General features: G+C 51.0%; 5 protein-coding genes and 1 long non-coding RNA gene across 20 annotated transcripts; 3 read left to right on the top strand and 3 right to left on the bottom strand.

Moving 5' to 3' along the window:
- Positions 1-73,775: 73,775 nt before the first annotated feature.
- On the top strand, positions 73,776-78,309 carry CIMAP1A (ciliary microtubule associated protein 1A; the record flags this gene model as incomplete). Of its 2 annotated transcripts, XM_082477185.1 has the most annotated exons (6): positions 73,776-75,680; positions 75,862-76,062; positions 76,533-76,634; positions 76,778-76,899; positions 77,716-77,856; positions 78,220-78,309. In XM_082477185.1, exons 1-6 carry the CDS (start codon positions 75,572-75,574, stop codon positions 78,307-78,309), a joined length of 765 nt encoding a protein of 254 aa, XP_082333311.1. In that variant the 5' UTR covers positions 73,776-75,571. The 2 variants fall into 2 exon arrangements, with proteins under 2 accessions (XP_082333311.1, XP_082333312.1); XM_082477186.1 differs by lacking the exon at positions 77,716-77,856.
- Positions 78,310-79,768: 1,459 nt separating this feature from the next.
- On the bottom strand, positions 79,769-85,012 carry BET1L (Bet1 golgi vesicular membrane trafficking protein like). 3 transcript variants are annotated; one of them, XM_082478396.1, is made up of 4 exons: positions 84,875-85,012; positions 82,645-82,736; positions 82,347-82,403; positions 79,769-82,218 (listed from the first exon to the last, which is right to left on the bottom strand). In XM_082478396.1, exons 1-4 carry the CDS (start codon positions 84,903-84,905, stop codon positions 82,051-82,053), a joined length of 348 nt encoding a protein of 115 aa, XP_082334522.1. In that variant the 5' UTR covers positions 84,906-85,012; the 3' UTR covers positions 79,769-82,050. The 3 variants fall into 3 exon arrangements, with proteins under 3 accessions (XP_082334522.1, XP_082334523.1, XP_082334524.1); XM_082478397.1 differs by lacking the exon at positions 84,875-85,012 and adding an exon at positions 83,906-84,075; XM_082478398.1 differs by lacking the exon at positions 84,875-85,012 and adding an exon at positions 83,438-83,887.
- A 93-nt stretch (positions 85,013-85,105) lies between these two features.
- On the top strand, positions 85,106-91,201 carry RIC8A (RIC8 guanine nucleotide exchange factor A). Of its 3 annotated transcripts, none has more exons than XM_082478385.1 (10): positions 85,106-85,244; positions 86,029-86,076; positions 86,161-86,751; positions 87,244-87,335; positions 87,812-87,962; positions 88,831-88,926; positions 89,012-89,156; positions 89,241-89,385; positions 89,803-89,922; positions 90,343-91,201. In XM_082478385.1, exons 1-10 carry the CDS (start codon positions 85,224-85,226, stop codon positions 90,461-90,463), a joined length of 1,530 nt encoding a protein of 509 aa, XP_082334511.1. In that variant the 5' UTR covers positions 85,106-85,223; the 3' UTR covers positions 90,464-91,201. The 3 variants fall into 3 exon arrangements, with proteins under 3 accessions (XP_082334511.1, XP_082334510.1, XP_082334512.1); XM_082478384.1 differs by lacking the exon at positions 85,106-85,244 and adding an exon at positions 85,251-85,737; XM_082478386.1 differs by lacking the exons at positions 85,106-85,244; positions 90,343-91,201 and adding exons at positions 85,251-85,737; positions 90,125-90,326.
- Positions 91,202-91,857: 656 nt separating this feature from the next.
- SIRT3 (sirtuin 3) lies at positions 91,858-109,394 on the bottom strand. 9 transcript variants are annotated; one of them, XM_082478387.1, is made up of 7 exons: positions 109,250-109,394; positions 104,462-104,647; positions 104,063-104,361; positions 102,321-102,421; positions 95,628-95,789; positions 93,937-94,146; positions 91,858-92,365 (listed from the first exon to the last, which is right to left on the bottom strand). In XM_082478387.1, exons 1-7 carry the CDS (start codon positions 109,330-109,332, stop codon positions 92,336-92,338), a joined length of 1,071 nt encoding a protein of 356 aa, XP_082334513.1. In that variant the 5' UTR covers positions 109,333-109,394; the 3' UTR covers positions 91,858-92,335. The 9 variants fall into 9 exon arrangements, with proteins under 9 accessions (XP_082334513.1, XP_082334515.1, XP_082334518.1 ...); XM_082478389.1 differs by having other exon boundaries at positions 104,129-104,361; XM_082478392.1 differs by having other exon boundaries at positions 104,462-104,639; positions 109,250-109,331.
- Positions 109,395-110,175: 781 nt separating this feature from the next.
- On the top strand, positions 110,176-120,670 carry PSMD13 (proteasome 26S subunit, non-ATPase 13). 2 transcript variants are annotated; one of them, XM_082478324.1, is made up of 13 exons: positions 110,177-110,369; positions 111,800-111,878; positions 113,750-113,784; positions 113,868-113,923; positions 114,155-114,198; positions 114,383-114,469; positions 115,441-115,612; positions 116,658-116,737; positions 116,818-116,943; positions 118,561-118,623; positions 119,212-119,292; positions 119,497-119,613; positions 120,184-120,670. In XM_082478324.1, exons 1-13 carry the CDS (start codon positions 110,275-110,277, stop codon positions 120,277-120,279), a joined length of 1,131 nt encoding a protein of 376 aa, XP_082334450.1. In that variant the 5' UTR covers positions 110,177-110,274; the 3' UTR covers positions 120,280-120,670. The 2 variants fall into 2 exon arrangements, with proteins under 2 accessions (XP_082334451.1, XP_082334450.1); XM_082478325.1 differs by lacking the exon at positions 118,561-118,623 and having other exon boundaries at positions 110,176-110,369.
- Positions 120,671-121,106: 436 nt separating this feature from the next.
- Positions 121,107-122,844, bottom strand: LOC309668454. Its single transcript, XR_014268244.1, has 2 exons — positions 122,706-122,844; positions 121,107-121,273 (listed from the first exon to the last, which is right to left on the bottom strand). It is a non-coding gene; the product is annotated as an uncharacterized lncRNA (long non-coding RNA).
- Positions 122,845-140,456: the final 17,612 nt, after the last annotated feature.

Genomic DNA, 140,456 nt, shown 5'->3' with positions numbered 1-140,456 from the left:
TCCTCGAAGAATTCTAAGCACAGTGTTTTCTCATGGAAGCTCAGACGGGGGCCATGACGAACACTTCCATGGCACGTCGCACTGCCTAGAAATGTGGTCCTGAGGCTGTTCCAGTGCTCTGGAAATGTAGCTCTCCTTCAGGAACGAGCAGTGTGTTGCCCATCACTCGGCATACACAGAGGGCCTCCGAGAGACCGACCTTTGGGCCTCGGTGTTGCTCAGCAGGCCCACAGGGGTCTGGAGGTACTCACTGATCTTGGAGGGAAAATGATGCACACCCGAGGGGCCCAGGAGTCCTGAAAAGGGTACTTCTTTTAAAATAAAGCAGAACAGGGGCTTCCCTGGTGGCGCAGTGGTTGAGAAGCTGCCTGCCAATGCAGGGGACACGGGTTCGAGCCCTGGTCTGGGAGGTTCCCACATGCCGCGGAGCAACTGGGCACGTGAGACACAACCACTGAGCCTGCGCCTCTGGACCCTGTGCTCCGCAACAAGAGAGGCCGCGATAGCGAGAGGCCTACGCACCGCGATGAAGAGTCGCCCCCACTTACCGCAACTGGAGAGGCCCCTAGCACAGAAACGAAGACCCAACATAGCAATCAATCAATCAATACATAAATCTTAAAAAAACAATAAAACATTAAAAAAACTAAAATACAATAAAGCAGAACAGCGACTAAGACCTCGTGGAAAGGGCTGCATGCCTCCACTTCTGCGCGGCTACTCAGGGACTTACCTCGAGGCCAGTACTCACGTTGAGTTTCCCTTTAGCTCTAGAGCGTGGCAGGATGAGCTCCACCCCGGCCATCGAAGCACCCGGCTTGGCTAGAGAAAACTCCTTTTCTTCCCAGAGCCATGCCTACGGTGGCTAGTGGCCTGTCAACAGCAGTCAATTTCAAGTAGCTTCAAGGCAGCATGAATGGAGCTTTCAAAATGGGAAAGCAAGGCTAGTTCCATCAGGCCCCCATTTCCACGGGCACACGCAGCATACATCCCTGTGCTTTCTAACAAGTCCAAACAGACACAGGTTACCCAGTGGTTCCTTCCCTGAATCAACTCCTCGAAGCAGGGTGTTCTGCAAATAGCGAACTGTCTCAACCAAGGATCGCCCCAGCTAGGCCTCCGGGCCCGTGGCTCTTCAAAAGCCTGCAGCGTTACACGAGGAACTGGGCTTTAGTTGCAGTCGGAACGCAGGCTGACATTCTCCTGGAGGCAGGGTGACTTCAGGCAGGGGGTCCCAGATGGAATGCGAAGCCGAGGGTTATTCTCAGTGCAGCTCAGACTAGGGTAATGAGGCAGACTTGCACGGAATGTTGGACCTGCTAGAAAGGTGTTCGTCGACCTGTGGGAGTGTTGAGGAAATCAAGCTGTCCCAAGAAAGAGTGCAGTCTGTTGCCCTACACTCGGCATACACAGAGTGGCTCCGAAGGGCTACGGGCCTGGATGTGGCATAGCGGGCCCATGGGGGCCTGGGGTTACTCAGTGTTCTTGCAGGGAATAGGGTGCCCACGCGAGGCTCCTAGATGTCCTGCCAAGCGGACTGACGTTAAAATAATGCAGAGCAGGGGCTTCGCTTGTGGTGCAGTGGTTGGGAATCCACCTGCCGATGCAGGGGACATGGGTTCGAGCCTTGGTCCACCAAGATCTCACATGCTGCGGAGCAACTAAGCCCGTGCTCCACAACGACTGAGCCTGCGCTCTAGAGTCCGGGAGCCACAATGACTGAGCCCGCATGCAACAACTACTGAAGTCCACGTGCCTGGAGCTTCTGCTCCACAACAAGAGGAGCCACCGCAATGAGAAGCCCGAGCACCGCAACGAAGAGTAGCCCCCGCTCGCTACAACTAGAGAAAGCTCACATGCAGCAACGAAGACCCGACACAGTAAAACAAAAATGATAAATTACATAAGAAAATAAATAAATACATAGACAGATAGATAAACAAATGAATCAATAAATAAACTAAAGCTGAGCAGGGGCTACGGCCTCCTGAAAACTGCAGCACGCCTCCGCTTCTGCACGGCAATTCAGGGCCTTACCTCGAGGCAAGTGCTCACGCTGAGCGTCCCGTTAGCGCCACAGCATGGTAGGATGCTGGCTTTCTCCTCGAGCAGAGTGACTTCAGGTAAGAGGTCCTCGAAGAATTCTAAGCACAGTGTTTTCTCATGGAAGCTCAGACGGGGGCCATGACGAACACTTCCATGGCACGTCGCACTGCCTAGAAATGTGGTCCTGAGGCTGTTCCAGTGCTCTGGAAATGTAGCTCTCCTTCAGGAACGAGCAGTGTGTTGCCCATCACTCGGCATACACAGAGGGCCTCCGAGAGACCGACCTTTGGGCCTCGGTGTTGCTCAGCAGGCCCACAGGGGTCTGGAGGTACTCACTGATCTTGGAGGGAAAATGATGCACACCCGAGGGGCCCAGGAGTCCTGAAAAGGGTACTTCTTTTAAAATAAAGCAGAACAGGGGCTTCCCTGGTGGCGCAGTGGTTGAGAAGCTGCCTGCCAATGCAGGGGACACGGGTTCGAGCCCTGGTCTGGGAGGTTCCCACATGCCGCGGAGCAACTGGGCACGTGAGACACAACCACTGAGCCTGCGCCTCTGGACCCTGTGCTCCGCAACAAGAGAGGCCGCGATAGCGAGAGGCCTACGCACCGCGATGAAGAGTCGCCCCCACTTACCGCAACTGGAGAGGCCCCTAGCACAGAAACGAAGACCCAACATAGCAATCAATCAATCAATACATAAATCTTAAAAAAACAATAAAACATTAAAAAAACTAAAATACAATAAAGCAGAACAGCGACTAAGACCTCGTGGAAAGGGCTGCATGCCTCCACTTCTGCGCGGCTACTCAGGGACTTACCTCGAGGCCAGTACTCACGTTGAGTTTCCCTTTAGCTCTAGAGCGTGGCAGGATGAGCTCCACCCCGGCCATCGAAGCACCCGGCTTAGCTAGAGAAAACTCCTTTTCTTCCCAGAGCCATGCCTACAGTGGCTAGTGGCCTGTCAACAGCAGTCAATTTCAAGTAGCTTCAAGGCAGCATGAATGGAGCTTTCAAAATGGGAAAGCAAGGCTAGTTCCATCAGGCCCCCATTTCCACGGGCACACGCAGCATACATCCCTGTGCTTTCTAACAAGTCCAAACAGACACAGGTTACCCAGTGGTTCCTTCCCTGAATCAACTCCTCGAAGCAGGGTGTTCTGCAAATAGCGAACTGTCTCAACCAAGGATCGCCCCAGCTAGGCCTCCGGGCCCGTGGCTCTTCAAAAGCCTGCAGCGTTACACGAGGAACTGGGCTTTAGTTGCAGTCGGAACGCAGGCTGACATTCTCCTGGAGGCAGGGTGACTTCAGGCAGGGGGTCCCAGATGGAATGCGAAGCCGAGGGTTATTCTCAGTGCAGCTCAGACTAGGGTAATGAGGCAGACTTGCACGGAATGTTGGACCTGCTAGAAAGGTGTTCGTCGACCTGTGGGAGTGTTGAGGAAATCAAGCTGTCCCAAGAAAGAGTGCAGTCTGTTGCCCTACACTCGGCATACACAGAGTGGCTCCGAAGGGCTACGGGCCTGGATGTGGCATAGCGGGCCCATGGGGGCCTGGGGTTACTCAGTGTTCTTGCAGGGAATAGGGTGCCCACGCGAGGCTCCTAGATGTCCTGCCAAGCGGACTGACGTTAAAATAATGCAGAGCAGGGGCTTCGCTTGTGGTGCAGTGGTTGGGAATCCACCTGCCGATGCAGGGGACATGGGTTCGAGCCTTGGTCCACCAAGATCTCACATGCTGCGGAGCAACTAAGCCCGTGCTCCACAACGACTGAGCCTGCGCTCTAGAGTCCGGGAGCCACAATGACTGAGCCCGCATGCAACAACTACTGAAGTCCACGTGCCTGGAGCTTCTGCTCCACAACAAGAGGAGCCACCGCAATGAGAAGCCCGAGCACCGCAACGAAGAGTAGCCCCCGCTCGCTACAACTAGAGAAAGCTCACATGCAGCAACGAAGACCCGACACAGTAAAACAAAAATGATAAATTACATAAGAAAATAAATAAATACATAGACAGATAGATAAACAAATGAATCAATAAATAAACTAAAGCTGAGCAGGGGCTACGGCCTCCTGAAAACTGCAGCACGCCTCCGCTTCTGCACGGCAATTCAGGGCCTTACCTCGAGGCAAGTGCTCACGCTGAGCGTCCCGTTAGCGCCACAGCATGGTAGGATGCTGGCTTTCTCCTCGAGCAGAGTGACTTCAGGTAAGAGGTCCTCGAAGAATTCTAAGCACAGTGTTTTCTCATGGAAGCTCAGACGGGGGCCATGACGAACACTTCCATGGCACGTCGCACTGCCTAGAAATGTGGTCCTGAGGCTGTTCCAGTGCTCTGGAAATGTAGCTCTCCTTCAGGAACGAGCAGTGTGTTGCCCATCACTCGGCATACACAGAGGGCCTCCGAGAGACCGACCTTTGGGCCTCGGTGTTGCTCAGCAGGCCCACAGGGGTCTGGAGGTACTCCCTGATCTTGGAGGGAAAATGATGCACACCCGAGGGGCCCAGGAGTCCTGAAAAGGGTACTTCTTTTAAAATAAAGCAGAACAGGGGCTTCCCTGGTGGCGCAGTGGTTGAGAAGCTGCCTGCCAATGCAGGGGACACGGGTTCGAGCCCTGGTCTGGGAGGTTCCCACATGCCGCGGAGCAACTGGGCACGTGAGACACAACCACTGAGCCTGCGCCTCTGGACCCTGTGCTCCGCAACAAGAGAGGCCGCGATAGCGAGAGGCCTACGCACCGCGATGAAGAGTCGCCCCCACTTACCGCAACTGGAGAGGCCCCTAGCACAGAAACGAAGACCCAACATAGCAATCAATCAATCAATACATAAATCTTAAAAAAACAATAAAACATTAAAAAAACTAAAATACAATAAAGCAGAACAGCGACTAAGACCTCGTGGAAAGGGCTGCATGCCTCCACTTCTGCGCGGCTACTCAGGGACTTACCTCGAGGCCAGTACTCACGTTGAGTTTCCCTTTAGCTCTAGAGCGTGGCAGGATGAGCTCCACCCCGGCCATCGAAGCACCCGGCTTAGCTAGAGAAAACTCCTTTTCTTCCCAGAGCCATGCCTACGGTGGCTAGTGGCCTGTCAACAGCAGTCAATTTCAAGTAGCTTCAAGGCAGCATGAATGGAGCTTTCAAAATGGGAAAGCAAGGCTAGTTCCATCAGGCCCCCATTTCCACGGGCACACGCAGCATACATCCCTGTGCTTTCTAACAAGTCCAAACAGACACAGGTTACCCAGTGGTTCCTTCCCTGAATCAACTCCTCGAAGCAGGGTGTTCTGCAAATAGCGAACTGTCTCAACCAAGGATCGCCCCAGCTAGGCCTCCGGGCCCGTGGCTCTTCAAAAGCCTGCAGCGTTACACGAGGAACTGGGCTTTAGTTGCAGTCGGAACGCAGGCTGACATTCTCCTGGAGGCAGGGTGACTTCAGGCAGGGGGTCCCAGATGGAATGCGAAGCCGAGGGTTATTCTCAGTGCAGCTCAGACTAGGGTAATGAGGCAGACTTGCACGGAATGTTGGACCTGCTAGAAAGGTGTTCGTCGACCTATGGGAGTGTTGAGGAAATCAAGCTGTCCCAAGAAAGAGTGCAGTCTGTTGCCCTACACTCGGCATACACAGAGTGGCTCCGAAGGGCTACGGGCCTGGATGTGGCATAGCGGGCCCATGGGGGCCTGGGGTTACTCAGTGTTCTTGCAGGGAATAGGGTGCCCACGCGAGGCTCCTAGATGTCCTGCCAAGCGGACTGACGTTAAAATAATGCAGAGCAGGGGCTTCGCTTGTGGTGCAGTGGTTGGGAATCCACCTGCCGATGCAGGGGACATGGGTTCGAGCCTTGGTCCACCAAGATCTCACATGCTGCGGAGCAACTAAGCCCGTGCTCCACAACGACTGAGCCTGCGCTCTAGAGTCCGGGAGCCACAATGACTGAGCCCGCATGCAACAACTACTGAAGTCCACGTGCCTGGAGCTTCTGCTCCACAACAAGAGGAGCCACCGCAATGAGAAGCCCGAGCACCGCAACGAAGAGTAGCCCCCGCTCGCTACAACTAGAGAAAGCTCACATGCAGCAACGAAGACCCGACACAGTAAAACAAAAATGATAAATTACATAAGAAAATAAATAAATACATAGACAGATAGATAAACAAATGAATCAATAAATAAACTAAAGCTGAGCAGGGGCTACGGCCTCCTGAAAACTGCAGCACGCCTCCGCTTCTGCACGGCAATTCAGGGCCTTACCTCGAGGCAAGTGCTCACGCTGAGCGTCCCGTTAGCGCCACAGCATGGTAGGATGCTGGCTTTCTCCTCGAGCAGAGTGACTTCAGGTAAGAGGTCCTCGAAGAATTCTAAGCACAGTGTTTTCTCATGGAAGCTCAGACGGGGGCCATGACGAACACTTCCATGGCACGTCGCACTGCCTAGAAATGTGGTCCTGAGGCTGTTCCAGTGCTCTGGAAATGTAGCTCTCCTTCAGGAACGAGCAGTGTGTTGCCCATCACTCGGCATACACAGAGGGCCTCCGAGAGACCGACCTTTGGGCCTCGGTGTTGCTCAGCAGGCCCACAGGGGTCTGGAGGTACTCCCTGATCTTGGAGGGAAAATGATGCACACCCGAGGGGCCCAGGAGTCCTGAAAAGGGTACTTCTTTTAAAATAAAGCAGAACAGGGGCTTCCCTGGTGGCGCAGTGGTTGAGAAGCTGCCTGCCAATGCAGGGGACACGGGTTCGAGCCCTGGTCTGGGAGGTTCCCACATGCCGCGGAGCAACTGGGCACGTGAGACACAACCACTGAGCCTGCGCCTCTGGACCCTGTGCTCCGCAACAAGAGAGGCCGCGATAGCGAGAGGCCTACGCACCGCGATGAAGAGTCGCCCCCACTTACCGCAACTGGAGAGGCCCCTAGCACAGAAACGAAGACCCAACATAGCAATCAATCAATCAATACATAAATCTTAAAAAAACAATAAAACATTAAAAAAACTAAAATACAATAAAGCAGAACAGCGACTAAGACCTCGTGGAAAGGGCTGCATGCCTCCACTTCTGCGCGGCTACTCAGGGACTTACCTCGAGGCCAGTACTCACGTTGAGTTTCCCTTTAGCTCTAGAGCGTGGCAGGATGAGCTCCACCCCGGCCATCGAAGCACCCGGCTTGGCTAGAGAAAACTCCTTTTCTTCCCAGAGCCATGCCTACGGTGGCTAGTGGCCTGTCAACAGCAGTCAATTTCAAGTAGCTTCAAGGCAGCATGAATGGAGCTTTCAAAATGGGAAAGCAAGGCTAGTTCCATCAGGCCCCCATTTCCACGGGCACACGCAGCATACATCCCTGTGCTTTCTAACAAGTCCAAACAGACACAGGTTACCCAGTGGTTCCTTCCCTGAATCAACTCCTCGAAGCAGGGTGTTCTGCAAATAGCGAACTGTCTCAACCAAGGATCGCCCCAGCTAGGCCTCCGGGCCCGTGGCTCTTCAAAAGCCTGCAGCGTTACACGAGGAACTGGGCTTTAGTTGCAGTCGGAACGCAGGCTGACATTCTCCTGGAGGCAGGGTGACTTCAGGCAGGGGGTCCCAGATGGAATGCGAAGCCGAGGGTTATTCTCAGTGCAGCTCAGACTAGGGTAATGAGGCAGACTTGCACGGAATGTTGGACCTGCTAGAAAGGTGTTCGTCGACCTGTGGGAGTGTTGAGGAAATCAAGCTGTCCCAAGAAAGAGTGCAGTCTGTTGCCCTACACTCGGCATACACAGAGTGGCTCCGAAGGGCTACGGGCCTGGATGTGGCATAGCGGGCCCATGGGGGCCTGGGGTTACTCAGTGTTCTTGCAGGGAATAGGGTGCCCACGCGAGGCTCCTAGATGTCCTGCCAAGCGGACTGACGTTAAAATAATGCAGAGCAGGGGCTTCGCTTGTGGTGCAGTGGTTGGGAATCCACCTGCCGATGCAGGGGACATGGGTTCGAGCCTTGGTCCACCAAGATCTCACATGCTGCGGAGCAACTAAGCCCGTGCTCCACAACGACTGAGCCTGCGCTCTAGAGTCCGGGAGCCACAATGACTGAGCCCGCATGCAACAACTACTGAAGTCCACGTGCCTGGAGCTTCTGCTCCACAACAAGAGGAGCCACCGCAATGAGAAGCCCGAGCACCGCAACGAAGAGTAGCCCCCGCTCGCTACAACTAGAGAAAGCTCACATGCAGCAACGAAGACCCGACACAGTAAAACAAAAATGATAAATTACATAAGAAAATAAATAAATACATAGACAGATAGATAAACAAATGAATCAATAAATAAACTAAAGCTGAGCAGGGGCTACGGCCTCCTGAAAACTGCAGCACGCCTCCGCTTCTGCACGGCAATTCAGGGCCTTACCTCGAGGCAAGTGCTCACGCTGAGCGTCCCGTTAGCGCCACAGCATGGTAGGATGCTGGCTTTCTCCTCGAGCAGAGTGACTTCAGGTAAGAGGTCCTCGAAGAATTCTAAGCACAGTGTTTTCTCATGGAAGCTCAGACGGGGGCCATGACGAACACTTCCATGGCACGTCGCACTGCCTAGAAATGTGGTCCTGAGGCTGTTCCAGTGCTCTGGAAATGTAGCTCTCCTTCAGGAACGAGCAGTGTGTTGCCCATCACTCGGCATACACAGAGGGCCTCCGAGAGACCGACCTTTGGGCCTCGGTGTTGCTCAGCAGGCCCACAGGGGTCTGGAGGTACTCACTGATCTTGGAGGGAAAATGATGCACACCCGAGGGGCCCAGGAGTCCTGAAAAGGGTACTTCTTTTAAAATAAAGCAGAACAGGGGCTTCCCTGGTGGCGCAGTGGTTGAGAAGCTGCCTGCCAATGCAGGGGACACGGGTTCGAGCCCTGGTCTGGGAGGTTCCCACATGCCGCGGAGCAACTGGGCACGTGAGACACAACCACTGAGCCTGCGCCTCTGGACCCTGTGCTCCGCAACAAGAGAGGCCGCGATAGCGAGAGGCCTACGCACCGCGATGAAGAGTCGCCCCCACTTACCGCAACTGGAGAGGCCCCTAGCACAGAAACGAAGACCCAACATAGCAATCAATCAATCAATACATAAATCTTAAAAAAACAATAAAACATTAAAAAAACTAAAATACAATAAAGCAGAACAGCGACTAAGACCTCGTGGAAAGGGCTGCATGCCTCCACTTCTGCGCGGCTACTCAGGGACTTACCTCGAGGCCAGTACTCACGTTGAGTTTCCCTTTAGCTCTAGAGCGTGGCAGGATGAGCTCCACCCCGGCCATCGAAGCACCCGGCTTGGCTAGAGAAAACTCCTTTTCTTCCCAGAGCCATGCCTACGGTGGCTAGTGGCCTGTCAACAGCAGTCAATTTCAAGTAGCTTCAAGGCAGCATGAATGGAGCTTTCAAAATGGGAAAGCAAGGCTAGTTCCATCAGGCCCCCATTTCCACGGGCACACGCAGCATACATCCCTGTGCTTTCTAACAAGTCCAAACAGACACAGGTTACCCAGTGGTTCCTTCCCTGAATCAACTCCTCGAAGCAGGGTGTTCTGCAAATAGCGAACTGTCTCAACCAAGGATCGCCCCAGCTAGGCCTCCGGGCCCGTGGCTCTTCAAAAGCCTGCAGCGTTACACGAGGAACTGGGCTTTAGTTGCAGTCGGAACGCAGGCTGACATTCTCCTGGAGGCAGGGTGACTTCAGGCAGGGGGTCCCAGATGGAATGCGAAGCCGAGGGTTATTCTCAGTGCAGCTCAGACTAGGGTAATGAGGCAGACTTGCACGGAATGTTGGACCTGCTAGAAAGGTGTTCGTCGACCTGTGGGAGTGTTGAGGAAATCAAGCTGTCCCAAGAAAGAGTGCAGTCTGTTGCCCTACACTCGGCATACACAGAGTGGCTCCGAAGGGCTACGGGCCTGGATGTGGCATAGCGGGCCCATGGGGGCCTGGGGTTACTCAGTGTTCTTGCAGGGAATAGGGTGCCCACGCGAGGCTCCTAGATGTCCTGCCAAGCGGACTGACGTTAAAATAATGCAGAGCAGGGGCTTCGCTTGTGGTGCAGTGGTTGGGAATCCACCTGCCGATGCAGGGGACATGGGTTCGAGCCTTGGTCCACCAAGATCTCACATGCTGCGGAGCAACTAAGCCCGTGCTCCACAACGACTGAGCCTGCGCTCTAGAGTCCGGGAGCCACAATGACTGAGCCCGCATGCAACAACTACTGAAGTCCACGTGCCTGGAGCTTCTGCTCCACAACAAGAGGAGCCACCGCAATGAGAAGCCCGAGCACCGCAACGAAGAGTAGCCCCCGCTCGCTACAACTAGAGAAAGCTCACATGCAGCAACGAAGACCCGACACAGTAAAACAAAAATGATAAATTACATAAGAAAATAAATAAATACATAGACAGATAGATAAACAAATGAATCAATAAATAAACTAAAGCTGAGCAGGGGCTACGGCCTCCTGAAAACTGCAGCACGCCTCCGCTTCTGCACGGCAATTCAGGGCCTTACCTCGAGGCAAGTGCTCACGCTGAGCGTCCCGTTAGCGCCACAGCATGGTAGGATGCTGGCTTTCTCCTCGAGCAGAGTGACTTCAGGTAAGAGGTCCTCGAAGAATTCTAAGCACAGTGTTTTCTCATGGAAGCTCAGACGGGGGCCATGACGAACACTTCCATGGCACGTCGCACTGCCTAGAAATGTGGTCCTGAGGCTGTTCCAGTGCTCTGGAAATGTAGCTCTCCTTCAGGAACGAGCAGTGTGTTGCCCATCACTCGGCATACACAGAGGGCCTCCGAGAGACCGACCTTTGGGCCTCGGTGTTGCTCAGCAGGCCCACAGGGGTCTGGAGGTACTCCCTGATCTTGGAGGGAAAATGATGCACACCCGAGGGGCCCAGGAGTCCTGAAAAGGGTACTTCTTTTAAAATAAAGCAGAACAGGGGCTTCCCTGGTGGCGCAGTGGTTGAGAAGCTGCCTGCCAATGCAGGGGACACGGGTTCGAGCCCTGGTCTGGGAGGTTCCCACATGCCGCGGAGCAACTGGGCACGTGAGACACAACCACTGAGCCTGCGCCTCTGGACCCTGTGCTCCGCAACAAGAGAGGCCGCGATAGCGAGAGGCCTACGCACCGCGATGAAGAGTCGCCCCCACTTACCGCAACTGGAGAGGCCCCTAGCACAGAAACGAAGACCCAACATAGCAATCAATCAATCAATACATAAATCTTAAAAAAACAATAAAACATTAAAAAAACTAAAATACAATAAAGCAGAACAGCGACTAAGACCTCGTGGAAAGGGCTGCATGCCTCCACTTCTGCGCGGCTACTCAGGGACTTACCTCGAGGCCAGTACTCACGTTGAGTTTCCCTTTAGCTCTAGAGCGTGGCAGGATGAGCTCCACCCCGGCCATCGAAGCACCCGGCTTGGCTAGAGAAAACTCCTTTTCTTCCCAGAGCCATGCCTACGGTGGCTAGTGGCCTGTCAACAGCAGTCAATTTCAAGTAGCTTCAAGGCAGCATGAATGGAGCTTTCAAAATGGGAAAGCAAGGCTAGTTCCATCAGGCCCCCATTTCCACGGGCACACGCAGCATACATCCCTGTGCTTTCTAACAAGTCCAAACAGACACAGGTTACCCAGTGGTTCCTTCCCTGAATCAACTCCTCGAAGCAGGGTGTTCTGCAAATAGCGAACTGTCTCAACCAAGGATCGCCCCAGCTAGGCCTCCGGGCCCGTGGCTCTTCAAAAGCCTGCAGCGTTACACGAGGAACTGGGCTTTAGTTGCAGTCGGAACGCAGGCTGACATTCTCCTGGAGGCAGGGTGACTTCAGGCAGGGGGTCCCAGATGGAATGCGAAGCCGAGGGTTATTCTCAGTGCAGCTCAGACTAGGGTAATGAGGCAGACTTGCACGGAATGTTGGACCTGCTAGAAAGGTGTTCGTCGACCTGTGGGAGTGTTGAGGAAATCAAGCTGTCCCAAGAAAGAGTGCAGTCTGTTGCCCTACACTCGGCATACACAGAGTGGCTCCGAAGGGCTACGGGCCTGGATGTGGCATAGCGGGCCCATGGGGGCCTGGGGTTACTCAGTGTTCTTGCAGGGAATAGGGTGCCCACGCGAGGCTCCTAGATGTCCTGCCAAGCGGACTGACGTTAAAATAATGCAGAGCAGGGGCTTCGCTTGTGGTGCAGTGGTTGGGAATCCACCTGCCGATGCAGGGGACATGGGTTCGAGCCTTGGTCCACCAAGATCTCACATGCTGCGGAGCAACTAAGCCCGTGCTCCACAACGACTGAGCCTGCGCTCTAGAGTCCGGGAGCCACAATGACTGAGCCCGCATGCAACAACTACTGAAGTCCACGTGCCTGGAGCTTCTGCTCCACAACAAGAGGAGCCACCGCAATGAGAAGCCCGAGCACCGCAACGAAGAGTAGCCCCCGCTCGCTACAACTAGAGAAAGCTCACATGCAGCAACGAAGACCCGACACAGTAAAACAAAAATGATAAATTACATAAGAAAATAAATAAATACATAGACAGATAGATAAACAAATGAATCAATAAATAAACTAAAGCTGAGCAGGGGCTACGGCCTCCTGAAAACTGCAGCACGCCTCCGCTTCTGCACGGCAATTCAGGGCCTTACCTCGAGGCAAGTGCTCACGCTGAGCGTCCCGTTAGCGCCACAGCATGGTAGGATGCTGGCTTTCTCCTCGAGCAGAGTGACTTCAGGTAAGAGGTCCTCGAAGAATTCTAAGCACAGTGTTTTCTCATGGAAGCTCAGACGGGGGCCATGACGAACACTTCCATGGCACGTCGCACTGCCTAGAAATGTGGTCCTGAGGCTGTTCCAGTGCTCTGGAAATGTAGCTCTCCTTCAGGAACGAGCAGTGTGTTGCCCATCACTCGGCATACACAGAGGGCCTCCGAGAGACCGACCTTTGGGCCTCGGTGTTGCTCAGCAGGCCCACAGGGGTCTGGAGGTACTCACTGATCTTGGAGGGAAAATGATGCACACCCGAGGGGCCCAGGAGTCCTGAAAAGGGTACTTCTTTTAAAATAAAGCAGAACAGGGGCTTCCCTGGTGGCGCAGTGGTTGAGAAGCTGCCTGCCAATGCAGGGGACACGGGTTCGAGCCCTGGTCTGGGAGGTTCCCACATGCCGCGGAGCAACTGGGCACGTGAGACACAACCACTGAGCCTGCGCCTCTGGACCCTGTGCTCCGCAACAAGAGAGGCCGCGATAGCGAGAGGCCTACGCACCGCGATGAAGAGTCGCCCCCACTTACCGCAACTGGAGAGGCCCCTAGCACAGAAACGAAGACCCAACATAGCAATCAATCAATCAATACATAAATCTTAAAAAAACAATAAAACATTAAAAAAACTAAAATACAATAAAGCAGAACAGCGACTAAGACCTCGTGGAAAGGGCTGCATGCCTCCACTTCTGCGCGGCTACTCAGGGACTTACCTCGAGGCCAGTACTCACGTTGAGTTTCCCTTTAGCTCTAGAGCGTGGCAGGATGAGCTCCACCCCGGCCATCGAAGCACCCGGCTTGGCTAGAGAAAACTCCTTTTCTTCCCAGAGCCATGCCTACGGTGGCTAGTGGCCTGTCAACAGCAGTCAATTTCAAGTAGCTTCAAGGCAGCATGAATGGAGCTTTCAAAATGGGAAAGCAAGGCTAGTTCCATCAGGCCCCCATTTCCACGGGCACACGCAGCATACATCCCTGTGCTTTCTAACAAGTCCAAACAGACACAGGTTACCCAGTGGTTCCTTCCCTGAATCAACTCCTCGAAGCAGGGTGTTCTGCAAATAGCGAACTGTCTCAACCAAGGATCGCCCCAGCTAGGCCTCCGGGCCCGTGGCTCTTCAAAAGCCTGCAGCGTTACACGAGGAACTGGGCTTTAGTTGCAGTCGGAACGCAGGCTGACATTCTCCTGGAGGCAGGGTGACTTCAGGCAGGGGGTCCCAGATGGAATGCGAAGCCGAGGGTTATTCTCAGTGCAGCTCAGACTAGGGTAATGAGGCAGACTTGCACGGAATGTTGGACCTGCTAGAAAGGTGTTCGTCGACCTGTGGGAGTGTTGAGGAAATCAAGCTGTCCCAAGAAAGAGTGCAGTCTGTTGCCCTACACTCGGCATACACAGAGTGGCTCCGAAGGGCTACGGGCCTGGATGTGGCATAGCGGGCCCATGGGGGCCTGGGGTTACTCAGTGTTCTTGCAGGGAATAGGGTGCCCACGCGAGGCTCCTAGATGTCCTGCCAAGCGGACTGACGTTAAAATAATGCAGAGCAGGGGCTTCGCTTGTGGTGCAGTGGTTGGGAATCCACCTGCCGATGCAGGGGACATGGGTTCGAGCCTTGGTCCACCAAGATCTCACATGCTGCGGAGCAACTAAGCCCGTGCTCCACAACGACTGAGCCTGCGCTCTAGAGTCCGGGAGCCACAATGACTGAGCCCGCATGCAACAACTACTGAAGTCCACGTGCCTGGAGCTTCTGCTCCACAACAAGAGGAGCCACCGCAATGAGAAGCCCGAGCACCGCAACGAAGAGTAGCCCCCGCTCGCTACAACTAGAGAAAGCTCACATGCAGCAACGAAGACCCGACACAGTAAAACAAAAATGATAAATTACATAAGAAAATAAATAAATACATAGACAGATAGATAAACAAATGAATCAATAAATAAACTAAAGCTGAGCAGGGGCTACGGCCTCCTGAAAACTGCAGCACGCCTCCGCTTCTGCACGGCAATTCAGGGCCTTACCTCGAGGCAAGTGCTCACGCTGAGCGTCCCGTTAGCGCCACAGCATGGTAGGATGCTGGCTTTCTCCTCGAGCAGAGTGACTTCAGGTAAGAGGTCCTCGAAGAATTCTAAGCACAGTGTTTTCTCATGGAAGCTCAGACGGGGGCCATGACGAACACTTCCATGGCACGTCGCACTGCCTAGAAATGTGGTCCTGAGGCTGTTCCAGTGCTCTGGAAATGTAGCTCTCCTTCAGGAACGAGCAGTGTGTTGCCCATCACTCGGCATACACAGAGGGCCTCCGAGAGACCGACCTTTGGGCCTCGGTGTTGCTCAGCAGGCCCACAGGGGTCTGGAGGTACTCACTGATCTTGGAGGGAAAATGATGCACACCCGAGGGGCCCAGGAGTCCTGAAAAGGGTACTTCTTTTAAAATAAAGCAGAACAGGGGCTTCCCTGGTGGCGCAGTGGTTGAGAAGCTGCCTGCCAATGCAGGGGACACGGGTTCGAGCCCTGGTCTGGGAGGTTCCCACATGCCGCGGAGCAACTGGGCACGTGAGACACAACCACTGAGCCTGCGCCTCTGGACCCTGTGCTCCGCAACAAGAGAGGCCGCGATAGCGAGAGGCCTACGCACCGCGATGAAGAGTCGCCCCCACTTACCGCAACTGGAGAGGCCCCTAGCACAGAAACGAAGACCCAACATAGCAATCAATCAATCAATACATAAATCTTAAAAAAACAATAAAACATTAAAAAAACTAAAATACAATAAAGCAGAACAGCGACTAAGACCTCGTGGAAAGGGCTGCATGCCTCCACTTCTGCGCGGCTACTCAGGGACTTACCTCGAGGCCAGTACTCACGTTGAGTTTCCCTTTAGCTCTAGAGCGTGGCAGGATGAGCTCCACCCCGGCCATCGAAGCACCCGGCTTGGCTAGAGAAAACTCCTTTTCTTCCCAGAGCCATGCCTACGGTGGCTAGTGGCCTGTCAACAGCAGTCAATTTCAAGTAGCTTCAAGGCAGCATGAATGGAGCTTTCAAAATGGGAAAGCAAGGCTAGTTCCATCAGGCCCCCATTTCCACGGGCACACGCAGCATACATCCCTGTGCTTTCTAACAAGTCCAAACAGACACAGGTTACCCAGTGGTTCCTTCCCTGAATCAACTCCTCGAAGCAGGGTGTTCTGCAAATAGCGAACTGTCTCAACCAAGGATCGCCCCAGCTAGGCCTCCGGGCCCGTGGCTCTTCAAAAGCCTGCAGCGTTACACGAGGAACTGGGCTTTAGTTGCAGTCGGAACGCAGGCTGACATTCTCCTGGAGGCAGGGTGACTTCAGGCAGGGGGTCCCAGATGGAATGCGAAGCCGAGGGTTATTCTCAGTGCAGCTCAGACTAGGGTAATGAGGCAGACTTGCACGGAATGTTGGACCTGCTAGAAAGGTGTTCGTCGACCTGTGGGAGTGTTGAGGAAATCAAGCTGTCCCAAGAAAGAGTGCAGTCTGTTGCCCTACACTCGGCATACACAGAGTGGCTCCGAAGGGCTACGGGCCTGGATGTGGCATAGCGGGCCCATGGGGGCCTGGGGTTACTCAGTGTTCTTGCAGGGAATAGGGTGCCCACGCGAGGCTCCTAGATGTCCTGCCAAGCGGACTGACGTTAAAATAATGCAGAGCAGGGGCTTCGCTTGTGGTGCAGTGGTTGGGAATCCACCTGCCGATGCAGGGGACATGGGTTCGAGCCTTGGTCCACCAAGATCTCACATGCTGCGGAGCAACTAAGCCCGTGCTCCACAACGACTGAGCCTGCGCTCTAGAGTCCGGGAGCCACAATGACTGAGCCCGCATGCAACAACTACTGAAGTCCACGTGCCTGGAGCTTCTGCTCCACAACAAGAGGAGCCACCGCAATGAGAAGCCCGAGCACCGCAACGAAGAGTAGCCCCCGCTCGCTACAACTAGAGAAAGCTCACATGCAGCAACGAAGACCCGACACAGTAAAACAAAAATGATAAATTACATAAGAAAATAAATAAATACATAGACAGATAGATAAACAAATGAATCAATAAATAAACTAAAGCTGAGCAGGGGCTACGGCCTCCTGAAAACTGCAGCACGCCTCCGCTTCTGCACGGCAATTCAGGGCCTTACCTCGAGGCAAGTGCTCACGCTGAGCGTCCCGTTAGCGCCACAGCATGGTAGGATGCTGGCTTTCTCCTCGAGCAGAGTGACTTCAGGTAAGAGGTCCTCGAAGAATTCTAAGCACAGTGTTTTCTCATGGAAGCTCAGACGGGGGCCATGACGAACACTTCCATGGCACGTCGCACTGCCTAGAAATGTGGTCCTGAGGCTGTTCCAGTGCTCTGGAAATGTAGCTCTCCTTCAGGAACGAGCAGTGTGTTGCCCATCACTCGGCATACACAGAGGGCCTCCGAGAGACCGACCTTTGGGCCTCGGTGTTGCTCAGCAGGCCCACAGGGGTCTGGAGGTACTCCCTGATCTTGGAGGGAAAATGATGCACACCCGAGGGGCCCAGGAGTCCTGAAAAGGGTACTTCTTTTAAAATAAAGCAGAACAGGGGCTTCCCTGGTGGCGCAGTGGTTGAGAAGCTGCCTGCCAATGCAGGGGACACGGGTTCGAGCCCTGGTCTGGGAGGTTCCCACATGCCGCGGAGCAACTGGGCACGTGAGACACAACCACTGAGCCTGCGCCTCTGGACCCTGTGCTCCGCAACAAGAGAGGCCGCGATAGCGAGAGGCCTACGCACCGCGATGAAGAGTCGCCCCCACTTACCGCAACTGGAGAGGCCCCTAGCACAGAAACGAAGACCCAACATAGCAATCAATCAATCAATACATAAATCTTAAAAAAACAATAAAACATTAAAAAAACTAAAATACAATAAAGCAGAACAGCGACTAAGACCTCGTGGAAAGGGCTGCATGCCTCCACTTCTGCGCGGCTACTCAGGGACTTACCTCGAGGCCAGTACTCACGTTGAGTTTCCCTTTAGCTCTAGAGCGTGGCAGGATGAGCTCCACCCCGGCCATCGAAGCACCCGGCTTGGCTAGAGAAAACTCCTTTTCTTCCCAGAGCCATGCCTACGGTGGCTAGTGGCCTGTCAACAGCAGTCAATTTCAAGTAGCTTCAAGGCAGCATGAATGGAGCTTTCAAAATGGGAAAGCAAGGCTAGTTCCATCAGGCCCCCATTTCCACGGGCACACGCAGCATACATCCCTGTGCTTTCTAACAAGTCCAAACAGACACAGGTTACCCAGTGGTTCCTTCCCTGAATCAACTCCTCGAAGCAGGGTGTTCTGCAAATAGCGAACTGTCTCAACCAAGGATCGCCCCAGCTAGGCCTCCGGGCCCGTGGCTCTTCAAAAGCCTGCAGCGTTACACGAGGAACTGGGCTTTAGTTGCAGTCGGAACGCAGGCTGACATTCTCCTGGAGGCAGGGTGACTTCAGGCAGGGGGTCCCAGATGGAATGCGAAGCCGAGGGTTATTCTCAGTGCAGCTCAGACTAGGGTAATGAGGCAGACTTGCACGGAATGTTGGACCTGCTAGAAAGGTGTTCGTCGACCTGTGGGAGTGTTGAGGAAATCAAGCTGTCCCAAGAAAGAGTGCAGTCTGTTGCCCTACACTCGGCATACACAGAGTGGCTCCGAAGGGCTACGGGCCTGGATGTGGCATAGCGGGCCCATGGGGGCCTGGGGTTACTCAGTGTTCTTGCAGGGAATAGGGTGCCCACGCGAGGCTCCTAGATGTCCTGCCAAGCGGACTGACGTTAAAATAATGCAGAGCAGGGGCTTCGCTTGTGGTGCAGTGGTTGGGAATCCACCTGCCGATGCAGGGGACATGGGTTCGAGCCTTGGTCCACCAAGATCTCACATGCTGCGGAGCAACTAAGCCCGTGCTCCACAACGACTGAGCCTGCGCTCTAGAGTCCGGGAGCCACAATGACTGAGCCCGCATGCAACAACTACTGAAGTCCACGTGCCTGGAGCTTCTGCTCCACAACAAGAGGAGCCACCGCAATGAGAAGCCCGAGCACCGCAACGAAGAGTAGCCCCCGCTCGCTACAACTAGAGAAAGCTCACATGCAGCAACGAAGACCCGACACAGTAAAACAAAAATGATAAATTACATAAGAAAATAAATAAATACATAGACAGATAGATAAACAAATGAATCAATAAATAAACTAAAGCTGAGCAGGGGCTACGGCCTCCTGAAAACTGCAGCACGCCTCCGCTTCTGCACGGCAATTCAGGGCCTTACCTCGAGGCAAGTGCTCACGCTGAGCGTCCCGTTAGCGCCACAGCATGGTAGGATGCTGGCTTTCTCCTCGAGCAGAGTGACTTCAGGTAAGAGGTCCTCGAAGAATTCTAAGCACAGTGTTTTCTCATGGAAGCTCAGACGGGGGCCATGACGAACACTTCCATGGCACGTCGCACTGCCTAGAAATGTGGTCCTGAGGCTGTTCCAGTGCTCTGGAAATGTAGCTCTCCTTCAGGAACGAGCAGTGTGTTGCCCATCACTCGGCATACACAGAGGGCCTCCGAGAGACCGACCTTTGGGCCTCGGTGTTGCTCAGCAGGCCCACAGGGGTCTGGAGGTACTCACTGATCTTGGAGGGAAAATGATGCACACCCGAGGGGCCCAGGAGTCCTGAAAAGGGTACTTCTTTTAAAATAAAGCAGAACAGGGGCTTCCCTGGTGGCGCAGTGGTTGAGAAGCTGCCTGCCAATGCAGGGGACACGGGTTCGAGCCCTGGTCTGGGAGGTTCCCACATGCCGCGGAGCAACTGGGCACGTGAGACACAACCACTGAGCCTGCGCCTCTGGACCCTGTGCTCCGCAACAAGAGAGGCCGCGATAGCGAGAGGCCTACGCACCGCGATGAAGAGTCGCCCCCACTTACCGCAACTGGAGAGGCCCCTAGCACAGAAACGAAGACCCAACATAGCAATCAATCAATCAATACATAAATCGTAAAAAAACAATAAAACATTAAAAAAACTAAAATACAATAAAGCAGAACAGCGACTAAGACCTCGTGGAAAGGGCTGCATGCCTCCACTTCTGCGCGGCTACTCAGGGACTTACCTCGAGGCCAGTACTCACGTTGAGTTTCCCTTTAGCTCTAGAGCGTGGCAGGATGAGCTCCACCCCGGCCATCGAAGCACCCGGCTTGGCTAGAGAAAACTCCTTTTCTTCCCAGAGCCATGCCTACGGTGGCTAGTGGCCTGTCAACAGCAGTCAATTTCAAGTAGCTTCAAGGCAGCATGAATGGAGCTTTCAAAATGGGAAAGCAAGGCTAGTTCCATCAGGCCCCCATTTCCACGGGCACACGCAGCATACATCCCTGTGCTTTCTAACAAGTCCAAACAGACACAGGTTACCCAGTGGTTCCTTCCCTGAATCAACTCCTCGAAGCAGGGTGTTCTGCAAATAGCGAACTGTCTCAACCAAGGATCGCCCCAGCTAGGCCTCCGGGCCCGTGGCTCTTCAAAAGCCTGCAGCGTTACACGAGGAACTGGGCTTTAGTTGCAGTCGGAACGCAGGCTGACATTCTCCTGGAGGCAGGGTGACTTCAGGCAGGGGGTCCCAGATGGAATGCGAAGCCGAGGGTTATTCTCAGTGCAGCTCAGACTAGGGTAATGAGGCAGACTTGCACGGAATGTTGGACCTGCTAGAAAGGTGTTCGTCGACCTGTGGGAGTGTTGAGGAAATCAAGCTGTCCCAAGAAAGAGTGCAGTCTGTTGCCCTACACTCGGCATACACAGAGTGGCTCCGAAGGGCTACGGGCCTGGATGTGGCATAGCGGGCCCATGGGGGCCTGGGGTTACTCAGTGTTCTTGCAGGGAATAGGGTGCCCACGCGAGGCTCCTAGATGTCCTGCCAAGCGGACTGACGTTAAAATAATGCAGAGCAGGGGCTTCGCTTGTGGTGCAGTGGTTGGGAATCCACCTGCCGATGCAGGGGACATGGGTTCGAGCCTTGGTCCACCAAGATCTCACATGCTGCGGAGCAACTAAGCCCGTGCTCCACAACGACTGAGCCTGCGCTCTAGAGTCCGGGAGCCACAATGACTGAGCCCGCATGCAACAACTACTGAAGTCCACGTGCCTGGAGCTTCTGCTCCACAACAAGAGGAGCCACCGCAATGAGAAGCCCGAGCACCGCAACGAAGAGTAGCCCCCGCTCGCTACAACTAGAGAAAGCTCACATGCAGCAACGAAGACCCGACACAGTAAAACAAAAATGATAAATTACATAAGAAAATAAATAAATACATAGACAGATAGATAAACAAATGAATCAATAAATAAACTAAAGCTGAGCAGGGGCTACGGCCTCCTGAAAACTGCAGCACGCCTCCGCTTCTGCACGGCAATTCAGGGCCTTACCTCGAGGCAAGTGCTCACGCTGAGCGTCCCGTTAGCGCCACAGCATGGTAGGATGCTGGCTTTCTCCTCGAGCAGAGTGACTTCAGGTAAGAGGTCCTCGAAGAATTCTAAGCACAGTGTTTTCTCATGGAAGCTCAGACGGGGGCCATGACGAACACTTCCATGGCACGTCGCACTGCCTAGAAATGTGGTCCTGAGGCTGTTCCAGTGCTCTGGAAATGTAGCTCTCCTTCAGGAACGAGCAGTGTGTTGCCCATCACTCGGCATACACAGAGGGCCTCCGAGAGACCGACCTTTGGGCCTCGGTGTTGCTCAGCAGGCCCACAGGGGTCTGGAGGTACTCACTGATCTTGGAGGGAAAATGATGCACACCCGAGGGGCCCAGGAGTCCTGAAAAGGGTACTTCTTTTAAAATAAAGCAGAACAGGGGCTTCCCTGGTGGCGCAGTGGTTGAGAAGCTGCCTGCCAATGCAGGGGACACGGGTTCGAGCCCTGGTCTGGGAGGTTCCCACATGCCGCGGAGCAACTGGGCACGTGAGACACAACCACTGAGCCTGCGCCTCTGGACCCTGTGCTCCGCAACAAGAGAGGCCGCGATAGCGAGAGGCCTACGCACCGCGATGAAGAGTCGCCCCCACTTACCGCAACTGGAGAGGCCCCTAGCACAGAAACGAAGACCCAACATAGCAATCAATCAATCAATACATAAATCTTAAAAAAACAATAAAACATTAAAAAAACTAAAATACAATAAAGCAGAACAGCGACTAAGACCTCGTGGAAAGGGCTGCATGCCTCCACTTCTGCGCGGCTACTCAGGGACTTACCTCGAGGCCAGTACTCACGTTGAGTTTCCCTTTAGCTCTAGAGCGTGGCAGGATGAGCTCCACCCCGGCCATCGAAGCACCCGGCTTGGCTAGAGAAAACTCCTTTTCTTCCCAGAGCCATGCCTACGGTGGCTAGTGGCCTGTCAACAGCAGTCAATTTCAAGTAGCTTCAAGGCAGCATGAATGGAGCTTTCAAAATGGGAAAGCAAGGCTAGTTCCATCAGGCCCCCATTTCCACGGGCACACGCAGCATACATCCCTGTGCTTTCTAACAAGTCCAAACAGACACAGGTTACCCAGTGGTTCCTTCCCTGAATCAACTCCTCGAAGCAGGGTGTTCTGCAAATAGCGAACTGTCTCAACCAAGGATCGCCCCAGCTAGGCCTCCGGGCCCGTGGCTCTTCAAAAGCCTGCAGCGTTACACGAGGAACTGGGCTTTAGTTGCAGTCGGAACGCAGGCTGACATTCTCCTGGAGGCAGGGTGACTTCAGGCAGGGGGTCCCAGATGGAATGCGAAGCCGAGGGTTATTCTCAGTGCAGCTCAGACTAGGGTAATGAGGCAGACTTGCACGGAATGTTGGACCTGCTAGAAAGGTGTTCGTCGACCTGTGGGAGTGTTGAGGAAATCAAGCTGTCCCAAGAAAGAGTGCAGTCTGTTGCCCTACACTCGGCATACACAGAGTGGCTCCGAAGGGCTACGGGCCTGGATGTGGCATAGCGGGCCCATGGGGGCCTGGGGTTACTCAGTGTTCTTGCAGGGAATAGGGTGCCCACGCGAGGCTCCTAGATGTCCTGCCAAGCGGACTGACGTTAAAATAATGCAGAGCAGGGGCTTCGCTTGTGGTGCAGTGGTTGGGAATCCACCTGCCGATGCAGGGGACATGGGTTCGAGCCTTGGTCCACCAAGATCTCACATGCTGCGGAGCAACTAAGCCCGTGCTCCACAACGACTGAGCCTGCGCTCTAGAGTCCGGGAGCCACAATGACTGAGCCCGCATGCAACAACTACTGAAGTCCACGTGCCTGGAGCTTCTGCTCCACAACAAGAGGAGCCACCGCAATGAGAAGCCCGAGCACCGCAACGAAGAGTAGCCCCCGCTCGCTACAACTAGAGAAAGCTCACATGCAGCAACGAAGACCCGACACAGTAAAACAAAAATGATAAATTACATAAGAAAATAAATAAATACATAGACAGATAGATAAACAAATGAATCAATAAATAAACTAAAGCTGAGCAGGGGCTACGGCCTCCTGAAAACTGCAGCACGCCTCCGCTTCTGCACGGCAATTCAGGGCCTTACCTCGAGGCAAGTGCTCACGCTGAGCGTCCCGTTAGCGCCACAGCATGGTAGGATGCTGGCTTTCTCCTCGAGCAGAGTGACTTCAGGTAAGAGGTCCTCGAAGAATTCTAAGCACAGTGTTTTCTCATGGAAGCTCAGACGGGGGCCATGACGAACACTTCCATGGCACGTCGCACTGCCTAGAAATGTGGTCCTGAGGCTGTTCCAGTGCTCTGGAAATGTAGCTCTCCTTCAGGAACGAGCAGTGTGTTGCCCATCACTCGGCATACACAGAGGGCCTCCGAGAGACCGACCTTTGGGCCTCGGTGTTGCTCAGCAGGCCCACAGGGGTCTGGAGGTACTCACTGATCTTGGAGGGAAAATGATGCACACCCGAGGGGCCCAGGAGTCCTGAAAAGGGTACTTCTTTTAAAATAAAGCAGAACAGGGGCTTCCCTGGTGGCGCAGTGGTTGAGAAGCTGCCTGCCAATGCAGGGGACACGGGTTCGAGCCCTGGTCTGGGAGGTTCCCACATGCCGCGGAGCAACTGGGCACGTGAGACACAACCACTGAGCCTGCGCCTCTGGACCCTGTGCTCCGCAACAAGAGAGGCCGCGATAGCGAGAGGCCTACGCACCGCGATGAAGAGTCGCCCCCACTTACCGCAACTGGAGAGGCCCCTAGCACAGAAACGAAGACCCAACATAGCAATCAATCAATCAATACATAAATCGTAAAAAAACAATAAAACATTAAAAAAACTAAAATACAATAAAGCAGAACAGCGACTAAGACCTCGTGGAAAGGGCTGCATGCCTCCACTTCTGCGCGGCTACTCAGGGACTTACCTCGAGGCCAGTACTCACGTTGAGTTTCCCTTTAGCTCTAGAGCGTGGCAGGATGAGCTCCACCCCGGCCATCGAAGCACCCGGCTTGGCTAGAGAAAACTCCTTTTCTTCCCAGCGCCATGCCTACGGTGGCTAGTGGCCTGTCAACAGCAGTCAATTTCAAGTAGCTTCAAGGCAGCATGAATGGAGCTTTCAAAATGGGAAAGCAAGGCTAGTTCCATCAGGCCCCCATTTCCACGGGCACACGCAGCATACATCCCTGTGCTTTCTAACAAGTCCAAACAGACACAGGTTACCCAGTGGTTCCTTCCCTGAATCAACTCCTCGAAGCAGGGTGTTCTGCAAATAGCGAACTGTCTCAACCAAGGATCGCCCCAGCTAGGCCTCCGGGCCCGTGGCTCTTCAAAAGCCTGCAGCGTTACACGAGGAACTGGGCTTTAGTTGCAGTCGGAACGCAGGCTGACATTCTCCTGGAGGCAGGGTGACTTCAGGCAGGGGGTCCCAGATGGAATGCGAAGCCGAGGGTTATTCTCAGTGCAGCTCAGACTAGGGTAATGAGGCAGACTTGCACGGAATGTTGGACCTGCTAGAAAGGTGTTCGTCGACCTGTGGGAGTGTTGAGGAAATCAAGCTGTCCCAAGAAAGAGTGCAGTCTGTTGCCCTACACTCGGCATACACAGAGTGGCTCCGAAGGGCTACGGGCCTGGATGTGGCATAGCGGGCCCATGGGGGCCTGGGGTTACTCAGTGTTCTTGCAGGGAATAGGGTGCCCACGCGAGGCTCCTAGATGTCCTGCCAAGCGGACTGACGTTAAAATAATGCAGAGCAGGGGCTTCGCTTGTGGTGCAGTGGTTGGGAATCCACCTGCCGATGCAGGGGACATGGGTTCGAGCCTTGGTCCACCAAGATCTCACATGCTGCGGAGCAACTAAGCCCGTGCTCCACAACGACTGAGCCTGCGCTCTAGAGTCCGGGAGCCACAATGACTGAGCCCGCATGCAACAACTACTGAAGTCCACGTGCCTAGAGCTTCTGCTCCACAACAAGAGGAGCCACCGCAATGAGAAGCCCGAGCACCGCAACGAAGAGTAGCCCCCGCTCGCTACAACTAGAGAAAGCTCACATGCAGCAACGAAGACCCGACACAGTAAAACAAAAATGATAAATTACATAAGAAAATAAATAAATACATAGACAGATAGATAAACAAATGAATCAATAAATAAACTAAAGCTGAGCAGGGGCTACGGCCTCCTGAAAACTGCAGCACGCCTCCGCTTCTGCACGGCAATTCAGGGCCTTACCTCGAGGCAAGTGCTCACGCTGAGCGTCCCGTTAGCGCCACAGCATGGTAGGATGCTGGCTTTCTCCTCGAGCAGAGTGACTTCAGGTAAGAGGTCCTCGAAGAATTCTAAGCACAGTGTTTTCTCATGGAAGCTCAGACGGGGGCCATGACGAACACTTCCATGGCACGTCGCACTGCCTAGAAATGTGGTCCTGAGGCTGTTCCAGTGCTCTGGAAATGTAGCTCTCCTTCAGGAACGAGCAGTGTGTTGCCCATCACTCGGCATACACAGAGGGCCTCCGAGAGACCGACCTTTGGGCCTCGGTGTTGCTCAGCAGGCCCACAGGGGTCTGGAGGTACTCACTGATCTTGGAGGGAAAATGATGCACACCCGAGGGGCCCAGGAGTCCTGAAAAGGGTACTTCTTTTAAAATAAAGCAGAACAGGGGCTTCCCTGGTGGCGCAGTGGTTGAGAAGCTGCCTGCCAATGCAGGGGACACGGGTTCGAGCCCTGGTCTGGGAGGTTCCCACATGCCGCGGAGCAACTGGGCACGTGAGACACAACCACTGAGCCTGCGCCTCTGGACCCTGTGCTCCGCAACAAGAGAGGCCGCGATAGCGAGAGGCCTACGCACCGCGATGAAGAGTCGCCCCCACTTACCGCAACTGGAGAGGCCCCTAGCACAGAAACGAAGACCCAACATAGCAATCAATCAATCAATACATAAATCTTAAAAAAACAATAAAACATTAAAAAAACTAAAATACAATAAAGCAGAACAGCGACTAAGACCTCGTGGAAAGGGCTGCATGCCTCCACTTCTGCGCGGCTACTCAGGGACTTACCTCGAGGCCAGTACTCACGTTGAGTTTCCCTTTAGCTCTAGAGCGTGGCAGGATGAGCTCCACCCCGGCCATCGAAGCACCCGGCTTAGCTAGAGAAAACTCCTTTTCTTCCCAGAGCCATGCCTACAGTGGCTAGTGGCCTGTCAACAGCAGTCAATTTCAAGTAGCTTCAAGGCAGCATGAATGGAGCTTTCAAAATGGGAAAGCAAGGCTAGTTCCATCAGGCCCCCATTTCCACGGGCACACGCAGCATACATCCCTGTGCTTTCTAACAAGTCCAAACAGACACAGTTTACCCAGTGGTTCCTTCCCTGAATCAACTCCTCGAAGCAGGGTGTTCTGCAAATAGCGAACTGTCTCAACCAAGGATCGCCCCAGCTAGGCCTCCGGGCCCGTGGCTCTTCAAAAGCCTGCAGCGTTACATGAGGAACTGGGCTTTAGTTGCAGTCGGAACGCAGGCTGACATTCTCCTGGAGGCAGGGTGACTTCAGGCAGGGGGTCCCAGATGGAATGCGAAGCCGAGGGTTATTCTCAGTGCAGCTCAGACTAGGGTAATGAGGCAGACTTGCACGGAATGTTGGACCTGCTAGAAAGGTGTTCGTCGACCTGTGGGAGTGTTGAGGAAATCAAGCTGTCCCAAGAAAGAGTGCAGTCTGTTGCCCTACACTCGGCATACACAGAGTGGCTCCGAAGGGCTACGGGCCTGGATGTGGCATAGCGGGCCCATGGGGGCCTGGGGTTACTCAGTGTTCTTGCAGGGAATAGGGTGCCCACGCGAGGCTCCTAGATGTCCTGCCAAGCGGACTGACGTTAAAATAATGCAGAGCAGGGGCTTCGCTTGTGGTGCAGTGGTTGGGAATCCACCTGCCGATGCAGGGGACATGGGTTCGAGCCTTGGTCCACCAAGATCTCACATGCTGCGGAGCAACTAAGCCCGTGCTCCACAACGACTGAGCCTGCGCTCTAGAGTCCGGGAGCCACAATGACTGAGCCCGCATGCAACAACTACTGAAGTCCACGTGCCTAGAGCTTCTGCTCCACAACAAGAGGAGCCACCGCAATGAGAAGCCCGAGCACCGCAACGAAGAGTAGCCCCCGCTCGCTACAACTAGAGAAAGCTCACATGCAGCAACGAAGACCCGACACAGTAAAACAAAAATGATAAATTACATAAGAAAATAAATAAATACATAGACAGATAGATAAACAAATGAATCAATAAATAAACTAAAGCTGAGCAGGGGCTACGGCCTCCTGAAAACTGCAGCACGCCTCCGCTTCTGCACGGCAATTCAGGGCCTTACCTCGAGGCAAGTGCTCACGCTGAGCGTCCCGTTAGCGCCACAGCATGGTAGGATGCTGGCTTTCTCCTCGAGCAGAGTGACTTCAGGTAAGAGGTCCTCGAAGAATTCTAAGCACAGTGTTTTCTCATGGAAGCTCAGACGGGGGCCATGACGAACACTTCCATGGCACGTCGCACTGCCTAGAAATGTGGTCCTGAGGCTGTTCCAGTGCTCTGGAAATGTAACCCTAACCCTCTAACACTAAGCCTCACCCTCCCCTTAACCTTAAACCCTAAACCCTAAACCCTAACCCCTAACCCTTAACCCTAACCCTATCCCCAACCCTAAAACCCTAACTCTAACCCTAACCCTAAACGTCGTCCTAACAAAGGCCACGAACCTGTCCGTAACTCAGTCCCTGACACAATAGCTAACAAAGGTTCTGATGCTAGTCCTAACTAAGGCCCTGACACTGTTCTTAACTAAGGCCTTGAAACTAACTAAGACCCTAATGCTGATCGTACAAAAGCCCTGATGCTGCTCCTAAGTCATGCCCTGAAAATGTCCCTAGCTAATGCCCTGACGTTAGGCTTCACTCAGGCCCTGTCGCTCTCCCTAAGTCAGCCTCTGACGCTGTCCCTACCTGAAGCCCTGACACTGGTTCTAAAGAAGGCCCTGATCCTCTCAGTAACTGAAGTCTTGACACTATCCCTAGGTTATTCCCTGACACTATCCCTACATGTTAACCTGACCCTGTCCCTAGCTAACCTCCTGCCTCTTATGCTAACTAAAGCCTTTATGTTGTGCCTAACTCAGGCCCTGAATTTAGTCCCAAGGACGTGATACTGTCTCTAACTAAGGTCTAGATGCTCGTCCTAAGTCAGTGCCTGATACTGACCCTAACTATGGCCCTACCCCTATTCCTAACTCAGGACCTGACACTGTACCTAACAGAAGGACCTGACACTAATCCTAACTAAGACCCTAACACTGTTCCTAACAAAGGCTCTGATGCTAGTCGTACCCAAGGCCCTGACACTGTCCCTAAGTAAGGCCCTGACACTCCGCCTAGCTCAGGCACTAACACTGTCCCTAACAAAGGCCCTGACACTACACCTAACTCAGGCCCCGACACTGTCCCTAACTAAGGCCCTGACACTACTCCTAACTGAGGCTCTGACACGATTCCTGACATAGACTCTGATGCTGGTCCTAACTAAGGCCCTGACACTGTTCCTTACTAAGGCTCTGACACTACTCCTAACTCAGGCCGTGATACAATATATAACAAAGGCTATGATGCTAGTTCTAACTATGGCCCTGACACTGTCATAACTAAGGCCTTGACACTACACCTAACTCAGGCCCTGACACTGGCCCTAACTAAGGCCCTGACACTACTCCTAACTCAGGCTCTGACATGATACCCAACAAAGGCTCTGATACTAGTCCTAACTAAGGCCCTGACACTGTCCCTAACTAAGGCCCTGACACTCCACCTAGCTCAGGCACTGACACTGTCCCTAACAAAGGCCCTGCTGCCGTCAATATCTAAAGTGCTAACACTATCCTGAGCTTATATCCTGACCCATCTCTTACTAAGATCCTGAAACTGTCCCTAAGTGAGCCTTGACGCTGTCCCTAAGTGAGGCCCTGAGGCTGTCCATAACAGAGACCCTGATAATGTCTTTAACAAACACCCTGATGCTGATCCTACAGAGGCCCTTATGCTCCTCCTAAGCCTTGCCCTGACACTGTCCTTACCTAAGGCCATGACGTTGGTCCTAAATAGGCCCTGATGCACTCAATAGCTTAGGCCTTTAAACTATCCCTTGCTCCTTTCCTGACCTTATCCCTAGCCTGTAACCTGACTCGGTCCATAGTTAATGTCCTGCCTCTTATGCTACCTGAAGCAATAATGCTGTCCCTAACTAAGAACCTGACTAGTCTTAACTAAGGCCCTGACGTGGTCTATAACTAAGGCCCAGAAGCTGTCCCTAATGTAGGCCCTGCTGCCGGCAATAACTAAAGTGCTGACACTATCCTGAGCTAATATACTGACCCATCTCTAACCAAGGTTCTGACACTATCCCTAAGTCAGCCCTGATGCTGTCCCTAAATAAAGCCCTGAGGCTGTTCCTAACACAGGCCCTGAAGCTATCCCTCACTGAGGCCCTAACACTATTCCTAACTCAGGCCCTGACACTGTACCTAAGAGAAGGCACTGACACTACTCCTAACCCAGGCCCTGACAGGATACCTAACAAAGGCTCTGATGCTAGTCTTAACTAAGGCCCTGACACCGTCCCTAACTGAGGCCCTGACATTACTCCTAACTAAGGCCCTGACACTGTCCCTAACTAAGACCCTGACACTACACCTAATTCAGGTCCTGACACTGTTACAAACAGAGGCACTGATGCTACTCCTAACTCAGTCCCTGACACTGGCCCTAACTCAGGCCCTGGCACTGGCCCTAACTAAGGCCCTGACACTACATCTAACTCAGTCCCTGACACTATACCTAACAATGGCTCTGATGCTAGTCCTAACTCAGGCCCTGACACTGTCTCTAACTAAGGCCCTGCTGCCGTCAATATCTGAACACCTGACATTATCCTGAGCTAATATCCTGACCCATGTCTTACCAAGGTCCTGAAACTGTCCCAAAGTAAGCCCTGACGCTGTCCCTAAATGAAGCCCTGAGGCTGTCCCTAACAAAGGCCCTGAGAATGTCTTTAACGAAGACCCAAATGCTGATCCTACAGAGGCCTTTATGCTGCTCCTAAGTCATGCCCTGACACTGTCCCTAACTCAGGCCCTATAGATAGGCCTCACTTAGGCCCTGTTGCTGTACCTTAGTTAGGCTCTGATGCTATCCCTACATCTAGCCTTGACACTGGTCCTGATTAAGGCCCTGACGCTGGTTCTAACTATGTCCCTGATGCTCTCAATAACTAAGGTATTCACGCTATCCCTAACTCATTTCCTGACACTGTCCCTGGCCTGGAAGCTGACTCTGTCCCGAGCAAATGTCCTGCCCCTTATTCTCCCTGAATCCCTAATGCTCTCCCTAACTAAGGCCCTGACTAGTCCTAACTAAGGCCCTGACCCTATCCCTAACTAAGGCCCTGACACTACACCTAACTCAGACCATGACACTGTCCCTAACTAAGGCCCTGACACTACTCCTAACTCAGTCCCTCACACTGTACCTAGCAAAGGCTCTGATGCTAGTCCTAACTAAGCTCCTGACACTGTCCCTAACTAAGGCCATGCTGCTGTCAATATCTAAAGTCCTGACACTATCCTGAGCTAATTTCTGGACCCATCTCTTACCAAGTTCCTGAAATTGTCCCTAAATAAGCCCGGACGCTCTCCCTAAGTAAAGCCCTGAGGTTGTCTCTAACAGAAGCCCTAATAATATCTTTAACAAAGACCCTGATGCTGATCCTAACGAGGCCGTTATGCTCCTCCTAAGTCCTGCCCTGACACAGTCCCTAACTCAGGTGCTAACTGAGAGAGTCCTCAGGTATTCCCTGTCGCTGTACCTTAGTCAGTCTCTGAAGCTGTCCCTACATCAAGCCCTGACACTGGTCCTGAATAAGGCCATGACGCTGTTCCTATATAAGGCCCTGATGCTCTCAATAACTAAGGTCTTCACACTATCCCTAGCCCGTAACTTGGCTCTGTCCCTAGCTAGTGTCCTGCCTCTTATCCTAACTAAGAACCTAATGCTGATCCTACGAAGGCCCTGATGCTACTCGTAAGTCATGCCGATACTGTCCCTAGCTAAGTCCCTGATGCTCGGCCTCACTCAGGCCCTGTCGCTCTCCCTAAGTCAGGCTCTGACATTGTCCCTACCCGAAGCCCTGACGTTGGTCCTAAATAAGGCCCTGATACTGTCAGTAAGGTCTTGACACTATCCCTAGGTCATTTCCTGACACTATCCCTAGACCTTAACCTCATCCTGTCCCTAGCTAATGTCCTGCCTCCCATCCTAACTGAAGCCCTATTGTTATGCCTAACTAAGGCCCTGACTAGTCCTAACTAAGGCCGTGACACTGTCTCTAACTAAGGCCCGGAAGCTGTCCCTAATATAGACCCTGCGGCCAGCAATAACTAAAGACCTGACACTATCCTGAGCTAACATCCTGACCCATCTCTAACCAAGGTCCTGACACTGTCCCTATGTAAGCCCTGATTCTGTCCCTAAGTGAAGCCCTGAGTCTGTCCCTAACTCAGGCCCAGACGCTGTACCTAACTCAGACCCTCAAAATGTCTTTGAGACCCTGATGCTCTTCCTAAGTCATGCCCTGACACTGTCCCTAGCTAAGGCCCTGACGCTAGGTCTTACTCAGGCTCCGTCGCTCTCCCTAGGTCAGGCTCTGACGCTGTCCCTACCTGAAGCCCTGACACTAGCCCTAAGTAAGGCCCTGATACTCTCTGTAAGTAAGGTCTTGACACTATCCCTAGCTCATTTCCTGACACTATTCCTAGACCTTAACCTAACCCTGTCCCTAGCTAATGTCTTGCCTCTTATGCTAGCTAAAGCCCTGATGCTCTCCCTAACTAAGGCCCTGAAATTAGTCCCAAGGCCCTGACACTGTCCCTAACTACGGCCTGGATGCTTGTCCTAACTCAGGCCCTCACACTGTCCCTAACTAAGGCCCTGACACTACTCCTAACTCAGGCCCTGACATTATACCTAACAAAGGCTCGACGTTAGTCGAAACTAACGCCCTGACACTGTCCCTAACTAAGGCCCTGCTGCTGTCGATAACTAAAGTCCTGACTCTATCGTGAGCTAACATCTTGACCTATCTCCTACCAATGTACTGACACTGTCCCTAAGTAAGCCCTGACACTGTCCCTAAGTGAGGCCCTGAGGCTGTCCCTAACTAAGGCCCTGATGCCCAGCCTAACTCAGGCCCTCATGCTAGACCTAACTCTGGCCCTGACATTGTCCCTAACAAAGGCCCTGACCCTAGTCTTACCTTAGGCCCTGATGTTTGGTCTAACTCAGGTTCTGACGCTGTCCCTAACTAAGGCCCTGAAGCTGTCCCTAACGTCAGCCTTGCTGCCGTCAATAACTAATGTGCTGACACTATCCTGAGCTAGTATCTTGATCCATCTCTTACCATGGTCCTGACACTGTCCCTACTAAAGTCCTGATGCCGTCCCAAAGTGTGGCCCTGAGGCTGTCCCCTTGAAGCCCTGTTGCTGTACCTAACTCAGGCCCTGATAATGTCTTTAACTAAGGCCCTGAAGCTGATCCTAGCTAAGACCCTGACGCTAGGCCTCACTCAGTCCCTGACATTGTCCCTAACTCAGGTCCTGACTCTGTCCCTAACTCAGGCCCTGAAGCTGTCCCTAACTCAGGCCCTGACACTTTGCCTAACTCAGGTCCTGGCAATAACTTTAACTAAGACCGTGATGCTGATCCTAACTACAGTCCTGATGCTGGTCCTACGTCATGCCCTGACACTCTCCCCAGCTCAGGATCTGATGCTGTCTGTTATATCTTGGTCTCTCCCTCCCTAAGTCCCTGAGGCTTTCCATAACTAAAGACCTGACACTGTTTCTAACTAACTGCCTGACTCTGTACCTAACTGATACTGAATAATCAGCCTCTCTGCACCGGTTCTGAATCAAATCTTGAGAACAGTGTTTTGGAAAAATAGAAAAGATTATTTTTATCACTCTGCCAGCTAACGGAGGACACAGCAGGCTCGTGCCCTCAACAGCTGTGTGTCCCAATGCGGGAGGATTTGGTGTTTTAGAGCGATGGTTCAAGGGTGTGGTTGCTCATAAGGATCAGTGTGTATGCAGGGCCTGCACTCCTTTAATCTGGTCTCAGATAAGTTTCTTGATGAGCTCCTCTGGAATGAAGAATGCTAACATCTTCCACTTGTTGGGGGTTTTAGTTCTTTAAGGAGCTCAAAGATATTGTTATGTGTATCCCTTGAGGCAGAACCAGGACCCTGCCACAAGGCTGCACTATTGTTTCTTGACTCTTCTTCCCTGTCTCTGCATCCCCTCACTTCCCTGATTAGCAACTGTTCGAATTTGCCCTTTGGAACTCAGGGAAGGTCCTGGAGTCTCTAGTCTATTCCCTACAAACAAGTTAGGAGGCACACAGAAAGGCTTCTATGCCTAGGAGACCACAGAGTCCCTCTCAGTTTCACTCCTCCTCTTCTGGATACTCCTCAATCTTGAGGAGAACAGATTTTTGACAAGAAAAGGAATAATCATTTCAGACTGAGACATTAATCATAAACTTGGCACAGGAACTCGGTTTTCAGGGGACTCGGTTTTAATCGCCACTTCACTTTTATCTTTCCCCACATCCTTCAAGGAACAGGGTGATGACTGCTCTGGCTACTTCTTGCTGAAATGGGGCACAGTCCTGACTAAACCTAGGGGAATGGATACCAAGTTAGAAGTATTTGAGTTCCAAGTCCTGTACCTGAGACTCGTATGATTAAGATCTCAGTCCCTTGGTCCCCCATTTTGGTGTAACCAATCCATTTAAAATAGGAGGGGTAACAACTGAAATTTTAATAGTAAAAATAGATCTCATTCCCTTAGGAATTCAGGAGAATAAGTCTGAAACCTGGTCTGGAACTGGCACTTCAGAGAGACTTTGCAGCCAGTTGTCTAATTCTACCTAAGTAGGTTTTAACTTCTGATGTAGTATTCATGTATCCATAACAGGAGCTATTGACCACTACATATATGTCTCATCTTTCTATTAGTATCTGATCTAACGTCATTGTTTGAAATTTAATCGTTAAGACAGGAGTCCTTGAAAACGTACGGTTGCAGCTACCAGCAGACATTGTTTTGAGAATGGCTAGTGGCATCCTGAGTCTGATATAGCTCAGAAATTCAATTTCAACAATACAGGAACGCGGGGACTTACCTGGTGGTTCAGTGGTTAAGACTTTGCCTTCCAACGCAGGGGGTGCCGGTTTGATCCCTGGGCAGGAAGCTAAGATCCCACATGCCTCGTGGCCTAAAAACCAAGACATGAAACAGAAACAATATTGTAACAAATTCAATAGACTTAAAAAATGGTCCACATCCAAAAAAAACTTAAAAACAAAAAAAAAACCACAGGAATGCATCTAAATCACATCTACAATGGTTACTTAGGTTTATCTTGGATGTCTGAACCATAGTTACTTTTTGACTGTCAAATGCATTCCCCTCCTCAATGCCAAAGCAGATGTACAATTCATATCCAAAAGGCCAAAAAACAGGCCACTTTGGTCAGTAAAATTTAAGTTAAACCATGTAGAAGCCGGAGTGACTTGCTCACACCTCAATACGTGAAGAGTTTTTTTCCCTTTTGATTACAAGTCTTTCAATAGAAAGCACTGATGATCAAAATGTCAATCCATCAGTGCCAGAATGATTCAGCTGTTTGGCCCAGGTGTAGATCATGGCCCTCAGCACTAGGCCACCTTTATATTTGCCTAGTTAATCCACATTGGGGGAATACTGATCAGGTATCGTGAACATGCTCAGAGGTATGTTAATGAGAAAACGCTTTATATAGGCCATACATTTTATTATTCATACCCAATTGTCACACAAGCATTGTACATGTGCTTTTAGCAGTAGACCTAAAGCAAACAGCGATACATCATGAGTAATTACATTCTGATAACTTCACTAGGTAATTTTCCTTTCCTCTTAAACATCAGGGCAAAATGAAGCCAACACAGTAACTTTCATAAATACACACTTCAGTACAGAGGTGTCATTTACCCAATTGCTCCAAGTCCTAAGTAGCTTCAGGTGAAGGACTTCCCTGTGTCTGGGAAACACAGATCAAAGCCAGTAACAAAAAAACAAAAACATTATAACCATATTCACCAGTTCACTCAGTAACCAATCCTTTTGTTAACTTTTTATGAAGCCATCCGATTCTCCATTAAGATTTTTCATTTCTTACCCAGTTTGGCATTATGATATGAAATTTATCAGAGACCTGTGCTTGCCAAAAGGTCCTTCACATAGATCTTCTTGAAGATGGAGCAGTTTTGCAAAGTGTTAGAGCACAACAGTAACTATCTATAAATCACATAAAGACTTAAAACGTCACGGTTAAACATTTGATCACAATGTAAATGACAAAAGAAACCATTATTGCTGTGACATACAACATTTAAAAATAACTAGAATTATGATTGATCAAATTTTACCAGGACATACTAGATTTTTAGGAATTCCATGTAATTTAACATACTAATCAAACATTTCTCTCTGAGATGGCTCAAGGGCCCTCTAAAGCATCTCAAAGTTAGCTGGAGATCAAAAGAACTGTTAGAATTGGCCAAACAACACTTATTCACTGAACCAAAGTAAAGAGATTTCAAACAAAAATACAGATCACAGACACAGGCAAAGAAACTCACAAGCTGTCCACAATCAAAAGCAGCATTCCAAGAAAACTTTGGAGGGAGAAACCAAATCCAGGCTTGCCCTAACCCACTTCCAACAAAATCCATCTTAGAAAATCCCGGTCATGCACAACTCTTTCCTCAGTGTTCCCTTTTCACAAATGTTCATCACTTCTGTATCCATCTTATGTTGCCCCTTATTTTTTTCCGCATTCAGACACAACCAGCTCTAGTACAAAGTGACTTTCTTTTCTCTTTGTACCATCAGCCTGTTACCTAGCTGCTCACTTTCTTTATTACATAGCTTCATAAATGCTTGAACATATAGAACTTCTTCTGTCTTTCTCTTCCTGTGACAAAATAACTAGCTGAAGGATAGTATAGTCATTTAGGCTACCATTCAAAGACCACCTTTCTGCATTTTTCAAGAACGTATCCATACACTGGCCAGACAAAATTACAATAGAATTTCATTCTTTTCTTAGTCTTAGGTTTACAACTATAGGTTGATCAGTCTGCCAGGATTTTGCCCATTGGCTATCAGATGGAACTGAAGAAGAAGCACTTCTTATGTTTGAACCATAGAACACTCAAATGCAGACTAAGAACAAAACAAAATCCTAACCACCAACGGAAGCCTCAAACCAAAGGAACCAGAAACCAAACAGCACAAGACTCAAATCAGCTTCCAAGTCTCAACTTAGCCTGTGACCTCTGTCCAAGTGGTGCACCTTCCAAATGAGATTTCCTGGAATGAAAAGTCACCCAAATGGGAACCAAGGTTCCCCCAAATGTACAGGGCTAAAAGGACCTCAGACTGCATGCCAGGGGAGTTACCACATGCTGGCTGAGGTGCTGCAACATCCCAAATGCTATTTTTCTGGTTCCCCAAAATAATCCCTTGGAGTAGGACATTCAGGGCAGTCCAGGCAGGAGGAAGAGAGGAATGTCCTCAAGGCAAAGATGGCCTCGGCAGCTGCTAGGGTGGTCCCTCTTCCACCATCTACTCCTGCCCCACAGTTCTAACTGCTGGGATGACTGGGGCTCGGCCTTTCCAGGCAAGGGTCCCACGTGGTCTGGCCTCTAAAGGAATTCTCCAACCCTACACTCTCTCAACAGAGTCTGGCGTGGAGAAAATCTCAGTGTCCAATCAAGTCAGGGGACCCACAGGGGCCATCCCCAAGTCAGCCCCACACTGGGTACTAAATTTGATGTCGAACACTCGGCCTCTGTGCACCAGTGCCAAATCGAATCTCAGAGAGGTTAGGAGGAAGTAGAAATGAATAGCTTTACTGCTTTGACAGCCAAAGGGGGACACAGAAAACTCGTGCCCTCAAAAACCGTGCGTCCCAATGCAGGAGAATCTGGTGAGGAGTTTTACAGAAATGGTTTAAGGACACAGTTGATCCTAAGGATTAGTGTGTGCACAGGGCCTTAACTCACTTTAATCTGGCCTCAGATGGTCTCTTGATGAGCTTCTCTGGAATGAAGAACACGAAAATCTTCTATTTTGTGGCGGTTTTAGATTGGTAAAGAGCCCAAAGATACTCTTAAGTGTATCCCTTGAGGCAAAACCAGGATCCTGCCCCAAGGCTGCACTACTGTTCCTTGACTCTTCCTCCCTTGTCTCTGCATCCCCTCCCTTCCCTGATTAGCAACTATTCGAATCTGCCCTTTGGAACTCAGGGAAGGTCCTGGAGTCTCAAGCCTAACTAAGGCCCTTACACTACTCCTAACTCAGTCCCTGACACTGTACCTAACAAAGGCTCTGATGCAAATCCTAACTCAGACCCTGACACTGTCTCTAACTAAGGCCCTGCTGCCATCAATATTTAAGTCCTGACATTATCCTGAGCTAATACCCTGACCCTGATCTTACCAAGGTCCTGAAACTGTCCCAAACTAAGCCCCTGACACTGTCCCTGAGTGAGACCCTGAGGCTGTCCCTAACAGAGGCCTTGATAATGTCTTTAACGAAGACCCTAAGGCTGATCCTACAGAGGCCCTTATGCTGCTCCTAGGTCATGCCCTGACACTGTCCCTAACTCAGGCCCTAAAGATAGGCCTCACTTAGGCCCTGTTGCCGTACCTTAGTTAGGCTCTGACGCTGTCCGTACATGAAGCCCTGACACTGGTCCTGATTAAGGCCCTGACGCTGGTCCTAACTAAGGCCCTCATGCTCTCAATAACTAAGGCTTTCACGCTATCCCTCGCTCATTTCCTGACACTTTCCCTGGCCTTGAACCTGACTGTGTCTGGAGCTAATGTCCTGCTTCTTATCCCAACTGAAGCCGTAATGCTCTCCCTAACTAAGGCCCAGACTAGTCCTAACTAAGGCCCTGACACTATCTCTAACTAAGGCCCGGAATCTATCTCTAATATAAGCCCTGCTGCCGGCAATAACTAAAATCCGGACACTATCCTGAGCTAATATCCTGACCCATCTCTAACCAAGGTCCTGACACCGTCCCTAAGAAAGCCCTGTCGCTGTCCTAAGTGAAGACCTGAGGCTGTGCCTAACTCAGGCCCTGAAGCTATGCCTAACTGAGGCCTTGACGCTGTGACTAACTCAGGCCCTGATCATGTCTGTAACTAAGACCCTAATGCTGATGCAACAAAGGCCTTGATGCTGGTCCTACATCATGCCCTGACAGTGTCCCCAGCTAAGGGCCTGACGCTAGGCCTCACTCAGGCCCTGTCGCTCTCCAGAGTCAGGCACTGACGCTGTCCCTACCTGAAGCCCTGACACTGGTCCTAAATAAGGCCCTGATACTGTAACTAAGCTCTTGACACTATCCCTAGGTAATTTCCTGACACGATCCCTAAACTTTACCCTAACCCTGTCCCTAGCAAATGTCCTGCCTCTTATGCTAACTAAAGCCCTTATGCTGTGACTACCTCAGGCCCTGAATTTAGTCCCAAGGCCGTGACACTGTCCCTAACTAAGGCCCTAACACTATTCCTAACTCAGGCCCTGACACTGTACCTAACAGAGGCCCAGATGCTAGTACTAACTAAGGCCTTGACACTGTCCCTAACTAAGGCCCTGCTGCCGTCAATATCCAATGTCCTGACACTATCCTGAGTTAATTTCCGGACCCATCTCTTACCAAGGTCCTGAAACTGTCCCTAAGTAAGCCCTGACGCTGTCCCTAAGTGAGGCCCTGAGACTGTCCCTAACAGAGGCCCTGATAATGTCTTTAACAAAGCCCCTGAGGCTGATCCTACCAAGGCCCTTATGCTGCTCCTAAGTCATGCCCTGATACTATCCCTAGCTAAGGCTCTGACACTAGGCCTCACTCAAGCCCTGTCGCTCTCCCTATGTCAGGCTCTGACGCTATCCCTACCTGAAGCCCTGACACTGGTCCTAAATTAGGCCCTGATGCCCTAAGTAACTAAGGTCTTGACACTATCCCTAGGTCATGTCCTGACACGATCCCTAGACCTTAACCTAACCTTGTCTTTAACTAATGTCGAGCTTCTTATGCTAACTAAATCCCTGATGCTGTTCCTAACTAAGGGCCTGAAATTAGTCCCGAGGCCATGACCCTGGCCCTAACTGAGGACTGGAGGCTCTTCCTAACTCAGGCCCTGACACTGTCCCTAACTAAGGCCCTGACACTACACTTAACTCAGTCCCTGACACTGTACCTTACAAAGGCTCTGATGCTACTCCTAAGTCAGGCTGAGACAGTCTCTAAGGCCCTGCTGCCGTCAATATCTAAAGTTCTGACATTATCCTGAGCTAATATCCTGACCCATGTCTTACCAAGGTCCTGAAACTGTCCCAAAGTAAGCCCTGACGCTGTCCCTAAGTGAGGCCCTGAGGCGGTCCCTAACAGAGGACCTGAGAATGTCTTTAACGAAGACCCTAAGGCTGATCCTACAGAGGCCCTTATGCTGCTCCTAAGTCATGCCCTGACACTGTCCCTAACTCAGGCCCTAAAGATAGGCCTCACTTAGGCCCTGTTGCCGTACCTTAGTTAGGCTCTGACGCTGTCCGTACATGAAGCCCTGACACTGGTCCTGATTAAGGCCCTGACGCTGGTCCTAACTAAGGCCCTCATGCTCTCAATAACTAAGGCTTTCACGCTATCCCTCGCTCATTTCCTGACACTTTCCCTGGCCTTGAACCTGACTGTGTCTGGAGCTAATGTCCTGCTTCTTATCCTAACTGAAACCCTAATGCTCTTGATAACTAAAGCTCTGACTAGTCCTAACTAAGGCCCTGACACTGTCTCTAACTAAGGCCCGGAATCTATCTCTAATATAGGCCCTGCTGCCGGCAATAACTAAAATCCGGACACTATCCTGAGCTAATATCCTGACCCATCTCTAACCAAGGTCCTGACATCGTCCCTAAGAAAGCCCTGTCGCTGTCCTAAGTGAAGACCTGAGGCTGTCCGTAACTCAGTCCCTGAAGCTATGCCTAACTGAGGCCTTGACACTGTGACTAACTCAGGCCCTGATCATGTCTTTAACTAAGACCCTAATGCTGATGCAACAAAGGCCGTGATGCTGCCCCTACATCATGCCCTGACAGTGTCCCCAGCTAAGGGCCTGACGCTAGGCCTCACTCAGGCCCTGTCGCTCTCCCAGAGTCAGGCACTGACGCTGTCCCTACCTGAAGCCCTGACACTGGTCCTAAATAAGGCCCTGATACTCTCAGGGACTAAGCTCTTGACACTATCCCTAGGTCATTTCCTGACACGATCCCTAAACTTTACCCTAACCCTGTCCCTAGCAAATGTCCTGCCTCTTATGCTAACTAAAGCCCTTATGCTGTGCCTAACTCAGGCCCTGATTTTAGTCCCAAGGCCGTGACACTGTCCCTAACTAAGGCCTAGATGCTTGTCCTAAATCCGGCCCAAAACTGTCCCTAACTAATGCCCTAACACTATTCCTAACTCAGGCCCTGACACGGTACCTAACAGAGGCTCTGATGCTAGTCCTAAGGCAGGTCCTGACACTGTGTCTAACTAAGGCCCTGCTGCCGTCAATATCTAAAGTCCTGACATTATCCTGAGCTAATATCCTCACCCATGTCTTACTAAGGTCCTGAAACTGTCCCAAAGTAAGCCCTGACGCTGTCCCTAAGTGAGGCCCTGATGCTGTCTCTACCTCGGAATCTGACATTCTAGTGTCCTGACTCTCCCTAACTGACATCCTGACGTCAGGATAAGTGAGGCTCCGACACTCCTCTTAACTCAGGACTTGCCGCTGTCCCTACCCAAAACCGTGACACTGTCTGTAACTAATGACCTGACTTTTTCCCTAACTAACACCCTAGTTTTGGCCCTGACTAACACCCTGACACTGGTTCTAATTATGGCCATGATGCTGGCTCGAAGGCCCTGAAGATATCCCTAAGTAACAGCCTGAACTGTGTCTAACTAAGGCTCTCACGTTATCTCTAACTGAAGCACTGACACTGTCCCTAACTTAGGCCCTGACACTGTCCCTTATAGTCTAAGCTGTCACTAAATAATGCCCTGATCCTGTCCATAACTAAGGCCCTGAATATGTCCCTAAGTACATCTCTAATGATGTCCCTAACAGCCTGAACTCTCTTCAAGTTATCTCTGAGGCTCTGACACTGGCCCTTCCTAAGGCCTCACCCCGGGGTTGTCCCAGGCTGCTGGGCAGTTTTCTCTTGTCCGCATCTCTAGCCAGCTGCCTGCCATTGGCCACTCTAAGATTCTGTGATGCAGTGGTCCCACGTGGGATGTGCCTGTGTAGGCTCACCTGCGGGAGGAGAGTCATGGCCACTCCGCCCTCCAGGGGACTGCGGCTCAGGGTAGGAATCTCTCAGCCAGTGTCTGGACACAGGGTTCTGTGTCCTTGTTTGTTGTAAATCCCTTGGAGTTACCTCTAACATTTTTTAAATGGATCTCCCCCTCAGCATATTTATGGTTTAAATTATTTACCCCATTAAAATTCAGGAATGACATTATTAGAATGAGCAGGAAGATATCGGATGCCCCCCCCCAAATGATCTATTACTTGGAGGATTTAAAATTCTAATGAGAAAACACTCACTCTCCTCACCCTCTTGGGCGTCAGCACAAGGCGGGAATCAGCTGCATTCTTTATTTATCCCTCTGATTTTCCAGAACCTTTCCATCAAGGAGAAATCTCTGGGCTCTGCGGGAACTGAGTGGTGACCAACAGGTAAATCTGAGACTGAAAAGCAACAGGAAAAGAGAGAGAGGAGGAGATGAGAATCGGTGATGGGGAGAAGCAGGGACATCCACGTTCAATCTCAGGCTGAGAGTCTGGGTTAGTCTCCAATGAAGCTAAGGACCACCAGGATCTGGCCCCACCGGCCTGTCACCTGGTGTGGCGATTGGGGACAGCCAAACCACCATGGCCACTCTCAGAGAAATAAAGAAGGTGGGAGGGCACCCCTGAGAGCCAGGTTGAAAATGGTCATGCTGTGAAATAATAAGATGCCCTTTTCAGAAAAGTGAAGACGGTTCTCTTGGTTCTCAAAGACTTGAAAATACTCTGTGTCCTTCTGGAGGCATGCTGAAGCTGTCAGCCTTTGAGGGCAGTAATGGGAGTGCATCTGGGCTCAAGACCATCCAGCGCTCACTCCTTGAGGGTGCAGAAGATGACCAGTGTCCACCCCTCGGGTGCTGTGGGGCCTGAGAGCCCCTGATCACCGAGGACGGGAGGGGCCACACAGACACTCCACTGGACCACCGGGGGCTTGGCTGGTGGGCTACAGTCCTTTATCAGATACATGGTTTGCAAACATCTTGTGCCATTTTGGATGGTGGATTATCTTATTCCTTGCTCCTTTTATACACAACTGTTTTTCATTTTGAGGAAGTCCAATTCATCTATTTTGTCTTTTGTTGCTTGTGCTTTTGGTAGCAGATCTAAGAAATCATGACTAAATCCAAGGTCATGAAGATTTACTCTCATGTTTTCTTCTACGAGTTTTATAATTTTGGTTCTTGCATCTAGGCCTTTGGTCCATTTTGCATTGATTTTTGTATACGGGGTGAGGGGAGGTAAGGGTCCAAGTTTATTCTTCTGCATGTGGGTATCCAGTCGTTCCAGAACCTGTGCTAACTGTTTGGGAGAAAATACGCGCAAATGATGCAACCAACAAGGGCCTCATTCTAAAATATACAAACAGCTCATACAACTCAAAAAAGAAAAAAAATTAAAAAATAGGCAGAAGGTCTAAATAGACATTTCTGCAAAGACATACAGATGGCCAATAGGCACATGAAAAGATGCTCCACGTCGCTAATTATTAGAGAATGCAAATCAAAACTACAGTGAGTTATCACCTCATAGTGGTCAGAATGGCCATCATTCAAGTGTCTAGAAATAAATGCTCGAGGGGGTGTGGAGAAAAGGGAACCCTCCTACACTACTGGTGGGAATGTAAATTGATGCAGCCACTATGGAGAACAGTATGGAGGTTCCTCAAAAACTAAAACTAGAATTACCGTATGAACCAGCAATCCCACTCCTGGGCACATATCCAGACAAAACTATAATTTGAAAAGATACATGCACCCCAGCATTCACAGCAGCACTATTCACAATAGCCAAGACATGGAAGCAACCTGAATGTCCCTCAACAGATGAATGGATATAGAAGATGTGATACATATATACAATGGAATATTACTCAGCCATAAAACAGAATGAAATAATGCCATCTGCAGCTACATGGATGGACCTAGAGATTATCATACAAAGTGAAGTAAGTCAGACAGAGAACGACAAATACCATATGATATCACTTATATGTGGATTATAAAATGAGACCCAAATGAACCTATCTACAGAACAAAAACAGACTCTCAAATATAGAAAACAGACTTGTGGTTGTCAAGGGGAAGACAGAGGAGAGGGATGGATTGGGAGTTTGGGATTAGTAGATGCAAATTATTATATATAGGATGGATAAACAAGGTCTTACTGTACAGCACAGGGAACTGTATTCAATACCCTGTAATAAACCATAATGGAAAAGAATATGAAAAATATGTATATATGTATGTATGTATATATGAATCACTTTGCTGTACAGTAGAAATTAACACCACATTGTAGGTCAACTATACTTCAGTATCAATTAGTTTGAAGGCACTTTTATAAATCAGGCCTTATTTCTCTTGTCCTTTCATCCTGGGACAAATGTATAACAGAAGCTAACCTGGATTACTCCGGGATGAACTCATATCACACAGAACTTTAACTGTTTAACAAATCATGAATATCAGTTACACCATGGGATGCCCTGATCCAATATGAAGTTTGTATACCTTGTATCAAGCCTGCAGAATCCACAAAATTTGGAAATTCAAACTGAAATGAAGCCACCTATCCCATGACTTCTCCACAACTAGTTATACAACATCAGTTGGAAACCATATACAATCAAATGAATGCAGACAGAAACAACTATAGCCTTCCTTTTTTTTCCTTTTAGATAAAGACGGTGTTTAAGGTGATGTCTTGGGCCGTTTCAGGGTGTTACTCAATTTCCTGGGTATCTGCCATGCACACAGGAGGTACACATGTTAGTTAACTTGTTTGTGCAACTATATGAAAGTAGTTAATACCACAAACCTGTATACGTAAAGTGAATTAAATGCTAAAGTCATGTTTTGCATTTTTAATAGCAAAGAAAAAAAAAGTGTAGCGCTGATATTTGTTACAAAAATGAACATTAAAAACATTCTTAGTGAAAAAAGCCATACAGAAAAGGCCACCTAGATCCCATACTCATCTTGTCTGCTTCAAATCCATCAAGGTTGTCCAAATGAGGGGGAAACTCAGTAATGGTTCCAGAAAAAGAAAACTGGATCAGGATGGAAAAAGACATTTTCATACAGTTGGGACAGCAGGTGAAAGTTGAAGTGGGGCTGAGTATTAAATTATAATGTGGACATCAGGATTTCCTCATTTAGGGGTTATGTGCTGGTTCCTTGGGCAAAACACACAGAGCATTTTGTGTGACGTGGTAAATGTGAGTACTTTTTGCCATTATTGCAACTTTTCTGTACATTTTAAATTACTGGAAAGTAAATTACTTTTCTAGACAACCATGTCAGTATCATGCCAGAAAATCAGATAAGACAGACATCAAATTTTGTTATAGAGACCAAGACTTACCCAGACCAAGTTCAACCAAAGGTGTGATACTTATTTCCCTTGTAGGAGTCCGCATGGTATTAAGAGGCACCGTGGGAAGAGTATATTAGTAGCTACCATGTCTTGGGTCCTGTGGATTACCTGGGGTGCAGTAGACACTGAGATTTTAGTATTGCAATTTTTCACATTACTTCAAAAAATATGTTAAAAAATAAATTCAGTAAAGTTGCAAAATATGGACTCAATATACACAAATCAGTTTTGTTTCTATACACTAATAATGAACCACCAGCAAGAAAAATTAAGAAAACAATCCCATTTACAATTCCATCAAAAAGAACAAACTATTTAGCAATAAATTTAACCAAGGACATGAAAGACCTATACTCAGAAAAACTGTAAAGCATTGATAAAGAAACTGAACACACAATAGAAAACAATATTCCATGCTCATGCATCAGAAAAATTACTACTATTAAAATGTTTATTCTACCCAAAGCCATCAACAAACAGTGCCAGGAAAACTAGACACCAGACTCCAAAGAACGACACTGGTCACCATCTACACGGCACATAAAACTAACTAAAAGCGCACAGTATTCCACATTAAACCCTTTCTCTCCTGAGGCCCCTGAAGATGCGCCCCACCCACCCAGCAGTCAGCTGCACAGGAAGATTCTCCACACTTGCTCATTTTTTCCTCTTGTGGAGTCTCCTCACCAGTGGCTCCTGAGAAAACCCAGCTGCTGTCAGTGTGGACAATGCCTCATGGTCCAGAAGCCTCAGCCCTGACAGGAGACAAAGCTCCTGTCTGCTTGTCACAGAGCAAAGTCTGTGGGCAGGGTGCACCTGTGCCCCCAGGGTCAGACAGGTGGGTTCGGCGCCCCCTGTGGGACGTCAGAGAAGTGCCGGGAGCGCCGCCCTCACAAACCCAGAGGCCTCATCCGGAAGGCAGTTCTGCTGTATACACTAAGCTTGGAAATCCAAACTGAAATGGAGCCAAGTATCTCACTGTATCTTCTCAAAAGATGCTTAAGGAGCAATTAATTACAAACCATATATAATGAAATGAATGTAGACACAAACTTTACAACTTAAACCAAAATTCACTCAAAATTGCCCATAGACAAATTTAAATTACCAAACTATAAAAGTCCTAGAAAAAAAAAAGAAAATCTGCATGACTTTGTGTCTGGTGACCTTATTCAGAAAACCGGAAGACAAACCACAAACTGCAAGAAACTATTTCCAAAACACATATCTGATAAAGGATTTGTACTCAAATTATGCCAACAACGCCATTAAAATTTGGTAAAGATTGAAACACACACCTGGCCCAAGAAGATAAACAGGCAGTAAATAAGCATACAAGAATATACTCAAGATGCTGGTGGAATGCACGTACAACCAACTTTGGAAGACAGTTTGGCAGTTTTTTCCAAATCTAAAAAGTCTCACCTTAGGATCCAAGAAGTGTACCTCTTGTATTTAGACAACTGCTTTGAAAAACTGTGTTCAAACCAAAACTAGCATCAAGTAATGCACAGCAGCTCTATTCATAATGGCTAAAAACTTAAAGATATCAGGATGTCCTTCTGTAGATGAATTCATAAGCAAATTAGGGCACATACATGTCAAGGGGAGAAGAATACACCACCCCAAAATATGCCCATTTGACAAAAGGATTATTTTGGACTGATTAATTTAAGAAACAGCAGACCCAGGAGAATCTTTCAAAACCAAGTAGAAAATGCCCTTTTAGGAGGTAAATTTACATTTATTAAGGATATCTCCATTTGTAAGGGTATGTCCCTCTCTGGACCAGGAATTGAATGATGACTAAATATCAAGAAAAGCTTGTTGGGACTTCCCTGCTGGTCCAGTGGTTAAGACTCCATGCTCCCAATGCAGGGGACCAGGGTTCAATCCCTGGTCAGGGAACTAGATCCCGCATGCTGCAATTAAGAGCCCGCATGCCGCAACTAAAGATTCCACAGGCCGCAACTGAGACCCGGCACAGCCAAATAAATAAATGTTTAAAAAAAAAAAGCTTGTCAATGAAACAGGCCTGGATGTAAATCTGTGTAACAACCATACCCTTGTTTACTGGGCTTTGACTAATATCATCCCTTAAATGGCTTCCTCCATTCCCTAACATCTTTCTTTTGTTCTCAGCAGAAGATAGCATTTAAGGTAATGGCTTGGGCCATTTCAGGGAGTGACTCAGTTTTCCTGGGTATCTTTCAAGTATACAGGAGGTACACATGGTATATATTAAACTTCTGATCGTTTTCTCCAGTTCGTCTCTTTTTCATTACAAGGGAGATCTCAATAAAGAACATAGAAGTGTAGAGGGAAAACTATTTTTCCTCTCATATACATGCAATGCAATAGTATTCAGAGATATAAAGGAATGGACCATCAACCCGTGCAAAAAAAAAAAAAATAGATGCATCTAACACTTGCATTGCTAAGTGAAAGAATCCAGTCTGAAGTGCTACACGCTGTATGACCTCATTTATATGACATTCTAGAAAAGGCAAAACTGACAATGGTAAACAGTTTACGGAATATGTGGTTGAAATAGTCCATATGATACTTTAGTGGTGAATACCTGTCACTATGCATTTGTCTACACCCACAGATTTTTACAACCCAACAAGTAATTTACAATCTATTCAAACTTAGCTACTTAGGATATGGGAGTGTCAAAGACTGGAATACAGAATGTAACAAAGAATCTAACTGATTCAGAAATGTATGAAAAAACTCACTGTTGGTAGTGGGACAAATGGCTTGACCTAAGTTAACTTTGGAAATGTACAGAATCTGTAGGCCAAAGACAAAATGTGCCATACATACACAGTGGACTCTGTGTTCTTTCCATGAGGGGTAGTAGCTAACAGTACCGAAACTACTATATCAGTAATCGAATGGAACAAGCACTGAATTTAATAAATGACAAATGGTGGAAGCCAGGTTTCTTACCACTGGAGTGGGATGTTACAGTCAAACAAAGGGAGAAGGTTACAATATCCATGTCATAACAGATCCGCTTGGAGATATCAGTATAAACTCTCTTTAGCCTACACATAGTTCCACATGGAAACCTTTATAATTATGTGTATATGCATAGGCTGGGATACATGCACATATTTCCATGCACTGTCAGCTGAGCATATTTAGCTCCCACGTGTAAGTTTTTAATACCATTCTCTAATAAAAGGAACAAGGGCTCTTTGAAGAAAGGGCTGATGCTAGGACTGAGACAGTAAATCTATGAAGCAGGATAATCTTAAAATATCAGAAAGTAAAGAAGTACCAAAAATTTTAAAAACCCACAAAAGAAAAATTATGTAAAATGAAAACAGGAGCAAATGGAAAAAGCTCTCACCAGCCAAAGTAAGAATTAAGTAAGCAGTCTAATAATGTAGTGCTGGATTATAACCAAAAGTTTACAGTAATTATTCACGTGTCCAAACTGGTAAAAATAAATTACATAGTTTTTGATGAATGGCGTTAAATAGAAATCTCCTATGCAGAAAGCTTCTAAGCAATGTATATAGCCACTCAGCTGTCCATCAAGGATGTGAAGCTAACCCCTCTCTCCTCAAGTGTGGGTTCCGCATTATGACTTCCTCCTAAATAAAACGCACAGGATGGACATGGGAAAAAAATTAACCTCACTGTGGGAAAACTTGACACACACTACTTCAGCTAGGTGACCAAAGTTAAGAATATAAGTGAGGAGTTTCCTTAAGAGCCTGTCCTCTTGATATATAGTGAAGAGGAAGCACTTCACCTCTGTGGTCTGCTTTTTCAAAGCCAAGTCTAACCATGACAAAACCACCAAGCAAATCCCAGTGCCCGGCAATCTATAAAATACCTGACCAGTCCTCCTCCACACTGGCAAGGTCATGGAAACAAGGAGAGTCTGAGCAACTGTCAAAGCCCAGAAGAGACTAAACAGACATGATGGCCCCATGTCCTTTGAGATCCTGGAACAAGGAAAGGTATAACAAAGGGAACATGAATAGGGACTTCACTTAATAATAAAGTATCAATATTTGTTCATTATTTGTCATGATTCTGTAGAAAATTAGACAGGAAAGATTAAAAGTCAAATAAGAGAAACCTACTGTAACAAACTGGAAATCTAGAGGAAAAGGGGGATTTCTTTGTAAAAACACATTACCAAAATGCACCCTAAATTAAGGAAAATACAAAAAGACCAATTAATCACCGAGGAACCTCTTCCCCATACTGGTTATCCTATCACTGTTCCAGGGTTTCCCTCTCCCGGGACAGGGAAGGAACAGGGGCAGAGCTGTTTGGCAGCTCCCCTAGTATCTGACCCCACCCAGTGTCTTCATCTCCCCCAGCCACGCCTACCCAGTGAGGACACCTGAGGAAGGATCAGGGATTATTGATTCAGATGTGTCAACTAGGACTTTTTCTTTTCCCAGCGACTGGACACACTTGCTGAAGTAAAATAAATTAGTATTTATTGTAAGGGTAGAAATAAATTAATACTTGCAAGTGGCAAGTTGAAGAATGGGTTTGGACCTGGCAGGTCCAGTGGCTCACACTATCTCAGTGTGACCTTGCTTCTCTCCAAAACTTTGTCCTGCTCAGTGCCTTTGGGGGACCCCATTCACAGGCACAGGCTCTCTCACTGCCCTTGGGCCAACAGCAATTCTAGGCTGACAACCACTCACCATCCATTCTCCGAGAAAGAGTTTCTCCTTTTCATGGATTCCAAGAAAGTCATGGTTTTAAATGCCTTTGATCTGGCTTGGGTTGCATTCTCATCCTTGGCCCATCACCAGAAGATGGAAAGTGGGACTGGCTAGATGTGGGCTGTAAACCCATCTTCGAGCTGGGTGCAACATGGGCTCATCCTTCTGCAACTGTTTGGACTGGAAGCAGGTGAGATGTAATTCCCAAAGGAAAACTGAGGCACTTGGGCCTGAGAACAGATGCTGGCTGGCAGAAAGCAACAGATTCTAAGTCAACGACCGCTCACTGAACAGCACAGAATCTGACACAAAAGGAAGAAAGGGGTTCACTCAGGTTCAGGGGCTGCAGCTACTCATCCAGTGCTCTTACTGTCCTCCCAAGACTGCAAGAAGTTCTTTCACTTGCTGAAAAGTCAGGATCGTTGGTGGTGGTAAACTCAAGTCTCTTTCCTTGGGCATCAGGTCCTCACATCTCAGAGGCAGGCCCAGAACAGCCCATGTGCCCTCAGAAGACACACAGACCTCATTCCTGCCCCTGAGAAGTGGGAGCCCTTGAGTTATGCCATCTCCCTGGCCATATTAATTGCCCATCCCTAAAAAACAATACTGCTCCTTTTCCAGTTTCTTCTCTCTCCTTTACTAAGAGGAAGAAACCAAATGCTAGGGTGGTAAGGAAACTCTTGTGCAATGAAGTAGTGGGAGGCTCAAGAATTATTCCAAGCCATGGAACCCATAATTGGCAGGCTTTCCAGAGGCCACGTGGATGCATATGGCTCTCCAAGACAATGCAGTGTCACTGTGAACCTTCCACTGGGAGGTCCAGTTGCCCCCATATCTTTGATTCTTAATGACTATGAATGTCAAAAGTTTCTAACAACTGAAAGGACAAAGGATTGCAGGGCCACGGTCTGCTGTATGGTTGTTGTGTCAGGGACACACTCCAATGTTTAGAGGATTATTACTTCTCTTGGCAAGCTACAAGGCTGTGAAGGGGAGGGAGGCCTTTTTCTCAACCACATGCATGTTGGTAGTTGAAACTTCTCAAAGGAATGTCTACACTGACCAGGTAGCTGTTCAATTGCCCGGAAGCATGGTCAGCTCAGTACCTATACATGAGGGCCTGACAATACCCAGGCTGGACTGAACTAGAGGACCACAGATGCCTGCCTGGCTAGTCAGAGGTCAAGGGCTGTCCTGCCTGAGACTTGATCGTCTATTCATGCCCACTCAGATGGGACAAAGGATGCCTCCAGTGCCAGGAGGGCCCCACCAGCCCTTAAGAAGGCAGCATGTGGGGGCTGGCAGGTCACTGCACCCAGTCCTGTATAAACCCACACATGTCCACTGAGTGCCCTGCTGTCTGGGCTGTGCTGGAACCTGGGGCTGCCCAGGCAGAGTAGGGCCGGCATCACCCTTCCCAGGTGGGAGGGCAGAAGGAAACCATGCATGACTTCTGACACCCTCCCTAATCCTTGACAGAGGCTGAGTTGGATAAGAAACAGTCCGAGACAAGAACAGACATTTCATTCTTCTCTCAGAGCCCAGGACTGGGGGAAGGGAGGCCAGAAAAACAGCTACTGACCTCAGCTCCCTGACTCCTGTTTGACCCTGGGCAAGTCCTATCCATTCTGGAGGCTTCAGAGAGAAGGAGAGGGGAAGGCAATGAGGGTCAACTGTGCTTAAACCTAACTCTAACCTTTACCCTAAGAACCCTAACCTCTAACCTTAACCCCCTAACAACCCTAGCCCCAGACCCTCGCCCCTGACCCTTTAACCACAACCCTCTACCATAACTCTCCAACCATGACTCTCCAACAATGACCCGTAACCCTAAACTGTGACCCCTGAACCCTCACACTGACTCAACCCCAGGCCTAAAGCCTGGCCTAGTGGGTACCGAGGGATGACTGTATGAACTCTCAAATAAACCAAGGAATTAAATCTTCCTGACGATGAATTTAGCAATGGTTTCTTAGAGTTGACAGTAAAGCATAAGAAATGAAAGAAAAAAATAGATAAATTGGATTTCCTCAAAATTACAAACCTTTGTGCATCAAAAGAGGTTATCCAGAAAGTAAAAAGACAGCCCACAGAATGGAAGACAATACTGGCACATTCTATATCTGATAAGACTCTTTACCTAGGATATACCCAGGGCTTTTACAATTCATCAACAAAAAGACCAACAATAAAATTTTTGAAACAGACAAATGGCTTGCATGGACTGCTCTCCAGGCAAGACATACAAATGGTCAATAAGGACATGAAAAGATGTCAAACATCAGTAGTCATGATGGAAATGCAAATTAAAGCCACAGTGTGATGCCCCTTCACACACACTAGAATAAAAATAAATTTTAAAATATATAAATAAAAATAACAAATGTTGGCAGCAATGTAGAGAAACTGAAACCCTTAAAAGTTACTTGTGGAGATGTACAATGGTGCAGTCTATGTGTACAAAACTTTAGCATTTACTCAAAAATATAAAATATAATTACCATGTGGTTCAACAACTCCACTCCTAGATATATACCCAAAAAATGGAAAACAGGTGTTCAAACAAAAACTTGTACACCAATTATTCATAGCAGCACTGTTCACAATAGCTCAAGGTAGAAAAGATTTAAATGTCCATCAGCAGGTAAATGGATAAGCAAAATAAGGTAGACCCATAAGCTGCATTATTCTGTCATATAAAGGAATAAAGTAAAATTATACAGTCGCTATGGAAAACTGTATGGTGGCTCCTCAAAAACATGGAAAATGTATGATCCCTTGATTCCACTCCAGGGTGTACACCCAAAATATTAGAAAGCAAGGACTGGAACAGATATCTGTACCCCATATTCATAGCAACATTATTCACAATAGCCAAAAGGTGGAAGCAACACAACACATCCTTCAACAGATGAATGGATAAGTACAGTGTAGTATATACACAATGGGATATGATTCAACCTTTAAAACTAAGGTAATTCTCACACATGCTACAATGTGGATGAACCTTGACGTCATTATGCTAAGTGAAACAAGCCAGACACAAAAAGGACAAACGTTCTATGATTCCACTAGTATGAGGTATCCAGATAAGTCAAATTCAAAGACAAAGTAGAATAAGGTTGCCAGGGGTTGAGGTGAGTTAGTGTTTAATGGTTACGGTTTCACATGGGGAAAATAAAGTTCTGGAGATGGATGGTGAGGATATTTTTACAACAATGTGAATGTAGTTAATGCCACAGAACTGTATACTTAAAAATGGTTTAAATGGGGCTTCCCTCATGGCACAGTGGTTAAGAATCCGCCTGCCAATGCAGGGGACATGGGTTCAAGCGCTGGTCCTGGAAGATCCCGCATGCTGCAGAGCAACTAAGCCCACGAGCCACAGCTACTGAGCCCTCGTGCCACAACTACTGAAGACCATGTGCCTACAGCCCGTGCTCCACAACAAGAGAAGCCACTGCAATGAGAAGCCTGCACACGGCAACGAAGAGTAGCCCCCTCTCGCCGCAACTAGAGAAAGCCTGCACACAGCAACAAAGACTCGACACAGCCAAAAAATAAAAAATAAAATAAATTTTTTAAAAAAGCTTTAAAAAAATGGTTTAAATGGTAAATGTTATGTGTTTTTAATCACGATGGAAAAAATGAATGAAATAATGATCAATGTTACAATGTGGATAAACACTGAAAACATCCTAAGTGAAAGAAGCCACACAGAAAAACCACCCAGATCATGCTCATCTTGTACACTTTAAATCCAGCAAAGTTTTTAAAGTGAGGAAAAGCCCCAGTGATGGTTCCAGGAAAAGAAAACTGTATTCGAATGGGAAAATACATTTCCACAAAGCTGGGGCAGCTGGTGAAAGTTGAAGCAGGTCTGTGGATAGGATTATAATGTGGAAACCATAATTACTCCTCATTTTGGGGTTATGTGCTGGTTCCCTGGGAGAGCGGCCCTCCCACTCTCACAGGGTAAAACAAACTGGAGTATTTTGTGAATGTGGAAAACTTGATACTGCTATTTAAAGTTTTTTATACACTGGAAATTTACTAGAAAATAAAGTACTTATCAAACAACCATGTCGTACCACGCCAGAAATGCAGACATCAAACTCTGTTATAGAGGCCAAGCCCTACCCAGATCCAGCTCACCCACACTGGGGACGCCAATCACCCTCGTAGGAGTCCACATACTATGAGAGGCACCGTGGGAAGATTACATTGGGAGCCACTATGTCTTGGGTGCTGTGGATGATGTGGATGTAGCTGAAACAGTGGGATTTCTGAATTCTAGTTTTCCACATTCAACCACCAAAAAACTGTTACAACTAAAAAATGAATTCAGTAAAGCTGCAGGATACAAAAAAAGAAAAATCAATGCACAAAAATCATTTGTGATTCTATACACTGATAATGAACCATCAGAAAAAGAATTAAAAAAAAAAAAATCCCACTTACAATTGCATCCAAAAAGATAACCAGGAGTAAATTTAACCAAGGACGTGAAGGACCTGCACACTGAAAACTGGAAGACACTGATAAAGGAAACTGAACAGACAAAAATAAATGGAAAGATGCCCCGTGATCCTGGGTAAAAAGAATAGTGTGAAAATATGCATTCTAAGTTGGGACTTCCCTGGCCGTCCAGGGGTTGGGACTCTGTGCTCCCACTGCAGGGGGCGCGGGTTCGATCCCTGGCTGGGGAACTAAGATCCCGCATCCTGCATGCCACATGGTGTGGCCCGAAATTTTTTTTTAATTTAAAAAAAATATGCATCCTAGCCAAATTAATGTACACATTCAATGCAATCCCTACCAAAAGTGCAATGATATTTTCCATAGAAACAGAACAAACAATCTTAAGATGTGTGTGGAACCACAAAGGACCCAGAAGAGCTAAAGCGACCCTGAGGAAGGAGAACGGGCTGGAGGCATCTCGCTCCCTGACTTCACACTTCATTACGAAGCTACAGTCCCAAAAAAGTGTGGAATTGGCACAAAAACAGGCACACAGACCAGAGGAACAGAGCAGAGAGCCCAGGAATCAACCTACAGGTATGTGATCAGTTAATTCACAAGAAAGGAGCCAAGAACATACACCAGGGAAAGGACAGTCCCCTCAATAAACGGTGCTGGGGAAACCTGATGCCACACGCCAAAGAACAACACTGCACTCTGTCTACACTACACACAAAAGGGGCCAAAAACCCAGTTTTCCACATCAAGCCCCTCCTCTCCTGGCTCCTCTGAAGACAGACACCCGCAGCGGTCAGCCACACACAGGAAGCTTCTGCCCACTTTTCCTCACCTTTTCCCTCAGCGGCGTCACTTCCCGGCAGGTCCTGAGGAGACCAGGCTCCTGTCAGCATGAACTGGACCCCACAGTGTCCCAAAGCTGAAGCCCCAGGGAGTCCTGAGGAGACCCGGCTTCCGTTAGTGTGGACTCGACCCCGGGTTGTCCTGAAGCCCGGCCGTCAGCGTGGACGCAACCCGCGTGTCCCAGAAGCCAAAGCCCCAGCGGGTCCTGAGGAGACAGGGCTCCTCTCAGCGTGAACGTGAACAGCATGATCTGAACAGACATCCCGCCAAAAAAGATATACAGATAGTAAAAGTCATACAGAAACAAACTCAACATCATATACCATTAGGGAATTACAAATTAAAATCGTGAGATATCACAGCACACCTATTAGCACTGCTAAGCTCCAAAATTATGACAATACCAATGGCTAGAGGGTGAGGAACAAAAGGAGCTCTCCCTCATAGCTGGGGGGATGCATGTGCAGCCACTTTGTAAGACAATTTGGCAGTTTTTTCCAGAGCTAAACAAGTCGCACGTTGGGATCCAACAATCATGCTTCCAGCATTTAGGCAACTGCTTTGAAAATCTATGTCCAAATGCAAACGAGGATGCAATTATGCACAACAGCACCTTCATAATGGCTAAAAACTTGAAGAAATCAGGATATCCTTCAAAAGATGAATGCATAAGCAAATTGGGGTACATCCATGTCAAGGCGAGTAGAATATGCCACCCCAAAATATGTCTCTCTGGCATAAGGATTATTGGTCTGCTTTAAAAAAAAAAAAAAAAAAAAAAAAAAGGCCTCCCTGGCGGCTCAGTGGTTAAGAGTCCGCCTGCCAATGCAGGGAACACGGGCTCGAGCCCTGGTCCGGGAAGATCCCACATGCCGTGGAGCAACTAAGCCCGTGCGCCACAACTACTGAGCCTGCGCTCTACAGCCCGCGAGCCACAACTACTGAGCCTGTGTGCCACAACTACTGAAGCCTGCACACCTAGAGCCTGTGCTCCATGACAAGAAAGGCCACCACAATGAGAAACCTGCGCACCGCAATGAAGAGTAGCCCCTGCTCGCCACAACCAGAGAAAAGCCTGCATGCAGCAACGAAGACCCAATGCAGCCAAAAATAAAATAATAAATTTATTCAGAAAACTGAGATTGCCGTTTTATGAAGGACATTTACAATAGAGAAGTCTCCATTTATAAGGGCATGTCCCTCTTTGCACCAAAAATAGAAGGATACTTAAATCTTAAGTAACTCTTTTCACTGGAGAAGTCCTGACTTAAATGTGCAAACACTCATACCCTTGTTTACTGTGCTTTGCAGGATAACCTGCCAAAACTGGCCTTCCCCCCTTCCCCAGCATCTTTCTTCTGTTTTTAGCGGAAGACGGTATTTAAGGGGATGGTTTTGGTCATTTCAGGGAGCGACTCAGTTTTCCTTGCTATCCCCCCTGTATTCAGAAGGTATACATGTAATTAAACTTCTGCTTTTCTCCTGGTAATCTGTCTTTTATTTCAGGGGCAGGGGGGCCTCAGCCAAGAAACTAGAAAAGTAGAGGGGAAATTGTCTTTCCGCCCATACACGTGCAGTGGAATACTACTCCGCAGAAAGGAATGCACCATCAGCCTATGGAAAGACATGGATAAATCCTCAGTATATACTGCTACGTGAAAGCATCCAGGCTGAGGAGGCTGCACGCAGTATGACCCCATTGGTGACACTCTGGGAAAGGCAAAGCTACACAGATGATAAGCAGATCATGCGGTGGGGGGTTTGAAGTGTTCCATGTGACACTCTAGGATGGATACCTGTCACTATGCATTTGTCTAAACCCACAGATGTGTATAGCCCAAGGGGTCAATCATAATCTATTCAAATTTAGTTATTTAGGATGTAGGAGTGTGGCAGGATGGAATACATAATGTGACAGTCTAACTGTATTAGAAATATATGGAAACAACTCACCGTAGGGGATGGGATAAAAGGTGCTGACCTAAGTTACCTATGGAAATGAATGGAATCTGTAGACTAAAGGCAAACTGGACCGTACATATACAGTGGGCTTCATTTTACGAAGTTCTTTCCAGGGTGTAGTAGCTAACAATTCTGAAACCTCTGCACGTGTAACCTGGAAAGGAGCAATGCATACATAACTGGCAGATGGTGGGAGCCAGGCTCCTTGCTGTGGGAGTGGGAAGTTACAGATAAGCAAGGGGAGAGCCTCTGCCCTCGTAATCCTGGATCTGGGCTTCCTGGGAGGATGTTGACTGGCCGGGGGAAACACACAGATCTTCATGCTGGGAAGACCCTGCAGACATAGGAACTCCACGCACCATCTTTCCACCCATAACTGCTGGAAACACTCAGCCCTCCATCATCAGTCAACTGCAGCGTTTAAGACATTCTCGCCCCCAGGCAGATAAAGGAACATGAGGGTCTTGCTTACCCCTAAGCTGTCCCAGAATCCAGGCCCTGGGGGTGGAGCCAGGATGGGGGTTCCTGGGCCTCAGACCAGCAGGTGAGAGGAAGGAGGAGGACCAGTCCTGAGGACAGAGGTTCCCTCAAGTCTGTGAGCCCAGGAGCCCCGATGGGATTCATTCCCAGTGAGGACATGGGCGGGGCCTGCAGTGGTTCTGTGCTCCCCCTGGACCCCTTTGATGAAGCCATGGCAGCACTGGCCCCAGACGTCTCCTGGCAGTGTCTCAAACTCTGACACAGCGGTTTTACAAAGGAACAAGAGAATGAAGCTGAGCCCCTGACGGCCACTCCTTTCTGGCTCTGAGTTGCTTCCAACAGGACCGCAGTCACCTGCACGTAGTCTGCTGTGACCTACCTGCCCCCATTGGCCTTTCCTCTCCCTCCCTGCGATGAGTCCCGTGACATTTCCAGCCTGGAACCCTCTCGCAGGCCAGACGCCTCTGTCCAGTCACTGCTCCCCCATCTCACCTTGGGGGCTAACAGGGCCCTCAGGGGACCGGGATCCTGCAGCTCCCCACACCCAGGAGCAGCCCCACCTTCCCAGGTTGCTGAGCCCAGGCACGGGGTGTAACCGAGCAGGACCCTACGGGGCCTTCCCAGGACAGACCCCTCCCCCACATCCTCTGCTGTAGCTCCTCTCTGAAGTACCTGGATAACAGCATCTGATGCACGCTTCCTGAGTTGTTTTACAGATGCTAAAACCACCACCAAACGGAAGAAATTAACTACCTGATGATCTTGAACATGTAGCCCCGGAACTTATGCCTAAGAATTTAGAATGTTAACTGCCTGTTACCTCATCATCAACCAGAGAATTGTGCACCAGCTGATCTCATACCCTGCGACCCCCCTCCTTCAACTGGCCTTTAACATTGCTGTGCTGAAATCCTTCAGGGGGTTTGGGGTTTTAGAGCACAGGCCACCTGGCCTCCTTGTATTGGCACTCTTACAATTAAAGCTGCACTTCCCTTCACCACACCCGGTGTCAGTAGACTGGCTTTACTGCACTCGGGCAAGCGGACCCAAGTTTTGTTCGGTAACACTGGGGTCTCCCAGGCTCCCACTCTCCTTGTGCCCCACTGACTGTCATCTGCTCCTCCAGAGTCTTGTTGCAGCAAAAATAGAAATGAAGTTTTCCCTCCCCTGAGAACAAGGAAAACAAAGGGAACAGCGAACAGGCTAGAGAAGAAACATAACCTGGCCTGAAAGAGTTCATCACTCCTCGTTTTACTTTGTCACTAATTTGTAGTAACTAGATGTGTACTTCACAAAGCGAACCTCACTCCCTGACACTACGTAATTGACCTCTGGCACCCATCACCCCGAACTCTGTGTGAGTTACATCCCCTGCCTCTCACTCCCTAACCTTATTATGTCCAGCACTTACGTTCTATATGCCCCTCATAACAAATCACCCCCTATAGTCTTTGCATTTCAGAAACAAGGTCACCGGCCGATAAACCAGAGGCAAACGGACGCAATTACCAGACTGCTGGACCCCAATTACCACGCGGCCTGATGCCAACTATGACTGTTTTGAAATAATGCAAAGAAAAGGAGGAATGCAAGACCTTCACTACTTTGATCCTCATCCTATACCCCGGACTGCGAGAGCCCCACGTATAAAACCTTCCCTGATTCTCAAGGAGGGCGGGCCCAGTTCTTGAGGCGTTAGCCGGCTGTGTCTTCCCTTCTGCCTGGCAGAAGAATAAAACCATCTCTCTCTTCCTCCAAAATCCCTGGCTCCGTATTTCTGTTCAGCCTCGGTGCACGGGGAAGCCAAGATTTCGACAACAGTCTGTGGCCAGTTCCCACATTAATTCACCGCTACACCCACAGCCCTGGCCCAAGCCCGATCCTGTGCCTGGTTCCTCCATCAGGCCCTGACAAAACTCCCTGCCCGCACGGTGCACCTCACATCCCACCCCAACGTGGTCTTTCTGAAGCATAAACGAGACTGTGACTCTCCCCCACCTGTAATCCCCCAAATGTTTCCCCACTTTCGCTAGGGTATCTGCTGGGAGAGACATCTGCCGAGGCCCTGAGAGTCCCCGGCATCCCCACGAGGCTGCTGGCTCCTGGGTTCCCTGACAATGAGCACCTCAGCAGGCCAGGCGACACGGCAGGAAACCCCAGAACCGCTCACCTCAGGAGGGGACTGGCACAGCCACGGCCTGATCAGAGAGAGCAGAGAAGGGCTCCCCAGCTGGGACACAGACTCTGCACGAGTGGCCTCTCCCTGAGCCACTACATCACCTCGTGTGACTTGAGGGAAGGAAGGACCGAGGCACACTTGGCTCCTAAGGAGGATGGGATAGGCTCAGTCACGTCCCCCCAAATTCACATTCTGAATCCCTAACCCCCAGGACCCCAGGATGTGGCTGTATTTGGAGATGGGATTTTTAAAGAGGCGATCAAGGTAAAAATGAGGTCACTAGGGTGGATCCTAATCCAATAGGATTGATGTCCTACAAGAAGAGATTAGGACACAGATAGGCACAGGGGGAGACCACGTGAGGACCTGGGGAGGAGACGGCTGTCTAAGCACCAAGGAGAGAGGCCTCAGGAGAAGCCAGCCTGCACACACCTTGATCTCAGACAGCATCCAGGACTGGGAGATCGGTCTGTTATTCAAGCGGCCCAGTCTGTGGTATTTGTTACGGCGGTCCTGAGCAGACTCACACGCAGGGTAACTCAGGGCTCAGACTGGACAGAGCCCACTCTCCATCCCCCTGTACGGGAGTTACAGGATCCTCAGGAACTGAGGAGGGGGTCCCTGAGGAGAGGCACAAGATAGAAGATGCTAGGCATTAACACGACTGCATTCACGTTAAACGTGCCTAAAGTCCATTCACACGAGATGGTCTTGTCCTGTATGTACATCGGCACCTTTAGTCTGAACTGAGATCTTTGGCTTCACCACCTCCACTGAGAGCATTAGCTTCACCTGCTGTGGACCGTCTCCTATAGGATTTCCAGAACCACAAAGCATCGAAGCTTCACAGGACCCAGTCTGTGCGCTACCGTCCAGGTGACCCTCACAGCAGAGCCGCACAGCTGCCCACCAGATCCCATTTCCCTTTTTCCTGTTCACAGCTACCCTGCCCCTCCCAGCCTTCCCACCCCTTACAGCTGGGGCACAGTGTCTCGTTTTACCAAGGGGGAGAGGTGGAGGTGGTGAGGGCCTTGCCCAGCCTGCATCCTAGGACGGAGGGCATGATGCCCACCTGGTCACCCCACCCTGCTGGTTGGAGCCCTCACCTGGAAGCAGGGAGGAGAAACAAGGTGGACAGAGCCTGGGCCCTGCCACCCACCTGCCCTGGACTCTCACATGAAAGGGACAGAGACATCTTGAGCTTCAGCCCATTTTGGAGGGGACACTTTGTTCCAGTAACAAACCTTTGCCCTAAAAGCCAAGGTGCTTTACAAACCCCTCCCCAGCTGTCACAGAAAGTCAGACTTAACTCCATCACACTTTTCTCAAACCCCAGCTCATGCTGAGACCACCACTCAGCCTTAGAGTCAGCATTGGGCCCCCAGAAACCCTAAATCAGTGGCTGGACACCACAGTGTTGAGGGGTCAAGTAGGAAGCCCATCCCTAAAGGTGCGGGTTGCACACGGCCTCCCGAGCTTCTTACACCTGTACGTGTTGGGGGTATTTCAATCCTGACTGAGGACATTTAATGTCACCATTCATGTTGCTAATTAAGAACCCACTAGTCAGAGGAAAACCCTATCAAGATACTTGCTACACTGATGAAAAATTCTGAAGTTGGTCAGAGGCGGGGCGTTTTCTCACATGCTGCCAGCAGCCCCCCACAAGGACCATCCTCATTGGAAAGCTGCTTGGGCCGTGCGGAGGCGTCTCTTTGTGAACGTTAGCTGACCTCCAAGCCAGCTGCTCCTGAACTTTACCCACCCTTCCCAGGAAAGCCGCCTGAATATGTGCAAGGACCTCACAGGCTGGAGGAAAGGCCTTGCAGCCACCCCAGCGACAGCACACGTGCTACGTGGGCTCCAGCACGTCACACAGGACGGTCCTGGCCCCGGCTGCTCTTCTGGAAGCGTTCCATTCCCCTACCCGAGTTACCCCTCCTGTCCTGGCCCCCACTGCCCTTTTCTCGCTTCCTCACCTCTGCCCGGGGAGAACTTCCAGCAGCGGCCTGCTCAGACCGGGCCACCCTCACGGCCGTGGCCCCTCCCTCCCTCCCACCAGCCCGGCCCCGAGACTGCTGACGGCGCAGAGAATACGGCGTCAGGCACAGCTGCAGGGGCTCTTGCTGCCGGGAGGGGTGTTTACATTGACCTCAGCCCAGGCACACCTGGGGAGGGCCGGCCGGCCGGGTCAGGCTGCCCAGGTCAGCCAACCCTCGCCCCTCAGGGGCTCATAACTGCAGAAAACGGGCCTTGTTGTGCCGGCCAGGCCCAAGGAACAGGTGTGGGGTCCTGAGGGTCAGGATTGACATGGGGCTACAACTCTGGCTGATTTTCTAATCATTTTAACTGGCTCATGAGTAGGAAACAACTTCAAGAAGACCCTCTCCACACGAGAGGAACCCAGGAGTCAGGGAGAGGAGGGGTGGTGAGTGGAGACAGAGGCCTGGTGCCCCGGCTGCAGTGGAAGCCCCCGGAAGACCAGGCGGAGGGAGGCCGCACAGAGTGAAGCCCAGGGTCACAGACCTGTCGGAGCTGCTGTTCGTTAGTTCAGGTCCTGCTCTGAGGTGCTCAGGGTCAGCTCTGACCAACAGGTGGGCTGCGGTGCTCTGCAACGAGGGCCACGTGCACGGTTCCTGTGTGCCCAGCCCTGCCGGGTGCCTGCCCAGGGGAACTCCGTATCCAGTGAGGGGCCTGACCACGAGAGCCCCGGGGCTGCTGGGTGCCTGCCCAGGTGAGCTCCATACCCTGGGAGGGGCCTGCCCACGAGAGCCCCGGGGGCTGCTGGGTGCCTGCCCAGGTGAGCTCCATATCCTGGGAGGGTCCTGACCACGAGAGCCCCGGGGGCTGCTGGGTGCCTGCCCAGGTGAGCTCCATATCCTGGGAGGGGCCTGACCACGAGAGCCCCGTGGGCTGCTGGGTGCCTGCCCAGGTGAGCTCCATATCCTGGGAGGGACCTGCCCACGAGAGCCCCGGGGGCTGCTGGGTGCCTGCCCAGGTGAGCTCCATATCCTGGGAGGGGCCTGACCACGAGAGCCCCGGGGGCTGCTGGGTGCCTGCCCAGGTGAGCTCCGTATCCTGGGAGGGGCCTGACCACGAGAGCCCCGGGGGCTGCTGGGTGCCTGCCCAGGTGAGCTCCGTATCCTGGGAGGGGCCTGACCACGAGAGCCCCGGGGGCTGCTGGGTGCCTGCCCAGGTGAGCTCCATATCCTGGGAGGGGCCTGACCACGAGAGCCCCGGGGGCTGCTGGGTGCCTGCCCAGGTGAGCTCCATATCCTGGGAGGGGCCTGACCACGAGAGCCCCGTGGGCTGCTGGGTGCCTGCCCAGGTGAGCTCCATATCCTGGGAGGGACCTGCCCACGAGAGCCCCGGGGGCTGCTGGGTGCCTGCCCAGGTGAGCTCCGTATCCTGGGAGGGGCCTGACCACGAGAGCCCCGGGGGCTGCTGGGTGCCTGCCCAGGTGAGCTCCGTATCCTGGGAGGGGCCTGACCACGAGAGCCCCGGGGGCTGCTGGGTGCCTGCCCAGGTGAGCTCCGTATCCTGGGAGGGGCCTGACCACGAGAGCCCCGGGGGCTGCTGGGTGCCTGCCCAGGTGAGCTCCATATCCTGGGAGGGGCCTGACCACGAGAGCCCCGGGGGCTGCTGGGTGCCTGCCCAGGTGAGCGCCGTATCCTGGGAGGGGTCTGCCCACGAGAGCCCCGGGGGCTGGGAGGAGCATGTGAATGAGCGTCCTCTCTATGCAGCCAGCACAGAGTTGCTTAGCCACTTCCCTGTGGGCGGTGCTGGGGTGAGATGAGAACCAGGAGCTACTGCGGGCCCCCTGAACCCCCATCTAGGTCCAGCCACAGTGACGAGGTCAGTAGGCGGTTGCTGGCTGCTGTGCTACGTGAGGGAGGCCCCACCAGTACCTCTTGTTTCTTCTACCTGACACCACGGAGGCCTCCCCAGGACAGAGCGGACAGCCTGCACAGGATGAGTGGGAGCTCCTGGTGACCCTGCAGGGGACATGAGAGGGACGGACCAGGCAGGAGGGGAGTGGGCACCCAGGCAGAGCCGTGGGGCTTGGGGCCCAAGGGGGCATTTCTGGGTCTCAGCTGGGAGTGGACGGGCAGGTGGTGAGTGTCACCCAGGAAAGCTGCTCTGGTGACGTGAGGCTGAACACGCTTCAGGGTGATATAAACTTCCCGGGTGACCCCAAAAACAGGATTGTGAGATGAATCCCATGAAAGGAAGGTTTTGTAACAGGAATCTTGCTGAAGGGAAGGCTTGCAAAGTGAATCCGCCTAAGAGGAGGCCCTGTGAGCCAGTCCCCGCAGAGGGGGGACATGGAACCTGCTGGGAGCAATCGTTCACCCTGGGCGGGCGATGGGCACAGACCCCACTTCCTGCTCCCACATCTGTGCTTCTGCGTAGGTTACTTGGCTTCTTGGAGTCTCAACTTCCCAGTCTGTTTATCGGGTGACAGTAGCATGGATTGACTAGTAATTTGCTCAGAACAGGGTAGAAAGGGGTCCCATGGAAATTCCACAGAACACCATCAGAATGGGAATCGCAGGCCCTGTTTCCCGCAGGTCTGTCTTCAGGATCAGGAGAGCAAATCTGAGCAGACTTGCAGCAGAGCCCAGGGATGGGCTCAGTTTGGTGGGTCCTCCTGTTTCCTGAACCTCGGAGAAGGGGGATTCCAGTGGGTAGTGGCATGTTTACCCCACACCTGGGAGCATCTGGACCTCAAGTCCCAGCAGCCCCTGAGCCCTATCAGCCCAGTATCTGGGGCCCCAGGAGGCAGGCGGTAAGCCTGGAGGGCTCAGGCAGGAGGCACTGGTGTGGTCATCACCCGTGCGGAAGCTTCCGAGCCAGTGTCCAGTGGGAGCTCTTGCCCTGCCCGTGAGTTTCAAATCCACAGCACAGATCAGCTTCTAGCGGCTCAGTTTGTTCTCTAGACACAAAGCAAAGTCCTCAGACCCAGTATGTCCATGGCCCGTGAAAAAACACTTCTGGTCTGGCACCAGGAGCTGCCTCTGGGTCCCTCCTGATTGGACGCCCAGCAGCCAGTGTCACCACGTCATGACCGTCAGGTGGTGTCGGGCGTGGGGGGACGAGAGCACACGGTCCAGGCCCACAAGGGACCATGCTGTCCACGGAACCAGTGTTGTGGCTATAGGTGTGCCCTCCACCACCCCACGGGCAGAGACCACCGTCCCCTTACACATTGTTACCAAATCAAGTCATATGAACCCTACTCGGGCCCTAGGCTGGCTGAGGATCACTGATTCGACAGGGAACGTTTCCTTTTTCCATTCTGGTTCAAATAGGCGAATAACGAACCCAAAGCTGACACCGACAGAGCACAGGCTTTATTCAGTGGCCAAAGAATGGAGAAGTGGGAACTAGGTTCACAAGTAAACTTCTCGCCCACCTGGAGAGAGTGATTTAATTTTAAAGAGTAAAGACACAATCAGCTCAGTAATTGGCCACGGGGGCTTGAGGGGCCAAGGGTGACGTGAGCTGGAGGAACGTGGATGCCTGCCTGGACGCTCAGAGGCCAAGGGCTGTTCTGAGACCTGCTTGGACACCCGTGCAGATGGAACAAAGGATCCGTCCAGTCCCAAGAGGGCCCCACCAGCCCTCACGAACGCAACACCAGACTTCCCTGGTGGCGCAGTGGTTAAGAATCCACCTGCCAATGCAGGGGACACGGGTGTGAGCCCTGGTCCGGGAAGATCCCACATGCTGTGGAGCAACTAAGCCCGTGCACCACAACTACTGAGCCTGCGCTCTACAACCCGCGAGCCACAACTGCTGAAGCCCACGCGCTTAGAGCCTGTGCTCTGCAACAAGAGAAGCCACCGCAATGAGAAGCCCCCACTCGCCGCAACTAGAGAAAGCCTCCGTGCAGCAATGCAGACCCAACACAGCCCCAAATTAATTAATTAATTAATTAAGAAAAAAAAAAAAGGCAGCACCTGGGGGCTGGCAGACTGATGCACCAAGTCTTACATCACGTCTACTTAGTATCCTGCATGTCAGGGCCATGCTGGACCTGGGGCTGCCCACACAGAGTGGGGCCTGCATCACCCTTCCCAGGAGGAAGGGTGGAGGGAAACCCTGCATGACCTCTGACGCCCTAAGAACCCTTGACTAAGGCTGAGCTCAATTTGAAACAGTGGGTGACCAGAGCAGACATTTCATTCGTCTATCAATGAGAATCCAGCACTGGAGGAGCAGAAAACAATGGCCTCGCTCAACCTTGACGCTAATCCTGACATGGACCCTAACCCTAAACTCTGATCCTGACCCTAAGCCCTGACCTAACCTTAGCCTAACCCGTACCCTAAACCTGTACCTTACCCTAACCCATGCTCTACCCACATCCTACCTGTACCCCAATTCTCACCCATACCCTAACACCCACTCTAACACAGAACCCTAACACCCTGAGACCAAAACCATAAACCTTAACCAATAAGCCAAACCATAACCATAAGCAAACCATAAAATATATTCATTAACCATACCCATAAATAACTCATTAACCATAAAACTTAAACCATCACAGCAACCATAAACCATACACAGCCCCAACCCTCACACCAGCCCCAGCCCTAATGCTAACCCTCCAAACCACTTACACCAAGCCAAGTCTAATCAGATTATACAAATACATCTTGACAAAGAAAACTGGGGGATTCTCTGGTGGCCCAGTGGTTAGGACTCTGTGCTTTCACTGCCAAGGGCTCAGGTTCGATCCCTGACTGGGGAACTAAGATCCCACAAGCCATGGGACGTGGCCAAAATAAATAAATAATTAAAATGAAATAAAACCACTATTTTAAAAAAGATTTTACAAATAAAGGAAAAAAACAAGAAAACTACCCCAGTACAACTTACAAATATGAATGTAAAAATCTATCACACAATAATAGCAACATGAAACCAACAGAACTTTAAATGGATAATGCCATAAGCAAGTATCTCTACACCAGGAGCTTCAGGTTGCTCAGCATATTAAAAGTAAGCGATGTATTAAACCACAAAAATGGTGTGAAGTAAAAACACATAATCGTATCAATTAATGCAAAAAATCTACAATGAAAATCCAGTGTTATTTCATGATAAACACTCAAGAAAGCAGGAATAAACGGAAATTTGTTCAATATGGAAAAGAGTAGTACAAAAAGCCACAGCAAACATCATGCTCAATGTTAAAGACCGAAAGATTTACTCCCGAAATCAGGAAAAAGGCCAGGAAGCTGGCCTTCATCACCGTTACTCAATAGTGTACTGGAAGTTCTACCCAGAATCTTCAGGAAAGAAATAAAAGGCATCCGTGGGTGAATGGAAAAATTAAAACTGTGTCTCTTCACAGAACATAGGTCACATCATCTTATATATAAAACTACCTATAATCAGCAAAGAAATTATTTGAGCTAATCAACTAATTAAGCAAAGTTATAGAACAAAATATCAATTCATGAAAATCTATCTTATATGCATACGCTGGTAAAAAATAATCTGAAAAAGAATTTATGAAAACAATTCCATTTTTAATAATGTCAACATCAATATTTAGGAGTATATTTAATCAAGGTACAAGACTTGTTTTTATGTATGTAAAGTTGTATGTTTGAAATTACTGGAAAGTAAATTGCTTTTCAAAACATCATGTATGTCAATAGCATGCCAGAAAAGCAGAGAAAACATCAAACTTCCATATAGAAGCGAAGCCTTACCCAGATCCAGTTCACCCAAAGTCCACATGTCATTTAGAGGCACTGTGGGAAGGTTATATTAGGAGCCGCTGTCCTCCGTGTTGTGGACGACCTGGATATGGTAGAAACAGTGGGATTTTTGAATTCCAATTTTCCACTTCATTCCACCAAAAAACTATTAGAACTAATAAATAAATTCAGTAAAGTTGCAAAATCAATACACAGAAATCAGTTGCATTTCTAAACACTAATAATGAACCATCAGAAAGAGAAAGAAAGCAACCCTATTTACAATTGCATCAAAAAGAACAAAATACCTGGGAATAAAGTCAACCAAGGAGGTGAAAGACCTGCACACTGAAAACTTTAAGACATTGAAAAACACACCAGTAAATGGAAAGATATCCTGTTCTCATGGAATGGAAAAATTAATATTGTTAAAATATCCATTCTACCCAAAGCAATGTACACAGTGAATGTAATCCCTCCCAAAATTCCATGGTATTTTCCCCCAAAATAGAGCAAATCCTCCTAATATCTGTGTGGAACCACAAAGGACCCCAAATAGCCAAAGAAACCCTGAGAAAAGAGAACAAGCTGGAGGCATCTCCCTCCCTGACTTCACGCTACATTACGAAGCTACAGTCACCAAAACAGCGTGGAATTGGCACAAAAACAGGCACACGGACCAGAGCAACAGAATAGAGAGCCCAGAAATAAACCCACAGGTGTGTGGTCAGTTAACTCACAAGAAAGGAGCCAAGAACATACGCCAGGGAAAGGACAGTCCCCTCAATAAACGGTGCTGGGAAAACTGGACGCCACACACCAAAGAACAACACTGCACTCTGTCTACACCACATACACAAACTGGCTAAAACCCACAATTTTCCATTTTCTGATATGATAGTTACCCAGGGGAGGAGTCCTGCTGAGAGAATTTGACTACCGAATGAACTCTCAGTGTTTCTGCAAGAAAAGCAGCCATTTTCAGTCCTGGCTCATTAACAAGGTGAATCAGACAGTCTGACATACTGATTTGTCTGAAATCTTCAGTATTTAATAACCTTAGTATTTCTGTCCCAGAACGGAATGTCACATATTTTCATGAGGGCACCTATGGTCATAGGGCACAAATAAATGTTCAAAAACTAGAAGAACAGAGCCTTTGCAGATTGCGGGGATGAGTTCCATAATTTAACAAATGTGATCTTGGTATTTGCACGTCTCTGAAAATTAGAACCAAACAAACACGTTATGAATTGATAGAACATGGTGGGGGGGTTTTTTAAGAACATTTTGACTGTAATTTTCCATCAAAACAAGATCCATGCCTAGAACGTTAATGAATGCAGAATCTATTTGTCCCTCCCCGTTAGCCAAATGCAACCTGAACACAGAAGGCTGGGAGCCCCCTGGGGCTCAGGGTGAGATAAAGCCGAGGGCAGAGTGGTCTGAGGAGCCGAGGGGCAGCCTGCAGCGCTAGTGCTAAGGGAGCGGCTTTGGCTGTGCTGTGCTCTGCTTACAGACGGGTGGCGTTATAGCGTGAGTAAATGCTGATGAAGTTGCCGAGTCCAGGCTCGCTCTGCTCGCCGCACGACAGGCCAGTAAATCGGAGACGAGGCGTTGAGGCAAGGAGTATGACATTCGGAAAGCCTGCAGACGGAGAAGATGGCAGACTGGGGAGCCCCAAAACCGGCTTATTAGGGAGCTGGGTGCCACTTTCTTTTATAGAATCAGAGAGGGAGAGGCGGTCAGGAAGTAAAGTGAAAAGGGCTACCAGTCTTGCAAAACGTCTCCTGGAATGGCCAGCCTCGGTGAGGGGATGTGTTACTTTCTTCTTTCTTGCAGCCATTCACAGGTTGGCGGGGTCAGATTGTCTCCCTGTGAGCTGAACAGAGGCACTTTAACATTCAGGCAGAGGGTTCCCTGAGGCAGGCCATTATGTATGATTATAATAACAAAAGCAACGAAAAGCAAAGGTTAACGTCAAAGAAACAGATCCAACATGGAGTCAAAATTGGCTCTTCCCTGTTACACTGAGAATGATGCAGTAGAGATAAAAACATGATACTGCAGAAAGAGATGACAAAGCCTTCATGTGGGGAGAAGTAATAGAGGAGGGTTGCCATTGGTATGCGTGAAGACAGGTCCTCTCTGGCAACAGGAAGAAACACAAACCTGGAAATGAAGGCAGGTTGATAGATTTGGTGATAAGACTATGTGTAGTTTTTTTCTGACCTATTCAGTTTCTCAGTGAAATTAAGAGCTGAGGCCCAGAGGGTAAGACAGGAGGGGCAGTGTGACAATAGCCATCTCAAAGTATGGGAGGACACCCATCCTGGGAATCTAGAAGTCATGGGCAGCACTAAGGCCCCACCCAAGGCGAGGTCTTGACATGAGGTCAGCACACCCTGCTGAGTGGGCAAGTGGAGAGGGAGAGGGTGGGACGGGAAGGGGGTTTGACTGTGAGCGAGGGAATGTTCATAACAGTGGTGCAGTAGATCCAGGCCAGCTAGACTGGATGTGTGCAGGACTGTGACGGTTGGCCAGAGCAGTTCCTGAGTAACTGCTGGGCACCAGAGGCAGCGAGCTGAGGGACAGGACATGGCCAGAGGCAGGGGCACCTGAAATAGAAATTGAGCAGGGAGTGCAGTTATTGGTATTGCAAAGACCAGGGGATAACCTTGACAGTGACTGACTGAAGCAGGTGGAGGGCAACACCACAGGAGGGGAGGAGGCCAGGGGAACGAAGGTCAAGGTGTGGGATGGGTTAGGCATGTGCATAGCAAAGTCACCAAGAATGGTACCCGGAGGAGTGAGCAGAGCAAGCAAGACAGGATTGAGAGGCTCAAATCCTCAGCAACTGCGAGAGATTGTTGGGGATTCCGTGACTGACAATGCCTGCGAAGGGCTGCAGGAGCGACGTTCACCAGCATGTGATTCCAGGGGGCTGGTGTTTGGGGAAAAAGAAAAACCGCAATCCAAATGTAGTAAAGGAGGGCACCTAGCCCACCTCCAGTCGGGGCAGCTGTTTTGTTGCGGGAGGGGGCGGCAGATCACGCTCAGAGACTGAGACTGTCTTTGCCAAAAGTTTGTTCAACACAGGTTCACGGCGGGAGTTACAATAATTGCTCAAGCCAATAGCATACAGGATAATGTCTCTTTATAATAAGCCAATAAGGAAATAACATAATCCAAACAAACGACAGATTAATTACACTGTTGTCCCACACAAGGGGAGATAACAGGAATAAAGTCCACATTTAGTCGAGGTGAGATTCTCGAGAGATTCGGCTTAACCAACCAGGAGCCGGCATCCAGTGTCCTGTTGCTAGGGAGTGACCCTGACACAGCTCACTTCATTCTTAAATCAAAACAACTTTTCTTCCCAAAAAAACTGTTTTTGGTCTTTGTCATAAGCAGGTGGATTAAAACAACTTCACTCAAGTCATAAAAAAGTGCATTTGAAATCATATCAAACCAATACACAGCACTCTGCAGACTGGGAGAAAAATGCAGAGGAAGGGGAATAAATGCTGGGCAGACGGTCTCCACTGGGGCCGGAGGGATTCAGAAGGGCAGATATCCAGGCCCTGCCCCCGGGACCCTGCTTCCATGGGTCTGGACTATGTCACAGCCCAGGGACAGCACCTTTAAACAACTCTCCAGGTGACCCAGCAAGCAGCCAGAGGACCACTAAGTTAAAGAAGATGGTGGGTCCATCAAAGCACAATCAGAGCAAGGCCTGTCCCACTGACCAGAACCCCTTGGGCCTTTGGGGACAGGGAGGGGCTCAAATTTGCCGGAAGCAGTCTCACCCATGAAGCCACATTGTTTTGTTACAGATGACCTCATTACAAGTTATTTCTCCTATGTTCTTGGAATTATGAGTATAAGTAGGTTGTATCATCCATGGATTTCATTTCATGCTAGCAAACGGGACTACAGACTATTTGTTATAAACAGACACCCAAGTGGATGAGAAGCTCCGAGTGCCCAGAGGACACAGGACAAGGGTCTGGGGTCTGTGACGGACCCGGGGACAGCTGGGGGCAAGTGAGGGGCAGGGTGACAAGCAGAGGCCGCGTAACCAATCCGGACAAGGTTGATCTGGAGATGTCAGTACTGAGTGAGGAGCCCCCGGGGGCCAGGCAGGGCCTGAAACCCTGGATCCTCACAGGGACCCTGTGGCGAGTGGGCCTGTCCTGCAGGATGCCATTGGCCACCAGGTGGCAGCATGGGACAGGAGAAGAGGGCCCATGGCGCAAGGGCCCGGACTGCAGCACTGCTCTGGGGGCGGTCTGGTTATGGGCCCAGGTGCTGCAGCCCCCTTCCTCCATCATAGCACTGGTCTGCCTCCCCCAGATCCTAGACTTCCCCAGGCTGGATGACCACAGAAGGAAGCTGAGTCAGACCGCAGCCCCTCCTCACTTCCTGCAAGTGACCGGGTAATCCCACCAGGTCCCAGAGACGGCCCAGCTCCTCGCCCCTCAGTCACTCTCGGGCCCACCCTCCATCCCCTGGAGGCTGCTGCCCACTTCGGGCCTCCTGTGGCCCTGGGCCCACCTCCTACCACCCAGATTTGCAGACGCCAGGAAGTCCCCCACCCCTGCGCCAGTGGAGACCTCCAGACTGTCTCGGGGATCAGAGCCCAGCGCTGGCCCACAAAGCACGCTGAGTGGAGGGGGGATTCCTACCCCAAAAGAAAGGCCTGGGCCTTGCCCAAGAGCCGGGCCCTCTCAGCCACAGCCAAGCGAGGCCAGAGGCCCTCAGCATCCCCAGGCACACCACCCTTCCTTGCTGACCAGGCTCACGTCGCCCCCTCGCCTCTGTCCACTCGCCCCAAACGTCTGCCAAGCACCCCTCGCACAGCACCCCAGGCCCCTTGCTGCTTGGCACCCACTGCAGGGCAGGGGGAGAGGACACACCCTCGGCTGCCCCACCGGCGCTCTCACTGGCCGGGTCCTGATGCGCAGGTCGGACCCGCCCCCAGGACAGGTGCCTGGGAGGCATAAAGCAGGCCACGGCAGCTCCTGGGGAACCTCCGCTTCCGCCGCGAAGGGCAGCAGCGCCCTCGTGCTACTGGCACTCACCCTGCTCTGCACCTGTGCTGAGTCTGCGCACTGACAGGTGCTCCCAGCACATTCAGGGGGCTGGTGTCGGGGGGAAACGGGCGGGAACATGGGAAGCTAGAAATCCAGGCACTGGGCCCAGCAGTGATTGGTGCCCACCTTCCCGGGCACCCCAACCCACCTCCATCACAGAACACAGACGTGGGCAATGACCCTGGTGCCCTCGGCGACCCCAGTCCCCGGGAATCCCTACCCCAACCCCAGCCCAGCTCAACCTCTCTCCGAGCCCCTGTGTCACCACCAAGCGCAATGTCACCAACCCAGCCCAGCCCAGGCTGACCCTGACCCCGATCCAAGCTCCAGGTCAGCCAACCTCACACGGAGGGGAAATTCCCACTGAGTCAGAGGCTTGGCTTTCCTTCCTCAGTGACGCTAGGGAACCCAGGGCGGAAAGAGGCAGCTGACGCTAGGGTGACGGGAGGGCTCTGCGGGCAGGTGGAGCTGGGGGGGTGCTTTGGAGGAAGATCTGGGGCAGGTGAGGTGGACGTTGATGGGGAAAGTCTGGAGGTGGCTGCGGTTAGAGGTGGGAGGTCTGCGGGTGGAGCCCTGGCCTAGCCTCATCTCACCCCAACGCAGGGCTGGCCACGGGGGAGGACCACAACGAGTCCTTCATCGACTTCCTGCAAACGCTGCTGGTGGGGTCCGCAGAGGAGCGCTGTGAGGGGCCCCTGGGCAAGCACGACGTCAGGGCAGATGCCAAGGCAGCGGTGACCGAGCTCAAGTCCTGCATAGATGGCCTGCAGCCCATGCACAAGGCGGAGCTGGTCAAGCTGCTGGTACCGTGGCCAGGGGGGCACCCCATTCCCTAAAGGCCTGCAGCCCTAGCAGCACCCACAGTCCTACCCCTCAGGCCCTCCACCAAATGCCATAGCCCCTCATCACCCACCCAGTGCAGCAACCCCGTACCCCAGCACCCCACAGACACCCTGACCTGCCTCAGCCAGCAGGCGTGGGCATCCCAGACCTCACTGCCTGCAGAGCAGCCCTCAGCCGCCCCCTACATGCACATACATGCATCCGCACACGCTCACACCTGACACACACACACATGCAAACACACACGCGCACACCCCGCTTCCCCAGCTGCTGGGAGGGGCCTGGCGGCAATGTGCCAGAGCCCACCATCCCCCCAGAGGCTGGCCTGGGCCTGCTTGCCTGATGGAGCTGTGGCTCTCTAGTTACTGATCACCGGGCACGGGAACCCCAGGCCTCTTGGCCCACACGTGTCTGCCTTCCAGGGGCAAGCGCTGGGCAGTCAGGACGATGCCTAGTGGACCCCAGATGTGGCTCCAAGCAGCCGTAGGACCAGCCGCACAAGCAACCATGACGACGACACCCCTACCACTTCCCTATGCATGAATTTATCCTCAAGCCATCCAGTCGATAAAGCCCCCTGCAGCTCAGGCTCTGGCTCCTGTCTCTCCCCACCCTCAGGCACACAACTACAGGCGCACACATAGGGTCATGTGAGCGGAGCACACACGTATAAGTCACCCCACATAGAGGGCAGACTCACCAACGGAAATCCAGGCAGACGCCCTTGTAGGCAGGTGGACAAAGCAAGACAGACAGGTAGGCAAGACATGTGGATGCAGGGAGGCATCAGGACACAAGAAGGCCTGCGGAGGCAGAGGTTGGGGGCAGGGGCTCAGAGCGGGGAGGGGCAAAGAGCCCCCAGAGAGAGGAAGTGGCCAGGGCTGGGGGAAGGGGCTGGGTGCGGGCGCTCTGCATCTGAAGGTCATCATTTTGAGACAATAAATGTGCACAATATACACATGACACGGGTCCAGGGGATTGAGAAGTCACCCAAGGAAAGAGACGGAGCCCCAGCCGGAGCCCCAAGAAGAACATGCTAATGAGGACACTCAGGGTCCGACGGGTGGGCACAGCCAGCATGGCGCAGGAGGGAGAGCAGAGTCGGGGAAAGGTCCCTCAGGAGAGCAGCAGCTTCCGATGCCAACTGCTGCCCCCACCCCAAACCAGGGCAGACCCTACTGCTCCCTGGATCCCAGGATCCCCGACAGCCAGAACCTTCTTGGGCCTCAGTTTCGCCAGCTCAGTCCTTCCCCCGGGGGCAGGACTGAGGAGGTTCAGCCCTGCCCCTAAGGACCTTACTCCTTGGCCACTCTGGCTCTGGGCCCCATGGCCTCACTGTCCTAGCCCAGGACCTGGCTGTCCCCTTCCTGCCCTCTGCACCTCTGGCCTGCACCCTGCAACGAGGAGCAAAGTCCCGGGTCCCGAGCCAGGCACGGTGGGGAGGGTGGGTCCCACGGGCTGAGGCCATTGTCTCCATCACACAGACAGTGATCTAGAACCCACCACCCCACAGAGCCACATTCTAGAGCTCAGGGGCCCGGACCCTTCCCCAATTCTCGAAGCCCCCAGGGGGAGAGGAGAGAGAGGGAGAGGCCTTCCTCTCCATGCTCCTTTGCTGGAACTCCCTGGCACCGAGGCCGGGGCGCCGGGATCGCCTCTGAGAAGGCTCGGTCCGTAGGTTGCTCTGAGCAGCGCTCCTGGACTAAGGAGGTGAGGGCCCCTCCAGAGCGGACCCCTCCCCACCCCGCGGCACAGTCTCATCCAAGAAGCTGCCCACCTTTGCCCGCTGCTCCTTGCCCAGTCATGCCCAGGGTCCTCTGAGCAGGAAGAACCTGCGCAGACCCCCTTAGAGCCGTTGCGGGTGGTCCATGAGCGCTGAAGGAGACGCTCTCACGGGCTTGCCCACAGGCTCTGATGCTCCTCCGCTCGGCGGGTTGGTGCGGCAGGATCTCCCGCTGCTCTTAAGTCTGGGCCTCAGCTCGAGACCCCACTGAGGAGGCTGCGGCCTGCAGTTCTGCCCCTCAGTGGGGGCAAAGGCAGTGCTGGGGGTGGAGGGCCCAGGCCTCCTGGCACCTGGTCACCCTCCCATCCATGGACAGAGCCAGTCATGGCGCAGGAGGTATGGGTGGGCACCTGGAGGCCCCATCGCCCCCGGGGACCCATCATGGCCCTCTACAGCAGCCCTGGACCCAAGTACCTGATTCCACCCACCACAGGTAAGCGCTTGGGAGCCTGGGAGGGGGCAGTGCGGGGGCAGGAGCCAGGTCTGGGGTGGGCCCGGGGATGGCCAGGGCTCATCCCTGACTCCCAGCCCATCAACCCCTCTGGGGTCAATGGGGGGTCGGGGGGAGAAGGGCAGGGTCTGGCTCCAAGCTGCTCAGAGCCCCTGCCCCACAGGCTTTGTGAAGCACACGCCCAACAAGCTGCGTGCACCGGCCTACAGCTTCCATGGGGCCCCCATGCTCCTGGCAGAGAACTGCTCCCCGGGGCCCCGCTACAGCGTGAACCCCAAGATACTGAGGACTGGCAAGGACTTCGGCCCCGCCTACTCCATCCTGGGGCGCTACTGCACTAAGACCACGCTGACCCCCGGCCCTGGTGAGGGACTCTGGCCCTGCCGCAGCCCCGCCCAACCCTCCTGGTGGCCACTGCAGGCCTGGCGGGGCCAGGGTGTGAGGGGTGCAGCCGTCCTCACCCTCCTGACCCACCTTTCTCCTCATGAAGGGGTACCATCAGGCCTGGAGGTGGAGCTGTGACCCCAGTGCAGCCTCTGAGACCCTAGTGCCCTACTCTGACCTGGGCCTTCCTTGGCCGAAGTCACCGCACCAGGCCCAAGTCAGACTTGCCCTCCTTCTCAAAGCAGCCCCTGCCTCCCCCAACCCCTGCAGCCAGCGTTTCCATCGTGGACACCCCTGCGCAATCCCGGTCGCCACTCACTGGGGCCCAGAGGCCCCACGCCTGCAACGTCGGGGGTCTTCCTAGAACTGCCTGAGCAGGGCCGGGCATCTGTTTGGACCTGTTGGATGGTCTGCTCCCAGCACCCACACCATTCCTCCCCCCACCCCCAGGCGACTACTTTCCAGAGAAATCTACCAAGCATGTGTTCGACTTGGCGCCCAGCCACTCCATTTCTGCCCGAACCAAGACCTTCCGAGTGGACAGCACCCCAGGTCCGCCGCAGCCCCAATGGCCCGTGGCCGACCGGGTCGAGGATCCCGGGCAGGGCGGGTGAGGGGGGCTGGCCTGATGGGGGTGGAGACTCTGGGCACAGGATTCCGTCCAGCCTGAGACTCGGTGCGTGTGCCCCCCACAGGCCCCGCTGCCTACATGCTGCCCGTGGTGATGGGGCCTCACACTGTCGGCAAGGCCTCCCAGCCCGCCTTCTCCATCAAGGGCCGCAGCAAGCTGGGCAGCTTCAGCGACGACCTGTACAAGGCAAGGGTCGCCCGGCTGGGGCAGAGCACTGCTTAGCCCCTAGAGAGATGGCCCATCGGGCCCCTTCCCCCAGAACCTAGGACCCACCAGCCTGACCCCCATCCTCCCGAAGCCCCTCAGCTCCTCCATCCTCTCGGAGCCTGCCACACGTCTGTCCCCCCCGCCACTGGCCTACATCCCAGAGGTGAGGAGGGGCAGACAGTGGACGAGGACGCAGAGGCCGAGCCTCAGCATGGAGACTGATGGTGCTGAGGAGAGGCGGACAGGGACGGCTGTGTGGGGTGCTGCTTGAAGCGCGAGGGGCAGTCTGAGATGGGGTGGCATGGCATGCAGGAGGAAGCTGAGGCGAGGAGAAAAATAAGCTGTGACGTATTTTGGGGAGGCGGGTTCTGGCTGCAGAAACAGCCAGTGCAAAGGCCCTGAGGTGCTTGTGTACCCGGGGGCTTGGGGAGCCTGGGGAGACTGGCAAGGCGGCATCACAGCGCCGCTGACCTCACCAGCCCAAGGTCCTTGAGTCCCCAGCTGGGAAGAGTCCTCTCTCACACTCATGGAAGGGACAAGTCTGGGGCTGGCACAGACTGGGGTGTCATTGCCACGGCGAGGCTGAAGGGAAGGTGACATCCCACATAGAGAAGGGCCCCACAGCACTGGGGTACTGTCACATGGTGTGGCCATCGTTTGGAGACAGAAGAGTCCCCTGACACACAGACACACAGTGACTTGGGGCCTGAAACCCACTGTCTGATGCCGGCCCCTGCCCTCTGGGGTCGCACGCCCTGGCAGGCCGAGCCTGTCTGAGCCTCTTTCACCTCCCAGACCCCAGGTCCCGCAGCCTACCGCCAGACCAATGTCCAGGTGACTAAGTTCAAGGCTCCACAGTACACCATGGCTGCCCGAGTGGAGCCCCCGGGGGACAAGACCCTCAAGCCAGGACCAGGAGCCCACAGCCCTGAGAAGGTCTGGCAAGAGCACGGCCCGGAGGGGTGGGGTGGGGACGGGCGGGGTGACACGACACGGCTGCAGGGGTCAGGCGGGGGCGGGCCTGTAAGCCTGCAAGGGTCGCGGGGGCCAGGCAGCACCAGAACACTGCGCATTCCGCACCGGCCTTGCCCAGTCGGCGGGCTCCCCAGACACTGGTGACGGCGAGTGCTGCTGAGTGCCACCACATGCCAGGCTCTGTGGCCAAGCCTGGCAGTGTGGACCTCCTGCTGGTCACCGTGACCCGGGGCTTAGTGGGTACAGCAGCCCCGGCCCCAGTGAGGGCAGAGCCTGCGGGGTGGGGGCAGGGGTGCCGACTCCTCACAGCCTCTCCTCTCCCAGGTGACAGTGACCAAGCCCTGCGCCCCCATCGTCACCTTTGGCATCAAACATTCTGACTACATGACACCCCTGGTGGTGGACGTGGAATAGCCCTGGCTCCGCCCCACCCGTCACGCCAAGCCTCTGCACATCACGTGCCCCCAACAACAGATTCCCTGAGCTGAGGGCTTTGGGCGGCTCCTCTACCAGCTGGGCTGCAGCCGGCCTGGCCCTGCAGGGCAGAGCATGCTTGCTTGGACAATTGTGACCAGCTATTTTTTTCTATGCTTTCCCATTTGCTAAACGTGTTTCCTGCTGTGCCCAGATATACAATAAATCACGGATTCCGTTAGCAATGGTTTGCCTTGAGGGAGGATTAATATTTTCCAGAAAGGGGCCCCCATAGGCGATCATGCCAGCCCATGTCGGGTCCCACCTTAGCTTCCAGGGCCTGGGGTCTGAGCAGAGAGGAGGGCTCAGGAGCACCAGACGCTGCTATGCCTGCCCTTCTGGTTCTGCCTTGAGCGCTGCCCTCCGCGTTTTGTTGCAGCCTCCAAAGACGGTCACCCCTGCATTCGTCCCCTCCCATGTGGTCCTCTCCTTGTGTGACTGACTCTCCCCTGCTGAGATGGGGTCTGTGTCCCTGCCCTGGAATCTAGAGTAGAGCCTGTGGCCGTCCTGAATAAAGTGATGCTACGTGACTTCTGAAGCCAGGCCGTGCAACATACAAAGAAAACAGCTTCTTCCTGGATGTCCCTCCTCTCTTTGCTCGCCTTCACACGAGCCACCACGTTGTAAGGAAGCTCAGCACACGGCGACACAGTAAAGCCCGCTGGGCCCTCAGCTAACACCAGCGACGACCTACAGACGCGTGTGAGCCTTCTGCAGGTGGCAGCGCCAGCCTCTCGTCTCCGAAAGGAGGCCTTAACATCCTAGAGCAGAGACAACTGTCTCCGCTGTGCCTGTCTCAAGTTCCAGCAGTAACCATGAGACGTAAACTATTACTGCAACTTTAAGTGACTACATTTGAAGGTGATCTGTTAAACATCAAAGGTAATACGGGAAGCATAAGATCTGGGCAGGGAAGGGGGTGTCTGAGCTGGGATGAAGAGGCGCATTTCCAGAGGGTGCCCTGGAGTCCAAGGCCAGCCTTGAGGAATGAGGTCTAACCTTCACCCTAGCCCTGGGCAGGCAGCCCTGTCACCCCGTGGGACTGCGGGCTGCAGCTGTACAAAGCACAGTACAGCTGCTGACCCTCACTCAGCTGTGACCGTGTCAGGCTACTTATTCTAAATACCTCACGTTTATTCCTTTAATCCTGATGAGGTAATGCTATCATCTTCCCCATCTGAGTCACAGAAACTTGCACAAAGGAAGGTCCAGCGGCAGGAAGTGGCAAGCTCATGTCTGCCCGCCTGAGGGGATGAGTGAGGAGGGGAGAAGGGACCCAGGAGAAGGAAAGAAGCAGAGTCGAGACCATTGGTGCCCACGGCCAGTTTATGAACCAGAGTCAGTTCCAGACAAAACTATCTGAAGCCCCCAAGGAAATGAAAACACCAAAGGCTATGTGTTTACTTCATCACGAAGCTGTTTATTCCAAATTTTTATTGCTAAATGTCTTGTCCTTGAATTATGGGATAGAGCCTGGCAGTTCATCCTCACCTGGCACAGAGGGAGGCTCCAAGTCCTTCTGTTTTATGGTCTCCGGGATCAACATCGGCAAACCCCACTTACCCACAGGATTAGGTGCTCAGTGTACAGGGCTGAGCAGGAGCGTGAAGGCCCCACAGGAAACCCTGCTGACACGGCGGCAGCAGGGCTGCCATGCTCCCTTCAGGAATTCATCTAACACGATGAGAGTAAGAAGCAAGAAGGCAAACCAGAAAGAAACTAAAACCCAGACCCCCACATAGCTGGAAGGGCTGCAAAGAGCCGTGGAGGTTGAGAAGCGGGGAGGCACAGACAGAGACCTGAGGAGAGAACACAGCAAGCGGTGTGCCACCCTGAATGCAAACTCTGAATTCCTGGTCTGCCTTGGCAAGACGAGGGGGCACGCCACATAAAAGCACCTGGGGGGGGATGGTTGCCATGGCCGAGCCACGTTCTCAGGAAGCAAGGTTAGCAGGCCCAGAAAAGGTGGGGGCCACGGAGCTCAGGCCTGGGTGTATCTGCAGGGCCTGCGGCGACCAGATGGAGACGCTGCACAGGCAGCAGCTATTGAGCTCGGTGACCAGAGGACAAGTCCCCGTGACAAGGTTCCATGTGAGATGAGCAGGCGAAGCCAAAGCCGCAGTACACAGGACGGGGGGCGTCAAGGCAAGACCACAGAGGCCCGTGAAGGAACGTCCAGGAGAAGAGGGAAACAGCCAAGCCCCAGAGACTCGGAGACAAGTAAGGCAGTCTCACCGGGGGAGACACGAGCACACACGGGGGGGGAGACAGCGCGCTCAGGTCACAGGCACAGCGGCAGGGAGAGGGCACCCGGGCAAGCGTGCGAGGAGCAGCCGGGCCTGCTGGGTGGAGAGCAAGGGGACGAGGAGCCGGAGCCACAGTACCAGAGGCGAGGCGCCCAGGGCCCGCGACCAGCGACGTGGGGCGGCAGGAGCCGATCGGCCCCGGGCTGTGGCTGCCGTGCGTGACCACACGTGGCAGGAGCGTGCGGGGAGGGGGGACAGGGGGCCAACGGTCCTCAGGGAGTGAGCGGGGCCGACCAGGAAACCAGAAGGTCGGAACAAGGGCAGGGAAGGACACACGGCCGATGATTCGTTTCTTACAAGTGTTTTTTGTGATGACAAGGATACTGGGGTCTCAGTGGGGTAAAAAGCCACTGGTCTGGCTGGGCCTGTGGTTCAGTTCGAGGTTCGAGTGAGCAGGGGACTGACCAAGTGGGCGCTGAGGGCCCAGGGAGAGGTGGGCAGACACCGCAGTGGAAGGGCCGGGCTTGGTGGAAACTGCCCGCTGACCCTCAGAAACTGACCTACAGATCCTATGAAGAGTCCTTACTTGGAAGCCTCCTGTCTATACCCACAAAAGTCCCTCCTCACACCCTGCCTGACTCTGAAATGCCAGATGGACTTGTTTCTAGAGATCTGGTCTCCTGCAAATAGATCTCTGGTGCTGGATAGATCTTGAATCGTGAGAAAATATCACTTTCTGCACCTGGATACATGGCTGGGAGATCACCAGAATGCGAGCCCCATGCTTTCAGCGAAGGCTGCAGTTCCCTCCTCCATCCACAACCCCTGCCCTTCCCTGAGGGTCGGGCTTCAGCTGTGGGACTGGAAGGCAGGAAGAGGCCTCTCGGCAGGACCCTTGACTCTCACTGGTCCGCGGATGCCCAGCAGCTCTGGGCAGGAGCAACTGCCATCTCTGGGTTGAGAACACTCGGTTGAAGGTGACAGCGATGATCTGAGGTTCACCGCCACACCCCCTTCCTGTGTCAGCTCCAGGCAGCTCAAATACCAGACGTGGCCTTATCCAGACAAGAACAGCGTAGGAGAGCCTTGACATGTTCAGAAACTCGAGGGCCGGGTAAGAGCTGCTGCTCACAGGTGGCCGTGTCCAGGATTCCCAGCTGCTCTGCTTGGACCTGACTCTGCTGGGGCTTCTAGCACCCAAGGTGGCAGAAGAAGTGGGCCTTGGCTACCCCATGAAGATGGGCCCCTTGCACACACGGGACCAGCTAACACAAGCTCACTGGGTCAGAGGCTCCCAGCCACACAGGAACAAGATTCCTAAGCCACAATCATCGTTTCAAAGGAGTATTCTGTCGTTAAGTCCTCTGGCCCAGGACGCCAGGCAGAGGCGGACCGTGCTTGCCCGAGGCACCGGCAGAAGCCAGCTCCCACTGGCTCACGTCCTTGCCCTCGACAGCAGGTAGGAGAGGATGAAGAAGACCACAATCAGGCCCACGGCCATACCACACAGAAGCTTCCGGTTGTCTCGCCCAGACCGCGCCATTGTGGAAAAGCGCTTCACGCTCCCCGTGAGGAGGCCCGTCACACTCGTGAAGTCCGTGTCCTGAGGAAGGAATCCCATCATCATCTCACAGGGGCGGCGACTGCACAACACACACACAGGTGGGGGCCCGCACCGCAGGTGGTGGGAAGCAGAGGCGACCGTGACACTCGCAAACCACAGACCCTTACCATGCCGTCCAGGTACTGGTTCTGGTCTTCCACGTCCCTATCAATGTCCAGAGCCAGCTGGTCAGAACACAGAAGAGGCAGGGTCAGGCCAGGGCAAACACAGTGTACAGCATCTGACCCCCAGCAAGACCAGCAGAGATCAGGAGATCCAAATGCCACCTGGGCCTCACACAGGTGAGTGTGCCACAGACGGGACAAGGACGACGGAACTACCTGAAACCCTTCCAGGTCTTCACCCTCCCTCTGACACCCCCTCCAGGACGCTAGGTGCAGGCAAAAGGAGAGGACCACCACTGACCGATTTGAGCCTGGTGACCTTGGAGGCCAAGCTGTCAGCCATCCGCTTGTTATCCCGGTCTAGAACCTCCTCCACAGCGCCGGGGCTCTGAGCTGCAAGAAAAGACAGAGGTGAGCATCCCCTGGACGCCTGCACCTCAGCCCTTTGTGGCCTCAGGGCTCGCGCTCCAATCCCATCTGGCCCAGTCGGGTGTCCGGAGGTACTGGGCCCTCCTGAGTCTGTTGAGCAGGTCCCACCCTAACCCAATATCCAGCACGTGGACTCCGCACACAAGACAGGCTGTAGAAACAAGTGTGCGTGAGCACAAGTCCTGCGTGCGCATCCGGGCTGGGACGCGTGGGCACCTCCAAAGGGCTCAGTCCAACCAGCACTTTCTGACATTCCGTGACAGAACCCGCACCATCCCTCCATGGATGCCACCAGCAACATACACAGAACCTGTTCTCAGAGAAAACCAGTGAACTCTGGTAAAGCCTTAGGAAAGCCTTAGTAACAAAGCTTGAGACTGATCCCAAGAGCAGGGCCTAGGTCTGCTCACTTCTGCACCCCACACAGGGCCTTGTATGACACCCAGAGCATGGTGTTTGCTGAGACCTGGCCCACGACAGGGGCTGGGCCTGGTGATCTAAAATTACCATCCTATCAGGTGGGTGACAACTGCCTCCCCCGAAGTTCAGAGTGCACGTTTGCCTTGGCCCAGATGCCTCAATGAGACTTATCTGATACGCGCACAGCCCTAAGAACCACGAATGTGTACAGACCCCAAAATTAGAGGCGTTGGTGTCCTACCAACCCCTTGTATCCATTCATTCCTTAAAGGTCACAACAGCCCAGCGAAACAAGCATCAGCATTCCACTTGGCAGATGAGAAGAGGGGCTCCCAGGGGGCAAGTAGGGCACCCCGAGCCCGAGTCCCTACGCGGCCTGCTCGGGCCCTCTCATCACGCGCAGCCCCCACTCCGAGGGGGCTAGCCTCCGGGACCCGTCGACCAGGCGGCCCGGCCGAGGTCCCGGACAGAACCATCTCGCAGGGGTGGGGACTGCGGGCCTCCGGACCCCGCAGCTTCACGGAGCAGCTGGGCAGCAGCGCCCACAGGGCCCCAGGGACTCCTCCGCCGCCCCGCCCTGTCTCCGCCCGCCCGCAGGGTCTCCCCGACGAGGCCACCCAGCGGGGCGGGGGCAGGCAAAGGCGGCTCCTGCGGGCAGCGGCGTCGGTTCCGGCGGGCCCCGCCGCCATCCGCCTCGGCTCTCCCGCGCTCACCCCGAGCCCAGTCCGCCATCCCGTCCAGCTCCGAACCGGCGGTCCGTTGCCGGCTCGGCCACAACCTCCTCTGACGTGGCACACTCGCCGGAAGTGGCTTCCGGTCCCGCCCCTTCCGCCTCAGGCCCTCCGACTTCCGGCCGACGTCCAGGCCGCGGGCGTGCGGCAGTGGGAAGGAAAGGGCGTGACGTTTCTTTCACAGCTTGGCTTGGGGGTGGGGCGAGCCCTTTGCTCTTGAGACCCCTGGGCGGTTAGTGTCTTTAGTGGCAATTAGGGTGCCGACAAACACTCCCGCAGCCACTCCCGCATAAGGCGATTTCAGGTCCTAACTGTGAAGAGCTCACGGGCCCTTTCCCAGGCGAGAGAAGCTCCTCGCCGCGACCCTGCCCGGGTCCTGAGGCCCGACCCGGCCCGCCCCGGCTGCGGTGCAGCTAAGAAGCAGACTCGGTGCGAAGGCCGGCTCCAGTTACTGCCGGCGGGACAAAGTGGCGATCAGTGCCTAGAAAGTGCCTGGAACGAGCGAGCAGTGCAGAAGTCGCAGGGGTGAAGCACTCCGAAGAGAACAAGAAACCAGGAAGAGGAGTGGGAGCGTAAGGGGAGTGGGGACGGTAGGAGCCAGTGCTTCTTGACTTTGCACCCGGGCACTGACGAGGGGCCTGACACAAAGTAGATGCTCAACAAAGCCTTCTTGCCCAGTGGATGGACTGTAAGTTAGCACCCAACGTAATGGAGCATTTGCTGTGTGTCATTTAGTTCTCCTGACGATCCACTGAAATGGAAACTTTTATCATCTCTGCTTTTCAAGTAGTAAACTGAGTCCAGGCCAGACCAGCAGGTGTGCCTGCTTAAACAGCAAGGAAGTCACCGCACATGACCAGGCTTTGCCTTCATCCTGACCTCCCCTCCCCACTCTCCCCTTCTCTCAGCCACAACAATGACGTTTCTATCTCCCACCACGGCCATTCCCACCTTTGCACTGGCCACTCCTTCTGCCTTCCATGACCTTCTTTCAGATCCTTTCCTGGTTCACTTCTTACCAACCGGTCTCAGCAAAAATGGCACTTCTTCAGGTCTCCCTGCAGTCCATCAAGCCCCTTTTCTTATTCGATCACAGCACTATGCCTAAAGTCGTCTCGTTTGCCCGTTTTTCTTGGTCTTCACCTCTGGCACATAAGCTGCACGAAGGCAGGGACCTTTGGGTCCTGTTCACCCGCATCCCGGCTCCTCGCATGCAGTAGGCACTCAAACGCCTGTTTAGAAACCAAGTGGTCCCGGGGTTGCAAAATCCTTTCCACCTCGTCTTTCTCCTGGACATCTCATGCGTTCTGTGCATCAAGAGGTGTGCTGGTGTTCGTGTGATGGAGTGGTGGGGGGCTGAGGTTCTCTCCTACAGGGAATTCCGGCCCAAGAAGCGAAGCTCACCGCTCGGTTCAGGGGCGATTCGGGCCCAGAGGTCGGACGATCACCGAGTCGGATCTTGAAACCCAAGCTCACTTGGCGGCAAAGCCTTCGAGTCCTAGGGGGCTGTTCCAGGGCTCGCCACTTTAAGGCGCGCGCAGCCCAGACTACGGCGCTCACAGCCGGTCCCGGCCTCCCCCGCGCGCCTCCCAGGCCCCGCCCCGCGGTGCCGCGCAAGCGCGGTCGCGGCCACCCCCGTGCGCCGAGCCTGGGCGGGGCGGGCAGACGCGGGCCCGGAACCGAGAAGCGAGGTGCCTCCCGCTTTCCCGGCGCCGGGTCCCGGGGCCGCCATGGAGCCCCGGGCGGTTGCGGATGCCGTGGAGACGGGGGAGGAGGACGTAGTTATGGAGGCTCTGCGCGCATACAACCAGGAGGTGAGCGGGAGTTGTGGACGCGGGACGTGCAGGGAGGAGGTGGGGCCGGGTGGGGTCCGCACGCGTGGCCGGCGGCGGGGGCGTGAGTGGCGAGCGTGGCGAGGGGCTGAGGGTGGAAGGGAGCGCGGCGGGGAGGAGCGCCGAGTCTCTGAGGAGCTGCTGGGGGGCTGGGGTGTGGGGCTGGGGCGCCATCTGTTCCGAGCGGTGCCTGCGGCCTCAGGTCCCTATCCACGGAGCCCGGGTTCTGCCGCGGTGGGCCTGCGCCTTCCGAGCCTCTGGGTCTCTTTGCAGAACTGCCAGAGCTTCACGTTTGATGATGCCCAACAGGAGGACAGGAAGGTGGGTGCTCACCGCAGGGTAGAGGCGCAGGGACGGGCGGCCCAGGTAGGAGCCTGGTGGAACCGCTCTTCTCCCTGCCCGCAGAGACTGGCGGAGCTGCTGGTTTCGGCCCTGGAGCCGGGCCTGCCACCTTCCCGCCGCACCATCTGGCTGCAGAGCGTCCGCATCCTGTCTAGGGACCGCAGCTGCCTGGACTCGTTCACCAGCCGCCGGAGCCTGCAGGCACTGGCCTGCTACGCTGGCATCTCCGCCTCCCCGGGCTCGGTCCCCGAACCCCTGGACATGGATGTTGTGCTTGAGTCCCTTAAATGCCTGTGCAACCTCGTGTTAAGCAGCCCCGTGGCACAGGTGCTGGCGGCAGAGGCGGGGCTCGTGGTGAGGCTCGCAGAGCGAGTGCGACTGTACCGCCAGCGCAGCTTCCCGCACGACGTGCAGTTCTTCGACTTGCGCCTCCTCTTCTTGCTAACGGCACTTCGCGCCGACGTGCGCCAGCAGCTGTTTCAGGAGCTGCAGGGAGTGCACCTGCTGACCGAAGCGCTGGAGCTGACGCTGGGAATGACCCCTGGAGAGAGGCCCCCTGAGCTCCTGCCTCCCCAGGAGACTGAGCGCGCCATGGAGATCCTCAAAGTGCTCTTCAACATCACCTTCGACTCCATCAAGAAGGAAGTGGATGAGGTGAGGACTGATGCAGCCTGTGGGCGGGGTACAATAGCTTGGAGGTTTCTTGGACGTGCTGCTTTGCCAGGTCCCTTCAAATTTCTCCACGTCAGACCAGGAGGATCTCTTAGCCTGTCAAGAGAAGGCAGGGAGATGCCCATCCGGGACAGGGCAGTCAAGGAAGTTTCCTCAGGGAGTTGGAGAGAATAACTGGCTCTTGCAGCTTGGCAGGAGGGCTGTTTGGTGCGGGGAGGCTGTGAGAGATTCATCACCATGCGTCTGAGAGCATCGGCCTAAAGCGCAGAGCAGCTCCAGGGGATCCGTCAACGTTCTTAGTCAGGGGAGTGCTCGTAAGGGCGCGTGGGAGAGGACAGGCACCCAGGGGTGCAGTAGAGGAGGCGTGTAGTTAGTGCACGTGGTCTTGCAGTGGGCCAGACGGGAGAATCTCAGCTGGCAGCGGTGGGGGCGAGTGGGGCTCGCTCTCACAGGAATCCCTTTCTCTTTGGTCAGGAAGACACTGCCCTTTACCGGCACCTGGGGACCCTTCTGCGGCACTGCGTGATGGTTGCTGCTGCTGGAGACCGCACAGAGGAGTTCCACGGGTGAGGGTGGTGCCTGTGGTGTGGGGGGCGTTCTGCTCGCAGGTCTACCTGGTGGTTCCTAGCTCTAGAGAGTCTTCTTTCATCTGGGTGAGACGGACGTCAGCGTGTTTCCGGGGAGCTCCAGCACTTACGGTACACGGCTAGGAGAAGAGCTGTGAGTCCGGGGACAGGAACGTGCCAGTGGGCTTTGGGTAGCGTCACGGACGGCATGGCATCTGTAAGGCAGCGTGCTTATTCGCTTCCATTCTTGCTGACCTGTGCGTAGGCAGGTTCTGATTCTTGACTACGTTGCTTCGACCCAGATGTGTGGTAGGTTGGGCGTTTGCAGGGAGTGCCCCCCTCAGCTCTGGTACCTGGTGCTGTTGCTGAGGCCCCTGACGCTGGTTCGTATCATCCTGGCGCCAGCAGGCGGTGGCAAGGGTTGTACCTGTGCTAGGGGATTGGATTTACCAAGTGCCCCTTTCATCTGTCTCCAGGCACACAGTGAACCTCCTGGGGAACTTGCCCCTCAAATGTCTGGACGTTCTTCTCACCCTGGAACCCCACGAAGGCTCTTTGGAGTTCCTGGGAGTGAACATGGATGTGATTGGCGTTCTGCTGAGCTTCCTGGAGAAGCGTCTGCACCAGGTGGGCAGGGGGACCTGCGGTGGCTGTGGTCCAGGCCTTCCCGAGCAGCTGGGGTCGCTGGTTTTCGTAGTCCACGCGGGAAGTGGAGAGCAGCTCCCCAGTGTGAGGCGGGGGACGCTACAGCTCCTCCGTGGTGCGGCCGCACAGGAGGCCTGAGCCTCCTCCCTGAGAAGTACCTGGAAACGAGTTTCCAGAGTCTAGCCAAGTACTCATTTTTCAGATCTCTTTGTGGGTCTTCGAGTGGTCCTGAGAAGCCCGCCCACCCGTAGTCCCTGCTTGTGACCCTAGACTCGAAGTGCCCCTGAGCGCGAGCAGCCCTTGGTCACGCACATCCGCTGTGCCTTGGCGTCCCTAAGGGGACCCGCGGGACCTTCCAGCCAGAGGCTGCCTGACTCCTGCGGCTGCACCACAGGGCACTGAGCAGCCAGCGCTCTAACCCGCCCCTCTGGAGTTTGCAGACGTACCATGTGGGCTAAAGAGTGTGGCAGACTAGGATTCAGTAGAGCCCCGGGGAATCCACGCTGCCTGCGTGCGCTGGGAGCTGGCTTGTGTGCTGCTGGTCTGCTAACAGCTTGAAACACTCTGTTTTCCCCACCATTCTGGTGTAAAGGGAGGGAAGTTAGGCTCAAAGCAGTTGAGTGATTGGCCTCAAGTTGCAGGGCATGCGAATGGCCCCGAGTTGGGGTCCACGCCTGTGCTTTTCGAAGCTCACACAGACACCCACTGCCCTCCCTTAGCCCCTCAGCTGGGGCCCCTGTGGCCGGGCCTCGCCCCGAATGCCTCCTGCCAGGACCGTGTGGCGCACGTGCCCAGCTCCCCTGGCCTCGAGTCAGATGGGCACAGCCCAGTGACGGAGGCTCCTCTGCAGACGCACAGGCTGAAGGAGAGCGTGGCCCCCGCGCTGAGCGTGCTGACGGAGTGTGCCCGCGTGCACCGCCCCGCCAGGAAGTTCCTGAAGGCCCAGGTACGGGGCGGAGGGGCCGCAGCCAGGCCCTGGTCAGAGACCCTGGTGGTTCCAGGCCCGGGCTCAGGGACGACTACCTCCCCAGGTGCTGCCCCCGCTGCGGGACGTGAGGACCCGGCCCGAGGTGGGGGAGCTGTTGCGGAACAAGCTGGTTCGCCTCATGACGCACCTGGACACCGACGTGAAGAGGGTGGCCGCCGAGTTCCTGTTTGTCTTGTGCTCTGAGAGCGGTGAGTCGGGGGGCGGCCCCTCGCCCGCCCCTCCCCAGCCCCCCCCAGCCACGTTTGCACGCTGACCTCTGCCCTGCCCTTCAGTGCCCCGATTCATCAAGTACACAGGCTACGGGAATGCTGCCGGCCTCCTGGCGGCTAGGGGCCTCATGGCAGGGGGCCGGCCTGAGGGCCAGTACTCGGAGGACGAGGACACGGACACAGACGAGTACAAGGAAGCCAAGGCCAGGTGTGTGCCCCCCGCATCCTCGGGCTGCCCTCGCTCGGCCGCCATTCCTATTCCCACAGCCATCGGGGCCCGTAGGGTGGGCAGGACAGGTGACCAGCAGGTGAGACCTTACAGAATCAGGCTGCTGTTCCCAAGTGACACGTATTCTGACATCAGGGTGTTTTGTTGCGAACACGGGCTGAAGGGGGCCGAGCGGCGCGGGGGACCAGGTGGTCCAGCTGGCAGGAGCTGGTTACCTGCTGCTCCAGGAGGGAGGGCTCTTCTGCAGGCGCCTCGCCTTCCCCGCACCCAGGAAAATGGGTTTCCTGCCATTACAAGCCCAAGCAGGAAGATAAGGAACTTCTCCCACCCCACACAGCGCTCTGTTGTCCTGGAAAATCTCTAATGCGTTCCCTTGCGGCCTCTCTTGTGAAACAGCATAAACCCCGTGACGGGGAGGGTAGAGGAGAAGCCACCCGACCCCACAGAGGGCATGACGGAGGAACAGAAGGAACACGAGGCCATGAAGCTGGTGACCATGTTTGACAGGCTCTCCAGGTACGTGGCCTGGCAGCGGGGGCCCAGCGCTGGGACGAAGGAGGAAGGCCCACGTCCTGTCTTGCGAGCCGCAGGAAGTGGGACCAGAGTGGGGTTTAGGTTCTGGCAGGGCTGCGTTACTCATGTTTGAAATCACCTGTTTTGGAGGAAATTCTCTAGCCAGGGGTTAGGACTGAGATCAGTATTATGTCTATTTTTACAGTTGATGAAAACTGAGGTCCAGAGAAATTAAGACACTGCCTAAGGTCTCAGAGCTTCAGTAGCGGTTAGGATTTAGGCCTGACTGAAACAGTTCCCACCCAGGCTTCCCCAGTAAACAGGAGCAGCTTGGTGGAACAGAAGGTCGCAGCCAGGGGTGAGCAGGACCCCTGCCCCACCCGCCAGGCCCCTCCCCGTCCCTAGCACGCCTTTTCCCCGCAGGCACAGAGTCATCCAGCCCATGGGGATGAGTCCCCGGGGTCAGCTCACATCCCTGCAGGACGCCATGTGCGAGACCATGGAGGCACAGCTCTCCTCGGACCCTGACTCAGACCCTGACTGAGAACGGCTGCTCTTCTGCTGCCCTTCAGAACTGGTGCTGCTTCCAGAGAAGTCCTTGGGGCCAGGACCTGGAGAAGCCACATCCCTCCCTCCAACTTGGAGACCCTTTTCTCTTTACTCCCAGAGTTCTATTCGTGATTTGCCTTTGGTCCATTTTCTTCTCTTTAGGGCTGCGAGGGTCTTGTCCTACAAACTCTGGGAACTCAGCCTTGGTTTCCGCAAATGAAGTGGTTTCTTTTATGTGTGCCTGAGGGCAGGGCTTAACTGAAGGCAAAATGTACATGGGTTTGGGAGGGCGGGGGCTGAGTGTGGGCGCAGGCAGACACAGCACATCCACAGCTGGCGTGCAGGCCCAGAGCTGGTGCTGGGCAAGCACCACATTTCACAGGGGAAAGAACCTGCTGGAACTTTATATGCTAATGCCAGAAACACACTTCCAAGGTATGATCTGCTCTTTTTGTCCCCACTGAGTGCGGGGCTGGTAGCCTCTTGCATTCTCGGTCCTGGCTCAGTGCCCAAGTTCTCTGGTTGTGACAGTTGAGTCTCGATCCTTCCCACTGGTTTCAACCATAAATACATGAAGGAAAATGTCTTTCCTGAACCGTAAGTCTAGATTTCTATCATGCACCACAGAGCTTCACGGAAACATTATTCTGGAATAAAGAGTTCCAGGCAAGAACGTTTGTGTGTGAATATATGTGCAAGACACCAAGTAAAGGCACGTTAAGTAGAAATAGAATTGTGTTTTTCTTACAATCCAGCACTTTTCCGAGATGACCACGCGTGTCTTGTTCTTGAAGAGTGAGGCCACCAGGTCTCCTGAGGGGTCTGTCAGTGAAATCTGCTCCAGCCCAGGGGCCCAGTGGGGAAGACAAGACGCCAGGAAGGAGGGGGCACTGGGGGCAGGGGCCGGGCCTTGGGGCAACCCCAGAAGAGGCCTGTACAAAAGCAGGAAGATCACATTGTGCTCTGCCCAAACAGCAGTGTGGCCTGAGCACAGGTCAGGGAGCCAGGCAAGGTTTCCAAATGAGTAATGCCTTCTGTCTTAGAGGTTAATTCTAGCAGCATTGCTGGAAGAAGGCCTGGTGGGGGAGAGTAGAGACAGGAAGCTGCTGGAATGGTCTGGAACAGATGAGGAGTTTCTAGGTGTTGATGTGAAAAGCATCAGGGTTGAGTGAACAGGATGGGATGACCTTCATGAGGGGTGCTGGGTGCTTTGAAGGTCCCGTGGACCTGAGCTGGAAGAGGGCACTATGCCCATCTCCGAGATGAATCAGGGACAAATGTTCTCAGTCCTTGGGTTGTTTCAGTAGAGGAAAGACACCCACAGACTCCCAAGCTCCCCTTTCCACGTTCATCTTCCCTTTTAGGAGACAAAAATGAAGGGATGCCCAGTTTCTCTATTACAGTTTACTTCATGCCAGAAATGAAGGACAATCTCTCAAAATAAACCTACTAAAGAGGCCAACATGCTAGAAAACCCTAGTGCATTACCTGGGACCCAGGCCCACATTTGGGGTGTGACTGGGGCTGCTTGACCCAAGTGGACAGATGCTGAACCTGGCCTTCAGATGGAGTCCAGTCTGGGGTTCCAGGTTGTCTGAGTTCAAGAGGTTCACCATCAGAAGAACGCTTGTGGCATTAAGAGCTTCAGCAAAAAGTCAGGCCAGGCAGCTCCTGCACATCTGTGGCTGGGGTGGCCCTGAGTGCACAGACTCTCATGACCTGGGAAAACACTCCAGGGGCAGCCTCAGGTCGCATGTCCTGGTTCAGCCAAAATTTGTAAACGTGCCCGAGCTGTTCTTCAGGCAGAGGGCTCATCAGAAATGGGCAGTGACTCCCGTATAGCCATTTCTGGTGTGAGGAGCAGCCCTCACTCTCCTAATTTGTCCCAACCATCAGTCTGGAACACAAAGGAGAGAGGAAACTGGTTATCTGAAAACATACCTGGGCACATCTCAGGGCCTGGAATTGAATTATTTCCTAAAACGGAAGCTTTTCTGTCTGCAAATGCTGCTGTTCAGCCAAGTTAAGACGACACCAGCAGGGCTGGGCAAAACTGGGTGGCTAAATGGAGGGCCTCGCTCAAGTGACCAGTCCAGATGTACTCAAGTACACTCACTGCTTGGGAGAGTAATCCAACCCAGACTTCAGCTCATCCCTTAGTGTTTATTCTTGGACAGCAACTCTTTTAAAATAAGTAAACCCGTAAAATCATAACTTCACACAAATTTCTGTGGAACTAGAAAATAGCACAGGTCAAATCCTATAGGACTATAATTCCAAAAGTCCACAGAGGCTACTTGACTTTGTCTTGCTGTTATATGGAAGCAGGAAGTCAGCCACAGAAAGGCTCCTGTGTAAGCTGCCAGGCAGATCTGACCAAGATCTCTACTCCCCTGTGAGCAAGGCATGGGCTACGGTTCCTCTCGAGGTGTAAAGTGTAAGCATCCGTGTTAGCCGGACTCTGCTTCCACTAAGTGACCCAGCAACGTGACTTTAACATTTGATGGTCTTTATTTCCTCCATATAATGAGATGAGAAACAGCACCATCCTACATCTTATCCCTAAGAGCCAAACTCTGGATTCAAAGGCAATGATGTCTAATATCATGAAAACAATATAACTGCAAAGTCTTATATCTTTAAAAAGCCTCATATTCTTCTTGCTTTGGTTCAGATTGGTAAGAAATCAGGCTGTAGCCAGAGGCTGGGGGCTTTTGCCAGTGGAGGTGAGAGGAAAGGGCTGACTCACGGCCCTGAGTCCTGAAGCAGTCACGGCCAAAGGGTGGAGAGGTTTCCCAAGACAGCAAGAACATAAATTACAGCATTCTGGTGAAGTCCACTTTCAGCAGTGTTATACCTGGCTGTAATCATAAATAATCCTCTGAGACAGCTGGACTTCAAATGCTTAATGCTGCCCCCTGTAGAAAATAACCCCTCACATCAAGGCTACACATGCTAACTGATTCTCATGGGAAACTGTATTTTCTGTAACTTCACTTGTTTATAGGAGGCTTGACATCTAGAGAGAGCAAGGCTCTCTGACTTTCTACACTCAGCAGATGATACGTCAACTCCTCTCACGCCAATTATCTCCTAAAAGCATCATCCCACACAGGTTCAGAGAACTTCAGAATCACATCTTATCCTGGAGTCTCCTTTAGTTTAGGGTACGAAGACAGCTGAAGTGTGACGACTGCAGAACGACAGCCCTGTCTGCCTGGACCCTCATCTCCACTCTGCCCCTCAGCAGGCACGAAGCATCAGTTTCTTCATCTCTAAACAGAGGTATTAAGAATCACAGCACCCGATTCATAAGCACACAGGTGGCGCCAAACAGTGCCTGGTACAGGGTTAACAGCAATATTACCTATTACTGTTACTGTTTTAGCCAAAGAGGGTGCCACTCCAGGTTGACCAGACCCCAGAGCAGAAGAGACGGCCCCTCCCGTGACTCTCAGCGGCCCCTACCTTTCCAGTTTCCCGCTGGATGAGGTCCCGCATCTCCTCCGTCCAGCCCAGAAGCTCCACCAGCCTCTTCACACCGTGAACCACGTCCCCCAGCTGGACCACATCCCTGCCCCGAGGATGCCTAGCCAAGGACCCCACCAAGTCCCGGTTGATGAGCAATCGGGGCACCGAGCTCCGCACGGCCTCAGACAAGCTGGCGAAAGGTTCCACCTGAAAAATTGCCCAAACGTGAGGAGTGCAGCGCCCGCCCTCCCCAGCCCTCAGGACCGCTATGCCACAGCCCCTGCAGCCCTGGAGGGACAGCACAGACTGACAGTGAGACCTCGGATACAGAGAAAACCCAGCATCCGTGTTATTTCTTCAGTACCGCTCCCACCGCTGGGTCTCGATGCCCTTGTTCCCCCCCAACCCCAGCCTCCCTCTCATCCACGCCCCCTTTCTCATCCGACATCTCCTGGATCCTGTGGGCCTCCCTGCTAAAGTTCACGCACACCATCTTCCCTGCGCTCCTCATCCACACTCACCAGTGACATGACAGCTCGTCTATCTGGTCTCGCTCCCTGAGAGCAAGGGCCCGGCGCCTCACAGAGGGACCACCACTGAGGGGTTCCTCACACACACACTGCAGCAGGGCCTGCTACACAGCAGGCAGGTTCACTGAAAAAACACACAGCTCTGGGCCCCTGACTGGCTGGGGCCCCAGGCACAGGTCTTTCTGGCCCCGCTGCCCCTTGGTGCCTGCATCCAATCAGGCACAGCCCATTTCAGGGTCTCATCACATCCTTTAGAAGTCTCCTGAGCTGCAAATCCAGACACATCTCCCAGGCACCTCAACCACACGTGTGCAGGACTGAACTCCGCATCCCTGATCCAGATTCCTCCTCCCCAGCAAAGGCCCTGACCCCACGAAGAGGCAGACGCCTCTCTCTTCGGTCCGCAAAGTGACGCCAGCCCCCGAGTCCAGCCGTTCCCTCCCTGCCGCCTCTCGCGGCCCCACAGTCTGACTGCTCAGCCTCCTGGACATCTGCTCACTTCAGCCCGTCCCCAGGTCTCTCTGACCCCGAGGACGACCAGCTACATTCCTGGTTTCACTGCTTCTACACAAGGTCGGTCTCGGTGATACGACCTGGGAGACCTGCTCCCACCTCACGTCTCCCACACGCCTTCCCCTTGCTCATCATGCCCGCCTGCCCTCTGGACACCTCCCCTTGCGCACCGTGCCCGCCTGCCCTCTGGACACCTCCCCTTGCGCATCGTGCCCGCCTGCACTCTGGACACCTCCCCTTGCGCACCGTGCCCGCCTGCCCTCTGCACACCTCCCCTTGCGCACCGTGCCCGCCTGCCCTCTGGACACCTCCCCTTGCGCACCGTGCCCGCCTGCCCTCTGGACACCTCCCCTTGCGCACCGTGCCCGCCTGCACTCTGGACACCTCCCCTTGCGCACCGTGCCCGCCTGCACTCTGGACACCTCCCCTTGCGCACCGTGCCCGCCTGCACTCTGGACACCCCAACGTTGAGCGTTTCCCTGCTCCCCACGCTAGGCCTGGAACACCTCTGCCTCCTCGCATGCTGAATCCACCCATCTTCCAAAGGTGTGGCCCCAGAGTGTCTGTCCCACCAGCCCCACCTCCTCTGCCTCGTCCCGCCAGCCTCCTCCGCACGTCTGTGCACCACAAGGCCTGCTGACAAACCTCCAGAGAGGTCCCAAGGATGAGCAGCAGGTCTGCCGTGGGGAAGTCAGCCAGATGCAGCAGGAACCTGTGGGGCAGCATCTCCCCAAAGAACACGATGTCGGGCTTCACGACGCCAGTGCAGACCGGGCAGAGTGGGACCCTGTCCACCATCACGTCGGCCTGGGGTGACACAGAGAGAAAGTGGGCCCAAGGAAGCTGTCACAACACACTTCCAAAGGAAAAGGCAAAAACAACTTCTCATTGAGAAACTGTCAAACATTCCACAGCTGAGACAGTAGTGCAGTGAAGCCCCCTGTATATAATGAACCCAGCTTCAGCAATTATTGACACTCCGCCAGTTTCATATAGCACCCCAGAATTTGGGGAGGTTGCAGTATTTGAAAGCAGATCCTGGACACGATACGATATCCAACACATTGAACACTACGCTCTGCACCTGGGGTGCTTATCAGAGATATGCAGGTGCTGAGGAAACACAGCTGACCTTGGAACACAGGGGTCAGGGGCACCAACCCTCCGCACAACTGAAAATCTATACAGAACTTAGAGTCAGCCCTGTGTACAGATGGTTCCTCGGTATCTGTGGTTCCGCATCTGTGATTCAACCAACCACGGATCAAGTAGTCCTGGAGTACACATTTACTGAAAAAAAATCCACATATGAGTGGACCCACACAGTTCAAACCCGTGTTCAAAGGTCAACTGCACTGATTATATAGTCCTCAGAAGCACTCTGTACGCATTTGGCCTACAACAGGCATTATTCAATGAAAATGACGGTATAAATTTGTCCCTGATTTTAGCTGAAGTGATCCTGACATCATCACCTTAGCCCTGAAGACATTCAGGTCGGCTTCAACTCACTGGCTGGAGTTATTTTCCACAGACCTCCTCCTTGCAGGCCAAGGTGAAGCAGATGTAAGCTATTATTATATCCTGCTACACTTGGATTCATGCTTGGGCTAGACATTAGAGGAGGAAACTAAGGAAAAAGACACCTGGCTTCTAAGATAAACCTTTACAGCTACTGGGATTTGTTTTTGCAGGCTGAACCCAGTAAGGACCAGCAGAAACAACAGACAAAAGAAATGGACTAGTCAAATAGTTATATATTAGCAGATACAGATTAAAAACTCTAGTATGTGTAAATTTTTAAAAAGACAGGCTTGAAATATCTATTGGAGATAGAAAGCTATACAAAATAATGTCGTGGATTTGAAAAAGAACCAGAGAGAACTTCCAGTAATAAAAAGTAGAGTATCGAAAATTAAAGCTCAGTGGAAGGGCTTTATCCTCTATGACAGAATAGAATATCAATAAACTGGAAAGTAGATCAGGAGAAAAACTCAGAATGCAGCACAAAGAGGAGCAAGATGGGATGCAGAGAAGAGCCGCCAAGGGCTGCGGACAGTGTGAACCAGTCTCAGAGATGCTTAACCCAAGGTCCACAGAGAGAGGACAGGACACGGTGGGGCAGTCACTGTCTGAAGGGATCATGACTGAGGATTTTTCAGCAAAAATGAAAGATATCAAACCTCAGATTCAGAAAGCTCTACAATTTTTAAGCAGAATAAATAAAAGGAAATCCATATGGAGACATACCATAGTAAAGTGCAAAACTCCAAAGAGAAAAGTTTTTTTAAATATGCAGAGAATAGATAGCAACAGACTGATTCTAAAGTTGATACGGAAAGCAAAAGACTCAGAATAGCCAACACAATCTGGAAAAAGATGATCGATGAAAGAAAAATATGGTAAGCCAGGCTTCATTAAAATTAAAAACTTCTCCTCTGTGAAAGACAATGTCAAGAGGATGAGATGACAAGTCACAGACTGGGAGAAAATATGCAAAAGACACATCTCATAAAGAACGGTTATCCAAAATGCACAAAGAATTCTTAAAATTCAACAATAAGAAAATGGGCAACCCAGTTAAAAAATGAGCCCAAGACCTCACCAAAGAAGATATACAGATGGTAAATGAGCATATGAGACAAGTTCAACATCATATGTCACTAGGAAATTGCAAATTAAACAATGATATTCCACTCCACACCTATTAAGAACGGCCAAAATCAGAACACTGACAACACCAAGTGCTTATGAGGATGTGGAGCAACAGGAACTCACATTCACTGCTGCTGGGAATGCAAAATGGGGCAGCCACTCTGGAAGAACAAACTAAACATAGTCTTACCATAGGATTCAGCAATCACGCTCCTTGGTATTTACCCAAAGGAACTGAGAACTTATGTCCACATAAAAACCTGCACATGGATGTTTATAGCAACTTTATTCATAATTGCCAAAACTTGGAAGCAATCAAGATGTCCTTTAGTAGGTGAATGGATAAACAAACTGTGTTACATCCAGCAAATGGAATATTAGCCTAAAAAAAAAAAAAAAAAAAAAGTGCTCATCAGGCCATGAAAAGACATGGAGGAACCTTAAATACATAATGTTAAGTGAAAGAAGCCAGTGAAAAAAGGCTGCATATTGTATGATTCCAGCTCTGTGACATTCTGGAAAGGGCAAAACTATGGAGACAACAAAAAGATCCGTGATTGCCAACCTAAATGTCCATCAGCAGGGGAATGGATAAAGAAGATGTGGTACATATACACAATGGAATATTACTCAGCCATAAAAAATAACAAAATAATGCCATTTGCAGCAACATGGATGGACCTAGAGATTACCATACTAAGTGAAGGAAGTCAGACAGAGAAAGACATATATATGATATCACTCATATGTGGAATCTAATTTTTTTTTAATGATACAAACGAACTTATTTACAAAACAGAAACAGACTCACAGATTTCAAAAACAAACTTATGGTTACCAAAGGGGAAACATGGTAGGGAGGGATAAATTAGGAGCCTGGGATTAACATATACACACTACTATATACCAACAAGGACCTACTGTATAGCACAGGGAACTCTACTCAATATTCTGTAATAACCTATATGGGAAAAGAATCTGAAAAAGAATGAATATATGTATATGTATAACTGAATCACTTTGCTGTACACCTGAAACTAACACAACACTGTAAATCAACTACACTCCAATAGAATTTTTTTTAAAATCAGTGGTTGCTAAGGGTTGGGGGCAGGAAGGGAATAGGGTTGACTGATTAGTGGATACAGGGTTTTCCTTTGGGGTGACGAAAATATTTTGGAATTAGATAGAGGTGGCAGTTGCACAACACAGTGAATGTACTAAATACCAATAAACTGTACACTTTAAAATGGTTAATTTTATGTTATGTGAATTTCACCTCAATAAAAAATAAAAGACAGGATCCTCTGCCACGTCGATATTTCCGAATTTCATCTTTATTTAAGATTTTCCACTCTATCTTACTCTACTTTAAAAAACCCATTCTAGGGCTTCCCTGGTGGCGCAGTGGTTGAGAGTCTGCCTGCCAATGCAGGGGACACGGGTTCGAGCCCTGGTCTGGGAAGATCCCACATGCCGCGGAGCAACTAGGCCCGTGAGCCACAACTACTGAGCCTGCACGTCTGGAGCCTGTGCTCCGCAACAAGAGAGGCCGCGATAGTGAGAGGCCCGCGCACCGCGATGAAGAGTGGCCCCCGCCCGCCGCAACTGGAGAAAGCCCTCGCACAGAGGCGAAGACCCAACACAGCCATAAATAAATTAAAAAAAAAAAAAAAAAAACCCATTCTAGGGACTTCCCCAGTGGTCCAGTGGTTAAGAATCCACCTTCCACAAGAATATACAACGGAGAAAAGACAGTCTCTTCAATAAGTAGTGCTGGGAAAACTGGACAGCTACATGTAAAAGAATGAAATTAGAACACTCCCTAACACCATACACAAAAATAAACTCAAAATGGATTAAAGACCTAAATGTAAGACTGGACACTATAAAACTCTTAGCGGAAAACATAGGCAGAACACTCTTTGACATAAATCACAGCAAGATCTTTTTTGACCCACCTCCTAGAATAATGGAAACAAAAACAAAAATAAACAAATGGGACCTAATGAAACTTAAAAGCTTTTGCACAGCAAAGGAAACCATAAACAAGACGAAAAGACAAGCCTCAGAATGGGAGAGAATATTTGCAAACAAATCAACAGACAAAGGATTAATCTCCAAAATATACAAAGAGCTCATGCAACTCAATATCAAAAAAACAAACAACCCAATCCAAAAATGGGCGGAAGACCTGACCTAAATATATATTTCTCCAAAGAAGACATACAGATGGCCAAGAGGCACATGAAAAGATGCCCAACATCACGAATTATGAGAGAAATGCAAATCAAAACTACAAGGAGGTATCACCTCACACCAGTCAGAATAGCCATCATCAAAAAATCTACAAACAATAAATGATGGAGAAGGTGTGGAGAAAAGGGAACCCTCTTGCACTGTTGGTGGGAATGTAAATTGATACAGCCACTATGGAGAACAGTATGGAGGTTCCTTAAAAAACTAAAAATAGAACTACCATATGACCCAGCAATCCCACTACTGGGCATATACCCAGAGAAAACCATAATTCAAAAAAATATGTGTACCCCAATGTTCACTGCAGCACTATTTACAATAGCCAGGACATGGAAGCAACCTAAATGTCCATCAACAGACAAATGGATAAAGAAGATGTGGTACATATATACAATGCAATATTACTCAGCTGTAAAAAGGAACGAAATTGGGTCATTTGTAGAGATGTGGATGGACTTAGAGACTGTCATACAGAGTGAAGTAAGTCAGAAAAAGAAAAACAAATATCGTATGTTAACGCATATATGTGGAACCTAGAAAAATGGTACAGATGAACCAGTTTGCAAGGCAGAAATAGAGACACAGACGTAGAGAACAAACGTATGGACACCAAGGCAGAGGTGGTGGTGGTGGTGGGATGAATTGGGAGACCGGGATTGACATGTATACACTGATGTGGATAAAATAGAAAACTAACGAGAACCTGCTGTATAGCACAGGGAACTCCACTTTGCTGTACAGTAGAAACTAACACAACATTGTAAAACAACTATAAGCCCCCACCAAAAACAATCCACCTTCCAATGCAGGGGATGTGGGTTTGATCCCTGTTTGGGGAACTAAGATCCCACATACCTGCGTGCCACAACTACTGAGCCCGCGCACTCTAGAGCCCACACACCACAACTAGAGAGACGCTCCCATGCCACAATAAAGAGCCCGCGTGCCACAGCTAAGACCCGACGCAGCCAAATAAATAAATAAATAAATAATTTTTAAAAATAAATAAATAAAATAAAATAAAAATGTTTAAAAAAAAACCCATTCTAGGATAAAGACGATGTGGTGTATATAGATATATACAATGGAATGTTACTCAGCCATTTAAAAGACTGAAATAATGCCATTTGCAGCCACATGGATAGACCTAGAGACGATCATACTAAGCAAAGTAAGTCAGAAAGAGAAAGACAAATATCATAGGATATCACTTATACGTGGAATCTAAAATACCACACAAATGAACATATCTACGAAACAGAAACAGACTCACAGACATAGAGAACAGACTTGTGGTTGCCAAGGGGTAGGGAGGTGTGGGAGGGATGGACTGGGAGTGTGGGATTAGCAAATGCAAACTATTATATATAGGATGGATAAACTACAAGGGCCTACAGTATAGCACAGGGAACTATATTCAATATCCTGTGATAAACCATAATGGAAAAGAATACGAAAAAGAATATATATATGTATAACTGGTCACTCTGCTGTACAGCAGAAATTAAACACAACATTGTAAAGCAACTATACTTCAATAAAATTTAAAAAAAAAAAAACCATTCTATTCCCAAATATTCCCAGAAGTACACAGAGGTGTAAACATGGGTATCGTTACTGTATTATTTTTAATAGTAAAAAATCACAAACATCATAAAATATCCCACAACAGGTGAATTGCTAAATGGAATGCTCTATAGTTACTAAAAACAGTAAGTAGAGCTGTAGTTATTGACACAAAATATCCATGAAATTTTGCTCAGTGACAAAGCATGTTGCACAACATTAATCTTAATGATCCCATTAATGAAAAAACATTGTAACTGTGTGTGGGTGTAAGTACCCAGAAATGTGCATGTATGTTTGTATATACACATCTTTCTTTTTTTAAGGCCTGGAACATTATACAACAAACTGTTAAAAGCGGGCTACAGGAACTGGATGAAGGCAGATTCATTTTTCCCTACATATTTCTCTATTGCCTTATTTTTTTTTTAAATCTGCAAAGATCCTATGGCCCAATAAGTTTATATTTACAGGTACTGGGAGTTAGGACTTGCACATTTTTAAAAAATTGAAGTACAGTTGGTTTACAATATTGTGTTAGTTTCAGGTGTACAGCAAAGTGATTCGGTTATACATGTATATATATATGTATGTATACATATTCTTTTTTTATTCTTTTCCCTTATAGGTTATTAAAGCTATTGAATGTACGTTCCCTATGCTACAGTAAATCCTTGTTGTTCGTATTGCCTTAATTTTTTACAAGTACATATTACTTTTCTAATTTAAAAATGAAAACATTTTCATAGTGTTACTGTTCTGTTGTCCTACCGACATGATGCTTACGAAACACCACTTCTCCAGCTTACTCCCAGTGAGAAAGGCAGAAGGGACAGAACTGTCAGTGTGACAACTCACCCAAAAGTCCTCCCCTGGGAAGGGTCTTCGGCAGACGGTGCAGGTGGCAGAGGCAAAGGATCCGTGAGCTTCAACGAGCTTTGAGGCAGGGATGCCAGACGCTGAAATTCAAACCAAAGCTAAGTGCTGCTGCCCCCAGCTTGGGCGCAAGCCCCTTAGTGTAACCTCTGGGCTCAGCAGGCCCTCCAGGAGTCACAGCCCTTGGTGTGACTTGAAAGCCCGATGTCCCCGCCTCTGTCACCTACAAACGACACCCCACTGATCAGAATAAGCTCAGGGGTGAGGCTCCAACATGGAGCCGAATCACAGGTAAAACAAAGCCTGTGAAAACACAGTGGAAAAAACATTTGATTAAGTCCAGATAAAATTACACCCAATACTAAGAAAGACATTTTCTATGCTACACACACCGAGTAAAAGTGAGAAAATACTATAAATACATGTCCAAAAACCTGTAGAAAAACAGACAAAAGGTAACTTATCATGAAGTTTTTGTTATCACCACCAGCTTTGGAAGGCTGTGGGTACACAGACCTGGTCCTAGCTGCAGTGGTTTCCCACTGTCCTCACTGTACACACGCCGAGGCTCACAGCCACACACTCCCGCCTTCCCACAAGGCCCGCCCTGCTGCAACTCCAGGAGAGAGATTGTCCCCACGGGGTATTCGCTGCTGCCTATGTGGTTCCAAGCCGTAGAGTCCTTCTAGCAAAGAAACATTTTCCTGGAGTCGAGAGAACTCCATTTTTCAAATCACAACACATCCACAGCCTGGCTGAGCTGCTGCTGGCTTGCTGAGAGCTGCCTGGCAGCGTCACTGCACGTAAGAAGAGGCCCCAGCAACTGCTTCTCTAGGGTGCACGGCCAGAGGTCAGTATGACAGTATGACCCATGAATCACTGGTTGTGGCCACCACCGAGACAGTCAAGAAATCACCACACACTGAGTTTGATGATCTTAAGGAATTATTAGTGATTTCTTTGTGTGATAATGATATCATGGCTGTGTTTTAAAAGTCTTTCTCTTCTAAAGGTATCCATTGCTGGATTTATGTATTAAATTTATGATGAGAGGGATCTGCTTCATAATAGCTGGGGGTGAGAGAGAAGGTGGGGGTAGGACACAGATTAAACAGGACCAGCCAGGACGAGGTGACGAGAACATGAGGATTCATTACATTCTTCTCTTCACTTTTTTGTGTGCTCAGAAAATCCCGTAATGAAAACTTTAAAAAAGAAATCATCAGGGGACTTCACTTGTGGGCCAGTGGTTAAGAATCCGCCTTCCAATGCAGAGGACGTGGGTTGTTTGATCCCTGGTCGGGGACCGAATATCCCACATGCCGCGGGGCAACTAAGCCCACGTGCCACGACTAGAGAGCCTGTGTAGCGCAACTACTGAGCCCACGTGCTCTGGAGCCCGTGCGCCACAACGAGAGAGAAGCCCACGCACCGCAACAAAGATCCTGCGTGCCGCAACTAAGACCTGACGCAGCCAAGTAAATAAACAAATAAATATTTGAAAATATATACATATAAAGAGAAAAGAAATCATCGGATCAGAAGCTCCCAATGTCAACTTTAGTTCTATCCCAAACTCACAGCCCGGAAAATGGGTCCACAATGAGGTCCCAACAGTGATACTTAAACACACAGAGGACAGTTTTTTGGGGGGACAACGGCAAAACTCTTTGGCTCAAAATCAGTCACAGGGATGGGGAATAAGCACTAGGCCTCAGCCCTACCTAGAAACAGGCACGTGAGCCTTCCCTGCAAGAGCAAGAAGATGTGAGACGGGACGGAGGTCTCACCTCTCTCAAGCCCGTCGATGTTCTGTGTGTACAGCCGCAGAAGCAGCCCCTTGTCATGGAGCAGTCGCAGGAAGTAGTGAGTGGCATTAGGCCTATAGTTCCCAGGGTACAGCTCCTTGGCAAAAGTGAAAAACGGCTTGGGATCGCGAAAGAAAAATGAGAGCTCAAAAATGGCCTCGGGGTAGGGGATCTTGTACTGCTGGAGGTTGCTGTAGTAGCCGGTCCCCGGAGATCTGCAGAGAGAAGCAAGAGGCTCTGAGCCCTTCAGGAGAGAGCCGGGAAGTGGAGTGAGCCCCAGGCAGCCAGGGAGGGGCACGGGGACTGCACGGGCACCTGAAGTCCGGGACGCCGCTGGGTGTGCTGATGCCGGCCCCCACCATGACCACCACCCTCTGGCAGCCTCCGGTTTTAATCAGCTCGGCAACGTCCTGCAGGAGAAACTTCGGACTGTGGCCTCCACTTCCAGAGACACTTGAGGCACCGGCAGAAAAAGATATGGGCCTTCCTGCACCTGCAATACTGACAGGAAAAGGAGAGCAGCCAGGTAACCGATGAGAACCCAGTCCATGCTAGCAAGCAGTGTCTCCCCTCCCGCAGCCCCGCCACTGAGAATGACCACACACCTCCCTGCTGCCCCCGAATGACCACCTTTCTTATCATGGATAAAATACAAACTCAGAAATCAAGACGTATTTCAGGTTAGCGGGAACTGTGCAAATAAGGAAAGTATCATTTCACAGTTCCTGTTATCGAAGGCTAGTGCTGAAGGCTCAAGCTGGAGCCGGGGTCTCGGGGGACACTCTCTGCAGAGCCATACGCCCTAACATACCTGGGATGTGACAAATACTCAGTGACATTTAAAGAAAGTTAAACGTCTCCGACTTTACACCAAATATTACCAGGATGATAAGTGGGTTCAAGAGACCATTCCAAAAACGAACATTCATATCCTAACAGTGAGGGATTCAAACTGCTGCAGAGACTTCAACGTTCGCAGCTATTCAGGAGGCTGTTCATATTACATGGCAGCCAGACAAATCACATAACCCAGGCAAGGCAGTGGGCATACTGGACCTCGGGGGTCTCCCTGCAAAACTCTAGAAGGCTTCTCAGGTCATCTCCAGAAACCAGGAGCTGAGACACTCACAACAAGTTTAACTGTTAGGAGTATGAGATGGTCTTCCACAAGAAAAGAGAGCAAGACACACAATAAACAAATCACAGGCTTCGGAGAGGCATCAGGACTCGGTAAGTGACTCCAAACGCAGGAAAGCACCAGGAAGAAGACAAGGGCAACACAGCCAGCATAGAGCCTGGAGCGGCACCTGAAAAACGTCCCACTGAAGCAAGTGTGCAGCCACTGTGGGCGCGCAGGCTAGAGCCCAGCGTGGGCCTGAAGGCCTTCTGGGTTTACTGATCTGCTCTCGGGGCCCTCATCTGGCAGCTGCCTGAGCTGTACAACTTCATCACCTCCTGGTATCATTCTGGCAGCTCGCCCAGAGTTCAAGACGGCCAGCCCCACCACACAGGGCACCTTCCTCACACCCCAAGGGCTGGCAGCTACCACACCCGTCCTCCAGGAGAAGGGCCTGATGACCCGCCTCCAGGACATCGCCCTCGGTGTAGACGCCTCCACCCTGACAGGAAAAGAGATTAAACAAACTGAAATGACAACCCTCCCCAAATGATTGATAAATCTAAAGTGAATACAGACATAAAAACAGGAAACAGAGTATTTCTTTTACTCATTTGTGATACAAGCAAGAAATATGCACCCTAAAAGCACATCTTTAGATACAGGTCAGGACAATCCAGAGCTTATCTTCCAGGAGTGTGACGCCAACTCACTCCCTTGTTTGCTCTGTCTTTGGTTTTTCTCTTGTTCCTGCAAAATCTGCACAGACCCACCTGCTTACACACTGCTGGTGAGGCTTTCCCGGACACCCTCTGCCCCCGAGAGCGCCCTAACATCTTAGCACAACACACCCCGCCCCAGTGATGGCCTCAACCCCGCTACCCCCTCTTACAGACCCCTCCTTTCCTGGTTCTTGTGTACACCCTAAACCCAGCTCCTTTGCCTGAAAAGACCTTTTTCCACCTCAGCATGTCCACAGTCTCCCAGAGTCAAGGCCACCTCCTTCACGAAGCCACTGCTGAACCCAGTGAGAAGTCACTTCGCCCGCCCCTGAAAGGTGACAGTACTGGCTCCCCCTCCTCCCTTTCGGGTGCCTGTCACCCCTTCCCTTCCTGCACTCCCACACTCCACTCTGGGGTAAACGACAGCGCCACTCAGGGGCTTGCTGGTCACTCAGTCCATTTGTGGTGCCTCTCCGGACACACAAAGCATCATCTTGCTTTTCCAAAGAACAGACCTCAGAAAGGTGTGTAATGAGAAAGACGAACGTGGCGAGGGAAGGCAGGGCCGAGGGCACCAAAAGGAGCGTCAGAGCCCTAGCTCACCGCCTGTCTCATCAAGTCACTCAAGCACCCTGAGCCTCAGCTGCTGAAGCTAAAAGCAAGGGAGCCAGAGACGATTCCTACAGTCTTCTGAAAAACATCCATAGCTGTAAACCTCCCAGCAGCAAGTACAGGAAATACATGCAGCAGGGAAAACAATGCTTCCCCACTCCTCCCCAGGCTCTTGCAGAGATGCCCCTAGATTCTGAAGAAAGTTCTGCTGCATCAAAGACTTGCATAAAAGCACCTGTCAAGGCAGCTCTTCTGAGTGCAAGTCAATGAAATCTCCAAAGGGGGTTTTCCAATGAAAACCAGTCAGATGGTTAGGAAGGAAAGAGAAGGTTCTGGTTCCAACTACAGCTATTAAATGCCCCCCTGCACACAGCATCAACAACATCTATTCGCCTAAGGTCCTCACCCAAACATTTACTGAGCTCCTCCTAAATGCAAATTATTATGAGAAATACAAAAGGAATGAGAGGGAAGTTGCGATACTGTGAGTTATAATAAATATATATTTTGGTCTCTGTCCCAGAACCCTCTGAATTTCCTAAGAGCAATGGGAGCATCTTTTGTTACAATATTTGGTCTTTTGGCCTCAGTTCCTAAAATCACTTCAGAGCCGTGAAGGTGAAATGGGTGTCTTGTTATTCATAACAAGCCTCTTACACCTACACTGAGTTTATGTTAATGAGGTGACTATTGGAAATCCCCTAAGGATGGGGATATTGTTGCCAGGGGAACCGACCACAATTAGAGGGTTGGAGCCTCCATGGAAACCCAAAAGGAGGGGGTTCAGAGAGCTGCCAGGTCGGTGAACCAGAAAACTTCCAGGTGCCAGGCCCTGAACTCCACAGGGACAGAAGCTCCTGTATTGAGAATCCTTCCAAACCTCGCCCTATATACATGTCTCTTCATCTGGCTGTTCATTCATATCCTTTAATATCCCTTATAATAAACCCGCGATCTAGTAAGTAAACTGGTTTCCTGAATTCTGTGAGCCACTCTAGCAAGTGAATCCAGCCAGAGGAGGGGGTCGTGGGAACCTCCGATTTGTAGTCAGTTCGTCAGAAGGACAGGTGAACCTGCATTGGCAGCTGAAGTGGTGTCAGTCTTGTGGGACTGAGCCCTTAACCTGTGGAAGCTGGTGCTATCTCCAGGCTGACAGAGCCAGAATTCAGTTAAATTTGACACCCGGTCGGTGTCTGTGGAAAAGTGGAGAGCTGCTTGCTGGTGTTGAAAAAATACCCATGTTGTAGAAGTCATTACCATTGTTGAGTGCCTACTTGGGTGCAAGGTATTACTCAGGGTACTTGATGGGTATTTCTCATCTACATAAGTAAAACGTCTATCACTGAAAAACACATGGCAGAATTTTACCTAATGTCTAGAATATACTGAATGACTTAAAGTATATGCTACATGGAATGAGATCTACTGGGAGTAGGGGTACTCTGAGGGGCAAGCATGGATGCTAACTAGGAAAGGGAAACAAAGGACAATTTCTTATAAGAGTCCTAAAATACAAACTGGAAAGGCACAAATTCCAACGTGTAGACAGCCTATGCAGACGGACTGCTCCGCACAGGCACCCTCAAGCCCTCTGCTTGATGGCGGGGGCAGCGGGGTGGGGGGAGTGGGAGCCGGATTTACTGAATGATGGCGGTGTCCTGATCAGCACCTGGTAGACCAGGTCACTATTTAGCCATGCCCCACCCACACAACTGCCTGCAGATTCTGAAACTGGAATAAGCTCCACGGAGGCAACAGTTTGTCTGACCCCTGCTCCATCCTCGCATCTAGAACAGTCTGGTAGATAATGAGTCCAATTAAAAGTTTCTTGGATGAAAGAAAGACTCCTCCTTGGTATTTCTTTATTAAACTCTTCGGTATTTTTGGTAGTTGTGTAAGAAGGCATTAAATGAACGTACCGTTATTCACGTATACACTTGACCATTAGTGGGCATTTAAGTTAGTTTCCTAACTACTCTGATTAGCAACTATGGGCCTTAAGATTTTTCCACTTGTAGGTTCAGTTCCTAGACAAGGACTCAAAATGTGCAATTATTGTGTATGAACCTGTGTAGGGGTATGAACATACGCTGGTGGGAGTATTAACTGCACGACCTTTATGTGGAGCAATAAAAAGTAGACGCAGGAGTTCCACTACTAGAAATTTATCCAAAAAGTGAGGTACAAACAAGGTTATTCAACACAGCATTATCTGTAATAACTAAAGATTAGAACCTATTTCAACAAGAGACTGGTTAAAGTATGAAACATCCATATAATGGAATTCTACAGATTAGTATAAAAGACTCAGAAAACATTTATGTTTAGAATGGAAGTAACTCCAAGACATGTTAAGTAAAAAAGGACAGGTACAGAATAGAATCTAACTAAAAAGGGGGCGGGATGTCAAGAATGAACAAGTAATGTTGCTTATACACGCCCAAAATACCCCCGGAAGAAACGAGAAACCAATGCCATGGGTGTCTCCGGAACACCCTTCAGAGCCGCGTAAGCAGGGACTTGCCATTTTCAGGTCCTCCAATCGTCCCGCCGACCACGCAGGGGGAAGCCTGACTCCCCCGCTCGCCTGAGGGCGTCAGTCTCCGCCCTGGGCCCCGCCCGCCACCCCCGCCGCCGCCACCCGGAACAAACCGAGGCCGGCGGGTCCAGGGCCGCGCACCGCCCAGGCCCCAAAGCCTGAGGGCGGGAACAACTGAACAAGCCCACAACGCCATGTTCCTCCGCAGCCCGCAGCGTCAGGTGCCCAGGGGTCACGTGCGCGCTCCGCCCCCGAGCGCGCCCCGCACCCGAAAGTCCCTCCCCTGCAAGCCCTTATCACACCCTCGCGCTCTCTTTCCCCGCCTCCAGCGCGCCCCGCCCCTCTCCGTGCACCCTCGCCCCGCCCCCGCAGCCCTTACCACACCCTTGCGCTCTCTTTCCCCGCCCCCCAGCGCGCCCCGCCCCTCTCGGTGCACCCTTGCCCCGCCCCAGCGCGGCCTTACCACACCCTTGCGCTCTCTTTCCCTGCCTCCAGCGCGCCCCGCCCCTCTCGGTGCACCCTCGCCCCGCCCCCGCAAGCCCTTACCACAGCCTCGCGCTCTCTTTCCCGGCCCCGGCAGCCCAGGTGGAGGTGGACGTGGACGCAAGGTGGGGCCGCTTTCCTAGTCTGATGATCTCCCTCCTCTGGTACCCAAGACCAAACCAGGAACCTGCATTTCTCTACCCTCGCTCCCGCCTTTTTTCAGTTGAGATGGCGATGGTAACTAACACTTCGGGAGTGCTTTCTATGGACAGGCATCATATTTACACTTAGTCCTCGCAAGCCACTACTAGGAAGGTAGTATCGTTATCATCCCACTTGAATCGGGAACGTTGGGTCACAAAGGCCGAGGCCACACAGCCAGTCGATGGCTGGTTCGACCCAGGCGCCCGTACTCTTCAACGCCACAGTAGCACGGCCAGCTGCCAGGGGATTCCGGTACAAACCCTGAGGAGAACTCTGCCCGAAGGAAATAGGCGCGGTTACCATGACAACCAGCGGGCGCCCCACGTCGCGTATGGCGTTCCCGGCCTGCCCCGCGCGACGCGGCGCCGGAAGTGAGTGAGCACTTCTGGCAGCCCTACTCCGCGGCCCGGCCGTCTCCGCAGTACCGCTGTCCCGGGGTCTTCCTCCCGTCATGAAGGACGTACCCGGCTTCTTACAGCAGAGCCAGAGCTCCGGGCCCGGCCAGGCCGCCGTGTGGCACCGTCTGGAGGAGCTCTACACGAAGAAGTGAGCGCCGAGCCAAGGGGACCCGGGCGTCCTGGGATAGGAGAGCGACACGGAGTGGGGACGCGGGGGGGCCCGGGACCTTGATGGACTGAGGGCGCTCAGACCCGTGTGGAGAGAGTGGGGACAGGCTAGACGGAGGAGGTGCGCTGAGGAACCCGGAAGGCAGGGCCGACGAGGGAGAGGGGTGACATCCCGCAAGGACCGAGGAGGAGAGCCGTAGGCTGGGTTTTGGGATCTAGGGTTCACTGCCTTCCAGACCGAGGGGCTGTGACTGAGGCTTCGAAACTCCCCTTCCTTCTGGTCTTACGAAAACGGTTCAGGGCTGTGATTTTAGCTCTTGATTCCAGTCAAACAAGCAAAACACCCTTTCGGGGTCAGGCTGCCATACATTTTGTATAACAGATACCAGTGTCTTGTACTTAGCTTTGTCATAGTGGCACTGTACCTACAGTTATCTTTCTCGGCAGTCTGGAACAGATAAACCAGAGGCCAGTGCAGTTTTGTGGGTTTTTTCCCCTGTTGATTCTGCCTCTGGTTACACGGTGGGGTGCAACCACTTCTCCCCTCTCCCATGGCTCATACTTTTTATTGCATTTCATGTTGGGCTTTGTGCCCTTAGAGAGATCTCAGAGTTTGGTTTTGCTTAGAAACAGGGTGAATTTCAGAACAATTAAATTCTCAGTTGCTAAGCAATAACCTCTTTTTAAATGAATAGAATGAGTTGCTGGCATTGGTTTAGTGATGTTCCATGGAAAAATACACCTCTTGTAATACCTCCCTGTTAACAGCCCTAGCCTTTAGCATAGTGCCTCTCACATGGATATTCAGTATGTGTTTTCATGATGGTCAGCAGCCTTCTGCTATTAGCAGTTTTTGATTGAAAATTCTTAGTTTTTGGCAAATAATTGCATGTGTAGTACTTTGTATTTTTCAGAGCATTTTATTTGCACTCTTAGAAATTAGCCTTTGGTTTCAAATGTGCTATGTCATTGTTCTAGAGGCTTTCTGTATTAGCTCATTCAGTCCTTCATCCTGTTTAAAGATGAGGAAGCTGAAGCTCAGTTTAAGCTCCTTCCCTGAGATACTCAACTAATAGGTAGAAGAGCCAGGATTTCAAATTAGGTATGTATGATCCCAGAGTTCTTGTTTCCAGTCAAGCCTCTCAGTAACCCTTTGAGGTAGTCTGGAAAGGTGTTCTCCATTTATAGCTGAGGAAACTGAGTCTTAGAGAGGTTAAGTGATCTCAAGGTGACATAACCACTGAGTAGCAGAGCCAGGGAAAGAACTCAGCTTTAAAAAGCATCTGCTTTAGCATTCTTGTATTACACAGTAGAGACTGGTTAGTATTTGTTATTTGATAGGACCATCAAGGGTGAAGATGTCTGTGACTGATGCTAGGTTATAGGTCTTAAGAGCATTGTGTTTTTCAGGTTGTGGCATCAGCTGACACTTCAGGTGCTTGATTTTGTGCAGGACCCATGCTTTGCCCAAGGAGATGGTCTCATTAAGGTAAATGATTTGCCATGCTAGGTCAGAGTATATAAATGTGTTCAAGTACTTTTTAATAGGTGGGCTTTACAATAATAATGTATATAACAATAAGCTTATTCAGCCACCTCTTTTTGTCAGGTGCCGTTTGTTCTGAGTGCTTTACACATTTACTCATTCACTCCTTGTAACAACGTTGGGAGATAAGTACTACTGCTGTCCTATTTCTGTCCTATTTCTGTCCTATTTTTTTTTTTTTTGATGTAGAGGCAGACACCAAGAGATTAAGTGACTTGCCATAGATCACAGCTAATAAGTGACAGAAGAGGATTCAAACACAGACATTCTGGCTTCTTCTGAAATCCCAACCTGAAATGCTCTCTCTTACCATGCCCCTGTATCTTATTGTTTATAGATTTTTTTTTTTTAATTTATTTGCTACGCTGGGTTTTAGTTGGGGCACGAGGGATCTTCGTTGCCACGTGCGAGATCTAGTTGCAGCATGCGGGCTCTTAGCTGCGGCATTCGGGATCTAGTTCCCTGACCAGGGTTCAAACCCGGGCCCCCTGCATTGGGAACGCGGAGTCTCAACCACTGGACCACAGGGAAGGTGGACAACTGTTACAACTGCCATCACTCCTCTTCCCTCTCCCCCACTGACTCTGCTTGTTTGCCCGAACACTTCGTCCTGGGCAGTGTGGAAGATGTGCTTCCCTGGGGGACAGGAGGCCTGGAGGGGAAATGCTGCTTAGTATCATGCTGCCTCTGTAATAGAGCACTTCTAGAATTTTGTCAACAGAAAAATACACTCTCTGCCCCAGCCTTTCCCAGATCTCCTGACAAACCCACCCCCACCCCAGATTTGTTCACTGGTAGCCTACTCTTCGAAGTCTTTCCTGACATCTCTCCTTGTTGTCTTTCTCTCGGAATCTGGATGAATCAGAGGAACTGATTCATGCATTGGAACTGCAAGCTAGTTCATAATGATAGTTTGAATTATTTGCCCTGAATACATTACTTTATATGTGCTCACAGTGAAGCTTACCACTTTGTTATTCCACCATCTGGGCTTCTAAGATTTTCTTGTGGTTTGTATCTACCAGTTTGACATTGTACTGCTCAAAGCAACTTGTAATCATCTGTAAGCCTGGAGATTTTGCTGGGCATGCTGTCTTTTGGAATATGTGGGAAAATGATAAATTAGAGCTGTCTTAATATTTGTTCCCTAAGGTTCTGTATCATAGTTATGGATAATTCATAATTGTTCTTCTCTCTTCTTTGGCTTCTTGTCTTTAAGTCACTTTCTACTCATAGCAGAATATTTGCAACCTCTCTCATTGGCTGATCCAGCTATGTGCTTTTTTCCTTGCCTTTTAACTCACAATGTTGTCACTTATTTGTTTGCAAGTCTCTCTTTACTAGGCCAGAAGCTCCTTAAAAGCTCAGCTTTTGTCTTATACATTCTGTGTCTGTAGTGCCTAGCAAAGGGTCTGAGTAAGTGCTCAAATGTTTGCTGCATGGCTAAGATATTTGATAATGGGATGTAATTAGCCTGCAGCCTTCTAACCTCTGTCAGGTTAGTGAACCTTTCAAACTGATAGTCTGTTTTACTCAGCATACTTTGGAGGACGAATAGAGAAGTTGGTCTTCAGGAGATTCTCACAGGGCAGGGTTCTAATTCCCAAAGCCAAAAAAAAAAACCCGTAGCTTTCTTCAGTAATTTATTGGTGATCGTTTATGTGAACTTAATAAGCCCCAATATGGGTCTTCTGTCATTCAGCAAACATTTATGCATTGCCTATTGCGCGATGGGCATCATGGTAGTGTCTGAAGTTCTGCTTTTGCCGAGTGAAAGACGTCCTGTAACTACTCTCCATGTTTTGGTTCCACAGCTTTATGAAAACTTCATCAGTGAATTTGAACACAGGTAAAACTCTTTTGTCAGTTTTTGTTTTTGAAAATGGATACATTGATATTTGTTGACACTCAAAGATGCGGTTTTTATTTCAGGGTGAATCCTTTGTCCCTGGTAGAAATCATTCTTCATGTAGTTAGACAGATGACTGGTGAGTCTTACTTTGTTTCATAAAGGAACAGATCCTAACGGTAATTTAAATGATCTTGAAGTATAAGTTATTTGAACTTTTGCATTTCAGTAGAAAATGTAAAATTCTAAGTTTTGTATTTTATGGTCTAAACCTAAAGATTATCCCACCTAAAAATGTCCTGGTTGGTAGAAACTAATCTGTAAAGATACTCTGTTGGTGGTTCTTCTGACTTTGTTCTCTCTTTTCTAGATCCTAATGTGGCTCTTACTTTTCTGGAAAAGACTCGTGAGAAGGTAAATGTGAAGTTTGAGCCAGATCTTTTAAAATATGTTTGACTTATAGTTTGTGTCTGTGCTCACTGTCACAACTCTAGAGACCAGTGTGTCTGTAGTCCTGCAGGTTAAATCAGTGTTCAGATACCTTCCTTGTTAGTCTACTGCCCACAGTTCTGAGGCTCCCTTGTTTCTGATTCTTTAGGTGAAAAGCAGCGATGAGGCAGTGATCCTGTGTAAAACCGCGATTGGAGCTCTAAAATTAAATATCGGGGACCTACAAGTTACAAAGGTGAGATTGCCGCAGTACAGGTTTATCGTTGTGTAAAGTTGTAGGGGGCAAAAATCCTATTTTTCTTGTTTAACTGTTTATTTTTAAATAATTTTAGATTACAAGAAAGTTGCAAAAATAGCAAAAGAACTCTCCTCTACCCTTACCTCAGACTCCCGTTGTTGACATTTCACCACTTGGCCTTGTCGTTCTGTGTGTGTGTGGTTTTTTTTTTTCTTTTCAAAACCACTTAAGAGTAAGTTGCTGACACGACGCCTGTCGCCCTTAAACAGAGTTCTCCCCTGTGTGGCCACAGCACGCCCATCCAGCGCGAGCCCACACGGCCTCCAGCGGTCCACAGCACGTGGGTGCTTGCCGTTCACCGCTGACCCAGCCCTCTCTGCTTCCTGATTATCATTGCTGAAGAGTCCTGTCTGTGTTTATGCCCTTCTTACTTTCCTTTTAGTGTGGTTTTGGGGATAGGTGTGAATACGGATAGCAGACCAGCTTATGTGGTCAGTGCGTCATACGGGCACTCCCGAAGCTCCACACCGTCAACGCTTGGTGTTTTCAGGCTGCTCAGTTCGTACTGATGTGTTGAGAGGAGATGGTATCTCACTGAAAGTGTACTCTACATTTCTTGATTACTGGTGGTCTATTGACCGCTCTGCTCATGTCTCCACTTCTGTAAATTGCCCGTTTTATCTTTTCTTCTGCCCATTTTTCTGTGTTGCTTATCTTCTCTTGATTTTTAAGAGTTTTTTACTTAGCCTTGGTCATATTCCCCTATGGGTTGCATGTGCTTTAAATATCTTTTCATAGTCTATAGCTTGTCTTTGTTCTTTTATCTGTGTTTTGGATGAACTGAAGTTTTCCATTTTAACGTGGTCAAATTTATCAGTCATTTGTGGCTTTTGCTTTTCATCTTGTCATATGTTACTTGAAAAATGTTTCAAGTTACAAAGAAAGGCAATCTCACTTCCTGTGTGTAGGAAACAATTGAAGATGTTGAAGAAATGCTCAATAACCTCCCTGGGGTGACATCTGTTCACAGTCGTTTCTACGACCTCTCCAGTAAATACTATCAAACAATCGGAAACCACGCATCCTACTACAAAGATGCGCTGCGGTTTCTGGGCTGTGTTGACATCAAGGATCTGCCAGGTAACGTGGCCAAAAAGTCCGTGTCACACGAGGAGCTCACTCACACGACATAGCAGCTGTGACATGCCTGAGGCAGCCGATCTCAGGAATTATTCAGACGTGTTCATTCCTTTTAGAAGAAAGTCCATGTGGTGGGAAGAGTTGTTTAAGCTTCGTTTCTGCATTGTATTTGTCTTCAGCGTTTAATTCAGGTGAAAATGAGGCTCGCGCCTCGTAGCCCCTTTACTGCCCCTTCTCCAGGTCCCTCTGTTCTCTGAGTCAGAGGCCTCTGTGAGCAGGACAGTGATGTGGGTGCCTTAAGCCCTCGCAGGACGGAGGGCACGGTGAGATCCCTGAACCTGGGACTCTTGTCGTAAAAACTGAAATGCTGGACCCAGGGGAATAAATTATGGAATTTTCAAGGGTTTGAGGGTGGAAAGAAAAGTGAGCAGTGACTTTTGGGAAAAGTGCAAGGAATATGTGTTTAGAAAAGAAATTTAGCCAATTTCAGCATATTTTAGATGTTTTTCACAGTATACTGTTGAAGCTAAGGGGACCAGCAACTCCTAAGATTGTTAGTACAGTTTTAATTGCTGCATCTCAAGGAAAATATATTAGAAAAAGCAACAAATGTGGTCAAGAGTATAAGGGAACAAAATATATTGGAAAAAGCAACTAGTGTGTCAAGAGAATAAGGGAACAGAGTTCTAGTCAAAAGAGGCTAACTGTGGTGGCTCGGAGATAAATAAGAAGTGGTGCTGCTTCCCGCGGCAGGCCAGGGAGATGAGGAGCCCCTCTGCCAGGCAGGAGACAGGCTGAAAATGTCAGCAGACTCACGTATAGTGCGGTGAAAACAAGCAATGAATGCCTTTCCCACAAAAGCCATTTGTATGGTTCCAGGTGTAACTAAGTCAATCCAGTACTTTAAAAGAGACACCTAATCTTAGGGCTTTGTCATACAACCATCACACAGAACAGTTTCTTTACATTTTCTGTGAGATTTCTAAAGCCAGACAGGACTGAGTCTCGTGGCTGGAGTGTAACTGGAGCCGTGTTGTCGCCGCAGTGTCTGAGCAGCAGGAGAGAGCTTTCACGCTGGGCCTGGCGGGACTCCTTGGCGAGGGGGTCTTCAACTTCGGAGAGCTGGTACGTGGACCTGGGGTACAGATTCCTTAACACGGGGGAGACCGTGACTTTCTGTCAGCTGACCGTCTCCGTCCTCACAGCTCATGCACCCCGTGCTGGAGTCGCTGAGGAACACTGACCGGCAGTGGCTGATTGACACCCTCTATGCCTTTAACAGCGGCAACGTAGAGCGATTCCAGACTCTGAAGACCGCCTGGGGCCAGCAGGTCAGCCACCGGCGGGGCTGGCGGAGCCCCCGCTTGGAGCTCGTGTGTCTGCCGTCTGTTGAGCGCCTTCCCTCTACCCGCCACTTTGCTCTCATCGAGCAGGTGGCTCGGTCACTGATGCGCTGCTGTGGTAGCTCGGTTACTGTGGCCTCGGTTACTGTGGCCTCGGTTACTGTGGTAGCTCGGTTACTGTGGTAGCTCGGTTACTGTGGTAGCTCGGTTGCTGTGGCCTCGGTTGCTGCGGCCGTGCTCAGGGCCACAAGCAGAGAGAGCTTCGCCTGTGTTGGGTGGAGGGGGTGTCACCGGAAGCTTCCCCAGAGCAGGACTGCTCTGTGTGTGACCTTAGGAATGAGTGGGAAGTAGCTAGTGACGAGTATGGAAGGGCGTGTTTAGCAGAGGGAGAGGAAGCTTTCAGCGTGTCGGCAAAGTGAGATAGGGCACGTGGGGCTAGAGCGAGTGAGTGACGGGAACGGGGAGATCGTGGGGCGGGGAGCGGGGGGAGAGGGGTCTGCATGGGGGAAGGAGCCTGCGTTGAGTGGGACTCAGTGAGGAGAGCACTTGACAAGGATTTGAAGTTTAACAGGAAGGTTACTCTTTTTAAATGAAATTATTAGAAGCAAATAATTACTAAAATGTTAGTGGTGATAGGAATTGTGGTTGTGTTATAGTCTTTGTACTTTTCTGGAACTTTCCATCTTCTCAAAGTTCAAGATGAACTTGTAGGACTGACACATAAGGGCACAGAGTAGATAACAGTGGGCTGTGAAGAGGCAGAAAGCAGATGCAGCCAGCCTAACGAGGCCTGTGTGTCGGCGTCTCGGGAAGGTGTGCCACTCAGAAAGAAAGACGGCTGGCACGGAGATGTCAGGAGGAGTGGGAACTTGGGAGGTGCTTGCCAGCGGTGTCTGGCCAGGCAGCAAGAGCTCGTGCCGGGGGAGGGGCCCTTTCTGAAGCGCTTGACTCGTCCACGGCCGTAGCAGAGGTGCCGCTGTCAGGGCTGCCCGTGTCGGGGTCTGAGCTACTAAACATTGAATCAGGGAAGCCGCTCTCCACGGTTTGGCTCTGTGCTCAGCAAGTAACCTTTAGACCCAGCTGCAAGGAGGTTGTACAGGTTGTGCAGAGGTGCATTGTGGTTCTCATGACAATGCTGCTTTTCGTGACGGATTACTAACTTGCGCTTTCAGTTCAGAACGAGTGTCCGGAACTTCAGCAGTGTGTTCCTCGGCGGCCCCATTGACCCCAAGCTGGCTGAGCAGGCACTGCACCCAGACCCCCTCGGGCATCGGCTGTGCCCTCCCTGCCTTTCCTCGCGCGAGAGTCCTCTTGCAACGCCCACATACACCCCGTGGGCCCGCTCCCTGGTGTTTGTGACAGCAGCACAAGTCTTACCCTGTAAACTCCTTGTCTTGGAAAATCCTTAGGCCTTCAACTAAGCATTAGAAGAAGGCCTTCTTCTAATGATTTCCTGAGAAAAGTGAAGTTCACATCACTTGAAGCGAATAATGAGCCTCAGTGAGCTAAAGTGTTTGGACCTGCCCAGTTTCTTTTTGTTCAGTTGACGGCTGTAGAAAGAATTTCAAAGCCAGGTCAGGTAACTGGTACCGTTTCGCTTTGCAGCCTGATTTAGCAGCCAGCGAGGCCCAGCTTCTGAGGAAAATCCAGTTGCTGTGTCTCATGGAGGTAAGCGAGGCCCCGCCCACTTCCAGGCCCTCGGGCGCAGTCCGAGCTGGGCCGCTAGCTCTCCTGGCCCGCACCCTCTCCAGCACCTTTCCTCTTCCTCTGCCCCAACTTGCTTTTTCAGTTTGTGTTTGGCTCTCAGCTTAGATGACGCCGCCTCAGAGGTATCCCCCGACCACCTGCGCTGCGGGAGCTGCCCCCTCATTGCACTTGCCGTTCTTTGTCTGCGTGCTCATCCGGTTTCCCACACTAGAATTTAAGCTTCTTGAGAAAAGGGACCTTGTGTTTCTAGTTCCCCACGGAATCCCCAGCTCCAGGTACAGCCCTGGCACATGGCAGCCTCAAGTACTTGTTCGGGAAACGAACAGTGACTATTGTAGCAAACTACCATAAAGCGTATTTCACCTTCTTATCTAGGAATTGAAAGCTTAGTGAGATAAGATATATGACTAATATTAAGAAAATTTTAGTATGTGTGGTACTGATAAGATCTGTATTTTCAGAGCAAGTATTGACAGACATATCCTTATCAATCAGTTCTCTGACAATCTTTTTATGGAAAAATAGTTAATAAACAAAACTTTTTTTCAGATGACTTTCACACGACCTGCCAATCATAGACAACTCACTTTTGAAGAAATTGCCAAGAGTGCGAAAATCACCGTGAATGAGGTATAAAGTTCTTAGACTCGGGATGTCGCAGCAGCAAAGCTGCTCCTCGGGGGCAGTCAGGACTCCCGTGTGAGCCTGCTGCCCCCAGACTCAGACCGCAGACAGAAACTGCCCCTTGTTCCCCTTGCGTTTCATGGCTGGCGGGGTCCACAGGCGCACGCGTGCTGGCACCAGGGTGTCTTACACAATCCCCCCTCTGCACAGGTGGAGCTGCTGGTGATGAAGGCCCTCTCGGTGGGGCTGGTGAGAGGCAGTATTGACGAGGTGGATAAGCGCGTTCACATGACCTGGGTGCAGCCCCGCGTGCTGGATTTGCAGCAGGTGATGTGCTTGAAATACATGGTTCAACTTCGTGGGTGTTTTTGGGTTGTATCTGTGCTGCCTTAGTTTCATCTGGATGGAAGCCATTTAGGAAGAAAGCATCATTAGACAAGAGATTTCAGAGAATGAATTACTGCTCTAAGGACTATAAGGGCTTTTCAAAGAACCTAATTTAGTGCAAGCTTGAGATTTGAACCCTGCGTTTAAAGCGTATTGTGACAGCAGTGCTGGTGGTGCTGGTGATGCCTTTTAATCTTTAAATTGGTGCTCCGATCAAGTACTTTCCTGGTTCTGTGATCTGAGCTCATATCCATCTTATTTGTATTTGCTGGAAATTTAATCCTCTGGATTTCCTCTATTCTTGCCTGTTTTCTTTCATGCAAGTTTTTCCTCATGTCCTTCTGATAAGAATTGGCTGGGATAATCCCATCTCACACACCCCGCTTTCCCAGCTCTGATGTCCTTTTTATTAATGCTGCCCTAAAGGATTAGCTGGAAATTTAGGACTGCCCTGTCAGGTGCTGTGATTCCCAAGGGCCTTAAGACACGTGTGTCCTGGTTTGCCCTCAGATCAAGGGGATGAAGGACCGCCTGGAGTTCTGGTGCACCGACGTGAAGAGCATGGAGATGCTGGTGGAGCATCAGGCCCACGACATCCTCACCTAGTCTCCCCTGCCCTGCGCTGCCCTGTCTGTGGGGAGGTGTGTCACGGCTGGTAAAACTGGCAGCTGAGAAGACTTGCGTTTAATTGTGGGGGGTGGGGGGTGGGATTCAGTTTGGAGTAGGGACTGTTGTTCGTGCTGTGAAGACTGTCACAGAGGACTGTCATCGATGGGGGCGCCCAGCCACAGGCAGACGCCTCCTTTGTGGGTGTCTCCGTAGCCTGCAGTGGGGAGGAGCCGCCGGGCTCAGTGACGAGGTAGCAGGAGTGTGGGCCCCCCGCCCCCGGAGTCAGAAGGGGCAGCCCTAGTGTGCAGGGGGCCCACTCCAGGGTTGGCCTCCATTACATCACCTGTGTGAACATGTTTTCCAACGTGGTTTGAGAATGTTTCTATAACTAATGCCTTGCTCTGTCCTTTTCGTGGTTCTGTCTCCTTAGGCTTAGCGCCCAGGTCAAGCCTATGCCTAAAGTGATGAAAAAGCAGGAGGTGGAACCTAGGGAGGGCTTGGTGGGGATTTGGCCTTGGTTTTCCTCACCCTCTATTCTGAGGAAGGGGCATGCCTGCCCGCACAGGGCACAGGGCAGAGCCAGAGCGGAGGGCGGTGAGCACGGCGGCCGAGGAAGCGAGTCCTGCCTTTCTTGTCGCTCAGAGAGACGTGGTGTCTATTCCTTCTGACAGGTGTCTACCCCGTTGCCACCTAGCTGGCAGCTTCTGTGGCCTGAGTGCCCGGGCGCTGACAGGAACCAGCCCTCAGACAGCCAGGTGCCGGGCATCGGGGCGGGCGCGGTGCGGGGTGGAGATGCACATACACAAAGAATCACCAAGGAAACGTTAGGAGGAAGGATGGGTTTAATCCGATCTTCCAGTCTGTGCCTGGAGCCGTGACTGTGGAGCCTTCATGCTATGGAGCTCTTCTTGTAGCTCTCCAGGTGGTACAGGACCCAGCCTGCAGGAATCAGGAAGCCGAGGAACAGCACAGAGAGCCCGATGGCCTGCTCCTGGGTTGAGAAAACGCACATGAGTCCACTAGGCCCAGGCCGCCTGCCTCTGAACCTGGGGCCGAACCAGAGCAGCGTGGAGAGCTAGACAGGCTGCCCTGCCCCCTTGGCACCCGTTGGACCCTCGGCCCAGCCGTGTTCACGCCGTCTGCCCCAGACAGACTTACCGGGTGTCAGGTGGAGAGGCCTGCGAGGTGTGAGCAGTGACCCCTGCGGTCATGAGGGAGGACAGCCTGCTGGGCTCCAGTCTGTAGGTGGGGGCTCTCATCACAGCCCCACCCCCTGCCCAAGAGCCTGGCCCGTGCCTGGACCTTGAACTCCTTCCCACCAGGCATTACGTGCACCCTCCCTTCTGGTCACCTGCGGACTGCGTGCCAGGCGTGTGTTAAGTTGCTTGGAACAAGTCCAGGGCCCTTTCTCTGAGTGGCGGTCCTGTTTGAAAGCCTGGGTGGGATTCCGTGTGTGTGTGTGCATGTGTGCGTGTGTGCGCGCGCGTGCATGCATGCGTGCGTGCGTGTGCATGTGTGCGTGCGCGTGTGTGCGCGCACGTGTGTGTGCGTGTGTGCGCGCGTGTGTGCGTGTGTGTGCGTGTGTGTGTGTGTGTGTGTGCGCGCTCACTCACGCGCATACGAGCACACATGCATGCATGTATTCAGAGGCCATCCCACCTGGCACCCTGCGTTCTTTCTCAGTGGCTGCACCCTCAGAGCCAGGCTCTGAAGCGCCAGCTATATTTCACCTGCATTGTTTCTTCCTGAAACAGCCTGGACCAGTCGCCCCACCCCTCCCCCAAGTGAATCAGACGCCAGGTTGGAGCCCAATCCTTCCCTTTGACTTTCACTCCCAGAGGTTTCAGAGCGACGTTGCCAGAACAGGGACAGTAGGCTGTGTTCAGTCCTAGTCTTATGACCTTGGGAGATGACCTTCTAGACCTTGGTTTGTTTATGCTTAAAATAGAGTTGTTGACTCTCCTGGAGCTCCAGGGTCACAGGTTTGCACTTTCACCTGTACTCTCACGGACCCTCAAAGCAGCCCACTCTTCCCCTTTAACGGGTGGTAAACGAGCTGCACTGAGCGCCCTCCAAGCCCAGTCGTCAGCACCACTGTTTGCCAGACGGCAAGTAGGGGCCTGAGAACAGAGAGCCTCCCACCCCGCAGCTGACTCTGCAGGCTGCCTTGGGAGTCTGGCCTGCCGGCGATGGCTGGAGGGACCCCTTTATTGGACTTGGGACACTGTTCCAGCCAAGGGACTGAGACCCAGCACCAGGATCCCCTCTACAAGCAGGCCTGAGAGGACACCCCTCTCCCCTCTGTGTCCTGCCCCAAACCCACCTCATCCTGAGAACATCTCAGGACTGCCCACTACCCCTGCCCGGGTCAGGCCACCCCCCACCCCCGCACCCCCATGCCCCACTGCCTTGGTGGGACCTACCATTGGAGAAGTGGGTGTTCTGGCCGGCTTGGCAGAGATGCGTGCCTTGGGGGCCACCCAGCCCCCCAGGGGTGCTTTCAGCAGCCTGACGGCAGGGGCCAACCTCAGCATGCTTGCGGGGCCGAGCTCCTCCCTAGCCCAGTGAAGTTCCAGTGTGCGCTTGGCGTGGCCTCTGCTCGCTTGCTTGTTGGGGCTTTTTATAGCTCAAGGAGGCAGCCGCAGCTGTCCCCTCCTGTCACAGGGCTTGGCAGAAGGAGACCTGCTTGGAACTGGGAGAGAAGGGGCCTCAGACCAGCAGCCTCCAGGCCCAATCCCTGCTGTGGCCCCTCTCCACCCGATGCTGGTGCCTTAGCCTGGGAGCCCTTCCCTCATGTTTTCATGTGATTTCAGGTCATGCAGGCCCTGATCAAATGACATCTCAGACGTGTCTTGTTTTAGCTGGTGTGTCAGCCCCACAGGGTCAGGGACTGGTGTGTTCACCACGGAGTCTTTGGGGCCTAGGGCAGGTTTTCAGTCAGTGTTGGATGGATGGATGGGCAGGTGGGCAGCTAGGGGGCTGGGTGGAGCCTTGGCTCTATGCCAGGCATGGGGTTACGTTGGAGGAGTGCAGGGTTGAATCAGACACGACAGGAAACTGGGATCACACTCCGCCATCAGAATGACTAAGGTTACCGGTGAGAGTGATGAAGGCCACTTCCCGGGGCGTGCTCCTCAGCTGTCTCCAGACCACATCAGCGTCAGGCCGAGCCCAGGAGCCAGGCGGCAGCAGGACACGACGACCACATCAGTCCGAAGCCCCCAGACTCGGCCACAGTCTCCATCCTCACGAAGGATGATCACACCCCAGTCGGTCTGCCGGCGAATCGGCGATGTGACTACATTCTGCAAGGGACATCGTCTTACCTTGCTCTTCCCCAGAAGCCACACTCGTTCTAAACGCGGGACTCGCTTCTGGGCTCCCAGCCCCGCTTCCAGGGCCCCAGCCTGACTGTCGTCCTGTGACTTGATTTCCCAGGAAGGAGCCAAGTCCTGGGAGGCCGGAGGTGGGAGTGTGTCCTGAATGTTAGTTCCAGCCACGCTGGGCCTCGTTGCCAGCCCCAGGCTGTGGGGGGCTCTCCCCCTCCTCTCGAATAATCCCTTCCGCCTGAACCTTTGATTAGAGCTTTGGGGTCCAGTTGGGGATAAGGCTGTGGATGAGAGGGTCAGTCACCCGGCCTGCGGAGTTTCTTCTTTCACAGATAAGCCCTCCCGCCCCCTCGCGCAGGCCTGGCTCTGAGGGAGGCCTCCTCCACCCATCCCGGCTTGAGTGGGGTGGGCGTGTAGGCGGGGGGCGGGGGGCGGGGGGCAGAGTGCCCGCTGTGCTCCGGGACGTCAGCCCCAGTCTAGCAAGCAAGTCCCTGGCCAGCGCAGGGCTGATGGGTGAGGCCCGAGTGAGGACCAGGACCGGGAGCTAGGGGCCGCCCTCCAGGGGAGAGAGACTTCGCAGGCCTGTGCTCAGCCTAGCCACGCCAGCTCCAGCCCCTTCACGTCCACCTCCCACCAACCTTTCCAAGCACAAACCTGCCCCGCTCGCCTCCCATCCACGCAGCGTCTGGGGCGCCTACCACCCATGGCGGTCAGCTTCAGGCCACACCCCAGCCGGGTTTTTAGTCCCCAGAACCAAACTCTGCAGATCCCTGCTCCCTGTACCCACACCCAGGCTGCCAGGGGCGGGAAGCCTGGCCCGGCCTCTCCCTCATGCCCACGGCCGTGCTGACCCCCCCCAGAGTGCCGCCCTGTGTACTGGACCAGCCTTCTCCGCTGGGGTCTGCCTTTCCCTGGAAAGAAAACCATGTGCCCCACGGAGAAAGCGGTGGTGGCCAAGTGGCGGTCACATTGAACAAGGTAGTGAAAGGCCCTGGGGGTGCAGGGTGGGGACGAGGGCCCCTGTAACAGCTGGACAAACTGAGCCATGGAGAGGGAACAGGGCTTGGGGCCAGCCAGGCCTATTCTGGCCTGTCCTGGACAGGTTAGGGTTCGCAAGAGCTCCCCAGGGCTCTGGTGGACAGAAGTGTCCCCCGTTCATCCTCAGCACATATCCATGGACCCAGCTGTGATCTAGATCTAGACCCTAGACCTGTCCCTGCTGCCCATGGGTGGGGCGAGGCGGGGATGGGGGTGTAGACCAGCCACCGTGCACACCGTCCCCTGCAAAGCTGCGAAGCCACCTGGAAGGTCTGGGGTGGACACTGTGGGCACGTGGCACCACCCTGTGTCCACACTCGGAACCACAGAAGCTCTTGAAGAAAGGCACTGACCGTGTGGCACAGCCCTCTGCAGCAGGCATTTTTAGCATCAAGGACCCAGAAAAAATGCACACAAATGCAAACATTCGCATCTTATTTTTATCGCATTAGAAATCTATTTTCACCACATAAAACGCAGGTTCTCAAAGTGTGGTCTCTAGACCAGCAGCAGCAGCCTCACCTGGGAACTTGTTAGAAATCAGAAACTCCAGGGTGGTCCCAGTCATCTGTTATAAGAAGTTCCCCCACCCAGGGAATTCTGATGCACAATCAAGTTTGAGAACCATTTTCATGTCATATAAAAACTTTATGCTTCATAACTTCATTCAAAACTAAATGAGCACTTTCCAAAAAATTAAAATCTCATCCAGGTTGCAAAACTCAGCCCCCTCCTTTAATCTACAAAAACACACGTCCACTAAGTACTTCTTAGGTTTTGCAGAAACTGAAGCTCATGGGTAGAGATTCTGTGAGAGGCGGGCTGCCCCCTTCCTCCCCCCTCCCTGCTTTGCATGCCCCTCCTCTGAAACTCAGCTTCTACCCTCTTCATACGGGACGTGCTCACAGAGAAACACTGGTGCCAGTCGATAGGGCATTTTCACAGTTCTCTTGGTGTGATGGTTAATTTTATGTGTCAGCTTGGCTAGGCCATGACGCCCAATATTTGATCAAACATTGTTCTGGGTGTACCTGTGACGGTGTTTCTGGGGGAGATGAACATTTGGCGGACTGGGTAAAGCAGGTTGCCCTCCAAACTGAGGGTGAGCCTCGCCCAATCGGAGGACTGAAGAGAACAGAGTTGCCCCTCCCATGAGTGAGAGGGACGACTCCTGCCCAACTGCTTCGTCTGGGACATCAGTCTTTTCTTACCTTCGGACTCAACGGAAACATCAGCTCTTGTAGGGTTTCAAGCCTGCCGGCTCTCAGGACGGAGCTAACAGTCAGGTGTCCTGAGTCCAGCTCTCCAGCTGCAGCTCTCAGGACTTCTCAGCCTCCATAATCATGTGAGCCAATTCCTTATAATCAATCTCTATCCATATCTATATCCTGTTAGTTCTGTTTCTCTGGAGAACGCTGACTAATACAACTGTATGCTACGCTTGTCACAATCAATGAACCAATATTGATACATCATTATTAAGTAAATAAAGTCCATACTTTATTCATATTTCCTCAGTTTCCCTCTGATGTCCTTTTCCTATTCCAGGACCCTATCCAGGGCCCCACGTGACAGTCACTCATCACATCTGCTTAGGCTCCTCTGGGCTATGACAGTTTCGCAGGCTTTCCTTGTCTTTGATGACCTGGACAGTTTTGAAGAGAACTGTTCAGGTATGTCATAGGGTACCCCTCTATTGGAACTTGTCTCCTGTTTTTCTCAGGATTCTCTGGGGTTATGGGGTTTGGGAGGACGACCACAGAGGTAAAGCACCCTTCTCGTCACATCATGTCAAGGGCACAGACTATCAAGGGCACAGACATATCAGTATGGAATCATGGGTATCTGTCTTATGCCTTGGATTATAATCAATACTACTTCATTTTGTTGCTCAAATGTTTCCAGATTTGGTGTTGGGAGTTCTTTCTTTTGGCTTCTGTGTCCCTTTGGCATACCCTTTTCATTGTGGAGTTTTGGGGTTTTTTTTTTAAATTTGTTTTGAACACTTTCTTACTTACTGGCACTGTAAAATGCTCCAGACTCACCTTGTATATTTTCTGCCCCAGTGCTAGAATAAGCCAAGGAACCCTGGTACCTTTTATTGGTGAATGGCACTAGAAACCAGGATCTGGGCACCAGGTAGATATACAACATTATGCACCTGTCAAAATTCATAGAACTTTACAGCACAAAGAGTGAACATTAATGTCTGCAAACTAAAAATACCACTTGGGATGTCAGGGGATCCAAGGACTAATGCAGTATATGTCATGAAAGAATCTAACCATATTACATACGTATGAAAGAATCTCAGGAAAAGGAGTGGGGAAAAGATGGTGACTTAAGTAACTTCAGAAATGAGTGGAGTCTGGGACTTCCCTGGTGGTCCAGTGGTTACGAATCCACCTTCCAATGCAGGTGATGCGGATTCAATCCCTGGTTGGGGAACAAAGATCCCACATGGCGCTTGGCAACTAAGCCCACGTGCCGCAACTGCTGAGCCTGGGCGCCACAACTAGAGAGAAGCCGGTGCGCCGCAATGAGGAGCCCTCACGCCGCAACCAAGACCAGACACAGCAAACAATAAATAAATACATAAATAAATATTAAAAAAAAAATGAGTGGAGTCTGTAAGAATAAAGGCAAAAGAAACTGCAAATAAGCACTGTATTCTAGGTTATAAAGTAGTTTCCCATGGGGGAGTGTGTGTGTATGTTTATATATGTTTATATACATATGTTTATATATAATTTTATATAAAATAAATATATAATTTATATATAACATATATATGAGGGTGTATGTATATTTATGTATAATTATATATAAGCCATGCACGTGACAATAGAAAGCTCAGCAGGACACACGGACGAGTAGCGCAGCCAAGACTGCTGGTCGTGCTCCAGATTCCTCGTTCCTGTCTTCCCAGCACCCGGCTAGACTACATTTCCCACTCCTTCCTGCTGTTAGGATTGGCTACGTGATTCTGAGTAGAAGTGAGGTGCATAACTTCCTGATCTGCACGTAACAATTTTCATGCATCAGGTTGTTTCCTACAGCACTCTTTATAGTAGGGGAAATGGGACTAATCCAATGTTTATTCATGGGGCCCTGGTTAAAGCACTTGTACATCTGTACCACGGGCAACTATGATGAAGGTAAAAAGAATGAGACATATTTATACACACTAGCACGAAAAGAGATCCAAAACATAATGGTTATTAAATGAACAAACCAAGTTAAAAAGCATCATATAAAATCCACACAATGAGATACTACTCAACAATGAAAAGGAACAAACTACCAAGACACAACCACATGGTTGCATCTCACATGCATTGTGCTGAGTGAAAGAACCCAGGCTCAAAAAACTACATACTGTCTCAGGGGCTGGCAAACTGTGGCCTGTGAGTCAAATCCAGCCCATGTCTTGTTTTTGCATGGCAGTGAGTAAAGAATGGTTTTTCTACATGTTAAAGGGTTGTGTAAGAAAAAAAAAAAAAAAAAGACTATGTGAAATAACACATTTTAAGATGAAAAATAACAATAATACAGCATATAAAAACTTGTAGTATACAGTTAAATTCATGCCTTGAGCGAAATTTATGGTTTTAAATATACACATTACAAAAGAAGAAAAACTGAAAACAAACGATCCAGGCATTCTCAAGAATTTAGGTGAAAAAGCAGCAAATTAAATTCCAGGAAAGTAGGAGTAATAAAATAATAAATATGAGAGCAAAAATTAATAAAAATAGAAAATACATATACAATGGAAAGGATTAACAAAGCCAAAGATTGAAAAAAAAAAGTTCTTTTCTTTAAAATAATTAATTGACACACTCCAGGTATAACTGTTCAAAAAAAAAAGAAAGGATACAAATAACCAATTTCGAGAATGAAAAAGGATGAACATAGATATAAAAATCCTCAAAAATATTAGCAAACTAATTTTTAAAAGAATAAAATACCTAGGAATACATTTAACCAAGGACGTGAAATATCTTTACACTGAAAGACAGTGATGAAAGAAATTGAAGAGGACACAAGTTAATGGAAAGATATTCCGTGCTCATGGATGAGAAGGGTTAATTTTGTTAAAATATATTACCCAAAGCAATCTACAGAGTCAATGCAATCCCTATCAAATTTCCAATGACATTTTTCACAGAAATAGGACAAACAATCCTAAAATTAGTATGGAACCACCAAAGACCTTGAAGAGCCAAAGCCATCTTGAAAAAGAAGAACAAAGCTGGAGACATCACTTCTTTCAGATTTTAAACTCTATTACAAAGCTATAGTAATCAAAACTTTTGATTACCCTATTTTCAATGAGACAGAATAGAAAGCCCAGAAACAAACCCACACATAAATGGTCAATTAATTTGTGATAAAAGAGCCAAGAATACACAATGGAGACACTCTCTTCAATGAAAGGTGTTGGGAAAACTGGACAGATACATGCAAAAGAATGAAACTGGACCACTGTCTTACAGCATTCACAAAAAGTAACTCAGAATGAATTGAAGACATGAACCTAAGACCTGAAGCCATAAAACTCCTAGAAGAAAACAGAGGCTACAGTAAGTTCCTTGACATCAGTCTGGTAATGATTTTTTGGGGTTGACACCAAAAGCAAAGGCAACAAAAGCAAAAATAAACAAGTGGGACCACGTCAAACTAAAAAGCTTTCGCCCAGCAGAGGGAACTATCAATAAAATGAAAAGACAACCTACTGAATGAAAGAAAATATTTGCAAATCATATATCTGATAAGGGGTTAATATCCAAAATGTGTAAAGAACTCATACAACACCACAGTGAAAGAACAAAGAATCCAATTAAAAATGGGCAGAGGCGCTGAATAAACATTTTCCCAAAGAAGACATACAGATGCCAACAGGCACACGAAAAGGAGGCAGGGAGAGGGCGGGGCCCAGAGCACCACGGCACCCCGCGGTGGCATGGGGGGCTGAGGACAGTGGGCACAGAGCGGGACGCGGCCTCGGGAGCCGAGGGGCAGTGGGCGTCCGGCCCTCACGGCTGGTGGGTGGTCAGTGAGTCTGTCCAGAGTCTGTCCCCAGCCGCGCTCAGTGCCCGGGTCAGACGGCGTCAGTTAGACTTTATCCAAGTGAGACCCATGGAGAGGGGAGGTCCAGGGTGTTCACAGTGACCACAGCGGAGGCCGCGGCGTGTGAGCCGGTGGACACAAGGGGCAAGGGACTTCGGAAGGCTGTAGGATGCGGTCCTGGTGGGCGGAGTCCGGGGGAGTGAACTGGAGGAGGGGGCAGAGAGCAAGGCGGGGGGCACTTGGGGGCTGTAGGGGCCTCCCCGCCTTCACCCTCCCCTTGCCCCAGCCCTCCTCCCTGCCAATCTATCAGCTATGTTGGAACCATCTTCCACACATACGCAGACCGTGACTCCCCTCCCTCCCGGCGCCCCCGGACCAGCCAGCAACCCCTCCCCCTGGTCTCAGCTCCTTCCTCTGGCAGCAGGGCCCAGACCCCCTCCCACACCCTCACAGCCCCCTCGGCCTCCCGTGGCCTGAGCGGGCGGCTCCTGCAGCCCTCGGCACAGCCGCGCCGGGTCCGGGACGCCCCGGGCGCCGCGCTCCTCGGCGCTCGCAGGCCGCCCTCTGCGTCTCACTGCCCCGCGTCCGCCTGGGCTCCCGCTGCCTGCCGCCGCTCTCTGTTCTGCTCCGCCCTTGGCACCGTTTAACGCGTGTGTGGTTTACTGATCTACCCTGCTTGTTGTCTGTCTCGCCAACACGGGTGCAACCTCCTTCCAGGCAGGAGATTTTGTTCCTGTCACTCAGCACCGAGGGCTCGGGGCTGTGGGACAGGCGGTTTTGTTTACTGCGGTAAAGTACACATGGAGTAAAATGTTTCATTGTAACCATTTTGATGTGTACGATTCAGTGGCCTCACATTCACAACACTGTGTAACAGCCACCGCTGTTTCCAAAACCATTTCCTCACGCCTAGAACAACCTGTATCCGCTAAGCAACCACCCGCGCCCGTTCCCGCCCCCCACCAGGTCCCGGTAACTTCTCTACTTTCTGTCTCTATGAATTTGCCTATTCCATTTATTTCATGTAAGTGGAATCATACAGTATGTGTCCTTTTGTGGCTGGCTTATTTCACTGAGCATACTTTCAAGGTTTATCCTTGTTGTAGCCTGTGTCAGAATTTCATTCCGTTTTGTGGCTGAATAATATTCCATTGTATGAACACATCACATTTCGTTTATCTGTTCATCTATTGATGGACACCTGGTTTGTTTCCACCTTTCGGCGACTGCGAATAATGCTGTTATGAACATTAGTGTAAAAGTATCCGTTTGAGTCCCTGTTTTCGATTCTTTTGGGTCTTTGGAGAAACAACCAAACTATTTTCCACAGTGGCTGCACTATTTTACATTCCCACTAGCAAAGCACATGGATTCCAATTTCCCCACATCCTCACCAAACACTTGGGGTATCTTCTCATTTTCTTTTTTTTAAACTAAAAGTCATCCTAGTGGACGTGAAGTGGTATCTCATTGTGGTTTTCAATTGCATTTTTCCAATGACTAATGATTTGGGGCATCTTTTCATGTGCTTATTGGTCTTTTGTATGTCTTCTTTGGAGAAATGTCTGTTCAAATCCTTGCCCATTTTTTAATTGGGTTTTTTGTTTTTTTATTTAAAGAGCCATAGGAGCTCTTTATATATTCTAGGTATTGATCTCTTATCAGATATATGATTTGCAAATATTTTCTCCCATTCTGTGGGTCGTCTTTTCACTCTCTTGATAGTGTCCTTTGATGCACAAAAGTTTTTAATTTTGATGAAGTCAAAAATGTTTTTCTTTTGTTGCTCATGCTTTTGGTATCATTATCTAAGAATTCATTGCCAAATCCAAGGTCATGAAGATTTACCCCTATGCTTTTTCCTAAGAGTTTTATAGTTTTAGCTCTTAAATTTAGGTCTTTGGTCCATTTTGAGTTATTCTTGTATGTGGTGTGAGCTAGGGGCTTTAAACTATTTTTACTTGTATTACCTCCCTTTAAGCTCACAATCCTAAGAAGTTCAGATGAAGCAGATGAAGAAAATTGGTCCCAGGGAAGTGTCTAGGGCCACACAGTGGCCAGTGAGTTGCAGAGCTAGGAGTTAGGTTGTGCATTGGACCCCGCAGACCCCCAGACTTGGCCCCTCAGGACACCAGGTCATGGGTGAGAGGAGGAGAGTGGAGGGAGGCTGTCTTGGGCAGGTGGTCGGAGGCCTCTGGGGGTGACATTTGAGCAGAGGAGGGCGGAAGTGATGTGCTGCGTCCACTGTGTGTGCACGCAAGAGCTGCACTGTGGGTCTTGTCCCGGGAGAGGAGGAGCTCGCGGGCGGGTGCACCAGACGAGGGGCGAGCCAGTGGGCAGCAGGCAGAGTGTGATCCATGGGCTGCGGCGGGGCTTTGGGACCTGCTGGGACACAAGATCAGGGACAAAGGCCCTTCACTGATCTGGGACTGGAGCCAGGTCCTGGGAGGGGCTCCCCAAGTGCCCCAGGTGCTTCCCGGAGTCTAGTCCCTCCCGATGGCCTCAGCAGCCAGGAGAGCCCGCAGCCCCGCAGGACAACGGGGGCTCTCAGCCGCACCCCTCCCCCAAAAGAAGAGCTTAGTGCAGCCGTGTGTCCGGTGCCGCCTGGCTCAGTGCACTCGCCAGCTGCCCTGTCCTCTTGGCCCTAAGCCTCCTGTGAAGGTGATGGTGCCCCTCAGCCATCTGATGAATCTGTGGGTCCAGGCCACCTTTTGAAGGGGAGCCCCACCCATGACTCTCCACTAAGCCCCACCTATAGTGGCACAAGGAGCAAGACCTCCCCCAAGAAGAGACCAGCAGGACCTGGGGGTCCGTCAAGAGAAGGGGCTGCCCTTCCCTCCTCACAGATGGTGCGATGGCCAAAGATTCGGACACCATGGTTGGTGGGAGGCAGCCCGCTGGCTGCCAGCAAGACGGTGCTGCTCAGTGTTGAGGGTATTTCAGGGCTCTTACAAGCCCGAGTTCTACAGGGAGCTGGGCATGGGGTGGACACCCAGCAACCCCTGTTCTCCAAAGGTGGCAAGGGTCGATGCCCCATAAGCCTGATAGACGTTACGGGCCCGGTTCTCCCGGGTGGGACCGCTAGTCCCAAGGTCCTGCTAGCAGCCCTTCCTGGTGAAACAGAGGCCTGGTCTCCAAACTGTCTGGGGAGAACACTGGAGCTAATCATTAGTCAGATTATTGGTACAAGACTTCCTTTGTCTTTTTTTTTTTAATGTAGTAAAGCATACATAAAATTTACCATCTTAACCACATCTAAGTGCACAGCTCAGGGGCGTGAAGCACATTCGCGTTGTTCTGCGACCATCACCACCATCCACCTCCAGAACTTGTTCATCCTCCCAAACCGAAACCCTGTCGCCATGGAAACGCTCACCCCCTCCCCTCCCCCAGCCCCTGATCCCCACCGTCTACTTCCTGTCTCTGTGGATGTGACTCCTGCAGGGACCTCCTGGGAGTGGAATCAGACAGGATTAGTCCTCCTGTGACTGGCTTATTCAACTGAGCCTGACGTCCTCAAGGTTCATCCACGTTGTAGCATGAATTCCCTTCCTTTTGAAGGGTGAATAATATTCGTTCGTCTTATTTTAAAGACCCGTGTAAGCCTTTCTCTCTCTGGCTGCTTTGCCAACCCTCTGGGTAGCCTAGGTTCCCAAGGTGGAGCATTTGGCCAGCAGGCTCCCAGGGCAGGAGCCCCCTGTCTGGCTCTACGGGGAGAAAGAGGAGGGCATTCCCGGGGGAACGGTGGACACCAGGGCTCAGGGGGCTGGTCCTGCTCTTTATGGGAGACAGAGCGGCAAAGGGCCTTGCTGGGGACACAGGCGTCAGAACGGAGTCTGAGAGCAGCAGTTGCCTCAGAGACGGGTCTCGGGGCATCAGTTTCGACTGCCTGGGGCCACGTGGGACAGAGACCCACAGGGGAGGACTTCTCACCCAGCAAGGGCTCGGGAGGCAGGCTCCGAGCGGGGCGTCCCCGAGTCGGGCTCCTTCCCTCCTCCCGCTCCGCTGGCCTCAGGGAGCGGTTTCCATCCTCGCAGGCACATCACTCCCGCACCTCCAGGCGCTGTGCCCACATCCGTGCAGGACACGGGGTGGGGGCCCAAGAGCCAAAGGCCGTGCCAGCCTGTCCGCACTGCCCACCAGCAGCACTTGGCTCCCGTCACTCACCCAGCAGCTTCCTCTTCCCTCTCGCCGGCCAGGACCGTGTCCCATGGTCGCCTCCTGGGCAACCAAGCTTTATAGGACGCACTTAACTAACCCACAAGGGTGAGGGAGAAGGGCGGCATGGGTCGTGGGTCGACAGCTGGCCGGGCCTCCCACCCCTGGTTCATCTGCAACCCCTGGAGGCTCTGGGGACAATCGAGTTGGGAGGAGAGCTGAGAGGGGTTATAAATGTGTGGTGAGGCGGGGGCTTTGGTGCTGCCCCTCAAGGGAAAAGTCATCAAAGGAGAGAGGGGCTGGGCAGGAGGAGTGACGTGGGTGTCAGAGAGCTGGGGGGCCGCGGGGAGGAGGAAGGACAGAGGGAGTGGTGGCAGCGAGGGTGCTGCCTGGGGGCTGCGGACAGTGGGGTTGTGGGGGACACAAAGGAAGAGGCGAGAGGGAATTTTCAGCTACTGCCCTGAGCATGGCACTTTGGGCAGAGGGAGAAACTCCTAAAGAGTGATGTGGGCAAACCCTCGTACCGGCCCTCGGAGGAGCTGAAGCCCAGAGTGACACTGTGTCGGGAGATCCCAGCACCAACCTGATGGTTTCTGCATGTGGCTGTGGACCTGAGCCGGGAGGCTGTCCAGCTTCCGGTGGGCTCTGCTTGGGATCCGTGGGGACTTGGGACCTAAGTGTGATGGTCTGCTGCACCTTGAACTGGAATCATCCCACCCCTGATCCAGGCAACAGCAGCACCAGCGCCACCAGCTGCTGGATTTTGATGCCAATGCGCCCGACTTGAGCCACACTGGTCCCTGGAATACTCTCAAGGTCGAGGGCACTGGGGCGGTCGGAGCCACACGTCTCGGGAGAACAGCCTTTGGTGATGGACTTTAGGCTGGACACGTGACCCAGACTCCCTACAGCTGAGGGTGGCCCCATGAGTAATTTCTGGCCCAGAGGGTGGGTGGGAGTGACATGTGCACATCCTGGCCATGCCCTTGAGGGAGGGGCATGCCTTCAGCCCTGGCTGGTGGTGACCAGCTCCCCCAGGCTAATAAGGGAGTGGGGGCAGTCCCCCACACTGGGAGCTGGGTCCCTGACCCCCCAGAGCTTCCCTGTGGGCCCTGCCGCTGCTCAGGCCCGGGCTGTTTCTGTCTTGTGTAAGCCGCAGTCAAGGTCCATCACAGCTGCTGAGCTGGCCATGCCGCTTGCCCAGGGCTGTGGGAACCAGGTGCGTGGACAGAAGCCAGCTCGCCCGGCACAGGTGCGTTCGCCAGGTTAAGGCCGCCTGCAAGACTCCCTCTCCGAGTCAAAAACTGGAATTAATGTTTCTGAAACGTCTTTAGTGAGATATGATTCACATGCCATAAGCTTCACCCATTTAAAGTGTGTAATTCAGTGCTTCTGGGTACAGCCACAGAGTTGTTCGGCCATCACCACAGTCAAATCTAGAACATTCCATTGTTCCAAAAAGAAGGCCCCTACCCATTAGCAGTCACCCTCATTCCTCTCCCTCCCAGTCCCAGCAACCTCTAATCCACTTTCTACCTCTGTGGATTTGCCTGTTCTGGACGTTTCACATGAATGGAATTGTGCAATATCTGTCCTCGTGGGTCTGGCTTTCTTCACTGGGCATAAGGCTTTCAGGGTTCTTCCATGTTGTGACATGGGTCAGAGCTGCATTCCTTTTTTGGCTGAATAATATTCTGTCGCGAGGTTAAACCACACGGTGTTTTTCCATTCATCCATTGACATCTGGGTTGTTTGCACTTTGGGGCTATTAGGAATGAGGCTGCTACGCATATTAGTGTAGGGGTTCTTGTGTGGATGTTGTGTCTTCGTTTCCCTGGGGCAGGTAGATAGCTCAGAGTTGATTGCTGGGTCGTACGGGGCGCCATGTGTAACATTTTGAGGCGCTGCCGCAGTGGTTCCCAAGGTGGCTGCACCACGTTCCTTCCCACGAGCGGGGGAGGAGAGTTCTCGTTTCTCCACATCCTCGCCAGCACTTGCTACTGTCCGTCGCTTTTATTACAGCCATCCTCCCGGGTGTGAAGTGGTACCACATTATGAGTTTGTGTTTGTTTGTTTGTTTGTTTGTTTTAGCTGAGCCGCGAAGTTTGTGGGATCTTAGTTCCCCATCCAGGGACCGAACCCCGGCCCTGGGAGTGAAAGCTCGGAGTCCTAACCACTGGACCTCCAGGGAATTTCTTATGTTTTTTTTTTTTTAATAGACTTTATTTTTTGGAGCAGTTTTAAGTTTACAGAAAAATTTCCCAGAAAGTACAGAGAGTTGTTTTACCCTCCAATTTCCCCTATTACTAACACTGCATTAGTGTGGTGCATGTGTTACAACTGACGAACCAATACTGATACATTATTCTTAAGTAAAATCCATACGTTAGGATTCACTCTTGGTGTTGTACATTCTGTGGTTTTGGACAAATGCATAATGTCATGCGTACACCATTATAGCATCACACAGAGCAGTTTCACTGCCATAAACAACCCCTGAGCTCCACCTGTTCACCCCTCCCTCCCCCAACCCCTGGCAACCACTGATCTTTTCACTGTCTGCCTTTTCCACACTGTCAGCGAGTTGGCCTCATACAGTAGATAGCCTTTTCAGACTGACTGCTTTCCCCGAGCGTATGCATTCACAGTTCTTGCATGTCTTTTCCTGGCTCGATAGCTCGTTTCCTCTCATCACTGATTAAACACGCCATTATATGGATGCAGCAGAATGGGTTTATCCACTCACCTCTTGAAAACATCTGTCTCCAAGTTTTAGCAAGTATGAATAGAGCTGCTATAAATATCTGTGTCCAGGTTTTTGTGTGCATGCAAGTTTTCTGCTTATTTGGGTAAACATCTAGGAGTGCTATTGCCGGATCGTCTGGTAAGCCTGTGTTTAGCTCTGTTGGAAACCGCCAAGCTGTCTCGCACAGTGGCTCTTGCATTTTGCGTTCCCTCCAGCAGTGAGGAGAGCTCCTGTTACTCCACATCCTCGCCAGCATTTGGTGTTGGCGGTGTTCTGGATCTTCGCCATTCCAACAGGTATGTACTGGTATCCCGCTGTTTTAATTTGCATTTCCCTGGTGACATATGATGCTGCGCATCTTTCCATACGATATTTGCCACCTAAATAGCTTCTTTGGGGAGGTGAGGTGTCCAGATCATTTGACCATTTTTTAAGCAGGCTGTTTGTTTTCTTATTGTTGAGTCTGGAAAGCACTGTATATTTTGGAAAACAGTCCTTTATCAGATATGTCTTTTGCAAAATTTTCTCCCAGGGGATTTCCCTGGTGGTCCAGTGGATAAGACTCCGTGCTCCCAATGCAGGGGGCCGGGGTTCAATCCCTGGTCAGAGAACTAGATCCCGCATGCTGCAACTAAAGATCCCACATGCAGCAACAAAGATCCCAGGTACTGCAACTAAGAACCAGTGCAGCCAAATAAATAAATAAATATCTATATATTTTTTAATTTCTCCCAGTCTTTGGCTTGTCTTTTCATTCTCTAACAGTGTCTTTTGCAGAGCAGAAGTTTTTAATTTTAATTGCATCAGATGTATCAATTTGTTTCATGAATCATACCTTTGGTGTTGTGTCTAAAACATCATTGCCAAAAAAGCCAAGGTCACTAGATTTTCTTCTAAAAGTTGTATTATTTTGCATTTCACATTTAGGTATACGATCCATTTTAAGGTAATTTTTGTGAAAGATGTAAAGTCTCCGTCCAGATTAGTTTTTCCCCGGGGATGTCCAGTTGTTTCAGCACCATTTGTTGAAAAAGACTCTCCTTTCTCCACCGTATTGCCTTTGCTCCTTCGTCGAGGTTGACTTGGCTGCATCTGCGCGGGTCTACGTCCGGGCTCTCTGTTCTGTTCCACCGATGCATTCATCTAGTCTGCTGCCAGCACCGCACAGTCCTGGTCACTGTAGCTTCACAGAAAGTCCCGAAAGCGGGTGGTGTCAGTCTCCCGACGACGTTCTCATTCTCCATCATGTTGGCTATCCTGGGCCTATTGCCTCTGCATGAAAACTTCAGCATCAGCTTGTAAACATCCACAAAATAACTTGCCTGGATATTGATTGGGACTGCACTGAATCTATAGTCCAATCTGGGGAGAACTGATACTTTAATAATATTGAGTCTTCCCATCCATGGAACATGAAATATCTCTCCATTGATCTAGATCCTTGATTTCTTTCATCAGAGCTTTGTAGTTTTCCCCAAATAGATGTTGCACATACTTTGCTAGATCTATGCCTAAGATCTATGCCTATGTGGTTCACTGTCTTAGGAGCTAATGTAAATTATATATGTTTTAAAATTTCAATTGTTCATTGCTGGCATATAGAAAAGCAAGTGAATTTGTATATTAACCTTGTTGGCATATAGAAAAGCAAGTGAATTTGTATATTAACTTTGTATCCTGTAACCTTGCTATAACTACTTATTACTTCCAGGAGTCTTTGGAATTTTCTAGATAGACAATCTTGTGTGAAAAAAAAGAGTTTATTTTTCCCTTCCCAATCTGTATATACTTTACTTTTTTGGTCTTCCTGCATAGGCTAAGATTTCCTTTGTTGACTGTAAGTGGTGAAAAGGAATATCCTTGTCTTGTTCCTGATCTTAGAGGAAAAGCATCTAGTTTCTCACCGGTAAATGTGATGTTAGCAGTAGGTTTTTTTGTAGATACCGTTTCTTAAGCTGAAAAAGTTCCCCTCTATTCTTGTTTCCTGAGAGTTTTTATCACGAATGGGTGTTGGGTTTGTCAAGTGCGCTTTTGTGTGTGTGTGTTTATTGATATGATGATGTGATTTTTCTTCCTTAGCCCGTTGATAGACGGATTACACTGATTGATTTTTTTTTAATATTAAACCAGCCTTGCTTACCTGGGATAAATCTCACTTGGTTGTGGTGTATAATTCATTTTACACATGTTGGATTCAATTTGCTAATATTTTGTTGAAGAGTTTTGCATCTATCCATGAGAGATATTGATTTATTATTTTCCTTTCTTATAATGTCTTTGTCTAGTTTTGGTATTAAGGAAATGTGGCTTCATAGTATGAGTTAGGAAGTGTTCCCTCTGCCTTAATTTTCTGGAAGAGATTGTAGAGAACTGTTTTCATTTCTTAAAATGTTTAGTAGAATTGACCAGTGAACCCATCTGGGCCTGGTATTTTCTGTTTTGGAAGGTTATTAATTGGTGATTCAATATATTTAATAGATATTGGCATATTCATGTTATCTACTTCTCCTTGTGTGAGTTTTGGTAGATTGGGTGTTGCAAAGAATTGATCCATTTTATCTAGGTTATCAAATTTGTGCACATTGAGTTGTGCATAATATTCCTTTATTGTCCTTATAATGTCCATGAGATGGCCCCTTTTTCATCTCTGATATCAGTAATTTGTACCTTACCTCTTTTTTTCTTGGTTAGCCTGGCTAGAGGCTTATTAATATTATTGATCATTTCAAATAACTAGTTTTTCATTCTTTGATTTTCTCTCAACTTCCTGCTTTCAGTTTCATTGATTTCTGCTCTAATTTTCATTATTTCCTTTTTCTGCTTACTTGGATCTAATTTGCTTTTCTTTTTCTAGTTTCTTATGGTAAAAGTTTATATTGTTGATCTTAGATCATTCTTCTTTTCTAATATGTGCATTCAAAGCTGTACATTTCCCTCTAAGCACTGCTTTAGATGAATCCCACAAATGTTGATAAGTTGTATTTTCAATTTCATTTTGTTAAAAATATTTTAAAATTTCTCTTGAGATTTCTTCTTTGTCCATTGTGTTATTTGCAAGTATGCTGTTTAATCTCAAAATAGTTTGGAATTTTCTAGCTATCTTTCTGTTATTGATTTCTGGTTTAATTCCACTGTGGCTTGAGAACAGACATTGTATGATTTCTGCTCTTTTAAATTTGTTAGGATGTGTTTTAAGGCCCAGAATGTGGTCTTTCTTGGTGAATGTTCCATATGAGCCTGAGAGGAATTCTGTGTATTCTGCTGTTGTTGGATGAAGTAGTCAATAGATATAATTATATCCAGTTGATTGATGGTGTTATCGAGTTCAACTATGTCCTTACCTATTTACTGCCTGCTGATCTGTCAATTACTGGTAGAAGGCTGTTGACGTTTCCAAATATAATGGTGGATTCATCTATTTCTCCTAGCAATTCTATCAGTTTCTTCCTCATGCATTTGACTCTCTATTGTTAGGCACATACACATTAAGGATGGTTACATCTTCTTGGAGAATTAATTCTTTCATCATTATGTATGAAATTACTAAACCTACTCCAGTTTTTTTCCAGTTTAATTGAGATGTAATTTACATACAACCCTGTATAAGTTTAAGGTGTACAGCATAATAATTTGATTTACATATATTGTGAAATGATTACCACAGTAAGTTTAGCTAACATACATCATCTCATATAAAAACCAAAAAAAAGGAAAGAAAGAAAAGAAAAAGAAAAATTACTTTTTTTTCTCCCGTGATGAGAACTCTTACGATTTACTCTAACAACTTTCATATATAACATACAGCAGTGTTGGCCACGTATATTTCATGT

Source organism: Balaenoptera physalus (genome assembly GCF_965194825.1).
Source record: "Balaenoptera physalus genome assembly, chromosome: 10".
Classification (NCBI taxonomy): domain Eukaryota; kingdom Metazoa; phylum Chordata; class Mammalia; order Artiodactyla; family Balaenopteridae; genus Balaenoptera; species Balaenoptera physalus.
This window is presented reverse-complemented; position numbering and strand designations above follow the sequence as displayed.

What these genes read in the sequence shown, in the direction of transcription:
- BET1L (XM_082478396.1), bottom strand. Translation starts at nt 84,905, where the DNA reads ATGGAAGGCAGAAGGAGTGGCCAGTGCAAAG. An exon ending in AAGGAGTGGCCAGTGCAAAG is followed by an intron (nt 82,737 to 84,874) that starts GTGGGAATGGCC and finishes CTTTTCTTGCAG; the next exon opens with CTCAGAGCCCCGGCGCTGTG. An exon ending in AGGTCACCAGGCTCAAATCG is followed by an intron (nt 82,404 to 82,644) that starts GTCAGTGGTGGT and finishes TGTTCTGACCAG; the next exon opens with CTGGCTCTGGACATTGATAG.
- RIC8A (XM_082478384.1), top strand. Translation starts at nt 85,654, where the DNA reads ATGGAGCCCCGGGCGGTTGCGGATGCCGTGGAGACGGGGGAGGAGGAC. An exon ending in CGCACAGAGGAGTTCCACGG is followed by an intron (nt 87,336 to 87,811) that starts GTGAGGGTGGTG and finishes ATCTGTCTCCAG; the next exon opens with GCACACAGTGAACCTCCTGG. An exon ending in ATGTTTGACAGGCTCTCCAG is followed by an intron (nt 89,923 to 90,342) that starts GTACGTGGCCTG and finishes TTTTCCCCGCAG; the next exon opens with GCACAGAGTCATCCAGCCCA.
- SIRT3 (XM_082478387.1), bottom strand. Translation starts at nt 109,332, where the DNA reads ATGGCGTTGTGGGCTTGTTCAGTTGTTCCCGCCCTCAGGCTTTGGGGC. An exon ending in GCTCACGTGCCTGTTTCTAG is followed by an intron (nt 102,422 to 104,062) that starts GTAGGGCTGAGG and finishes TTTGAATTTCAG; the next exon opens with CGTCTGGCATCCCTGCCTCA. An exon ending in TCCAGCGGGAAACTGGAAAG is followed by an intron (nt 92,366 to 93,936) that starts GTAGGGGCCGCT and finishes TTTGTGTTCCAG; the next exon opens with ACTGATGGTTGGGACAAATT.
- PSMD13 (XM_082478324.1), top strand. Translation starts at nt 110,275, where the DNA reads ATGAAGGACGTACCCGGCTTCTTACAGCAGAGCCAGAGCTCCGGGCCC. An exon ending in TGACATCAAGGATCTGCCAG is followed by an intron (nt 115,613 to 116,657) that starts GTAACGTGGCCA and finishes TTGTCGCCGCAG; the next exon opens with TGTCTGAGCAGCAGGAGAGA. An exon ending in GCGTGCTGGATTTGCAGCAG is followed by an intron (nt 119,614 to 120,183) that starts GTGATGTGCTTG and finishes GTTTGCCCTCAG; the next exon opens with ATCAAGGGGATGAAGGACCG.